At 31.0% G+C, this 125364-nt stretch overlaps 10 protein-coding genes and 1 non-coding gene across 12 annotated transcripts; 4 read left to right on the top strand and 7 right to left on the bottom strand.

Moving 5' to 3' along the window:
- Positions 1–14038: 14038 nt before the first annotated feature.
- LOC124939338 lies at positions 14039–15684 on the bottom strand. The gene is made up of 3 exons (XM_047479820.1): positions 15598–15684; positions 14911–15426; positions 14039–14710 (listed from the first exon to the last, which is right to left on the bottom strand). The coding sequence occupies exons 1-3, from the start codon at positions 15682–15684 to the stop codon at positions 14039–14041; spliced, it is 1275 nt and encodes a 424-aa protein (XP_047335776.1).
- Positions 15685–20375: 4691 nt separating this feature from the next.
- Positions 20376–25743, top strand: LOC124937956 (protein argonaute 10-like). 2 transcript variants are annotated; one of them, XM_047478295.1, is made up of 21 exons: positions 20376–21125; positions 21229–21437; positions 21859–22005; positions 22081–22214; positions 22310–22419; positions 22501–22607; positions 22727–22865; positions 22941–23057; positions 23149–23256; positions 23329–23400; positions 23466–23588; positions 23682–23841; positions 23922–24043; positions 24124–24261; positions 24352–24494; positions 24591–24653; positions 24734–24797; positions 24888–25023; positions 25095–25168; positions 25237–25363; positions 25453–25743. In XM_047478295.1, the coding sequence occupies exons 1-21, from the start codon at positions 20739–20741 to the stop codon at positions 25623–25625; spliced, it is 2853 nt and encodes a 950-aa protein (XP_047334251.1). In that variant the 5' UTR covers positions 20376–20738; the 3' UTR covers positions 25626–25743. The 2 variants fall into 2 exon arrangements, with proteins under 2 accessions (XP_047334251.1, XP_047334250.1); XM_047478294.1 differs by having other exon boundaries at positions 20378–21125; positions 21856–22005.
- A 16491-nt stretch (positions 25744–42234) lies between these two features.
- Positions 42235–52605, bottom strand: LOC124937558. The gene is made up of 11 exons (XM_047477841.1): positions 51873–52605; positions 49781–50045; positions 48694–48853; positions 47876–48593; positions 47356–47788; positions 47083–47264; positions 46264–46423; positions 44122–44352; positions 43686–44036; positions 42819–42920; positions 42235–42725 (listed from the first exon to the last, which is right to left on the bottom strand). Exons 1-11 carry the CDS (start codon positions 52382–52384, stop codon positions 42489–42491), a joined length of 3351 nt encoding a protein of 1116 aa, XP_047333797.1. The 5' UTR covers positions 52385–52605; the 3' UTR covers positions 42235–42488.
- A 6692-nt stretch (positions 52606–59297) lies between these two features.
- Positions 59298–60640, bottom strand: LOC124938251 (stem-specific protein TSJT1-like). Its single transcript, XM_047478662.1, has 4 exons — positions 60345–60640; positions 59945–60185; positions 59742–59862; positions 59298–59677 (listed from the first exon to the last, which is right to left on the bottom strand). Exons 1-4 carry the CDS (start codon positions 60548–60550, stop codon positions 59487–59489), a joined length of 759 nt encoding a protein of 252 aa, XP_047334618.1. The 5' UTR covers positions 60551–60640; the 3' UTR covers positions 59298–59486.
- Positions 60641–67178: 6538 nt separating this feature from the next.
- On the top strand, positions 67179–68281 carry LOC124939337. Its single transcript, XM_047479819.1, has 2 exons — positions 67179–67183; positions 67720–68281. The coding sequence occupies exons 1-2, from the start codon at positions 67179–67181 to the stop codon at positions 68279–68281; spliced, it is 567 nt and encodes a 188-aa protein (XP_047335775.1).
- Positions 68282–78802: 10521 nt separating this feature from the next.
- TRNAM-CAU lies at positions 78803–78886 on the top strand. The gene is given in 2 exon segments: positions 78803–78840; positions 78851–78886. It is a non-coding gene; the product is annotated as a tRNA-Met (tRNA).
- A 1659-nt stretch (positions 78887–80545) lies between these two features.
- LOC124940547 (transmembrane emp24 domain-containing protein p24beta3-like) lies at positions 80546–82008 on the bottom strand. Its single transcript, XM_047481074.1, has 4 exons — positions 81710–82008; positions 81131–81317; positions 80936–81043; positions 80546–80785 (listed from the first exon to the last, which is right to left on the bottom strand). Exons 1-4 carry the CDS (start codon positions 81932–81934, stop codon positions 80652–80654), a joined length of 654 nt encoding a protein of 217 aa, XP_047337030.1. The 5' UTR covers positions 81935–82008; the 3' UTR covers positions 80546–80651.
- Positions 82009–96132: 14124 nt separating this feature from the next.
- On the top strand, positions 96133–97003 carry LOC124938553 (early light-induced protein 1, chloroplastic-like). The gene is made up of 2 exons (XM_047479020.1): positions 96133–96367; positions 96452–97003. The coding sequence occupies exons 1-2, from the start codon at positions 96236–96238 to the stop codon at positions 96899–96901; spliced, it is 582 nt and encodes a 193-aa protein (XP_047334976.1). The 5' UTR covers positions 96133–96235; the 3' UTR covers positions 96902–97003.
- A 2307-nt stretch (positions 97004–99310) lies between these two features.
- On the bottom strand, positions 99311–102524 carry LOC124939336 (pentatricopeptide repeat-containing protein At1g71210, mitochondrial). The gene is given in 8 exon segments (XM_047479818.1): positions 99311–100087; positions 100090–101314; positions 101316–101395; positions 101398–101499; positions 101502–101551; positions 101553–101692; positions 101694–102023; positions 102480–102524. Coding segments are annotated over 8 exon segments (2673 nt in total). The 3' UTR covers positions 99311–99386.
- An 86-nt stretch (positions 102525–102610) lies between these two features.
- Positions 102611–121564, bottom strand: LOC124939335 (telomerase Cajal body protein 1). Its single transcript, XM_047479817.1, is given in 18 exon segments — positions 102611–102840; positions 103529–103645; positions 103729–103795; positions 103900–103984; positions 104383–104435; positions 104823–104870; positions 104949–105091; positions 105548–105596; positions 105598–105655; positions 107317–107399; positions 107577–107650; positions 107746–107832; positions 108020–108075; positions 108722–108784; positions 108875–108899; positions 108902–109020; positions 121248–121368; positions 121522–121564. Coding segments are annotated over 18 exon segments (1419 nt in total). The 3' UTR covers positions 102611–102712.
- On the bottom strand, positions 120897–123741 carry LOC124938761 (VAN3-binding protein-like). The gene is made up of 6 exons (XM_047479263.1): positions 123317–123741; positions 123141–123242; positions 122514–122955; positions 121673–122019; positions 121522–121576; positions 120897–121368 (listed from the first exon to the last, which is right to left on the bottom strand). Exons 1-4 carry the CDS (start codon positions 123578–123580, stop codon positions 121766–121768), a joined length of 1062 nt encoding a protein of 353 aa, XP_047335219.1. The 5' UTR covers positions 123581–123741; the 3' UTR covers positions 120897–121368; positions 121522–121576; positions 121673–121765.
- Between the last annotated feature and the right edge of the window lie 1623 nt (positions 123742–125364).

Below are 125364 nucleotides of genomic sequence, written 5' to 3'. Positions count from 1 at the left end.
CAAACATCTATATTTATGGACTCTTCTTCATCTTCTTCCTCTTCAATCACTCATCTCTTCCTCAATCTGACATCCATTAAACTTGATAATAAAAACTTTCTTCCTTGAAATCTCAAATCTTACCTACCGCAAAAGGTTATGGTCTTTATCCATACGTTACTGGAATTAATTCTGCCCCTGCAACCTTTCTTCAAGCCTATGTTATTGACGGATCTAGTGTCCTCACTCTAAATCTTGTTCTTACCATCTAGGAGGAACAAGATCAGATGATTCTTTCATGGCTTCTCTCCACCCTTTTAGAATCTATCCTAGCTCAAGTGGTTGGTGAATCTTGCACCACATCTAAAGCCCTTTGGTTTGTTTCGTCTTCAGATTCGGACAGTAAAAAATGACTCACTCCCGATGGCCGAATATTTGTAGAAAATAAAATCAATCACTGATAGTCTCGTTGGTGATGGACAGAACATATCTCAACAAAATTTCATCCTTTATGCTTTGGGAGGACTTAGTCATGAATACGAATCTCTCACTATAGAGGTAATCACTCGCACCGACCCCATCGTCATCGAAGACCTCCAAGGAATGTTTCTTACACATGAGATTCACCTTGGATCACTCCATTCTAACTCTCCAACTGCTAATCTTACTTTGGATTGAGAGGGATTTCAAAACCATCTCACTTCCAACGATCGTGACGTTCGTGACGTTCGGTCTCCTCTCTAAGTGATTATAGTGCGGAAAATAAAATTTCCAATTGATTGAGCTCTCATAATTTTAATGGATATCAAATAAATGGGCCTCCAAGTTCATCTAAATTTTCGCACTTCAATCGGGCTTCTACTACTGGATTAGGGGGTCCTTCTACTATTAGGCCTTCTATTTTAGGTCGTGGGCCCAATAAAAATAAAATACAATATCATTTGTGTGATCGTTTTGGTCACACTGCTAATATTTGACAATTGGGTATGTTTTGTCAGATTTACAACTTTACGGGTCATTCGATTGAAACTTGATGACGTCGTCAGAACCAAAATTCAACGACACACTCTACTATGATGGCTACACCTTCTTTTGTTTATGACTCAGCCTGGTATCTCGACTTTGGTGTTATATATCATCTCATGACGAATCCTGACAACCTTAGCATCTCAACTCCCTATAATGGTATAAAAAAATATTAAAATGGGTGATGGTAACCCTCTTACTATTTCTAATATTGGGCAATCATTCATTCCATGTTCCAATAAAAAATTATGTATCTACGTAATATATTACATGTCCCATTAATCACCAAATATCTTCTAAATGTTTCCAAATTTTCTGCCTATGATAATATCTTTTTTGAATTTCATCAAAATTATTGCATTGTCAAGGATCAGGTGGTCACAAAGAGGGAACTCCTTCGCAGCACACTTAAAAATGGGTTATATCGCCTAAACTCAATTTTCAAACCACCGCCCACTCATCAATCTCTTATTGGAACTCGTTCATCTGCCAACTATTGGCATCATCATCTTGGACACCCTTCATCGTCAAAATTACGGATTCGATTTTATCTGAAGTGTTTTAAGTTGAAGTAAGGATTATGAATGTGGAATGTCATGCTAGTTCTCCTTAATTAAACAAATATCAACATTTATTATATCTTATTTTCATTTACTTGATTGTCTCTATTTTTAATTTTTGATAATTTAAAGAAACATTATTTTACATCTTATTTATCTATTTCATCATAAAGCATGCATATAAAGATGAATTCAAGTATAAACATGTGTCTAGTTTTGTATTATTTTATCCTAAAGTATGCATCTACGTCAATGTCAATGTCAATGTCAATGTCAATGTCATAAACCTATAATAATAAGAAAATTGATAGTATATGCAAGCGAGTAGAGAGGTTAAAAAAATGGTACACAGTTTACAGGAAATTCCAAAGTGGTATTCTGATTGATTTCACACCAAACTGAAACCTTAATTACCAAAATGATGAAATCTGCAATCTCTAAGGCAAATTTTTTTTCTCTTTTTTTTTGACTTAAACCTTTTTTCGCTATGAACTTTTTTTCTTTTGCTCCAATTGAGGTTTGGAAAGCTCTTCAAGACTGCTTGGCCGATGAGCTAACAAAAAGTAGCCCCAAATCGCGCACTTTAAAAAAATCCGAGGAAAGTTAGTCGGTCTGAAGTACTTCCGTCTGGTCCTTGGTTTCGTGCAACACTTTAGGGTAAATGACACAGGATCGTTTCTCGACTGAACTTGTCCCAAAAAGTATAAAATTTTGCGAGTAAATTTAATTAAACAGACCTGTCTTAACTATAGTTTTATAAATAAGTTGACAACTAAGCTCGTCTTCTAACTAGTGTGAGTGATAAATAATCTTTAAGCTATCAAAACCATTAAAGTGATTAATGAATAAATTGAATTGAATACAAAACTAATTAGTTGAATCAAACTAACCCACACATTCATTGATGTGCTAAACATGTCTTATCAATGATATTGTCCTCTAGTAGCTCCAATGATGTAAATTGGGTTAATAAAATTATGTCTCTTTCTCTTTACTGGGGAAGCACATTCTAATGAATGTCACAGTCCATTACCTTAATCATGCTAGGTACATTACCCTTATTATTATTATATATATGCACTGATAAATGGAATATATAAGCCCATAATGTAATGTTTATATGATATTTTTTTACCAGTTAACTTCTAATACAACCTCATGTGAGTCATGTTGAAATATATTTTCTTTTGAATCAAACCAAAAACATCAATATATTGATAAAAGTCTAGAAAATTATATATGACACAATCCAAACACAAAACCAAAACATATTATAAGGTTTGATGTCAAAATGAAATTTATTTTTTATATAGAATAATATTTAGATGGAGGTCACTGAATCTGTTCACCACTTTTATGGATTTGGATGTTGTCAATCTTGAAGAGGTCTTCCCTAACCTTATGAGTTATGAAGAGTGGGTCACATACACTCTAAGCATCAGGTAAGTGTATAATACTCTTGAATCAAGTGTAAGTGGATGAGTCAGAAGAATAAAGTAGCGAGACTTAAATTATTCATCGAGATGTTTAAGTAATTATTGTTTGCGAAACCCTAGTCTTGTAATTGACTATCAAAAATAATAATCGTGATTTGGAGGATGACGAGACTTTTGAAACAATTTCGAGAAATATCAAAAAGAAATATACTAGGAAATCACAATTTTAAAGAGAAATGTTCAAGTTAAACAACGGTGTAAATTATGAGGTCGGGTCAAAAATTGGTCGTTCCCATAACATCGATTAAATTTTCTTTTTGATTGGTTGTGTCTTTGTTTATTACCTTGTGGTATGGGATTATGAGTTTATTTTTGTTATAAGCATCATAACTTATATTGATTATTTTGGTGATAATTATTAATTTGGTTTGTTTCTCTTTTAAGTGTTGTAGACGTCAGGATACCACCAGGGGAAAATGAAAATAAATAAATAAATAATATATAATAGACTACATTAAATAGAGAAAAATATGGAACTTCTAAGCACTATTCTTGAAATTCATGTTATATAAGCTTATCTGTTTAGCTTATAAGATATTAACACTTTTAATTTTTTGTCTTTATTGGTATCCTAAATTTGATATTGATGACGATCTATAAAAGTTATTGTTTCTTTTAAGCTCCAACTATATATAATTAAAAGTACTTTGATAATAATTTATAACATGTTCTAAACAACCATCACATGTATATTCTTAAATGAGTTCTCAACAACATGCATAAAATTGGACACCCATACTAAAACCATAAAGCTTAATTTCTTTAAAACTTTTCCTTGTTCTACTTTGATGAATTATAAACCTTTAGGTCATGAGATCAAGAAAGCTCTTCGAAGTTTATTACTTTGTTGCTAAAATCTTCAAATTTGCAGTTTTACTATCGCAATTTTTCTTTTGACATCAATATTTGTTTCGGAGCGAGCACATTGAATGAAATTTGAATTATTTTATTTGACCGACGGTAATTAAACAACTCGAAACTCAAAGCCAAAGAATGAACAAAATAATCAATTTTAGCAGATGATGAATAGTGGGTCATGAAACAGATCTATAAAAGGAGCCATACTTTGGAGTTGGGTGATAATTATATACATGAGTGGTGGTGTGGGGGACATAAAGGCCCTTTAACTGCCTTTTAAGGCAAAGAAAAAAGAGCTGTTTTTTATGGGGATGATTCAAAAGTAATGTTAAAGTAGTACTTCGTGTTCTTTTGGACCTCTGACCACTTTGCTTTTGGGTTAATAATTAAAGGGTTCTTTGTTGAATGCCTTTTTTTTTCATTCACAATCATATAATGCAAATGGTTGGGTTCTTTTGAGAAATGGAAAACCAATACTTTTATCCGACATAAGATCGTAGTTTCCGATACAATGTAACATACTCCTTTTAAAAAGATGGCTTATAGAAATTCGGAACCACTAAGAGATCCTTTATTTGACATGATAATATATATAACATCAATGTAAATCTAAACCTATTTATTGTTTAGATTCAATCGTTAATTTATCCCTAAACCCTAATTTTTAGTAGCATTTGTATTAAAAAGATTTCGCCCGGTAGACCAAACTCCACGATGTTGATTTTAATACTCTTTTGAAACATATTCCACTAATGTAGTACAGTGGTAATAGTCGGTTAAAGACCAAAATGTCACGGATTCAATTCCATCTGAAAATGTTTTGAGTTTAAACGAAAAATCATAGTTGTGAAGTGTCATGCTAGTTCTTCTTTAATTCATAATACTCTCTTGAAACATACATGCATGTTTAGCACTATAAAGTTGAGTGACCTAATAATGGATTTTATAAGGAGGGATGAACTTTATTTATGAACATTTGCAAGAGCCATTGAGCACTTTTTCATGTGCTATTTTTGTGTAAAGTTAGAACTTCCACCTTATTATGTTTATCTGGTGAACTTCAAGTATTTTTTTGACAACTAGTTTGGTATCTTACTTTTATAAGATCGAGAAATGTTCTAAAACATCAAGTTTTTTTTTTATAATGGTGAAAAGAAATAATTTTGTTGTTTAATTGGAGCTTTTTGTCAAACTTGATGGTTAAAAATCATATAGCATGTCAAATGATGTTTATTGAATCATTTCTAGCTAAGATGCTGAGTCATACAATAAGCTTATAGAAAATGATTTGAAATAAGATATTTACTAGATCTCTTCATGTTATGAATTGAGATTGAAAAAACAAACAAGGACTTAAATTTGCTATTTTGTAGAATTATGATTTTATTCAGAGATTAAAATGATGACACTGATTTCATGTTAATGATGACATGACTATGATCCTTCATATGGGCTGGCAAGTGGCAACCGTACCTCTGTGTCGGGTCAATAAACTCATCATTTCCTCTACTACTATTTCAGAAATTATATGATCATTTATTTTTTGACCTAAGTTCACTTACAAATTTAAATCAATCTCTATCGTTCATTTTAGTTACTTTTAAAATATCCAAGCTAGAACTCATTTGATATGTGTGTACTTAAGTTTTGTTTGAAGGTTATAATTTTATAAAAAAGAGTGCATATTGTAGAAAGTTTAAACATAAAAGAATTAAGAGTTTGTTCCTTAGGTTTATTTTAAAAACATTGATCGATGCTTTAGAAAATAAATTTTTTTAATAATTTTTTTAAAATATAAAATATTTTAATATTTTGGTTAATGAATCGAATGATTTTATTGTTTACACAAATAATAAAATAATTTTTTATTATAGTCAATGTCTTAGAAAAACTCAACACAATCAATTCAAAAGAGCTTATTTAGTAAGGATTTATTTAAATACATTTAGGTTTATTTAAAAATAATATTGATGAGTGTTGATTTTGAAAATTTGTTTTTTATAAAATACTTAAAATTTATTAATATATAATGATAAAAAAAATATTTAACAAGTACTTAAAATATTAATATATAAATGTATCAACTTTTTAACTAACTAATCTATATATATATAATGATGCTTAATTTTTAAAGTGTCCGATTGCCGGGTCGAGAGCTGTGGTTAATTTAGATATATGTGAGAGTAAATGGATACTTGGGTCGGATTGTGGGTTGACCCGCCCATAAACTTAAAACGGTTAAAAATAAAATTAAAAATGTTATAGGTATGGTTCGAACTTGCAACCTAACAAAATTAATACAACATTTTAACCAACTAGGCTAATAACACTTTATATTTTAAATTCAACTCAAAATTTGATAAACGTGTGACATTTTAACAGTATAAGTTTAACTTTTTAACTAACTAATCTATATATATATATAATGATGTTTAATTTTTAAAGTGTCCGGATTACCGGGTCGAGAGCTGTGGTTAATTTGGATATATGTGAGAGTAAATGGATATTTGGGTCGGATTGTGGGTTGACCCGCCCATAAAAATTTTACCGTAATATTTTTTCACGGTTTTTTATATTATTACTAGTGCAAATGCACGAGATACATGCTAGTCAAAATAGTGATGTAAAATCATTTAAACCACATATGTATCACTAAATCTAAAGGGTTGGCAGCATAAAAGTTTCATTTTGAAAATAATCCAATTAGGTCACATATAAAAGTGAGATCTAGCATCCAAAGATTAATATAACATTTCATTCAAATGTAATTTTGACTTCATTTTATTCTATATATTATTAAATAATAATAAAATAAAATTTTCCCTCATTTTAAAAGTTAACACAGATAATTAATATATATTTTTTAATATTTTTTTTCAAATTTTAAATTATTTTTATTGAATTATTATAGTCATGTCAATAATATTATAAATTATAAATAAAATTATGATAAAAATTCAATATGTTAAATAATATTTTAAAATAATTATTTAACAAACATTTAAAATAAAATTAATATACTTCCATCAACAATAAATTAAGTTCAATAAAAGAAAAATACAAATAATTTAATATGATAGTCTTGACAAAATGAATGAAAACACTTAATGGATCATGACACCTTCATACAACTAAAATATCTCATTAAACCAATATAGTTTTAAAACTAAAAAAAATATATATTCATATATATATATATATATACATATATATATATATATATATATTTGATAAAAAGTTATTTTTATATAATATATATAGTTTAATAAATTAAAATTTTATACATACTCATGGGTATATCACAATCACTTATGTCAATCCATGTTGAAAAACATAGCCAAACGAGAAGGGGACCAGGGTTTGCAAGACAACATGTGAGGAGATAATCCAAAAAATGTAATGATATAGATTTGAGTTTTACACCATTTAAATATATATATATATATATATATATATATATATATATATATATATATATATATAATTTTTATATTATCGTAAAGAAATAAACATATAATTTTTATAAAATAAATAAATTTATATGTGAAGTTATATATTTTGATTTATTTTTATAAGTGTTCGGGAGTGACACAAATACTTTCAGAAGAAGAAAAAAAACATTCAAAATAAGTGAATTTGAATTAAAATTTGTAAGTGAAGTTATAATTGTCATTCATCTAACACTACCAAATTTGTAATTTATTTGAAACATCAAACTTTTTTTTCTTTGTATTATGTATAGTGAACCCCTACTTAGATCATTGTCAACTTTAATATCATATACTTTTACAACTTATTTGAAAATAGTATAGTAATTCAAATGAGAGTTTGTCAAAGTTAAAAATTGATTTTAACTAAGAATACTCTAAATTAAAATTGGACTATAAATATTGGTTGTAATAATAACTTCTTAAATTAAAAAAAAATAAATCATATAACTAACTTTAACTAGTTAGATAAAGTGTAATTTATTTTATAAAAAAGATGAATTATTTCAATATTATTTAGACCAAATGACAGGAATATTATTTATTTTAATATTTTACAAGATAAAGTTAAACTATTTGAATTCATAATTTAAGGTTATTTTTAAATTTATATACTTTCATCAAACAAAGCTTAGCTAGAGCTATATATTTAAAAAAAAAAAAAAAAAAAATATTTTTGTTAATAAATTAAATGATTTGATTGGTTTAATTATATACTTTATTAAATTGAGTTTTCAAAATAAAATTATTAAATTTATTAATTAAAATATGAATATATATATATATATATATTTTAATAAAATTATTTTATTATTATATATTAATATTATTTATTTATTTATCAAAAAAAATTAAGTTCTTAAAATATAATATAAAATTTATTTAAATAAACTTCCAGATCTTTTCATATTGGTTACTAAAGGTCTTCAGTGGATTTTTATTTAGAAAATGGGTAGATGAAAAAAATTACATAATTTGAATTTTATAATTGATTACTATAATTTTTTATTTAAAATGAAATTTTATAAAAAATAAAATAAATGTATTTTGATTAATAAATCTAATAATTTGACGATTGAAAATATATGTAATGAAAGGGTCGATGTTTGGGTAAAACAGTTTTTTAAAAAAAAATCTCACCAAGTTAGCCCAATAATAATAGTCGGCTTAAAAGATAAAAAATTTACGAGTTCGATTATATCTGAAAACGTTTTAAGTTTAAGCGAGATTATGACTGTGAAAATATCATGTTAATTCTCCTTTATTTAAAAAAAAATATCAAACAAGCTTCAACCGAGCAAGCCTTATTTTTTAAAGTAACCAAACAAGGCCGCCTAAGTAGTGCCTAGTGAGTGTAAATTAATGTAGCCCCTACAAATTATTGTTGGTAGGAAGTCCCCTACAACTTAGAACTTCATAATTGTAACTAGTATTTACACTATAACCCACGTCACAGCCTCCTTATTTGACCCTTCTAATCTATTTTATTTTTAGAACGCTTTGTTGCGATTAATTCCCGCAAATTTAATAAATAAACTGGACTTAAAAGCTGAAATATCCAAGATCAAATCTTTTATGTACATTCAATACACATGGAAAGTTGTCACTCAAAATCATTAAGTAAATAACCTAAGGAAAGGAATTTTTTTAAAAAAAATATGTATTTTTCATTATATATTCGTATGAGGATATTAAACATGATAGAGAGTTCCTATGATAATATAGGTTTACTTTTAGTAGGACACAAGAAAGTGTTCTCGTCTAAACAAGACCTTATGTGTTGTTAAGACATGAATATTTTTTATGCGGGGCATTGTTATAATTTGTTCGCTAAAATATTTGCTAAGATGATTTTATATAATTTTTATTAGGAGAATTTTGTGAGTTAATGATTTCATCTAAAATCTCGTTATTTCGATTGAGTGTTATTTACGATGAAATTCTTAGTCTGGTTCAGAGAGAATGAAATATACTCTCAATAGGGCACGCAAGCACCCAATACCTCGTCAAGTTCAAAGTATGAAAAAATATTGTATTATGGTTAGTCGTTGTCGTATATGTCATGGGGAGGTTGAATCAACAATTCACTTACTTTTGCATTGTACTAGTATCTAGAGTCTTTTGTGAAGTATTACTAAAATCTATTAGGTGATACCCGAATTTTTGAATAGTTGTTGAGAAAATTGAATTGATGTATGTAGCTGATATAACAGATCTATATATTTGAGTTACCATCTCAATCTTTTTTGATAAAATATTTAGTTTGAAAGAAATCGTTGAACTTTTAATGATCGTAATAATCTGATTCGTATCATTCATAATGTTACTATTATTATAATGTTTTATGATATTCGTTCCGGAAAATCGGTAGGTGAGTTAATCGTTTTTTTCAAGGATTTACGAGTTTGTTAACCGTTCGAGTAACGTTTGTTTTCATATCATGTTTCGTCGTTATGTTTAAACAATTTTTTTTATCATTTTTAATATACATGTACTATTTAAAAAAAATTAAAAATATTTTTATATAATAATCAAATTGATTTGATTATGATAACTGTATAATTTTAAATAGATTTCAATAAATACATGTAAAAGGGAACAAACTTCACCTCTTATTTATCAATTTCATCATATTTATTTTCAAACCAAACCAAATTAAACTGTCCGAAAGTCACCGGTTGATATCCAAACACTATGAATTAAAATCTAAGAAATATTTGAAATGATTAAAAATCACTATGGTCAAAATAATTTAAAAAACAAACAAGTTCGTAGGTGTGCAGAAGAGGACTGCAACTTCGAATTATTCTTCTTCAGTCTATCATTTTGCTTTTTAAATTTCTCTCACACACACACACATACACACTTTCTCCCTCACGGTACACACAGATCAACAAATATATATATTTTTATTTTCTTCTTTATTGTACTGTGCAGAGTCGCCAAGACCAACAACCGATAGAGAAGCACTAAAGGGGAAATTTGACGAAACGACCTTGCAAACCGGGTTATTTGACCTGGTGGAATTTTGATAATTTAATTGCGCTCGTGGTGATTTTATTTTTTTTGGACGATTTTGCCCTCGTCGCGAAACGCTAAGTCACTTAGCGTTTCGCGAAGTGACGATATGTGAAATGTCCAGATTGCCCTTACTATTTAATATAAGCGCCGTACTTTTTTTTCATTTCTTTTCTTCTCCTTCTCTCTCTTCCCGCTCTTCTCCTCCTTCTCTCTAAACTCCGGCGGCGGCGACGAACTCGGGGGAGATCTCGGCGGCGAAGTTCATTCGAAATCCACTATGAGCTCGACGACGTGCACGAGCACTGTTCCAATAGGTACGTCTATTTGAAGCATGTTTTATTGATGTTCGGTTTCTGAGATTGGTTAGGGTTTACTTCCCGTTTCGCTAAGTGCCTGGCGATTCGCGAAGGACTTCCCGTTTCGCTAAGTGCCTTACGATTCGCGAAGCCCTTCCCGTTTCGCTAAGTGCCTTACGATTCGCGAAGGACTTCCCGCTTCGCTAAGTGCCTTTCGATTCGCGAAGTATTAATTATACGTCTCTAAATCAAATCATGTTTTTTATATTGCAGCTGAAGTTTTCGTTTTCTATAATGGAGAGTGGAAACTTGATGCTGATGGAATACTGTATTTTGATGCATCTTCAATCAAAACATTTGATCTACCCCAAAGTACTCGTTATGCTGAATTACTTGATATACTCTACGATAGACTTAATCTCCAGTTATCAGCATACGATTTAGTGGTCCAAGTGAAGTATGATATTCCGAATATCAGAAATCCAAAACCTGTTTTTATTGATAATGATGGGGATTTGAACACATATCTATCACGCTTGATTTTGGGTCGAACAGTGTCACCATTGTGTGTATCTGTAGTGGAGAAGTCAGCGTTTACTAAAGAAAAGATACCACTACTTACATACCCAACTCAAGAAAGTATACTACCACCACAACTTACTCAGAAATTTGTTCCACCTGTTGTACCCTTGGAATTCTTTGTTGAAAGTCAAAATGAAGCCGGAGAAACCTCTTTGCCTCACATCCCACTTACTCAGGACTTGCATGTTAATAGTGGTGAGAAAGCATCAATACCTATACAACCAAGTGCAAGAAGATCATCATTGGGTACACCAACTAGTGCAAAAAAGGCATCAAATAATGGTACACCAACAAGTGCAAGAAGATCATCAATGGGTACACCATCTAGTGCAAGACGATCTTCAATGGGTACACCATCGACAGACCCGACAGACACATCACCGCCAGACCCCACATTTGCGATGGCATTAACTAGTGAAACCGTATTGGAAGTCGGTTCGTTGTTTGAAAATAAAAAAGAACTTCAACTTGCTCTATATAAATATGCGATGGCCAATCATTTTGAATTCAAAGTGGAGAAGTCAAGGAAAAATCTTTGGGAACTCAAATGTTTGGATGAGACATGCAAGTGGAGCTTGCGGGCTGTGAAAGGTAAGTTTTCTGAGATGTTTGAGATCCGGACATTTGAGCATCAACACTCATGCTCCACTTTGTCGAGGCCCAAGAAAAAAATGCAAACACCAGCATGGGTTATTGGGCAGTGCGTGAAGAGCAAGTACATGGACCATCATCATAACCACTTGCCTAAGAAAATAATTGAAGACATGCAGACAACTTATGGGATATTTTTGACTTATAATAAGGCATGGAGGGCAAGGGAAAATGCTTTAATAGCGGTGCGAGGAACGGTAGAGGATTCTTATGGAATACTGCCATCATACCTTTACATGTTGGAGAAGTGTAATCCTGGTACCATAACCGACATACAGACAGACGAGCTCGGTCACTTCAAGTATATGTTCATGTCCCTAGGCCTCTCAATTAGGGGTTTCAAATCCTTTTGCCGTCCTGTATTATGTGTTGATGCTAGTTTTCTTAAGCACAAGGTGGGTGGTCAATTATTGGTGGCTATTGCATTGGATGCGAATGAGCAACTATATCCTGTCGCATTCGGCGTTGTTGATTCAGAGAATAATAACTCCTGGACTTATTTCATGCAAAAACTGAGAGACGCAATTGGATTAGTTGATGATCTCGTCTTCGTATCCGACAGACACCCAAGCATCGCTAATGCCTTGTGCGCTGTTTTCCCAGAAGCAGACCACGGCGCGTGCACATATCACATAAAGATGAATATTGTGGCCAAATTTAAAAGTGATAAGTGTCATGCGGAGTTTGATTCGGCTTCAAGGGCATACACTGTCCAAGAATTTAATCGGTGGTTTGAGAAAATCAAGGTTAAAGATCACAGGATTGCTGCCTATTTGGAAGAAATTGGGTTCCCAAGATGGAGTAGAGCATTTTTTCCCGGTAAGCGATACAATCAACTGACAAGCAATTATGCTGAGAGTTTCAATAGTCAGAGCAGGGAAGCCAGAAAGTATCCCATTTCAGAAATGGCTGAGTATTTAAGATTCACAATACAACAATGGTTTAACGATAGAAGAGAAAGAGCGTCTAATCACGAAGAAGTTTTATCTCCAAATTATGAGAAGGTGTTACGTGAGGGATTCGAGAAGGCCAGATTCTATACAGTCCAATCGCTTAACCGATTCGAGTTTTATGTGCATGACAATCAGTCCCATTTCAAAGTCAATTTGAAAGACATGAACTGCACTTGTAGAGTATTCGAAGTTTCGGGTCTTCCTTGTACGCATGCAATGGCTGCTGCCCGTAGTCGGAATTTGGTTTCTTATGACTTCTGTTCAAGGTATTAATATCTAGCTCACGTGTTCATTCTGTTTAACCAATTAATAATTCGTTATATTTTCCCTACACACAGGTATTACACAACTGAGTGTTGGATAAATTCATATGCCGAGACATGTTATCCTCCCGGTGATGAAGAAAATTGGGATGTTCCCGAAAATATCAAGCAACGTTCATGTCTTAAACCAAATGTGAAGGTTAAGAAAGGCAGGCCACAAACAAAGCGTAGGTCATCCCAGGGTGAGGTCCGTAAGATCCCGAGACGATGCAGCTCATGTGATGGGCTTGGACATAATAGGGCAACATGCAAAGCAGTGATGCCTGCACCATCTACTGCACGAGCTTCATCATCTAAGCAGCATGACTCATCATCTAAGCAGCATGACTCATCATCTCAACAATATGAACCTTTAGCTTGATAGATACTATGTTGTAATATATGTTTTTAATTGAACTATGGTACTGGTATGTTGTTAATTAATTGAGGTTTAATGCTTGTTTAAAATATTGTCAATTGGCATTATATAATCCAATCTCAATTGAGAAATGAATTAAGGTTGCTAAAGAAACAGATGGAAAATATAATCAATCTGATGGGGGAGGGCACTTAGCGAATCGGGAGACACGTAGCGAATCGGGAGACACGTAGCGAAACGGGAGGGACTTTGCGAAACGGGAGGGACTTTGCGAAACGAAGAGTACTTTGCGAAACGGGAGGGACTTTGCGAAACGAAGAGTACTTTGCGAATTTACAATACATCAATTTACACAAAATAATTTACAATACATAATCCAACTTCCAACATATTCATCAAGGTTTACAATACATCAAAATAAGTTATCCAATTTACAAATAATAATGTTTAAGGTTCCATAATCTGATGGAATAACCGGACCGCCATCTTCTGCCTAAAAAATCCCATATTTTCTGAGGTCACATTATGCACGGGTTGATTAGCGGTCAAGTGTTCCATGTACATTAGCGTGAAGACCCCACAGTCCCCGCTCTCTGTTGCCCGCGGGACTTCTCCAACCTTAGGAGCAGCGGTTTTCACTTTGGGGTGTGGAAACCGTTTGTATGTCATTGGTTGGAGGGGGCCTTCGAAGTTGAAATTAGGATACCTTACCCTCTCACCGGGAGTGATTGTTTTGGCGAATATACATGGAATCATGTCGCAGAAGGGTTTCAAATAAGGATCCAGATTCTTATAAAGATAGGCGTCACAGTCGTACACGTCAATGCGGTACTTTTGAAGACGTGCTACACATAAAATCCAGTGTTTCTGGTTAATGTTCACTGGCATGTAGACGTCGTCAATTGTAGACCACTCTGGCATATATCTATGTGGTGCGCCCATATAATAGTCTTTGAATTCGTCGACTGGAAATTTGGCAGGATCCTTAATAAAATCCCTGTGCAGTCGCCTGATTCTATCCGACAATACGCAATCCCCAATTGCCGCAAGTGTATTTTTATATGTTTTGGGATAGCAGGAAATCCTTTTCCGCAGAAGATGGCAGAATGCATCGATTTCCTGCACAATGGGAGCATACAACATACATTGAGTACATATCAAACAACATTGACTAAGTAAGTACTTTGCGAAACGAAGAGCACTTTGCGAAACGAAGAGCACTTTGCGAAACGAAGATTACTTTGCGAAACGAAGAGTACTTTGCGAAACGAAGAGTAATTTGCGAAACGAAGATTAATGAATTGATTTGAACGACTTACCTCGTCTTCAATCCATGTAAGCCTTGTTACAACTCTAACCAACACTTCCTTCTTTGCTTGAACCGTATGTAAATCCGTTGTCGAATTATCGGTTTTTGGATCATCCAACCACGCCTTTACTTTATGAAGTAGCTCATCATCAAATTTTTGAAGGTGATTCACTTTCATAGGATCCTTTGTCTTGGGCATTTTTGACAAGGAAGGGTTGGTGTACGAGTCATCTTTTTTCGGCTTCCTCACTCTCCTCCCATAATTTCCTTTAGGAGGAGTATTGTATAACTGGAAATCGTCATTGTCATCATTGTCATCATTTGCCTTCACATCCCCCACAGTCTTCTCATCCTTCACCTTCACTTTCAAATCCTTCAGTTTCAGATCAACCTCCACATCATCCACCCTAGCCACACCGTCCTCCAATTTAGCCTCAACCTCTATCTTTACGTCCTCCACCTTCGCATCCTCCACCTTCTCATCATCATCTACCTTCTCATCGTTGTCTTTTCTTTCATCCTCCACCTTCTCTTCATCATCGACCTTCTCATCGTTCTCCACCTTATCCTCATCCATCTTTTCATCATCATCCACCTTCTCATCGTTGTCTTTTCTTTCATCCTCCACCTTCTCTTCATCATCGACCTTCTCATCGTTCTCCACCTTATCCTCATCCATCTTTTCATCATCATCCACCTTCTCATCGGTCTCCACCTTCTGTGCGTCCTCCACCTTCTCAACGTCCTCTTGTTTTTCATCCTCCACCTTCTCATTGTCCTCCATTACATCGTCTTTCCCATCAGTCCCATCATTCACCTTCTCATCATCCCCCACAGTCTCCTACAAAATAGACAAAATTCACACTTAGCGAATCGACAACAAATAATTTGCGAAACGGAAACTACTTTGCGAAACGAAAAATACTAACTTAGCGAAACGGAAACTACTTTGCGAAACGAAAAATACTAACTTAGCGAAACGGAAACTACTTTGCGAAACGAAAAATACTAACTTAGCGAAACGAAAAATACTAACTTAGCGAAACGGAAACTACTTTGCGAAACGGAAACTACTTTGCGAAACGAAAAGTTCGCAGAATACCTCTTTCTTCTCCTCCTCCTGTTCAACCTTGCTCTTCTCAACTTCGACATCCTTCTTAGAATCCTTAACCTGCAAAATATGTACTGGTTAGATCAGATATGTACTTAGCGAAATAAAATGTAAAGTGCAAAATTCAATATCTCCATACCTCAGTAGTCTTTTCCTCTTCAACCTTCACAGCCTTCTTAGAATCCTTCTTCTTACTCTTCTTCTTCTTTATATTATCCTCCATATCATCTAATCTGGTTAATAATATGGACATCCTTTTGTTGGATTTTTCTAACAACTGTGTGGACATATTAAAAACCATCTTCTTGAACGACTCAACGTGAGTTTGTTGAGTTTGTTGGATTGTGATTTTTAGCTCTTTGATGAGCTCTGTTTTCATCTTTTTCATCTCCTCTTTCAACTCTATTTTCAGCTCCTCCTTCATCTCATTAAAATCACATCCAACAGTAGGTGTTGGAGCCCGAGGAGAAGGTGTGTCAGCCCGAGGACTTGAGGTCGCGGATGGGGGAGTAAGAATGTGGGCCGGAATCGATTCATAAGCAAGCTTCTTCTTCAAGTTGGCTGCTTCTTTAAGAGTAGCATCAGCCTTTCTCTTCCTCGTGGCAGGTTTGGGAATCGGAGTAACTTCTTCATGTTCACTTTCTTCTTCTTCTTCATCAACATCATCTTTTATTACCTTCCCATCAGTAAATCCCTCAAAAAAATCATCAGCTGTCTCGTCGATTTGCTCAAATACATCACCACTGTATAACCTCTTCTCCATGGAGGACTCTTCCATCTCAGTCACATCCGTGGTCTCTAGAGCAGTCTTAACCTCCATCGATGTGTTTTTCCTGTTGGAATGATAGAGTAACAACCTTGGGCGTAGAGGGTCATTAATCTCATTCCTTCTGGCGAATTTAGGGATAAAGTTTTCGAAGATCTCATACGTCCACACTTGAAGTGCCAATGCGAACCCATAGATGTTATATGCAAAAGGAGCATAAGGATCTTCAGCCAACTTTTTCTTCTCAAAAAATGAGGTACAGAGGTGTTTCATGTTCTTGTTTAAACCCTTGAGGGTGGCTCTAAAGGTGACCTTCCCCCATGGATATTGGAAGAAAGTGTCCTTGTCTTCCACCAGGTTGAGTATTTTTGGAAATATAACTCTTTTTGGGTCAAATGTGAATATGTACTGGCAAATCAGGCATACCAGCCCCATCTTGAATGCATCTTCCTTGTCTTTGCATTTGAAAAAAGCCTTCTCGAACTCGCACATTTTCACACTCATGCTCCCTTTAAAGTATTTAACCGAGAGAGGTGGACAACGGCGCAATTTTTCTTGGTCCAACTCAGGATAAACGCCGAAACATAGGCCGGTAACCAACGCATACTCCTTCATACCAAATACAAGCTTTTGCCCATTCACCATGAAAGTTATCTCCTTGGAGTTTGAGCTTAACCGCCTCAACAACATTTGATGAACAATACTTCCTGAGAACTGCAAGAGGGGGGCTGTGAATAATGATCTGAACTGGGTATTGTACACACTCTCCAGAAGATCCATTTCCTCGAACTTATTCACAATCTTCTTCAGGGTGAGGGCACTTTTCCACGAAATCCGACCGGGAAACTCAGTAACAGTTGTTTCTGCCATCTACAAAAGGAAACAACATCATAAAAAATGTTCGAACAAACACATACAAACGTAAGAACTTAGCGAATCGGGAGGCACCTCCCGATTCGCTAAGTGCCTCCCGATTCGCTAAGTACTTAGCGAATCGGGAGGCACTTAGCGAATCGAGAGGTACCGAGCGAAACCGCCGTTAACTGAACATAAGACAGCATTACCGAATCGGAAACAATACGAAACTAATCAGAAACAACAATAAACTTAACATGCAAAAACCCTAAACAAAAAATCTGAAACAAACACTTAAACTTAACATGCAAAGACCAAAATCCATAAGCAAAAAACCAGAAAATGATCGGCCACAACTAGGTATAGCGAATCGCTAGGTACTTACCGAATCGGAAGGTACTTACCGAATCGGAAGGTACCTAGCGAAACCCTAATGAAACCCTAATGACAACAAACAAAAATATACTGAACAGAAACCCTACTGGCGAAAAATATATACTGAACAGAAACACTTAACATTACACTAACATGCAAAAACCACCAATGAACAAAAAAGCAGAAAATGATAATGAACTAACCTTAACCACGAACGAGAAGAAAGCAGAAATGATCGAGCTTGACAAGATTCAGTGAAGAGAAAATGGGTTAGAGAGAGAGAGTCGGGCGGTTGAAATGAAATGTTCTTAATATTTTGAATATATAAGGTCTAGCGCGTGTGAGTACGCGCGTCTCTTCAACTTCCGTAGCGAGTCGGGAGGCACTTAGCGAATCGGGAGGGACTTAGCGAATCGGGACGGACTTAGCGAATCGGGACGGACTTAGCGAATCGGGACGGACTTAGCGAATCGGGAGACACGTAGCGAATCGGGAGGGACGTAGCGAATCGGGAGGGACTTAGCGAATCGGGAGGTCAACGAGCTCCAGCTAAGAGAAGATGGTTTGAATACGTTTTCGCTAATATATTTTAATAACGAAATCGAATTCAAACCATTCTCCTAGCTGGAGCTCGTAGTACTTAGCGAATCGTCAAGTACAAAATTTTTTATTGGTTTCATAGGTAATCTATCTCGTTTGACAAGGTATCAACAACAAAGTCATGGTTTTGAAAAGAACATGTGTTAGCAAAACAAACCCTATAATTTTACATGGAAACATTTAGATTCTTCAGAAAAAGTCTTTGAAGAAGCGATCATTGAACTCCAGATAAGAGAAAATTGTTTGAAATTTATTTCTTATCTGGAGGTCAATGATAGATTCTTCAAAGGCATTTTCTGAAGAATCTAAATGTTTACAATGTAAAATTAGAAGGTTTGTTTTGTTAACACATGTTCTCTTCATAACCATGAAGTGATGTAAATACCTAGTCAAATGAAGTTCATGATTAACTATAAATAACAAAAAATCTTGATACTTAGCGAATCGCGAGGTATACTGCGAAACGGTAAGTCCGTAGCGAAACGGTAAGTCCGTAGCGAAACGGTAAGTCCGTAGCGAAACGGTAAGTCCGTAGCGAAACGGTAAGCAGATCTGAAACGGAAACACATACGCTCTTATCAGACATAGATTTTCAGCAATTATGAACAAATAACAAATAATAACCTAACGAAATGCTCAAACATGAACCAATATGAACCATATCAGCAATAAGAATCAACAAAACGGAGAAAATGATGGACATAAAGGAAATATGAAAAGGTTTATGAAATGAAGAAAGCCTAAACAAGAACATAACTGTTAGAATGAAGATCTACCTCGACGCCGTTCAAATAGTTAGAATCGGAGAAATCACATAAACCCTAGTATAAGAAACCTGCATGCAAAATAGATCTAGGGTTAGAAATCGGCAATAGATAAACATAAATGAATTAGTTAGGTTAGAAGAGCTCGGATCGGGTTTGATTTGTATGGAAACGGAGACGTCGTCGCCGCCGGCCGCCGTCGTCGCCGGCCCCCGTGAGTGAAGGAGAGAATTGGAGAAGAGAGAGAAAAAAATTTAGGGAAATGAAATTATTTGGGTATTTATACAAACGTCTAATCCACTTCGCGAAACGCTAAGTCACTTAGCGTTTCGCGACAAGGGCAAAATCGTATAAAAAAAAATAGAACACCACGAGCGCAAAAAAAATTATAAAATTCCACCAGGTCAAATAACCCGGTTTGCAAGGTCATTTCGTCAAATTTCCCCACTAAAGAGGGAGAAGAAAAGAAAAGAAAGAACCCATTTTTTTGTTTTTCAAAAAAGAAGAAGAAAAGAAAAGTAAAGAGTAGACAGGCCATTGATAAAGCCTTTTTACACGTGAAAAGAATCCACCGAGTGCTATTGCATGTGTCTGTATAAGATTCATTATCATCATCTTCATCTTCAATCCTTTTTTTGCCAGTCTTCTCTTCTTTTGATTCAGTTCACGATTAAAGCCATTTGCTACGGTAAAAATTGATCAAACCCACCTTTTTCTTTTTGAGTTTTAGAGCTCTTATTTGTATCATCTTCAATCCAATCCAAGTGATTTCAGTTCAGGGTCTTCAAAGTTCTATAGATTGTCGTGTATCTCTTTGGAATGTTGATATCACTCTTGTTTGTATGTAAAACTTCTTTAATTAGATTTTTGTTTCGTCCCACGTTTTAGATGCACATGAATCTCTGCATTGTCTGTCTTATTTACCTTGGACGTATTTACTTGGACTAATTTTACTCAAAGAAACTTCTAATTGTAGATGTTCTTTGCATTTGGACTGGATTTGTATTTTTTCTTTCTTTTCTTTTTGTTGGTTGGTTGGGACAAGGGAGGATGGCGGTCTCTGTTGCTTGCAAGAAAATGGAAAATGGACAGTGGTCAGCATTTAAAGGCTGTGTTTTTAAATGCCATTCTATTACTTTCGTTTTGGCGTGTGAAATTTTGATTCACTAACATCATCTTTTTTTTCCATTTTTGGATCATTGCTTTTGATTTTGGTCATCTTGCTGACATCTAATCCTGTTTCTCTTCTGGGTTTTTGCAGATTTCATCATTTCTCGAATGAAAGAAAAATAATAACAAAAACAAAGAACTCCATATGTAAGTGTTGTCCTTGTCTGGTTAATTTGAAATAAACCCACTTCAGCAAAATGCCTGTTAGGCAGATGAATAAGAATCCAGAACAACAACAACAACAACAACAATCCATAGTAATCAAGCCTATCTCCATGAAAACCGAGCAAAATGGTGGTAGTAAAGGTCCTTCAACACCACCTCAGGTGAAGAATCGGGGAAGGAGGAGAGGAATGGGTGGCCGGAAGTCCGATCAGTCAGACTTATCTTTGCGTCCAAGCTCCCGTCCGTGTATTGCTCCGCCAGCCACGGTGGTGGAGAATATCGAAATGGGTTTTCCTTCTTCAAGCAAATCTGTCAGTTTAGCCATTAGGCCTGGTTACGGGCAGCTAGGAACAAAATGTATTGTTAAGGCCAACCATTTCTCTACAGAGTTGCCAGACAAGGACCTACACCAGTATGATGTAAGCCAAATTTTCATTTCTTTCTTGCATTAATGGTAGTATTTAATAGTTTTTTAAAGTTTGGACAATTTTTTTCTCATTCTTTTTTTGATTGGCTGTTCAGGTATCAATTACACCTGAAGTGGCTTCAAGAACTGAGAATAGAGCTATCATTTCTGAGCTTGTGAAGCTGTACAGAGAATCTGAATTGGGGAAAAGATTACCAGCTTATGATGGTAGGAAGAATCTTTATACAGCTGGGGAACTTCCCTTTTCATGGAAGGAGTTCAAGATTAGACTTGTTAATGAAGATGATGGAATCAATGGACCCAAGTAAGGCTTTCTTCCATTTGGATTTTCTCAGTAATTCAATTGTTTGTTCATCATATTTATAATATTGGTTTCATTTGACCCATCCATAGTATAGCTGAAGTAAGGAAAGAATCGTCTGTCCCTAAGAGACCATCTTATGTTCGAATCCCATTAAGAATGCCATGATTGAAGTGGGCTAGCTTAATCTAGAGAAAAAAAAAAACCATAATTTTCAATAATCAATTGTTTCTGGTTTCATTTGGAAATACAATTTCATCATGTTTGGGATCAGAGTGTATATGAACTCTAGATTATCCACAAACCGTATCTGTATATAGAAATTCATTGGTTGTTTCTCAGTGTCAGATTCCAGATGAGGCCAATATGTAGATTTACTATAAAAAATCATAATTGACCAAGTTTCCTTTAAATTACACAGAAGAATGAGAGAATATAAAGTGGTGATCAAGTTTGCAGCAATGGTAAGCATGCACCATCTTGGCGAGTTTCTGTCGGGTAAACGTGCAGATGGTCCACAGGAAGCTCTTCAAATATTAGACACTGTATTGAGAGAACTCTCTACAAAGAGGTAGTATATTACTTATTCGATAGCTTTGTTTGTTTAAAACTAGATTCTTTGTTTGACATGTTCGATTATCAAAAGGTACTGTCCGGTTGGGAGATCTTTCTTCTCCCCTGATATTAGGAGACCACAGAGGCTTGGCGATGGCTTGGAATCTTGGTGTGGGTTTTATCAAAGTCTAAGGCCTACTCAGATGGGATTATCCTTAAATATTGGTAAAAAAGAAACATGACAAATCTTATCTAATCTTCATGTGAATATGAATTTGTTGTCTGAATCCTCTCTATGTTTTCAATTCTTTCTGATTCAGATATGGCTTCAGCTGCATTCATAGAACCTCTTCCTGTTATAGAGTTTGTTAATCAACTTCTGGGAAAGGATGCAGTATCAAGGACTCTTTCTGATTCAGACCGCATAAAGGTATTAACATTTTAGTACTTTTGAAATTGAAGCAGTTATTCAGCTGCCAATACTCTTTTCTTTCTTTCTTTCCTATGTCAGATCAAGAAAGCCCTTAGAGGGGTGAAAGTTGAAGTAACACATAGGGGTAATGTACGAAGGAAATACCGTGTTTCTGGATTGACAACTCAACCTACAAGAGAACTTGTGTAAGTTTCATTTCTAATTAAGTTATGTTTCAAAACATTATCTCATCTAAATCACCATATTGTTGTTCTGGAAAGTGTTTTCAAATGGACCTAAAGAATAGTTTGTGAATTTCATACAGATTTCCGGTTGATGACATCTCAACAATGAAGTCGGTGGTTGAATACTTCCAAGAAATGTATGGTTTCACTATTCAACACATCCATCTTCCTTGCCTTCAAGTAGGAAATCAGAAGAAGGCAAACTATTTACCAATGGAGGTAAAAAAATTGAACATAAGTTTCTTGAAGTTAACACTTTTTCTTCTTTATTCACATGAACTGAAATATTGGCAGGCCTGCAAGATTGTTGAGGGACAACGGTATACAAAAAGGTTGAATGAGAAGCAAATTACTGCTCTTCTAAAGGTGACTTGTCAAAGGCCTAATGATAGGGAAAATGATATCTTAAAGGTATATTTTTAATGATCCAATAGAAGTATGTTAAATGTAAATTGTAAAATAGGATTCTGTAAACATATGTTTCTTCATTGTCTGATTTCAGACAGTTCAGCATAACGCGTACATGCAAGATCCATATGCAAAGGAATTTGGAATCAAAATTAGTGAAAACTTAACTTCGGTGGAGGCACGAGTCCTGCCTGCTCCTTGGGTAATGACAAACCTCTTTTGAAATCTTTTATGATGATAACTGCCTAATATTGGATCCCTTTAATGTTGAAAGCTAAAATATCATGACAATGGGAAGGAAAAGGATTGCTTACCTCAAGTTGGTCAATGGAATATGATGAACAAGGTAAAAAAAATTCTCGGTAAAATGGAACAATCACAGATATTTGACCCTTCTTCGTTTAATTGCAGAAAATGATAAATGGGATGAATGTTAGTCGATGGGCATGTGTAAACTTCTCGAGGAGCGTACAAGAGAATGTGGCAAGGGGTTTTTGTAATGAACTGGCCCAAATGTGTCAAGTTTCTGGCATGGTACGAAAAAAGTGATTTTTTGGACAAAAAGGACTGCATTCTTGTGTTTTTCATGCCATGCAGAATTCTGATCATGTCCGGTTTCCCTTGTAGGAGTTCAATCAAGAACCCGTTATTCCAATCTACTCTGCAAGACCCGAGCAAGTAGACAAAGCATTGAAACATGTTTACCGCGCATGTGTGAATAAACTCAAAGGAAAAGAGTTGGAGCTTTTACTTGCTATTCTTCCAGACAACAATGGCTCCCTTTATGGTACTATTATCCTCTTGTAAACTTTATTTTTTCATGGAGATTAATTGAGTTTTATATCCTTCTTTCTTATCTTCATTCAGGGGATCTGAAGCGAATTTGTGAAACAGAACTGGGTATAATAACTCAATGTTGTTTAACAAAACATGTTTTCAGGATAAGCAAACAATATCTGGCTAATGTTTCCTTAAAGATCAATGTCAAGGTTTAATTTTTTTTTTCCGGGAAAAAAACATAAAACCATAATTTTCCTGCATGCCTCATTTTGATTTTTCATGTATACAGATGGGTGGCAGAAACACAGTTCTTCTAGATGCTTTAAGCTATAGAATACCACTGGTTGGTGATATACCAACCATAATATTTGGTGCAGATGTGACTCATCCAGAGAACGGAGAAGAGACCAGCCCTTCCATAGCTGCTGTATACTTTTCGTATTTGAAAAATCATTGTTTTTAGCCGAGGATTTGGGCACTGATTCTGTCTTTTTCTTATTATTATTGACTTATACAGGTAGTAGCTTCTCAAGATTGGCCTGAAGTTACAAAATATGCTGGATTGGTTTGCGCCCAAGCTCACAGACAAGAACTTATACAAGACTTGTACAAATCTTGGCATGATCCAGTACGAGGAAATGTCAGTGGTGGCATGATTAGGTATATATATAATGAGTTTCTGTTCTTGATTTTCATTGAACTTCATAATATGAAAAGAGGAGCTTGTTTATTTATTTTAAAATTGGAACGATACAGGGATCTTCTTGTCTCATTCAGGAAAGCAACAGGAAGAAAGCCACAAAGGATCATATTTTACAGGTTAGAAAGTTCATTCTATTAAAATGGATTTAGTTATTTTTTTTTAGTATGAAGTCACATTTGAAAACTTAATTGAGCAGGGATGGTGTTAGTGAAGGGCAATTTTATCAGGTCCTGCTTTACGAGTTGGATGCCATTCGAAAGGCTAGTGTGGTTTTCACCTCTTTATTTATACTTTTTGTTGGTTATTTTGTTGAAAACTTGATTACCCATGATTTTAAACTACATTTGCAGGCTTGTGCATCCTTAGAACCAAACTATCAACCGCCTGTAACTTTCATCGTCGTACAAAAAAGGCACCACACGCGTTTGTTTCCCAACAACTACAAAGATCGAAGCAGCACTGATAAAAGTAGAAATATCTTGCCAGGTAGAAACACTTAAAATGTTTGAATTGAGGATATTTTGGTTATTGACTTGAATGATTAATCGATTTCTCAGGAACTGTTGTTGACACGAAAATCTGTCACCCGACAGAATTTGATTTCTACCTCTGCAGCCATGCGGGTATTCAGGTAAAATTAAATTTGGTAAAATAATGAACACAGTTTAATATTATAATCTCTTAATATTATACATAAAGGGGACAAGTCGACCAGCACACTACCATGTTCTCTGGGATGAAAACAATTTCACACCCGATGGAATTCAATCCTTGACAAACAACCTTTGTTATACATACGCCAGATGTACACGATCAGTCTCAGTTGGTAAGATCTTGATTTCTATCTGATTTTCTTGTAATGTTTATTTATTTATAGATGGAATAATGTTTACATAAATAAATAAATTGTTGCAGTTCCCCCAGCCTATTATGCACATTTAGCGGCGTTTCGAGCCAGATTCTATACTGAACCAGAGATTCATGAGAATGGGTCCAAGGGTGGTTCACGGCTGCCAAACGGGGAGTCAGGAATTCGGCCGCTACCGGCCCTCAAGGAGAATGTGAAGAGAGTTATGTTTTACTGTTAGTAAAAAATAAAATAGCTATAGAGGGCTTTGTGTGTATATTATTTATGTATGTAATGTAGTGGACTCTTCTAGCTATTAATTAATAGTTAAAGCAAATATCAGGTTCTTTTTTGTATAACAGCACTGGTTATTAATTATTTATATTTTTGCATCCTTCTTGTTCTTTTGTTTAATAGCACCTTAACATCACTTTTTTTTTTTTTTTTGGGTGGGTTTAAGCTCACCTCAATCTTATCGTAAATCTGAAATAATTCATAAGAGAGGACGGAACAAAGCTCATGTCCTCGTGAGTTAGGATTTTCACACTAACGATACAATCATTGTTCGAGTTTACACATTTACGTTACAACAAGCTTTAAGGAGACATTTGCGAGTTAAATTTGGCCAATTATCCGAATTATGGAAATAAGGTTATAATCCGATTTAAAAAAACATTGTTGGAGCTCAAATTTATAGGTGAAAGTAACAACATCCTTAATTGCAGACTAGACTTACTTTTTATTGGGCCTTGTAGCCAGTGGGTGGGTGGTAGTTGAATGAATCTAGGACCCTGACAAATGGTCATTAGAACCATTTAAAATTGTAAGGTAAGGCCTGTTTACTTTTTTTTTTTTTTTTTTATGATATAAATAGAAGAGAATTTGTTCGAAGTTGCATCGATAATTTGGTATCATGAATGGTGCCGAAAATTATGTGTCAACACGTGATTTGACTTGGAAAATAAAAAATTTCTCAAATTAGATTTAAGTCTAATCACGTGTTGCCACATAATTCCTGACATTATTCGTGACACCAAATTATCACTCTATGTCATTAGATACCCACCAATTCTTGCCTTTTTCAATCATAAATTAGACTTTGTATGGTACATTTAATTTTGTTACTAACTTTGTGCTACATCAATACTTACACTAAAAATTATATAATATGTCTAATTTATGTATCATATAATTTATAAAGTACAGTTGTACCATGATGAATCCCCCAGTGCCACTAATGAAAAGGTCTAAAAGACAAATATCATGAGTGTCTTACCAATAAAGTCAAAATGGAGAGTGGACCATTTATAAACTTATCGTGATTTTGATAAAAAAAAATAAATAAAATCAATCTAAACGAATATTAGTTTATGTTATTATTATTTGTATATATAATTAAATATAAAATTAATTTTAAAAATAAATAACAATAAAAAATACTTATATATCAACTATACAAGTTAAGTTAGGAACTAAGTTTATAGTCTCTCCACTTTGAACTAATATAATGAATTTCAATTATTTGAATAATTAATATTTTTTTTATTAAAATTATATATATAAATTCACTTTATTTATATAAACTTTAAATAATTTATAAACTCCTAAAATTTAACCTAATAAATTCACTTCATTTTTATAACTTTAAATTAAGATATTTAGTTAAAAATATATATTTTTTTAATATATAAAATGTTGTAACATAATTTTTCAAGATAAAAACTAATGTCTTGTTTGGATTGTTTTTTTTTTTAAATTTAGAGGGAGAAAAAAATAATGATTGTTGATGATTATGAGGAATTGATGATTATTTTTGAAATGTATTAATATATATAAATAAAATAAAAAATAAAAAATAAAAATATATAGTATTTTAGTATTTTGATTAATGAAATGAGTGGTATGATTGTTGAGAAGTGATTGATTAAATAATTAATTTTATTTGAGTTATTTTAAAAATTCAAAAAGAACAAGACATAAGATTTTATCAATTTTTTAAACTAGAAATATGACCATAGTTTTGAAACCCGACCCGGCTCATCGGTCGGACCGGCAAACTCGGTGAACCGGTCGTCAAACCGGGTTGGGTTGATGAAAAAATCGAAAAAGCAATCAAGCTAGTATAAATCCGGTCAACCCGCTGGTTGGACCGTAAATCCGGCAGTCCGGGTTGACATAGCGGGTTTATCTAATTTTATAAAAAAAAAAAATCAGTTCTTTTCTTTCTCACTTATCACTCTCTCAGTTCCTCTCCTCATTTTTTGGTTCTTATTGGATTTACCTATTTTTAGTTTATTGTGGGTAGATTACCGATTTTTAAATCTAGACACTGACAAACTCTTTCATTCACTTCAAGCTCCACATCCCACCTGAACCAGCTGATTCCGCTTTTACTAGACTAAAAAACGATTTAAGGTGTCATTATAAGTCATAACTTAAACATTGTTTATTCTCCAGATTAAAACATAGTTATCCAAAAATCAGAGGTTGTAGCTTGATTTAAAGCCTTGTCCCTCGCATTTATAATTCAGTTAAGTATCTTTTGTTTCAACTTCTTTTAAGTTATTGTCATCATTTTTTTGGTCAAAATTTGGTTTATTTTGAGGTTTATACTTTATATAGTTGATGACAGTAGTTGAATATTATTTTGATAAATTTTTGCTATTTTGTATTATTTTATTATTATATATGAAATTTACTAGGCTAGTTGACCCAACGGTTAAACCAGTAACCCAATGACCCATCACAAAGTTGATTACCGGGCCAGATTTCAAAGCTATAAATAGGACAATAAAAAAATTCAACAGTGGGGATGAGTCGTCCCAAACTCGTGGCCGACTCCACTCTAATTTTGAATTCGTCCCTACAACCAAGCTCTATTCATTGAAAAATAATTAAAATATACAGTTTATTTCTTTGAAATAATTTAGTAGATACCCATATAAAAAACTAATTTTGAATAAATTTCTTAATGATATGTAAAAAGAAGAAAAACTGATTTGTTGTAAGAAAGAAAGGAGATATAGGTTAAGAGGTCTATTATATATATATATTATATTATATTATTTATTGTGAGGTCTACATCTAAGACAGGTATCTCATAACACTAGGAAAATTAATGTAAGAATTGTCCTATTTATGATCAATCGAAAAAAGTGCCTTGTCTCATTCAGAAATTCCTCTCCCCCCGGTCGGTACCAAAATCTCTCTGCCTTATCCAGACCGGCATCTCACTACCTAATAATTCGTACGTTATATATATTGCAAACATCATCATGATTCTCAAACATCATCCTCAAATTAGGATATACTTTAGGGTATCCTTTCTATAGGGCAACCCGGCATCACTTTAAATAAATAAATAAATCAATTGTACCTACCTTCTGATGCAGCGTGCGTGGCTAGGATGAATCTTTATCAAGATTCGTTGATTCTTACGAATACCGAAAGTCGATAGATATTGAGGAAACCTCGTTTTCTGATTAATAATCTTCTTCTCCCTTACAATGGAATACCTTCAGGGTATTTATAGGACTTACACGTATTAAATTAGGAATTACGTCTAATTACAATTTAATTACACTAATTTAGGATATTCCTTCCATAACAAGAATATCCCTACCTAATTTAGAATATCCCTTGTAATCTCTTCCTTAATTAGAATATATATTATAATCCTTTCCTTGATTAGAATATATCTTCCAATCCCTTCCTTAATTAGATTATCTTCCAATCTCTTCGACTCGCACCGCATCATTCCCCCCAGGGTAGAAAAGATTCGTCCTCGAATCTGGAACCGCATCATCCTCATCAGAAGAAGACTCACCCACAAAAGGAACAAGATGCTTCACATTGAACACATCAGAGGTACGCACATGGCTGGGAAGGCGTAAACGATAAGCATTGGGGTTGATCTTCTCCACAATCTCAACAGGACCAATCTTCTTAGCAGCAAGCTTGCTATATTCATGAGCTGGAAAACGATCCTTAGTCAGAATAGCCCACACAAAGTCACCAACTTCAAAATCAACAGCACGCCTTCTCGAATCAGCCTTCTCCTTGTACTTGGCAGTAGCAGCAACCAAACGGTCATGAGTGGTCTGATGAACCTGAGCCAACTGACCAACAAAATCCGCAGCAGTGGAATGAGGACGCACCTTGCTGGGCAGCGCTAACAAATCAAGAGGAGCACGCGGAGACAGCCCGTAAATCACATGGAAAGGACTGAAACCAGTGGAGCGATTAACAGCATGATTGTGAGCAAACTCGGCCTGAGGCAGCTTCAGATCCCAAGCCTTAGGATGATCCCCAATTAAACTGCGCAGAAGGTTCCCCAAAGACCTATTAACAACTTCAGTTTGGCCATCAGTTTGCGGGTGATAGGCACTGCTAAAATTCAGCTGAGTATTAACCAAACGCCAAAGACTCCTCCAAAAGTGACTCACAAAGCGAGTGTCCCGATCAGAAACTATGGAGGCAGGAAGTCCATGAAGGCGATACACATCCCTGAAATAAAGCTGTGCAACAGCCACAGCATCAGAGGTTTTCTTGCAGGGAATGAAATGAACCATCTTCGAGAATCGGTCAACCACCACAAAAATCGAATCAGAACCACGCTGGGTACGTGGCAGCCCAAGGACAAAATCCATACTGACATCAGACCATGGTTGAGTGGGAATAGGCAGAGGCAAGTATAACCCGGCATTAGTCGAAGCGCCTTTAGCCAACTGACAAACACGACAACGAGCAACAAAACGCCCCACCTCTTTGCGCATCGAAGGCCGGAAATAAGAAGCTGCAAGAAGCTGGAAGGTACGATCACGCTCAACATGGCCTTCTTTGTGGAGTTCCTGAATCATCCTCAAACGCAGGCTGCAATCTGGAATGCACAGCTGCACACCACGGAAAAGGAACCCATCCTTTTTTGGGGTAAGAAGGGCCGGGACAACACAGGGACTAAGGCTTTCTCGAATGTGTCCCTTAGCCAGCAAGTCCTCCACCTGTCTACGCAACTCTTCATGTTCTTTGGGACTCATGCGGTAATGAGGACGGTTGGGTAGGGCAGCACCTGGAACCAAGTCAATGTGATGCTGGATATCACGCAAAGGAGGCAAGGCACAAGGCAGATTCTCAGGAAAAACATCTGCAAACTCCTGTAACAGCGGCTGCACTGGAATAGGCACCTCAGAACTAGCACCACAGGTAATCAGCGAACAAAATGGAGCAAACACCATGCCCGATTCGACCATGGCGGTCTGAAAAGGACCCCGAGACAACAAGGTGGTAGGGGGGGCGCATGATGAGTGGGGGTAGCACCCTTCTTGGGCTGATTTGGCATCAACACAATCTTGACTCAGCCAAGACAGACGATAAGGCTTGGGGTGAGGTTCAGTGGACAGACCCAGCTTCGAAACTGCAACCTCAGAAATCACATTCTCACAACTCCCAGCATCAATGATGAAGGTGCAAACTTTGCCACCGATGGTACAAGTGGAATGGAACAGATTATTACGTAACCACTCGTTGTCAGGAGCACGAGGGGTTAAACATGATCGACGAATCACCAAAAGGGGGCCAACATCACCAGAAACATACTCCTCCGCTGCCTCATCATCATAAACATCATACACTGGGGCTGAATCTGAAGGAAGAGCAGAGTCAGGATCCTCCACCTCAGTAAAAAGACCACGATTGGTGGACTTTGGGTTGCGACACTCTGCTTGGCGATGGCCAACTTCACCACAATTGAAACAACGCAAGCCACCTGGACGTCCCTGCGGGGGGGATGTAGTGCTGCGAGGGGGGGCTGGGGTGGGATGGGCCGGCTGGGAAGAAGAACCAATGCCACTAGTGGGGACAACCTGTTTTCCAAAGCTACCCGAACCGCGCCTGGCTAGCTGTTTCTCAGCCTGTGAAGCACGCTGATGTGCCTCAGAAACAGTCAAGGGATCAAACATATTCAAAATATCCTGCAACTGGAGGCGAAGGCCACCAATATAGCGAGAAACCAACTGGAGAGGGGACTCAGACAGGTCAACACGAGCCACAAAGGTGTAAAACTCAGTGGAATAGTCATCCACGGAACGAGAACCCTGACGAAGATTCTGGAACCGCTGGTACAGGTTACGTTCGTAATTATATGGTAGAAACGCAGCCCTAATATGCTTCCTGAATTTGTCCCAATTCGTGAGCTTTGCCTTACCATGACGAACACGTGTCTGTTTCAACTGCTGCCACCATGCTTGTGCACGACCATGTAAGCGGATCGTAACAAGGGGTACACGACGATCTGCAGGAACTTCCTTGAAATCCAGAATCTCTTCAACCTGAGAAAGCCAATCAATAAACTCTTCCGGTGATAGACTACCATCGAACTTAGGGATGTCCACCCTGAAAGCCTGCTCCCAGCGATGATTGGGGCGTTCAGGGGATCGATTCCGAAGACCACCGAAAGGGTTTTCATCTGTCATCGTAACATCATCTTCAGGGTGGTGCATGTGCATAGATGCATCCATCCGTTGCGTCAACCATTCAACCTGCCGCCTCAAATCGTCGTTATCACGGCGAAACTCAGCGTTTTCACGTCGCAACTCAGCAAGGTCACCATCATCAGCACCAGGGGTAGGGTTGCGCGGCTGTCTTCGGGGCGGCATACCTCAGGGTCGACTGGAAACTGATACCAACTGATGCAGCGTGCGTGGCTAGGATGAATCTTTATCAAGATTCGTTGATTCTTACGAATACCGAAAGTCGATAGATATTGAGGAAACCTCGTTTTCTGATTAATAATCTTCTTCTCCCTTACAATGGAATACCTTCAGGGTATTTATAGGACTTACACGTATTAAATTAGGAATTACGTCTAATTACAATTTAATTACACTAATTTAGGATATTCCTTCCATAACAAGAATATCCCTACCTAATTTAGAATATCCCTTGTAATCTCTTCCTTAATTAGAATATATATTATAATCCTTTCCTTGATTAGAATATATCTTCCAATCCCTTCCTTAATTAGATTATCTTCCAATCTCTTCGACTCGCACCGCATCACCTTCTTCACCGATATTGCAGTCACGGAGATATTCCACACACATTCACTTCCTTTTCAATTTTTATTTATACTAAGTTATGTTATGACTATAAAACGTCTTAGGTTAAAGTATATTATGACGATGAGAATTATATTAATTTTTCTTAAAATAATAAATTAATTGAAGATTACATGAGCAAAAATTGCTTAGTTCTTGTCATAATTGAAGGCATATACAAGAAGACTAACATTTTAGATAAAATTCTACTTGATTATCTAAAGAAATACAATTTTAGGTTCTGGGTCTTTGTCCTTTATTTATTTAGTATGAAAGTCTCTTTTTTCTCACACTTTATTGAATTATATATAATATAAAGATCTCTTTGGATCATTTTAAAAAACTATTTTGGATAAGAAAAAGTACTCTAATTAATATATAAGATTAACGCTAAAATTCTAGTTAATAAAATGAGGGAGTTTCTTTTAAACCTTATTAGCCCTAATGGCTAGCTAGGTTTATATTGCGTAAAATTCTTCTTTTAGAAGGTATTATGAGAAGGTATGATAGAAAGTGTGTTCATTTAAGATATAGTTTAAAATTTACCTTAAGAAGGCATTCATTATATGCTCATAAATGAGGTTCTCATTGTTTTTGGCTTCTCAGCTGCATTCATTATATGGTCATATGCAATGTGTGACAACTATATGTTAAATTTATCATGAATGTTAATGGCTACCAAAGGGACTTCTTCAAAGGAGAGCTATGAGTTTGGCAAGGTAATCCCATCTCCTCTTATTTTGTCACCTCTTATTTATTCCACTATGAATGTAGGAACGAGAAGATTACTAACGTCTATTTTGCAGATGCTAGGGCCGACGAGAAATTCATTGGACTCCTCGAGAAAGCTCTAACCTTGTTTTCTAGCACGGTTATAAGTTAATTAAGACAAAAGTCTAAGTTTTTTTGTCGGGTTGTCGGTCAACAAAAAAAAGTTTCCTTAAAACAATTTTAAAAGTTAGAGAAGATCATTTGTCAGTGAAGTATCTAAGAGCTCCATTGATTTTTGGGAAGTTGTTCTTTACACATTGCAGATCTCTTGTGGAAAGCGTGAAGAATAGAATATTTGATTGGACCACCAAAACACTCTTTTATGTAAGAAAGACTTGAGCTCACAATGCGTACTCTTTTTGACATTCAAAATTATTGACATAAACACTTTATCTTCTCGAAGAAAGTGTCTCAAGAACTTGATCGGCTTATGAGATAGTTCATCCGAAAAATAATGAAAGATGTGAAAGAAAAGAAGGTAAAATGGGATAAGGCCTACATGCTCGAAAAATAGTAGATAATAGAATTAAGTAGATGACTTGTGTCTTTTTCAGAAAATCATATTCTCTATGGGTCAAGTGAGTCCAATTCTCATTTTATATATACAAGGTAAACATTTTTGGACATGTCATTTTTGGGAGAGCTTGTATAGGTAATTAAGGTTAATTAGATTTATTCCACTAGTCTTTTCAAAATATATAATTGGTCTATTAATAACTTGCACCTAATTTTTTTTTCTATGACTTCATCTTAAATTTGTGCTTTTAAGTTCACTTAATTTGATAATCTCTTTTGTTTTAAAAAAAATGAGTTATATTTAATTCATTTCATTCATAGTAAAGTTGACACTCTTTTAATTCTTACAAAAATATATATCAACAAATACAAAAAAAAAAATGTATAAGCCAACAAAATCTTAAATATAATCTTCTCATTTACTTTTGCAAATAAACTTTTCATTTTATATTGTTTTTCCCTAATTCAAATTGTTAAGTCAAAGTTTTTGTATGAGGTTTATAGTTTCTTTATATATGGGAGATTTAATCCCACCAATCATGTGAATTGATTGAGAGAATCACATGAGCAATGAAAGGAGTTCTATTGATCATGAGAACATTAATTAAGACTTTGGACAAAATTGATGAAGAATTCATTATAACATATGTATGATGTCAAATATGATAAGACAAGTGAATTAAATAAAGTCATTATCATATTATCATATATGAGAGCACGCCAAGAAAATTAAGCTTATTTCATTAATGATTTTTGTTTTGTATGACCAGAGTATATTCCGTGAAGAGCCCACATACCAAATAAAAGTTTATTTGGTTTGAGAATCTTGACTTGTAGCCGAACTTTTGTTGGCTAGTTTTTGTAAATCGCACATTGTTATGTTTTGGTTGTTCTTATGATTATTATGAATGACACAATTATCAATTTCAATTGATTTTGGATTAACAAAAAGAGATTGTTGCTTTAAAAAACCCTTAATCTATTTCAAAGTACAAATTCTAAATGCATGTTACATTGATACTCACTTAGTTAGAAAGCTGTATTGGCATTGGTCACAATCTCTGAACATGTGCATCACTCATATACCAAAGATGTAACCTTTCCATTTTTTGTACTGCATTTGGGAGAATACTACTGAACCAATGAAATTGAAACCACAGCTATATATTGAGTACTGATTTTGATGTTTATCTCGATATGTACTAAAAGATTCACAAATTATATATATAATAGCTGGTATCCATATATGTATATATATATTATGATTTTCTTTTTTGGATGTATCATAATTTCAACTTGGATTATATGAAATCACATTCTTAACTATTCTTTTTAAAATCAATCAAACTTCAAAAGAAACTAATTAATCACCCATTCTTCTTTATAATTCTCTTTTTTAACATCTATCTCATTCAGATCGATCCCATTACAACATGATGAAACCCTAATCTCATTTCCTCAAAAAAAATGATAACATTCTTCTTGTCATTTCACTAATCATTTGATCTGTCATTCAACTTACCTTTCAATCCAAGATCTGAAATGGGGTCGACCTTCAATGAAGAGTGGACATTTTACTTAACCCAATATTAATTTGTGTTAATTGTGCGGTGTTGTTGTCGGAATCTCGTTATAAATCCAACAAAAGGTGTGATAGTGCAAAATAAAAACAATTTAGAAGATGTTATATATGAATCATGAAGAATTTCAAAAAAAAAAAATACCATAGTCAAAACATAATTCCATAAGTTTTTAAGAGATGAGTTCAACACAGTCAAGTTAGTGTAAACGCAAAGACAAATCTTTTTTTCGAGATGAAGATGACTATTTTATTATAAAAGAAAGAACACCAACAACCAAAATCATAGTTAGTTCATATAACAACATCCCTTCTGTCCCAACTAATTAAACTGTTCTTAGTAAGAATCAAATGAAAACAATCTAAAAGAAAGAAGAAAACTGAAAATCAAACGAAACAGAAACTAAAAATACCAAAAAAATAGATTAACCCTTCAACTAATTAAAACAGTATAATTACCTTTTTTTCTAGGGATCCTTTCTAGAGAGAGAAACTCATGATTATTAAGTTTTTGAATAGATCTATCTACTAACGAAACGGATGAAAATTAGGGTTTTGCGTGACACCAACAACAGGTGAAGCTACCACATGATCTGATCTTTCCTCAATCAAAGTAGGAATGTTTAGATCATGCTGGCAGCTTCATCTGATCGTGGGTACACGATTATAACCATCTCCCTCTCTCTCTAGGGTTTGGAGAAATCATACTTCATGCTATACCTATAGAGGGGAGGAACGAGGGGAATAAATAGAGGTCTGATGGAAAAGGAATCTATTTTTCATTTTTTATTTTATTTTAATTATTAATTAACAAATAATATGTGACAGAAAAGCCTGAGAAATTTAATAAATGGCATGCATATTTAAAATTCATTAGTAATTGAAAGGGTAGGGTGGTCCCTAAGTTTGCAAATTGTATATTGTCACGCCAAAGTTTGCAGATCACAGCCAGAAGATTAATTAGTGGTATACATATTTTTTTTCTTCCTTTTTTTTATTCTTTAATCACATTATCACGACGACGACGAAGACTCGTAAAAATAATAATGAACCGAACATAACATAACTCGATCTTTCGAGTTTCTACCATTTGATTAGCTAGTAATCTTATATAAGTGTTTGAAATTAACATCGATTAATTAGTTTAATTCGAAATCTTGGAAGAGGATTTAGTTACTTTACAAAGGTGGGGGGACCTTTTCTTTCTCTTTCTCATACACATACATAGAGACATGAAGCATGAGCCAAAAGAGGGAAACGGTTAACACAAGAAGCAAAATGTGAGGGACCATCTTGCATGGCTACTTTAAAAGGTTGCAAAAGGTTTACATTAAAAGAGAAGAGAAGAGAAGAAATGACTAAAACTCTTCTTTTGAGTTTTGGTCATTTAATTCATTCATTCCATTTAAGCATACTTTCATTTCTTCACTTCTTATTCTACCAAACTTTCTCTTTGCTGGATACATGCACATCGATCTAATTGCTGCCAGCCGAGACCTAGCTAGCTAAGAGAAATTAAAGTCTTCATTTCATATACCATCAATTTTTTTTTCTTTTAAATCTTGAAACATTGTATATAAATTAATGAAACCACTTTCCAGATCATCACAGTAGCTTTTTCTTTTGCTGAAGAATTAACTGCTTCAAGTTAAGATAATGAAATATGGGGACTAGATAGATCATTTTATAGACATCACACCGATTAGTAAACAATTTATTAATTATGTGTGATTGTAGAAGAAATACATTCATAAAACATTCATAAGTTGGGAATGAAATAGAGAAAATAATTGGGATCTTTTAACTCATCGTTTTGTCATCTAGTAAGCTATATATATATATATATATGATAATGTAATGTTTTAAGGATAAAGAGGATTCAATATCCGAGACTTTGTTTCATTTAATAAAGCTCTTCTATCGAAATTGTATAATAAATTTGTATCGAAACCAGATAATCTTTAAGTATCGATGATGAGATATAAGTACAGTCAAAATTAGTCTGGTGGTTCACCAAAATGTCTAATCATTCAACGATTGTAGCATTTGAAAATGATTTTTTTTTGTGTGTGAAAGAGATTTCGCGAATAGTTCAAATTCATTGTGGGTGATAGATCTTCGATCAAGTTTTGGAACGATACTTGATGTAGTGTCAAAATTCTGGCGGCTACTTATTCTGAGCTTGATTTCATTGTTGTATATAGAAATTACACAAACACAAACATGTTTGATTACCAGTATAGTGGTTTTGCTGTTCGAATTAAATATATAATTAAATTAAACGTTAAAGAGAGTTCCTTCCTAACGGAGTTTTGATTCTAGTATGATGCAATTAAGTGTCCATGCCTGAATAAAACATTATGCGTTGGTAAGACATTATAGTTTCTATGTGGTGTATTGTTATAATTTATTTGCTAAGATGTTTTCAAATGATTTTTGTTGGGAGAAGTTTTAGAAGTCAAAATTTTCATCCAAGATTTTGTTATTTGAATCAAACGCTATTCACGGTAGAATTCTTAATAATAATATTTGCTTGAAAAAAGATTGAATTATGGTAAGTCGTTGTTGTATTTGTCACAAGAAATTGGAATTTAAGACTCACTTATTTTTGTATTGTCAATGAATAACTAGTATATGCAATCTTTATGGAGTATATATAATTATGATTCAAGTTATAAGTAATTATTTGGGTTAGTAATTGTTGAACCTTTTCATAATTATATTATTATGGCATTTTTTAAAATTCGTTCAGGAAAATCGGTGGAATCGATCAGAGAGTTATTCATTCTTCTTGAAGATTTACGAGTTTGATATGTTGAGTAATGTGTTTGAATTCTTTTCTTATTTATGATTTTTTTTATTTTCTAATATAATACTTTTTTTTTGTTATGTTTAAACGATTTTATTTTTATTTTTAATATACATTAACCATTTAAAATATATATATATATAACTTCGTAGTAACATGAATTATGAATCTCGTGAGTAAGAATGACAATTATAATTCGTTCCGCGATTTCAGATTCTAATTGCTTTAATTGGGGTAGTTTTTTTCCAATTTGACCGATAGTTAACTTAGAATGGGACAAGGATCCTAATAAACACAACATCCCGATGATAAGTTAACTTAGAATGGGACAAGGATCCTAATAAACACAACATCCCGATGATATTTGTGTCTCCGTCTTAACTCCGCTTCAATTTCGCCCTAAACACTAATAAACATAATTAAATATATAACATTATTAATATATTTATAATACGAATTTTTACTATATATTATATAAAAATATTTTTATATAATTTTCTCATAATTGTTTTTTAAAATATTATATAAACGGTGTCTTGCGGGATGAGATTTCCCAAAATCGAACAAAACGTGAATGGCAGGAAAATAATCTAAAACGTAGAACGGAACGAGAATAATAAATGAACTTTCATCTCCTAATCCGCCTCATTGTCATTCATATTCGTAAAAAAGTAAAAATTGATTTAAGTACTAGGAAAGCTAACACCATAATCGATTTTATTAACATGTTGTGATTCATTTTTTTCATTTGTTGTGAACTAGATTTTTTTTATCTTTATATTTTTAAATTTGTGACAAATTATTTCACAACTTGGTTTGTATTTGTAAATTTTGTCTTGATTCTTGAATATGAAGATAAATGAAAAAAATATCTTATAATTTAAATAAAAACCATAAAATTACAATAAACCAACATTAATATTTTAAAGAAACTCTTTGTATAGTGATTTTGAGATCTCTAGCCAACCCAGAATAAACCAGGGTCACAATATTTTTTTTTATTTTTTTTTTATGATTCTCTTGATATGAAGGTTGAGAATTAAAAATAATATATGATGATTTGGGAACCAAATATGATGTTATCTATTTGATCACGATCCCTTTTCCAGGCATTATAATGATGATATATCCTTGATAATATTCGTTACTTTTGGCCCAGTAGATCATGCTCCAATTACAATCAAATATATATATATCATGTATATATGATATCGAACACTAATTATTCACGAATCCTTGCATCATATAATTAATATTCACTACTTATTTTATTATTTCATATTTCGGATTCATTAAACTGTTATACTATCATCCTAATCATAGCCACCAGTACCACTATCATCATTTTATAATATAATAATAAGATTATGCAACATAGAAGAAGAGAGTTAAGTTAAAGACAATAAGAAAAGTGAAAAGAAAAATATATATAATCAAAAGTGGAAATATAACTTCTTCTTTTTTTAACTCATCAAATATTTTAACTTTTATTCAAACGTTTAAAATTTAAGAGGAAAAAATTAAAAATATATCACTTTCGAAAATAAACTTGAATGAGAAATCAATTTGATTGAGATGAATTCAGTTGGGAGAATAACAATTTTTCTTATAACAAAATAAACATTCACATTTATTTAATTTGTTTTCTTTTTGTTTCGATTAGGCATTTAGAGATACATCAATTTGTGACCAATTACTATTGATTTTGAGATTTGAATTCTTTGTATTGGTACGCATCTCATTATTTTTTATATTTTGTTTGAATATATCCGTTTAAATGTAATTGTTAATGATTGTTATGTACTTAATATAATTTTTTTATTAAAAAAAATTAGATATGATCAACATTTTATTTCATGAGATAAAATCTATATATATCCAATTATATCCAAATTGTGGTATTAATGTTCTCCCAAACATTAAAAAGAGTTTTGCCTCCTAGACAAAGGAGATGCTAGAGGTTTCAAACGATTGTGACAACTATCTCACAATCGATAAAATTAAATAAATATATAATGTCATCAATATATTTATTTATCTTTTATTTTTTATAAAAAATTTAGACATAATATAAAATTTTAATATATTATTATAAACTATATAAAAACGATAATTTTATCATAATTAATATAAATGGCCCCCTCTGAAATTCTCTAAAATATGGTGGAATAAAAAAATTTCCAATAGTAAAACAGGAAGGAATGATAGTAAAAATAATTTAAGAAATAGAACAAGCAAACTAGGCATCAACAATTCCCTTCACCATCTCTTGAGTAAATATTCAGTACTTGAAAGTGACTTATCTACTCATAAATCACGGTAGAAACAACTTCGAATTGTGTTTGTGAGATCTTTTTATTCTCGCACCACTTTCAAATGATAATATGACTCGTCTTCTTTCTTTGTTGAGACCTTCTCAACTAACGTGGGTTTTGAGTTTGTGATGACCTCCTTACGACTTCGAATCATCCTTAGTGCCTTGAAAACCTGATCGATGGCGGTGATTGTTACAATAAATTGTTGAAAACATCATCAAATACATTATAACATATTAAATTGTGACTATGGTTACAAGAGTCAAACTTACTAAAAAGATTTAAAAAAAAAAAGCATTGGCTTGAAACAACATTTTCATCATCTAAAGTGTTTTGCCTTCCTAGAATTGCAATTTGTCTAGTCTATGGTTGCAGCATTCTTTTCATAAAGAAACTCTTATTAGATAGTTTTTTTTTTTTAAAGTGCCTGCAATATGATATAGATTGAGAGTAGTTTAAAAATAACGACAAAAAACAATTAAAAAACACGAATTTAAAGTGTCACCAAACACACCCGAAACACATAATCCAACAATGTTCTAGCTAACAAACTCTAAAGTTTACAAGAAAATTAATAATTTCACAATTTTTATCAAAGAGATCTTGATTAGATAGTTGGTAATATGTAACATCTCAATTTCCATTTTCAACTCTTATATATTTCATAACAACTCTAATGTACCCAATTCTAATAAATCTTTGTTATGATTTGGAAAAGTATCTCTTGATATCTCCACCTAATTTGGACATATCTGATATGTATGTTGTATGGTGAAAGTCTTGGGGTCCCATTTGTGTTTAGTCTAGTTTATTGTCTCAAACTAAATATCACTAAACCATGGCTTGAGTTCTCTTTCTTAAACTATAGTTTGTTAAAAGCTTAACAAAGAAGTTTGTGTTTACATTTGAAAAAGAAGTAGAAATAAAACAAAAGCTAAAAGAGAAAGAGATATAAATCATTAAATATATGTAGTATCCCATGAGATGAGATAAGAGCCTATAATGGTTACATGATTAAGAAGGTGGGCCTTGTGGGTTCAGGAATCAGGACCCCTCAAAAGAAGCCTTAAAACACAGAATGTAGCTAGACTACCACTGTCATATATATAGGGTGGTCCTTACTGCAAACAAACCCTTTACTATTAATTTTTTAGAAAAAAAACAACTATTTTATAATTAGTCCCTAATAAATAATTCATACAAGAACAACTCAAAAAGGAACATCCAAACAAAATGAGATGAAGAAAACTTGATTTCTTGCTTATTGTCTAGAATTTACATTTATTCATTTAACACATATATAAATTGATTATTCAAATAACCATAAAGTGTCCCAATTAATTAATCTTTAGACCTAAAAGGGAGATGGAGAAAATTAGGGTTTAGGATATCTCAGTTGGGATCCTCTGTTACGAAACTGTCCTTGAACGTTCTTATTATAAAAATTACACTTTTACCCTTTCGTGTGAGAGGGCACATGGGTAAATCTGATTTGGGGGTTTCTTATTTGTGTTAAGAAGGAATCTCTTGTCTCTCTTTTCTGGTTATAGTATCAAAAAGATAGCAATGATCTGTTTCTTTCGGCAGAAGGGATATAATTGCATATAATTAACTACTTCATCAACCATAACACATTTTAATTATAATATTTAGTGTTTCTCTTTTTGCTTTACATACTATTTTCCCTTTTTCATGGCCGGTGGGAATATTTACAATATTTAATTACCATTTGTATTAATTGTGCAAGATAAATATATAGAGACAATTAAAAGTAATGTCTGAATTTGAATATTTCATAGAACTTTAGATCATTAAATTGAGTAAAACTACAAATAGTTTCATCTTGGATGAATTCAAATAAAAACTTGGAATAAAAAAAATATCTATATCCCCTCCTCCCTTACAACAAACAACTCTTCGAATCGATATTACAACAAAGTCTAATTTAATATAATTTAACCTGGAAGAATTTAGTCACCCGTAAACCAAATACATCCTCTAGGGTTGTTAGTATGAAAAGCTAAGCTTCCTGTTCAGCAGTTACTGAATCAGCCAAAGCAATTTCATGAGCATTCAACATATCATAAAGATTTTCCGCAGTTGGACGGTTGCCTGGATTGCTCTCCGTGCACTTTCTGTAAATATCGGTGAGAAATTTCAGTGTGGTGGTTGTTTCTGCTTCTGGGGTTGACATTTCTGTCTCCTCCGCCAAATTCAACTCATCCTGCTTGTCTGTCAATGGAGGCCGCTCTCCTGCCTGTTGCCAGAAATCGAAGGTATAATTCATCGAAACAGCGCACATTTAGTGAAATTAATAAGAGGGAAAACAACAGTGATGGATGGTTCTTACCTCTAGAAGTTCTTTAATTTTGGATTCAGATAAACCGGCATAAGGGACTTGCAGGGTCAAAAGTTCCACTAGCAGGCACCCGAATGACCATATGTCCACTTCCTAAAGCCAGAAATACCCTTGGGAGTAAGATTTTATTTTTATTTTTTTAGACATAAACCTAACTGAAACAATACTTGCATTAGATGAAGAACGTCAAATGGAGCAATGAATTGAGTTTGAGATGAGAAGGGCCTTAACAAGCTAAGAGCAATTAAAGAATGAAGATGAACCGATAGACCTAGATAGATAAAAGATGTAGAAATTCAACTAAAACCTTTTGCTATCATGCATAGGAGCGACTTAATAACAGAATTAACCGCTAGTTACCATTGTTTGATCTAGAAAATTGACATTTGTTATGTTAGTCAAAAATATAATCTAGATTATGAATCAAGATTGCACAAATCTCTATCTTCATTGCTTATTTGTTCCATTTGTTTCCTTAAATGTAACCCAAAACAACAAAACCTCTGCAAATGCAATCCTTTTCACTTCAAAGGAACCAAAGGTTTTGCATTTGGGGGGGATGATCTCAAACAAATAGAGGAAATAGTTGGGCCTTGTTTGATGTAAAAGTGAATTATTTGGAGGAGAAACTGAACAAATTATCCCTAGTATTTAATATATTATAAAAAATAATGTAAGGATATTTTGGTATTTTTAATTGATGATATGAATGATGTGATTGAAGAAGTGAATGGTTGATTGGATTAGTGGATTATTTAGAAATACTCTCACTCAAATAACTCAACATTGTGTATGTAGTAAATAAAAATGATTCAACAAGGGGTAAATAGAAAAAAAAATTAAAAGGAAGAGACTCACCAGTCCATAAGTTTTATCGTCATGCAATGCTCCAAGAACTTCAGGTGCCATCCAACGTGGTGTGCCAACACAAACATTGGGTGGAGGTATCCCAAAGTGAGCAATGCAACACGTATGCAACAAGGATCGAAGAGGAACTGATCTATCAAAATCGCACAGTTTTACAACCGCCGTTCCATTTGGGCGTCTACTTTCAAGATCAATCAAAATGTTCTCACTCTTTATATCACGATGGATGATGTGATTAGAATGCATTTCCACCAAAGCAGATGCAACATCTTTAGCAATAACTAAGGCCAACTCCACTGGCACGTGCTTCTCCCCCTCCACTAATAATTTCTCTAAATAGTTCTATACAACAATGCACATCAAATTGTCACAAAATAAGGGGGGGAAAGTAGTATCAGATCATAATAAAACCTAGGAGAAAAGTTACCTTCAATGAACCGCCTTTTATGTGCTCCAATAATACAGCAGACTGCAATATTCTTTGCTCTGGATTCCCATCTAAGGCTGGGATCCATTTCATAGACAACTGATGTCCATAACTTCTAACAATACAATCATGTTTCTTTAAGGCATTTAAAATCCTCACTTCCCCCAAACATTGTTTCTCAAAGTTCCTAATATCCTCTGAAGTAGTCCCATTTACTTCCAGTGTTCGTACCTGCAAACATCAGATGAACCAGAAGCATCCGATCACTTCTTTTTACATAATTCAATTAGAAAAATAGTTAAAGGGCTGCTAGAAGAATTGCTAGAGGGCAGCATCACTCCGTAGAACCCTAAGTTTAGAGTGCGTTTGAAAAACTGAAAATTAATTGTTGAATATTGAATTTTTAAGTGCCAAACGAGTTAAGTCAATGAAAAATAAATGTTGAATAACAAAACAAAAATATCAAAAAATAAATAAAGTATTTGGTATGTAAGTTGATTCGATAAAATGGGAACTAATATCGGAAAAGTAGTTAAAGACTATTTTATCGTTACAATGGCATAATTTGATTCATTTTCAGGGGTTAAAGTTGTCTTGTGGACACTCTAACTAGATTACCAAGCTAAGTCCATAGCTTACAGAATTAAGAAAGTCAGACTTCTTATCTTAATTTAAGTTGAATCTAAATAATTAAATAAGAGTTAATAAATTAACTTAATTCAAAGAACACAAATTTATTTAGATAAAGTCATAAGTTGTATTATCAAACACCGCCTATATCATGGATCTATTATGCAGTCAATAACCAGTCATAGCAGTAAGTAAGAGCATACTGGATTTGTTCCAAGTTCGGCAGAATATAAATTTCGGCATAATATTTGCATTTGAACTTTCTACAAAGAAACCATTTTCTTTATCTATCTCATCACATTATAACTTATACTAAAATCTATAAATCACCCTCTATATTTTGTAATATGTCCCTCTCATAACCACATTAAAAAACTCTTTTAATTTCACTAGGATAAAAATATAGGTCAAGAAAAAATATCATATCCCTTTCTTAAAACTTAAACCCAACAAATCTGAAGTCATTTAATAGGTAAAGAGGATGGATTAAAAGAAAAAGTAATAGGAACTGCATAACAACCATAGAAATTAGAAGACAATAATAATAAAAACTGCTACCTAGATAATATAAATGTTCTTTTGTTGGGAAGACAATCCACTCCCAACAATTTTCTTGGAAAGGCAAAGGATTCATTGGAATGGGTCAAGTTTGATAATTCCACGGCTAGCATTAAATAGGGTGCCTACCACTGGGAGGAGGCAACAAAAGAGAGGTAACCATACCCTAGAACATAAGCTATGAGATCATACCTAGACTATGTAAAACAAAAGGAGATTATTAATAGAGGTTTTGGAAACAATTACAAGTAAATGCCTGTATTTGAGGGCTACATAGAGATAAGTAACACAAAATTCAAGTACTTAACAACAAACCTAAGCAATTTCTAGTCAAATACCACAATAGTAAGGTCTTTCTTGTATCTAGAATTCTAACAAAATGTAAACATGTTATGTATCAGCCTAGAGATCTAGGATCTGTTGAAGAAAATAGAAAATGGTCTAAGCCATAGAAATGTTACAAACTTTACCATATATAAACTACTTAATACTAACCCACTAAACTACTCTACTAATTACCATACTATCCCTAAATTAATATTAATTACCATACTACCCCTATACATATCTACTAATTACCCCTATACATATCCTACCACTACCGTCACATTAGTATTTATAGGCTAATAACTTACTCAACTAGTTACCAAACAACCCCTACACCATACTTGCATATCCTGTGACAAAACCTGAAACAAGCATGAAGTCTCAAAAATTCAGCGGAAAGATACCACCTCAAAGTGGTAGAGCGCAAGGCTCATTGCCACAAGGTCGTGGATTATAGCCTTCATGACCATATATAGAAGAGAAGGAAAAAAAGGGATTCCAAATCAAAGTTGTAAGGATATATATATACATTTAATGCATCATATTTTGTTGATAAGGCAAAATATTTGGTGTCTTTCATTTCAAGAAGTACAATGAATAAAGACTACAAGATAATAAGAAACATACCTTTGCTACTGCCTTAATTGATCCCAGTTCACACCTGATGATAGTGCTTGAACCTTGATTTTCAATTTTGTTGCTCATAGACAAAGAAGGAAATGGTGGAGAGGACAAAGAGGCACTCTTAGCATCTATTGGAACAGTAATCCGACTTAATGGAATGTACCTAAAATGAGCATGTCCCAATTGTGAAGATGTATAGAAATACAGATTAAAAAAGTACTCATAGTTTGTAAGCCAGACTGGCAACACAATACCTAACCCTTACCCTGGAATGCATGTACAAAAAGTAAACAGAATAAAACTTCACCAACTCGTCACCCTTCCCCATCCCTTTAATGATTTTTTTTCTAAATGACCAAAGAAAACTTTGTAGTGGATGCTTAGGAGCAATTTACCAGTTGATACAAGAGAGTGCAACACATCACTTAACTATCTTTAGAAAAGAAAATCATTGACTCTGAGAAGTTTCATCTGGGCTTTGTTTGATTGGGATTCTACAATTGACAGAATTACTTCTCCGAAAAAAGCACTTTATTATGAAATGATATTACTTTTAATTTATTAAGAAATTAATAGTCCATTTGTACTAGTTATCTATATTTAATTTTCAATTTTATATTTTGTAAATAAATAAATACAAAATCAATCTTAAAATCCATTTACTAGAATCGCTTCTATCAAAAATCTCAAACCAAACAACCTCTTATATATCAATACTAGATAATATATATCAAAAAATAACTAGTAAGAGGAACTGCACTTATATTTCTGGTGTCAGAACAAGATCAGGAGCAAGTGAAAGGATAATGTAGAAGAATTAACCTGCAAAGATACTCTGGATCTGTTTCCTCCCTTATGTCGTGAGGATGGCATGCATCAACTAACATGCGAATCCAGTGGCCACCCTTCTTCACCGCAATAGCATTCCATGCATGAGGTGAAAAGTCCAAGTAGCCCCTGACAAGTTCACATGGCACTGGCGGCTGGATCCGGTCACATAAGTACTACAATAGTAAAGATTTTGTCAGATAAATATCACAGAAGTAGCCTAACAAACTAATATTTGGAAATGAGGACACATGCAAAACCCATTACCTTTAAAAGCAACGCTCTATGTCTGCACACACCAAACTGGAGTTCACCAATAGGAACAACAACAGAATTCCTTCTGGCTTTAATGGACTGAAGAGACCTCTCACATAGATCAAACAAAAGAATGTTTTCTGTCGAGCCGCCTATGATTTGTTCTCTGTGTCTTCCTATATTGCAGTTGTTTCCAGTTGGACAAGTGCAAACAAATGGTTTTCTATAATTTGAACCAGATGCAGATTTCCGTGCTTTCTCAACGATTGCAGTCTTGTCACTTCCTCCGAAGTGGTCAGAAACAAAAAGAGAAAGTAATGATGCGATCTGCAAGTTGTCAAAATAAGACTCTCCATCTTCTCTGTTGGATTCATTGAACTGCTTGAAATGAAAAACTAGTGCTTGAGCACATAGAACAATTGCATCCAAATCCTCATCTGTTCTCCTAGATTTCAAAATAATAACATTCACAAAGACGGCAGTAAAAATTATCAGTATATGACAAAATACTAAAAGCTAACAGATAGAATACCTGTCCATAAGGATCACTTCACGTGAATCTAGACAGGAAATTTGTTCATAGCTATGCAGTGGTAAGAAAGGCCGATCTCGCCCTGCATCATAAAAGCCATCAGGCAGATGGTCATCAATGCCACAAAATGAAGTGCTACTATATTTGCATGAGATATCTGAGTTATCATCTACTGGTCTCCTTTTGCTAGGTTTCGGATTATCAAGATCTCCATCACCATGCCTTTTTGTAGTAAAAGAGCTGTTACAAAAGTGGGATGATAAATCTTTTCCATGAAAATCAGAAGCATTGCCAATAGAATCCAAAGATTCATCATCATCTTCTTTACAGTTATTTTCAGTTTCTTCACATATTTCACCAGAGTCGACAATATTTGTACCCCCATCCTCTACCCTAATAAGTAATTCATCACACACTGCTTTAGGGCATATTTCTTTGGTATTGTTGTCAGATAGCATGACCAAAGAAGTCTCTTTAAGAGATTCAGATTCAAGAACATTTTCTTTGCATGGCTCATTGCTCTCAGATGGTCTAGCTGTCGATGGCTTATTAATATCGTCGGCATTTCTCCACTTCCTACTGCAGTTTAAACGTTCCTGGCGAGCTTTTTGCTGCAAATAATAACGCCTTTTCCATCCCTTTCGAGAACTTCTCGCCACATGAGAACGATTAGTTATTAAAGATCCAGATGAATGACTTGATGAGGCAATGGAAGTGCCTGAATACAGATGGAAAACCAGTTATTTCTAAGCAATGAGGAAGAAGATAAATGAAGGGAATATAATATATAAACATTTCCACAAGCTTTCATGTAGCACCTTTCTCAGAAATACTGGAATCATTATTCTCATAAACATCATCAAACACGTCCATATCTACAGAACTGTCAGACTCATTATTGAAAGGACGTTGAGCATTAGCCTCAAATTTGCAGCTTATCCATGAAGGAATTTGGAAGTGACTGGGAAGCTTATTGCACTGACATGATAAAGATACCAAAAAGAAAATTGAAGTTAAGAAAGTTAACTGAAGGCTTATTGAAAGTTTAAATAATGGTAAAGAAATAGTTTCAGGGAAATCTGAAATAAGAAGGTTATCTCAAGTACAGATTGCATAAACAAGAATGGGCAGCATAGTCAAGCCAAAATTAAATCGATCAAAAGTCAACCTCAGAGGAGAATACAAATCTTTGAATGCCAATAACATTGAATAGAACTGTAAATAGATCCAAAAAGTTAAGAAATAAGAAAACATGCATCAAGACATCTTTAAGGCATTGTCCCAATTCAAGGACATTGATTTTACCATTTAATTCAATTAGAGGATGTTGCATAGGAGAATGTCTTTATCTTAAAGCATTTTAGAGAAGCAAGCCATAATTTCTGTATAATGCTTAGATGGTGGAAGAAATAAATGAGCAAATATGAATGCTTTCCTATTTTACTGTATTTATATGTCAAAGTGAATGCTAAAGAAAACCAACTTCCATTATGCTTAATAAGAAATTTGTAAAGGTACAACCACCACACTCCCAAATGATTTTCAGCTTGGTAGTTAAACAAGCTAACATTCAACTATATAGGAGGTCAATGTTACAAACATAACCATTAATTAGAAAAGAGATGGATAACTAATTTATTACATCCATCATCTTATTATAGGTTGATGAATGCTTGTTCTAAGAAACGAGAGTGTATACACAGTTACTCAATTTGCAAAGATGTAAGCACAATCTCATACAACAGCTGTGAGCCCAATTAAATACTAAAGTTGGTTCAAATATTTCAAACTTATAATTCATCCAGCAAACTTAAGACTCAACCAAATTCAGCCCATTTGCAACTCTAGTTATATGGCCATCCCACCTTTTAAGGAATATTAATTACTTTACCAGTAAAGAATTACCTGGACATTTAATTGGCGAAGATTGTGCATTAAATCAAGTTTGAGAGATTCCAAAGACGTCAATCTATTATTTGACAGGTCCAAGATTTCCAGTCTTTGCAACGAAGACAAACTCGAAGGTAGTTCTAGAAGCCGATTATTGTTAACTTTTAGAGATACCAAAGAATTTAAATATGATATTTGGGCAGGCAAACTCTTCATCTTGTTGAACGAAAGATCTAGATATTCCAAATTTTTCAGACATCCAATCTCTGGAGGAAGGTATCTGCAAAAGATAAACTAACTAATTAGTTATGTGCAACAAATTTTAATTTAAAAAAATCAATATTGAAGAGAATATCAGCAAATTAGTCAAATACATAATTCTTATAATGTTTGCAAGTTAACTAAAATTAATAAGGACCGTAAGTCACTTTTTATTACAGCTCGCTGTAAAAGTACATAACTAATTAGTTAGTTTATCTTTTGCAGATACCTTATCTCCACACCAGTTTATACCCAAAGGAAAACTCTCAACATAAAAGGCTGTTATGTTAAACCTTTTCCCCAAAAGAAGCCTACGTGAATAACACTTAAAGAAACATTCTAGAATTGATTAATTGTGCATTGGCTTAAGCCACTATTTAATTTACTAATCCTTCTATTAAGAATAATGAACCACTATCTCTCTCACGGATGTTTCAAGATAATAGCCTTTTTCTTACGAGTGAATGAAAGTATATAGAAATAAACAACAATACACACTATGTGCTTTTTTTTTACAGTTCCACTATTATGAGCAATTCTCATTATTAGGGTTATTGTTCAAAGCCTGGATTGGGAAGAAACAGGAATATGATGTAAAAAAAGTAGTCCTGACAAGCAGTTACAATAATAATCTTATAATCCTAATGCATGAAACATTCAACATGCTATATTTGTGGGATACAGAATGCATGTTTCTAAGCTGATAGTTTATATATATATATGGACATCTGCCCAAAGAATGACTAGGGAAGAGCTGACTATGCAAAAAACAGAAAACAGGAAGAAAAAAATATGTTGTGTCAATGATAAAAACAACCAACCAAAAAGTATTAACCTGATCCTCAACATTAAAAAGGATAAACAAAAAAGGCAACCTTAGCTTGGTCTTATGAAACATTGTAACATCAAAATATGCAGAAAACTGCATCTGTATAGACCAACTATTCATTAGATGAAATTAACAAAATGTGAAGACACCAAGAGCATACTATTCAAAAAGTGTGAAGAAAAGCACACCAACCCAAGACATTAAATTGTGCAGAGATGTTTACATATTTTAAAATCTACTAGCATATCAACACTGCAAAAACAATCAAATTTGGTTACTCATGTTCTGCTTCTTAGTTTGCAGCCGTGTATATGAACACATCTTAGAAACAGGTGTTCTTAGAAACGAACAAGATATTTGCAGGAAGACAAAGAAAACAAAGGAAACCTCTCATTTTATTATACATTATCATGTCACTGCCCAAGTATTGAGTTAGGGAACATCTATTTTCCTTATAACAAATAAACAACACAGCCATATGTAACCACTGATGTGCATTCTACTACCTCAAACCTAAAATAGTCTGAATATGTCTTATGTACCTTGTAAGGATAAAACTGTCGAAGGGGGATTTGAACACATACATCTCACTTCTTTCAGATTTTCATTTTACCTATGGTCATTCTTGAAACTATTGAAATACTAATTCTTCAAAATGCACTTGACAGTTACTTAGTTCCATAATCTCATACTTTACCCCAACAAAGACATAAAGATGGGAAACATCTATTAGCAACTAACAAAGAACCGCCTATTGAATACAAGATGACAAAAAAATAAAAATAAAAACATTTAGACTAGTGAAAACCCAATTGAATAAATTATCGTTAGACTAATTAAAGATCAACAAAAACTCATAACTGGAGCTTCGACTACAATTCGTGATGTGCAAGTAATGAAACTCCACAAAAAGCAATGACCAAATATCTTCAAATAATGCAAAACCTTCAGTGGTAAGATGTCGATCTTTAGCTCTATGATAGTAATTAGTAAGTAAGCAGAAGGGAAAAAAAATACCTAATAGAGAAATGACAAACAGATAGCTTCCTCAAGAACGTGAGTCCAGCAATGTCATTTAATGAAGGAAAAGCAGAAGCTTTTGGAGGCACCCTGCGTAACTCAAGCTCCTTCAAAGCCTTTATCTTATGCAAATCCAAACCGTTAAGTCCAGGAGAAGAAATCCTCAATTGCAAGCATTCAAGTTCATCAAAGTCCTTAAATTCATCTGGGAACAAATTGATCTCATTCGCAAAGAATTTCAGAGTCTTTAAACTCTCGTGACGACCTAACCAAGGTGGGATCAAACTGAAAACGTTCTTGTACATATACAACCCACTAATAGACTCATCAGGCTCAGTAGACAGCGAAAAATCCAAACTTCTTCCAGAAATATCTAGAACGGAGTCGTAATCAGCAGCATTATCGTCTACGGATAAAGTGGTTGAAGAAGCATCCTCGGATTTGTCGGATTTGTCGTGTTCTTTGGAGTCTGCAATTGCAGTTTCACAAGAATTGTCGTCGTCCCGCATTTGTTTAAGAGGAAGAAGATAAGAAATGGAGATGAAGAAAGAGTGATTGTCGATGTCGTGGAAGTTGCGAAAGATGAGATGTGAGTAATTGAAGCATGTATATGAGGCGAAATGGGTTAGAGAGAAGTATCGAGGAGGAGCGGGAGGAGAATCGAGAAGAACACAGTCTCCCCTCGCCCAAGTTTAAAGAGAGACAAAGACAAAACCCTAAAATCTAGAGATGGTGATGAATTATAATTAGGTAAAGAAGATAGATATACTACATGTAAAAGGAACTCACCTTCTGCAATATTTATTATTTTATTTTATTTTATTTTATTTTATTTTTTAATAAAATAATATTAATTATAATTAAATCAATTCGAGTTTTTATATAAAATTAGCAAACAAACAACTAAAAAAATAATAATTATATATATATAATTAATAAAATATTTGTTTACCCACTAAAAAATGATTATATATATATAAATATGGAAATTTGATATATAACCTAAATTTACAAATAATATTATTATTTATAATATTATTTGTAAATTTAAATAATTCAAAAAAAATAAAGGTTAGAGTTAATTATTAGGATAATTAAACTTAATTAAAAAATTTAAAAAAAATTGAAAATAAAATATTATATTTATTTTACCCAAATTAAACCTTAAAAGTGGTTGAAATTATTTAATTATGATTTTAAACATAAATTATGTTTAATTTATGTTTTACAACAATTAAATAAATATCCCAAAATACTCAAAAAAAAATAATAATAATGAACATAATTTTTATTATGGTTTCAAAAATATTTTTTGTAAAATTTTTGGTGAATAAAAACGCAAGAAATGGGTTAAAATTCGATTTCAAATAACATTTTTATAAAGAATAAAACTGATAATCGAGTGTACCCGAAAATGGGAAATTAAATTGCAGTAGGATCTTGTATCATCGGATCAGCGCTGGATTTTCATTTAGTGCCCAGGAATCAGCCACGTCTATCTGCTGTAACTAAGCGAACGCACGCCCAGTCCACATAGGATCGACTAACGGGTCGCTAACCCCATTAGCCCGATCGCCCAGACGCGGATGGAGCTCTAACAGAACGCCTAACGACGCGTTCGTTAAATCAAAACAACGTTGTTTTAGGCGTCTTCTTCGCCAATGCAAGGGGGTCGCCGAAAACGCAATTGATCTTTAACGATTCTTCCAGAAGCTCCAGCTCATCCATCAGCCATCTTTATCCTCCCATTTTTTTCCTATGTGATCGTCTTATCTTCGCCATCATTAGCCATATACCTAGAATCTCCACCTTATCCTAGAATTAGGTTGTCCGAAGATAAGATCAAGTTAGAGATAAGAACTCTGGTGATCAAATTAAACTTGAATTCATTCTCCTCGACCGACCTAGATTAATATAAATAGTCTATATGTCATTCTCTTCCAAATCATCAAACAATCAACACATATTACATCCTAAATTAAAGATTCAAAGATTCCGACCAAACTGGTTTTTGTGAAGATCATTTACGGAGATCAAAACTTTGATCCAGGCTTCTAGAAAGCTTCTAACACATCTTGGAATGTTTTCCAACTGTTTGTAAGCATCCAGATCCTTTGTAATTCAATTTTTGATTGAAAATTAGATTTTTCTAAGTTTGATCAGTTTAATTTGTTCTTGGGTTAAATTGTATGATTTCTTTATTTAGAACTATTCCCTAGATGTTATATGAACTTTCTGTTGAATTTTTTTTGATCAAATCAACTTTAAACAAAAAATTGGATTGAAATTCATGTTCTTGTGTTTTGAGGCTTAAATTTTAATTTAAATAGCTGCTAAACATGTTTGTAAACATGCTAGGATGATTTCCAAATCATTAAAACAACATTCCAATCATGTTTGATCAAACTGAAATTTTGAAAAAAATGAATTTGAATTTCGTTTTCAAAAGTTGTTACAGAGCTCGAATGATATTCTTGTTTTGGTTGTGTTCGACTATGTTCATCATTTAAAAGCTAATGGAACAAGAATTAGACCTTGAAATGGCTTAATTCAAAATATCCTAATTTTGACCTAAAAATAGTTTTAAAAAATTGATCTGTGTAGAGATCGATTGATCGTGATTAGAGTTAGGGCTTTTATTCTCTACAATCATATGAGTTGATTGCAACTTACATATTATGATTTCATGATTTGTATCAAAAGATACAAGACCTGCAATTCTTGACCAATTCAAGAGCACTCATCCCAACAACCGAGTCTTGTAGGACTGGGACCGAAAAATAAGACCGAGAATCTTCGGTCCAAACTAAGACTAAGGACCGATATTCTTGAGTTAGGACCGAGATTGGGAATCGTTGTTCTTGAGTTGAGACCGAAACTCAAGACCAGTGTTCTTGAGCAAGGATCGAGGAATCCAACCAATATTTTTAACCTCGGACCGAGAGGTCTGACATGGGACCGAGCCTCCTTAGGTCCACGACCAAAAAAACCTAGACCTAAGTAAAAGCCTCTCAAACCTAGGACCGAACCTCCTAAACCCCAAGACTGAACCCTCCAGTTCCTCAATGAGCCCTAATCCAGACCTTCCTGATGTAGACTGAACCCGTCTGAGCCCAAAACGGAAAAAACGGACCCAGACCCTAGGACTTCGGTCCTAAGGCCTGTTTGGTTATACTTTTCAAAATCCAAACTTATTTTTGTAATTTTGGAACCCAAACCATTTTCAAATAATCCTGAAAGGTTATAAAGTAATATTTCAATATTTTAGGATATTTCATAAACAAATATTTTGACTAAGGCCCCGTTTGGAATTTATTTTTAAATTCTAATATTTTCAGGGTTTTTACTTAGTTATATCAACGCAATCGCATGTACAACCTTTTAAATAATTTTGTACAATTATTTACGTAATTTAAACATATTTTGTTTAAGACACATGGACTACTAATTAAAGAAAATAAATGTTATAAATAAACCTCATGGCCATACTCGAGATGAGAGGTCGATTGTGAATTGATGGATAAATATGGAATGAGATAGTTAATTAGTCAAAGAAGGCAACGAGATGAGAGGTCAATTAGGGTAGATAAATGTAGAATGAGATGTATGGTTTGCCGAAGTGAAGATAAGAATGATAAGTTGTATATTATAAAATATGTGAGAAGATGAATTGTTTGATAAAGTGAAAGTAAGGTCTTTGAGAGAATAAAGGTCGATTGTGATTTATGGATAAATATGGAATGAGATAATTTTTGATTAGTCAAAGTGAAGTAAGGTAAAAAGATAGATGTCAATTGGGAAAGAATTTGATATTGGTGGTTAACATATGAGAGAAGATTAGTTATTTGACCAAATTGAAAGTTAAAGTCACGAAATGAGAAATCTAATTTGAATTGGTAGATAAATGTGAAATGAGATGTTTGGTCAGTCTGAGTGTTTTAAAATCACGAGATGAGAGGTCAAATGAGCATTTTATGGACTAAAGTGAGGATAAAAAAGAGATTGGTAATGTTTGAGATTTTTGATTTGATCAAAGTGAAAATGTAAGGTTACGAGACGAAAGGTTCATTGGAAAAAAATATGTGAAAATATGAGTTGTTTACCAAAGTGAATAAAATGTGAAATGAGAGTGTTCTATTTTTTATTTTAATATATTATTCGTGATTTATTAAAAAGTTAAAAAATTATTAAATATTATTATAACTTTTTTTATTAAATTTATTTTGTTTATATTTTTTTTATCCATGTGTATCTCACCAAAAATTTTATAGTTTTTAATATAACACTTGTATGGAGATATTATTTAATTTTAACCTTTATATCTTTATTAATTTAGGACTAAAGAATATAACATTCATCCCCATAATTATTATTTTTATTTTGACCTTATTTTAATTATTTTGAATCTATAAAGAAAATATTATATAAAATAATTATTTAAAATTATATAAGCATGTTCAATTCGAGTTATTTTAATAATCCAATATATTATGGAAAAGAGTCATACTGTACTAATTAAATTATATAAATAATAATTTTTTATTTTCAATTTACTCTTCTCCTTCTTTTACCCATTCTCTAATAAAATAATTAATTCATTCCACTACTTTCTTCTACATTCATCCATAGCTCTCTCTCTCTTTTCATTTATTTTTTATTCAATTCCTTCAATATCTTCCTCATTTATGAATTAAAACCTTCCCACCATAGAATTAATTTTATTTTCTTCATATTTTGCTTCAATTTTGAAATTTTATGGATCTATCTATTTGTTTCTAACATTTCGCATTCTTTTTTATAAAGTATTCATTTAAAATTTTATTAAAAAAAATAGGTATTTAAATAAAATATTAATGACCTTTAATGTATACAAATGTACTTTTAAAACTTTTTTATATTTTAAATTTATTAAATAAAATATAATAGATAAATGAAAAAATAATATTTTATTAAAATTTAATATTAAAATATTTAGTATGTAAAAATAAATTTTAAATTAGAAAGATATTTTAATATTTTGAAAATTATTTTAAGTAATATGATTGATAATAAGTAATTAATTAAATTTTTAATTTTTTAAAATTAAATAAAATATCCCTATAAAACATAAGGTTGGGGAAATTTGACCAAATGACCCTAAAAAGGGGTAATGCGACGGTGACTACGGCAACATTGCACTGATGGTCATTTACCCTGGTTGAAGACTATTTTACCCTTTTCGAGACGCAACCGCATGTGTGTCTCGCAACTCATCCCTTATAAAAACCATATTTTTCATTTGTTTCTTTTCATTCTCTCTCTTCTCCGCCCTAAACCCTAAGACGGAGATGATGAGACGCATTTCTCTTCTCTTCATATGCGAACGCCGAACACAAACACAACGGCGAAGATATCTGCGAACGTCGAACTGCGAATTGAACTGCGAGAAAGAGGAGTCGTCTTTCTCTTCTCTTTAACACTTCTGTCATTTATAGATGAATGTTTTTGTCTTTAATTAATTCGCCTGGATTGAATGCAGGTGTTGATGGGGTCCCTATTGATGATGTTGGATTCGGTGGTGCAGTCTCATGTTGATTCGCCTTGTGGAGCGGTCGCGATTGTTGATCGCTTGATAGTTATTGATTGCATCTCGCGGTTGGTTGCATCTCGCGGATGCGTCTCGCGAATGTCTATAAGAGTTTTTCTATATTATTAGCATTTTAGATTTAATTTGTGATGTAGTGGGTGATTTCTATAAGAATTTCTAGTAAATAATGTCTATGTATTTCCCTATTTTTTAGTTTCACCACAGTCATCTAGTTGTATTTCAACTTAATGAAAATTTACAATGTTTTCTTTTCCATCTTTTTTCTACTTTAAGAAAAAACATTTTTAATTTAAAATAACCAACATACTCATAAAATAACAATATATCTACAGTCAGGCATCCATTTCTATAATATATATGAATAAACAAACTACAGAATGTTGACGACTTAGTATAAGAGAAGTGTTCACAGTTTTAACAAGAGAATTAAAACAAGTTATCCCAACAGTTACAATTCTTTCACCAACATTATCACTCATTTTGATCGCCTAAACAATAAAATCAAAACAAATCATACTCCAAACTTATAGAAAAACTCTTATAGACATTCGCGAGACGCAATCGTGAGACGTAATCGCGAGACGCAATCGATAACTATCAAGCGATCAACAATCGCGCCTGCTCCGCAAGGCGAATCAACATGAGACCGCACCACCGCATCCAACTTCATCAACAGGGACCCCATCGCCATCTGAATTCAATCAAGGCGAATCAATTAAAAAAATCATAAACCTATTATGCGTTCAAACAAGAAATAAACAACAATGAGAGAAGGATAATGAAGCATACCATGACCGGACATCATCCTTGTGCTCATGGTTGCCTTCGCTGAGAGTCCGTCGTCGGGGTTCGGTCGTCTGGCTATTCGCCGTTTAGGGTTTTAGAGAGAAGGAGAAGAAGACAGAGAAAAGAGGGAAGAAAAAAAATGTAAAAAATGAGAGAAAATATATTAAATATTAAGGGCATTGAGGACTTTTCACATGTCATTCGGTTGCGGCGACAAGAGCAATTTCGTCAAAAAAAAATATAAAGTGGTTACCAGTGCAATAAATTTTATACGTAAGTCACCAACACATTTGAGTTATTTTTAGGATCATTTCGTTAAATGTGGGAATGGTTGAATTTTAAAGTGCACAAAGTGCAAACAAAAATCTCCATATTCTAATGAGTATCTCAAGTTATATTTTGAATTTTACAATAAATATTGAATGTTATGACAAATATTTAAGATTAAACTTTTACAAAAGTATTAGACTTCTCTTTTATGAAAAAATGGTTTAAACCAAACTTGATAAACAAATACAAGAAAGTAGAGCAAAAGTACAAACATTAGGAATCATTATAAAAACATCAAGGCCATGGCTTCAATGATAACCTCACAATGATGTTTCTTTTATTATTATCCTTTCATTAAAAATGTTCCAAATAAGAAAATTCTTTTTGTTCCGGAAAAGATTGCCTTAACATATTCAAACAAAATTAAACAATTACATCATAACCAAATTTGTAAGAACAATACATGACTATCAAACCCTGTAAACGAAATTAAACAATTACATGAGAAGGTTAAGAACAATACATGACACTATATCCAGCCCCAAAGTGCTTCCAATGTTATTTGGTGCATATAAATAAAAGGATATGATTAAAATCATGATCCCTTTGTTCAATGAACACATTCAAATCCATTCTAAACCCAACCCATTGATTGTAAGCATTCCTAGCTATTCCATTCCAATCAACACAAAACTACAACCACATAAGGGTCAAGGTTTGAAAAGTTCAAATACACACACATATTATCACATATGAAGATGATGAATATGCAACATGTTAACAATGAACAAAACACAAATACCATCATATGAAGACCAACATCAAATATAAGAAATGGCACAAGTAACAGTACATAGTTTTCAAGGTTTTGTAATCAAATTACAGTTACTAAAGAGAGCTCAAAGCTCAAACATACAGAATAGTAGTAGGTAGCAAGATCATGATGGAGAAAGAAAGGTTAAAAAAAGTCAGTAATTCTGAGACCAATTTGCTGCACTCCCGACTCTAGGCATGCCAAAAGATTCCTTGCGGGATTCTGAATCCACTTTGAATAGAGATCCACACACTTCCCCTGAACTGTCCACTCTTGGCACTGGCTTCACCTCATTCAATGGGTGCTCAAAACTTCTCAACCCTCCCGAGGTTGTGAAAAAGCATCCTGCCAATTTAAATTTCATCAAATTTTGATGTTTCTATCTAAACTAAACTCATTGTTTTCTCACCTTTAGGAAATGGTGCAAATGATTTTCCACAGGCTTTCTTAACCATTTCAGAATCATCCCCCAAAACAAGATGGCTTTGGGCATCAGTTCCCCAGAAGAATGGGACACTCCCATCAGCATCCTGCATCATCATAATTGATATATAGTCATATCATTTGAAAAGTTTTAGAAAAGGGGATGGATTATGGATACAGATGACTTACAACAGCTATGAAAGTGGATTTGGATGAACTGTCAAAGAGAATAAAAGCAAATTTGCCATTAAAATCTCTCACAACCTGATCAGGTGGGTAAGGTCCTCTATCTCTCAATGTCCTGTAAGCTTCAATCACAATAATCACTTCATTTGCAGACTTACTTAACCCATATTGCTGTTTCAAATGAGCCACGTTCTCAATATGGCCTTGAAACAGACAGAATATGTCATCAACAACAGCAAACAATCTGCCCAAAAAAAAGATTGAATTAGAAAACCCTTTTCTTAAGATAAGATTTTAGATCTACTTATACAAGATCTGATCTAATCTAATCTGATCCGATAAGAACAGAACAGATCAGATCAGATCGGATCATCCAGAGAAATCTAAATTAGCAAGATGATACCTTGGGAGAAGTGGGTTTTGCTTTTCATTGTTAAATGCCAAGAACCCAGAAGAAGCAAGGTTGATTGTAACGGAACCAGAGTGTTTTGAAGAGAAATGCTGAGCAAGGAAACCGTCTTTCAAAGCGCAAGCAGAGGATTCAGAGGAGTGAGGACTGGCTAAGGCTTCGGGGCTTTTGGCCACCGATTCTTCGAACACTGCAAGCATTTTTCTTTTTGCTCGATCGATTGGAGATTGAAGATGGGAAATGGCAAGAAGAAGAAGAAGATGGAGTCTTGATTTAAGAGAACGAAAGAGAGGATAAATAAAGATTTTATTTTTTTTTAGTAAACGGGCGAATCTTGTAACTTTATTATTATTTGGATAAAATGGATGATGATGGAAGATATACGTGGCACACTAGCACACTGATTTTTATAAAAAACGTTGACTATATTAAATACTGGTTTCATAACGTGTATTAAATTCAATTATCTTATCTTATTACAAATCATTTAAAATCTTGTCCCCCTTATTCTTTTTTTTTTTTTTAATTGTTATTATAATTTTATTTTATTTTTGTTAAACATAAATTACTAGTTAAAAGGGTAAAAAGAGTATTGTATAGTAGATAAAAATAAAAATCTCTTAGGCCTCGTTTTGATCTTTGGGTTTTTGGGATAAAACCCAGGTTTTATCCCAAAACTCAACAATCCCATCTTCAATCACATCAACACTTTTATTAATTAAAATACCTAAATTATCCTTACTTAAATATTTTATTTTATATTTATAAATATATATATATATATATCTTATATTATTTTATTACATTATAAAATTTATTTTCATATAAATTAAATTAATAAATTATTTTATTTTAAAAAATTATATTAAATATAAATAAATTTAAAATATAAATAAAATTATAACATTCTATATTATCTAATATACCATTTAAATTTTAAAAGTGTAAATAAATAATTATGTTAGAAAATAAAGTGACATATTTAAATAAAAATATTTATAACATTAATTTTATGTAAAAAAATTATATTAATTATATTAAATAAAAATAAATACATAATAAAAATAAAATTATAATTTATTATATTATTTTATGTAATATTTGAATTATAATAGTAATTATTTATAAGTATTTATAAAAAAAATTATTTATATATTAATAAAAGTTAATATTAATATATATATATATAGTTTTTTAATATTTATTTTATTATATTTAAAATTTTATTTAATATAATATTATTTTATTATATAGAGAGGGAGAGAGGGAGAGAGGAAGAGAGGGAGGAGGAGAGGATGTAATAAAATATATAAAAGGAAGGGCATAATAGGAATAAAATTAAAAAATCTGGTTTTTTATCATTTTCATCACACAAGGGTTATTTAGAAAAAACCCAGGATTTATCCAAATAACCCATACATCAAACAAGGCCTTATATTAAAGTAAATTATATATTTTTGTAAAATTGGAAATAATATTTACTATTTAAAAATTAAATAATTTAATATTTTTTTAATAAAATTTTATTTCTAATTTAATTAAAATAAAATAAAAATTACATATACAAAAATAAGTAAAATAACTTAAGTGATAATAGTGATTTTTAAAAAATCAAATATTATCGTACAATTCCCACTAAAATAACAAATAACCATCTTTTTATATATATATGGTAAATAATATATATATATATATATATATATATATATATATATATATATATATATATATATATAAATAAAAGAGCCTAGAAAATTTAAAAAAATAAAAATTTAGTTCAAATTTAAATGATAATTAAAAAAAATTAACTCACATTATATATAAAAAAAGTAATGGAAGAGACAAATATATATATTTATTTATATATATATATATATATATTTATTTATTTATTTAGAATAAAGACACCTAAATAGTTATGTTTTAGAATTAAACAATTTTCTTGTTTAAAAAAAAAAATCACTTAAAATTATATACTAATAAAATATTATTTAAAAATATTTAATATAAAAAAATAGATTATGTCTTTGTTATTAAACATAATTATTTTTTATTTTTTTATTTTTTATTTATATATTTATTAATTAAATATTAATATATGTTCTCTTTATCATTAATTAATCAACTTTTTATTTTTATCTTTTTCATAAATTTTGTATTATTTTTATATGAGTATTTATTATTAATTATTTTAATTTTATCTTTTATATATATACAAATATTTATCATTAATTATTTTAATTTTATATTTTTTTTCTTATATTAACATTAATTATTAATTATTTTAAAATTATTTGGTCTCAATAGTTAAATATAACAATAACTTATTCTTTTAACAATAAAAATCTTTAACACAAAAATAAATTAATTAATAATCAAGAATTAGATAATAATAACAACTCATTCATCAAACAACAAAAGAGTAATAATCAAATAATAAACAAAATAATATTCATTACTACTACTATAAGTCATTAATAAAAAATAAAATTAAAAAATTATTAATTTCATTTTTTTTTCCTATTAAATTAAATAAAAAAAAACCTTCATACAAATATTAAAGTAAGTTACTAAAATCTCTTAAAAAATGAGAATTTAAGGACTAAAAAAAATAAAAACAGATAAAAAAAAGAAAGATGAAACGAAAGAAAGAGAAATTAAAAATAATAAAAATAAAAATAAAAAATTTAAGAATGAGATAAATTTAAATGGTTTAATTATTGAAAAAGAAGGAGAAAGAAAATATATTAATATTTAATTAAAAATATATAAATTAAAAAATAAAAATTAACTCTGAGGTTAAATGAATATATATATATATATATATAGTATTGATCTTTTATTAGTATTTACGTTTTAACTGAGCTATTTGTACAAGTGTATAAGTCTAAGTGAGTTTTTTCTTTAAAAAATAAAAAAATAATAATTTATGTGTTTAAATTCGGCCAAATTTTTGGTGACCAACACTTATGTGTTAATATGATGTGACAACTTTAAGTCAAGCGTGAATAAAAAATTGAAAATATTTTTCAATTATAAAATAAATAATCCTTTGATAGTTTTTATTATTATTTCTTCGTTCTTTTTTTCCATTATATCTTCTCTAACCTCTCTATCCCAAAATTTTTAGAAACCTCGACAACCTACTTCTTCCAAAACAAGAACGAGCAATATCAATCATATTTTTCAAACCGCAATCTGACCATCAATTTGTTCCGATAACAAAAATTTTAATCATGGTTGTCTTAAAGTTATCACATCGTGCCAATTAACGAAAATTTGACCGAAAGTAAACACAAATAAGTAATTTTTAAACACGAGGTAAAATGTATATTTCATAAAACATAGTACTAAAATGTCTTTATCCCCTATATATTTATGCTTCTAACAAAAAATTATTTCTCACATAGTCGTTATTCGATTGGGATTATTGAAATAATCTTAAACAAATTAAACATCATTTCATTCACCTCTAATCAATTACATTACTTAATTCATTACCTAAAATACTAAAATACCATTTATTTTAAATTATTATTATTTATTTTATTTCTATATACTAATACATTTTAAATTTTTTTTACCACAAAAATCATTACTTTTTTAAAATCTATCTCATTTTTTAATTATTTTTTCTATACTTAAAAAAAAAAAAAAAAACCACCAAAAAGCCCAAAGACAAGTTACAAATGACTTAATTAATTAAGTTACAATTTATTATTATTATTTAAATAATACACAATAGCTTAAATAACAAGGGTCTTACTTAAAAAAGTATTAGTCAAAACTTTGATCTTTGAATAGTTGTTTATCTATTTATTTATGAAAATGAAAATCTAAAATATTTAACTCACTTATTGAATAGTTGTTTATAGAGTATTAGTCTAGTTATCAACATAAATTAATCTAAACTCCTTAATATTTGAATAAATTTCTAACTTTTACCTTTCAATATTATTTTAATTATTTAATTAAAATAAAATGAGAAATATGATATATATAATTTATTTTCTTATAGTTTTATATTTTTAATTAAATTAAATAATATAACAATTTTATACCATAATTTTGTAACAAAAAATTATCTAATTCAATATACCAAGCTAACTCAAGTGACAAAAATGATTTCTATTAAAATAAATGTAATGATTTAATTTTCACTTATAATGTTTTTTTAACTTAAAATTAAAATCATGATTATAGATGTGATATAGTTTTAAACTAAAAAAAAATAGATAATACAATATAAAAATATATATAATTGTTAGATATTGTTTGATTTCAACATTATTTATTAATATTAGTTTTTATAAATATGCATTTATCAACTAAATCATATATTAGGTCGTCATAAAATTATTAAATTAATAAAATTTTGAAATTATTTGAAAATTCAAATAAAAATCATAGAATTAAATAATTATAGAAAAGGATAAACTAAATTAGAAAAAAATAAAGTAAAAATTGGTTCAATAAAAAAAAGTTAAGTTTATCCGAGATAAGAAGATAGAGGATCTGGAAATAGAAAGATTCCCACTTGAATAACATTTCCCCAAATAAAAGTAATTGCTTATTTTTCTAAAAAATATAAAAAAATAAGATATAAATATAAAGATTTTAGAAATTTCAAATAACCCCTCAAACTTAAAAAAAGTACAATATACACCATATATCTTAAATATTGCGCAATTATTTGTATTCCATATTTCCATTAGATCGTTTCAATCACTAATAAAAATGCACACATGACAGTGGGTTTTGTCAATTTTATAAAGTCAAAGTTATTTATATATTTTTGAAAATTTAGGGACTGAAATATTTGAAATTTAATTTATATTTTCTTTGGAATTCGTGGTAGTGGAGATATTGGTAGGTAGAATTGTAGAAATATGACATTGGATTCAATAAAATATTTTAAACTTAATTTAGTCTTATTTAAAAAATATACTTTTACTGATTTAATAAAAATATCAGTTCATTTATTAAATAATGTTATCCTAAGCCTGGGATGAAAAGCAATAAAACTTCAAAATAATAATAAGAAGAAAATTAATCTTCTATTTTTCTTTTTTTTATATAAAATAATTTTCAACTATTTAGATAATGTAAAAGTCAAATTTCATGTCAATCTTTTAGATTTAGTATTTTATTTTCTTGATTTAATTCATTTGTAATAAATACTTTATAATCTATTTATATTAACATAATTTATTTAATAATTTATATTTTTATATTAAAAGTTATTTATAAACTTTTATTTAACCACCTAACATTTATATCTAAAATATTGTAAATTATCTTAACCCACGAGCTTTATTATATATATAGAGAGAGTTATATGAGTAATGATATATACATCACCCTTATATTTATACAACACCTTCACACAGTACCTATCTCATTTGGAAAGAAAGAGAAAATATATCTTAAAAAAAATACAAGAGATAAATTTTTTTTTTTCTCTTTCTTTCCAAATGAGGTAGATGCAGTGCCGGTCCTGAGATATTTTAGGCCTTAGGCGAAAGCACGAAATTAGAGTCCTACGCATAAACTTCACTTGTGTTTCACCGTTGATCTTTAATAACCTTCCAATATCTACAAAGATGCAACATAAATTGTCAACGAAAGTGACTTCTTCTTGCATTTTTAGATGCAAAATCATTGATAATTGTATCGTAATCAATATATTCCAAAAAATCTTTTTCAATACATAAAATAGCAAGTCCATTCAATCTATCTTGAGACATCGAAGATCTTAGATAAATTTTCAATAATTTTAACTTAGAAAAACTTCTTTCAACAGAAGCTACCATAACAGGCAATGTTAATAAAATTCGATATACAATAGAGACATTAGGATAACAATCTATTGACATTACAAAATCAAGAATTTCAGCAGCGGGCATATCCAAACTAGGTAAAGCAACTTGTAGTATTTTTAGTTCAGAAAACAAATCACTCAAATTAACATCACACGTACCTTCATGAGAAAATACATTACAAAATGTGCTACACTTTTCTTTCAATTTGCTTTCATTCAATGCCTTCAACTTTCCAGAATTCATAAGGAACCCAAATAAGTCATTAAACTCATTCAATTATTCAAACATATGTTTTAGGGATTCAAGAGACATATCAACCAATACTAAAAAATAGTTGATCCTAAAAGATTCTCCTGACGATTGTTGTTCAACATTAGAAATATTATCATCAAAATATATAACAATCAAACATTGATGTTGAATTTTCACTTTTAATGGTTAAACCTTACCTCAAGGCTCAACCCAGCGAAATAGAGCCACCGTCGAAATTATTTTGTTGTCGGTTTCGTTGTCGGTTTCGTTGTGAGTTTCATTGTCGGTTTCGTTGTCAATGTAGGATACAGAGACTGAGAGAGACAGACAGTAGGGTTTTCAATTTTTTGTTCTGATAGTGTTAGTTTGTTTCTCTATTTGGGCTATAGAGCCATGGGCCAAAAAATCTAACATAATAAAAAAAATTAAAAAATAAGAAACTAAAAATTCTTACTAATACCTAGCATATATAAAAAAATGGGCCCCTTTTTGGTCCTAGGCCCTAGGCCGTGGCCTAGGCTGCCTGGCCTGGGTAGATGTTATGTGAATGTGGGTGTTGTATATATCATTACTCACATATATATATATATATATTAATTTAAGAGTAATTATTTCTACAGCACCCTTATACAAAGCCTTCGCATAACACCTACCTCATTTGGATCGCATAACACTTACCTCATTTAGAAAGAAAGAGAAAATATTTTTCTCTCTCTTATATTTTTTTTAAAATATATTTTCTATTTCTTTCCAAATGAGGTAGGTGCTATGCGAATGTGCTGTATAAGAGTGTATATATCATTACTCTTAATTTAATTTTAGTTAAGCATCTTCACGCGATCCAATCCTTAATTTTTTTATGAGTAATGATATATCTAGCATCCTTATACAACACCTTCATACAACACCTACCTCATTTGGCTATAGAAAAAATATTTTTCTTTTTCTGTTAAACAACAAAACTCTTCATCGGTATCAACAACAGAAATTAACCACAAGAGTTAATTTATCAAAGGTCACATTGATTAATATATGTATATTTATTGATCATTATATTATGTATTTAATCATGTATTGTAACCTCACGTACTCATCAAGGAAAACAGCCAAAAGTTATTTACGACTAAAATAATTCTATCTATCTTTTATTTTTTCTTGGTATTAGAGCATCTCTTGGACTACTCCTTTCTTTTTTTCGATCCTATGACTGATTCAAACAAAAATCAGTTATTTCCTAACTTTCTTCAATTGATCTCTGTTAAACTTGATCAGCACAACTTTGTAATCTGAAAAAGTCAAGTTATACCAGTTCTTAAAGGCAACCGTCTTTTCCGATTTGTTACTGAATCCCACCCAGCACCCTGTGCAACGATTACTTCTGTACAGGACGATGAAGCTGTTGTTGACGATGACGAAGAGAAACCCACCGTCGTCGCAAATCATGAGTTTGAAGCATGGGAGGAGAAAGATCAACGAATCATAAGTTGGCTCCTCTCTACTTTATCAGATTCCATTCTTGCTCAAGTTGTTGGCGACGCATGTGAGACCTCTTCGTGTCTTTGGGCTACACTTGAAAGAATGTTCGCAACACAATCTAGAGCTCGTTTGGTTCAGTTGCGACTACAACTCCAGACTCAGAAGAAAGGTAATAAATCAATGAATGAATACCTTCAATCTATAAAATCTATAGCAGATTCGCTTGCAGTAATTGGTGAGGGAGTTTCTGAACTCGATTTGTTCACTCATACCTTGAGTGGCCTTGGACCAGAATACGAGGCCTTAGTGGTTGCTGTAACCACCCGTTTCGAACCGGTGAGTGTCGAGGAACTCACTGGACTTCTACTCAACCACGAATAACGGCTAGAACTGGCACATTTTGTTTCCAATAATGCCTCATCCAATATTGCTTTCGTACGACATAGAGGAGGTGAAAGAAACTCTCGCGGGAATCCATCGCCGCGAGGAAGGGGATCAAATTCAGGACCCTCTGAATATTATATGGCTAAAAATTCTTATGCCAATGGACCTGAGTCCGAGTCCGGTGGATGCTGGAGCGGGAAGCCTTTATATAGGTCCAACAATAACATAAATAATAATTCGAGTCGAGCTGGATCGAATTATGGGCCCAATAATCTTCAATTTGGAAACAATTTATTTTCTCATGACGGGAACCACTGTAGAAATAATAATGGTGGTAATCAACGTTCGAAATGTACCAATTGTGATCTAATTGGACATTCATCGGATAATTGTCGCTCTCACCAACAATGTCAACTTTGTAATGGTATTGGACATCTTGTCAATACTTATCGGCGTAGGTTTGATCATAACTTTCAACCTTCGGCTCCGCCTGCAGCTATGATGGCCAACCCATCAGTGATCTCAGATCTTGCTTAGTATCCAGACTCGGGTGCTACTGATCATATTACGGCTGACTTAGAAAATCTTCACACTCACTCGACATATCAAGGTACTGAACGAATTTCAGTTGGTAACGGTAACCCTCTATCCATATCTCACATTGGCAATTCTATTATTAATAGTGGAAATCAAACTCTACATCTACGAAATATTTTGCATGTTCCACAAATTGTCAAGAATTTGATGAGTGTTGCTCGATTTACCGCTGATAATAATGTATTCTTTGAATTTCATCCTTCTTACTGTTTGGTAAAGGATCGCTTTACGAAGATGGAAGTTCTTCGAGGCAGACTTAAAGACGGGTTATACTATATTTCTCCATCAACAATCCCTAAACATGCTCTTATAACCTCTCGAGCTTCAGCGTCTACTTGACATCATCATTTTGGACACCCTTGTGCTGCCACCATATCTTATGTTATTTCTTATTTTCAGTTACCTATGTTAGGAAACAAGAACTTTAATGTTTGTGAAGCATGCCAGATTGGAAAAGCTCACAAATTACCTTTTCCAATTTCTATATCAAAAACTTTTGCTCCATTTGATTTAATTCATTCTGATGTTTGGGGACCGACTCCTATTTTCTCTACAAATGGTTTTCGTTATATGGTTATTTTTGTTGATGATTATAGTCAGTATACGTGGTTATACCCACTTCAAAAGAAATCGGATGTGTTATCTATATTTGTGAAATTTAAGGCACTTGTTGAAAACCAATTCAACCGGAGTATAAAAATGCTCCAGACTGATTGGGGTGGATAATATCGTAATCTTGGCTCATTGACAGAACTTCATGGTATACAGCACTGACTCTCGTGCCCATATACGAGCGAACAAAATGGAGTTGCTGAACGAAAATTACGGCATATCACTAAGATTAGCCTCACCTTAAGGGCACATGCATTGGTACCTCCTCAATATTGGGATGATGCGTCTCTCACTACAATATATCTTATCAACCGACAACCATCACCTTCTCTAGATCATTGCTCTCCATATGAAATATTATTTCGGTGTGTGCCTGACTATATTTCTTTGAAGACTTTTGGGTGTGCCTGTTACCCTCTCATAAGACCATACAACCAACACAAGATGGATTTTCGGTCCATGCGATGTACTTTTCTTAGGTATAGCTCGGTTCACAACGGCTATAAATGTCTCCACCTACCAACCAGTCGTATATACATCTCTCGACATGTTACCCACCTTCAATGAACAAATGTTTCACTTTTCTACAATATCACCTTCGGCACCTACTCACACAACCCAACAACCATCGCTATCTATCCTCACATATTCTGTTCTATCTACAACCTCAACCGTTATTACTGCACAACCAACCACACCTACCACACCTACCACATTTATCCCTCCTAATAATCCAATTAATCCAATCACTACTCCGCCTCAATCTTTTTCTAACTCATCTACTCCCACATTGGTTGAATCCACACCTATTCCTAGAAATCCTCTTCCTCGTACTTCACATGTTCGTGCCCTTACATGCTCCATTCATCCCATGGTCACTCGAGCCAAAAACCGGATTCATTCCTTAAATATCAACTTTGCCTCTAGTGTTGAACCTATATGTGTTTTATCGGCTAATAAAGACCCTGCTTGGAGGGCTGCCATGACATCTGAGTATAATTCTCTACTACAGAACAACACATGGACTCTTGTTCCGCGAACTCAGGCTCGCAATGTGGTTGGATGCAAATGGGTTTTTAAACTTAAACGGAAAATTGATGGGTCAATTGAATGACACAAAGCACGACTTGTTGCAAAAGGTTTCATCAACAATCTGGAATTGATTATGAGGAAACCTTTAGTCCGGTTGTCAAACCAACTACTATCCGAACCATTCTCTCACTCGCTGTTACACGACAGTGGCCTATCCACCAACTTGATGTGAGTAATGCTTTTCTTCATGGCACATTACTTGAAGAAGTTTATATGACTCAACCGCCTGGATTTATACATCCTGATTTTCCACATCATGTATGTCGTCTACAAAAGGCCATTTATGGACTAAAGCAATCCTTGCATACTTGGCACTCCATGTTATGTAGGGCTTTATTATCCATTGGCTTTATTGAATCCAAATCCGATACAACGCTTTTTATTTATCACAAAGGCGATATTTTGGCTTATCTACTAGTTTATGTGGATGATATTATATTTACGGGAAACTCTTCACCCCATCTTATGTCTACGATATCTAAATTGTGTAAACTATTTCCTATTAAAGACATGGGTGATATTCATTATTTTCTTGGAGTTGAAGCTACTCGAACTCCTACCGGTTTGTTTCTTAGTCAAGTTAATTATATTTCCACAATCCTTAAGAGAGCTAATATGGTGGATGCAAAGCCACTTCACACTCCTGTTGCCACTGGGTCTTCTCTTTCCAAACATGATGGTGAACCCTTGAGTGACCCACTTCTCTATCGAAGCATTGTTGGCGCTCTTCAATATCTTACTCTCACACGTCCTGAGCTCGCCTTTGCAGTTAATCGAGCGTGTCAGTTTATGCACTCTCCCACCACTACTCATTGGGCAACTGCAAAACGAATATTACGTTATCTTCGGCATACACCGTATCATGGATTACAAATTCGGTCATCGTCACAACTTTCTCTTACAACATATTCTGATGCTGATTGGGCCGGATGTCCTAATGATCGTCGATCCACTACTGGCTATTGTGTATTTCTTGGAGACAATCTCATTTCCTGGAATTCCAAAAAGCAACAGGTTGTTGCTCGTTCTAGTACAGAGTCTGAATATCGTGCCTTGGCTCATGCTACTACTGAACTTTGTTGGCTCCAATCTCTTCTAGGAGAACTTCACGTCACTCTGAATCGTCCTCCTATTCTATGGTGTGACAACATTGGTGCTGCATTTCTCTCTGCAAACCCTGTCTTTCATTCTCGTACCAAACACATTGAGATTGATTTTTATTTTGTTCGTGAACGTGTTGCTCGTAAGACACTTATCATTCAATACATATCAACTCGTGATCAGATTGCAAATATCCTTACTAAAGGTCTTTCATCTAAATGCTTTTCACTTTTTCGTGACAAGCTCAAAGTCTGTGCCACTCCGTTTCGCTTGCGGGAGGATGTTAAACAACAAAACTCTTCATCGGTATCAACAACAGAAATTAACCACAAGAGTTCATTTATCTGTAATTACTTTACTTGAGTATATCAAAGGTCGCATTGATTAATGTATGTATATTTATTGATCATTATATTATGTATTTAATCATGTATTGTAACATCACGTACTCATCAAGGAAAACAGCCAAAAGTTATTTACGACTAAAATAATTCTATATATTTTTTATTTTTTATTTTTCTTATATTTTTTTTAAGATATATTTTCTCTTTTTTGCTTATCTAATGAGGTAGGTGTTGTATAAATGTGCTATATATATATTACTCTTTTTTTATTTAATTTATTTGTAATATTATTTCATAAATAAGTTTTTATAACTTAATTTTTTTTTATCAACAATATTTTGCTTGCAAACAAACTAATTGGATAAACAGGATACTAATAAAGTTTCTGGATTAAACGTAATGAAAACAATTAAATATTATGTTAAAGTTCTAAATTATATAAAAAAAGAAAAAGAAAAAAAAGACTTGAGACCAAATTAAATATAAATCAATTAATTCTTCTGATTTATGGCCGTTGATTTCTCGCATATCTAGAAGCACACAATATATTACATAAATCTTGTACATGTCCTTTTTATTCCACCTTATCCCATCACATGTGTTCTTTATTATCTCTTTATTTGACAAAGTATTCTACATTATCTAATCTTGAAAAGAGAAAACTTGCTTTGTTTTAGGGTTGGTTAATTTGGCTTGAAAGGTTATTTTATTTAGTGTCCCATTTGTTTATGAAAAAAACAAAATCCATACATTATGTTTTTTAACATCATTTTATTTAATGTCTTTATTTATAAATGTGTGAAAATGTATTTATTTAACAAAATAAACAAATTCATCTCAAAATAAATTCACGGCTAGACTAAGATTGAAAATGTCTTTATATAAACATACCAGTTTGAAAGTTAGCGTACATTTACAGTTTTAAATGCATTATAGTCAGAGTTTTGGGATGCTCTAATTAAAAAAAAAAAAAAAAAAAAAAAAAAAAGAAGTAAATTTTAATCGCTAAAAAATATAATAAAAATATAAGTTTTAGTGAAGTTAGAACTCACTAATATTATATTTTTAACTTAAACAATTAGTTACATCTATTTATGTTTAAATAATAGACTTGTTTATTTTATTAAATGGGTTATTAGGGGAGTGGCATGCTCTAGTTCGGGGTTTGCTAGGCCCAAAGGCCAAATAGTCACACTTATTATTTTAATTTATCGCTTCACTCGAGATTTGAGAGAGATAAGTTACATGCAATAACTATAAAGTCATAAATTCATTTTTAAAAAAGGTCGATTTTTTTATGTTATAACTATTTTTTTTGAATAAAAAAATATTAATTACTTTTTTTTGAATAATTTAATTAAATGAAAAATTACATCTATTTTAACATAATCTATCAAAATTTAAATTAATCTATTTTGGTCATGATCGTTTTCTAAATTAAAAACAAAATATTAATTTTATTTTTATCAAAATATTATATATATATATATATATATATATATATATATATATATATATATATATATATATATATATATATATATATATATATATATATATATATATATAATGAGAAAGAAAATTTAAACTTTGCCATAAAAATTTGCAAAAACAATTAAAATAAGTACACTAGAGTTTGATATATTTCATTATTATTTTAAACAATTACAGAATTATTTTACCTAAAATATTATTTATATTAATTCAAGTAATTATTTATGTAATTTAAAAACATTTAGGATTAGTATATTATTAGGATAAGTTAATTAATTAGTTATACAAAAAAAAAAAAATTAACATTTTTGACGTATATTTCCTGAGGACTTCTGATGAATATATAATTAGCGACATATTTTCCATTTGTATAATAAACGGTTGTATTTCGGTCGAGTATTTACGACGATGTTTATAACGTATAATTTCATTGGAAATTTTCCATTATAATTACTACAGAATTTACGACAATATTTTTGATGAATTATTTTATTGGAAATTTTCCGTAAGAATGTATGTCGGAAAATTTGTAATGTTTTCGTAAAAATATCTGTCGAAAGGTTTTTGATGTTTTTTACCACAGAATTTAATTGAGACTATTCCGTAAGAATATCTGTCAGAATGTTTCTCATGTTTTCATAGAAATATCCGTCGGAAAATTCTTGTTTTCCATAAAAATATTCGTCAAAAATTAATACTTATTTTAAATTTATTTCTCCTAATTATTTCTTATAATACATTACATATTTGAAAATTTTAATAATAATATTTAAAACAAATAAAAAAATTAAGTCAAAAATAATATTCACTTATAAACAAAATACAAAATATATCACTTAATATATAGTTACTAACATAAAAAAAACATTAACAAAATGTATCACTTAATAGTTTTTAATAATTTTTGAAGGATTGAAAGTTAGTCTATACTCTCATTTTAGCTCACAATTTTCTATTCCAACTGCTTTTCTGTAACTGTTTTGTTCCAACTACTTTACTCCCAACTGTTTTATCGAGGGTCTCATCCATATCCTTGCATACATAAATGCATTAGAGGTGTTTGTAGACGTTGTACTAATAATGAATAACAAAATTTTACACGCCTAACATACAAAAAAAAAAAATGAATAAATAGTACATATGTATATGAAATCTTATATAGGTCATTTTGATAAGTTTTTATCAAAGGATCAAAATACACTAAAATCTGTTTGTTATAAACCTGTAATAAAAACTCCAAATCACAATCCATAAATTTGCCAAATATAAATATCTTAGAATTCTAACAAATATTTCTCAAAAAATGATTAAAGATAAAATAAGATTAATGAACTTACCAATCGTTTATTATGCTCTTGAATAGTTATGGAGCCTCCACAATATGTGGAGCTCATAGATGCTGCATAATTCACTTTCCGACTTATTTTTGTTTTCTCACTTTTTTTCTTGTACTTGAGACCGACAAAAGTTCTTTGCATTATCTCCCAACTATCGGAGTTAATTAACCATGGTTTTGTGTTGTTTTTTCTCACATCATATACCACGATCCTTATCTTTTCGCCCACTTTTCTTTTGAATATTTTGCGAATCTCTGCCATTTGAGTTTAATTGTACTTGAATTTCACCTGTAATACAAATAATTAAAGAAAAATTTAAGAAATAAACATTCAACTATTTGAATTGTTAAAATTGATTGAAGTTGGTTATAGAATAACTTACCAACATGGTTAAAATTATTTGAAAAATTAAAATGTAATTTTTTTCCTATTAAGGTATTCATCACAAATGTTGGCAACCTAAATTCAATTAACTTACGTTGAATTCACTCCACCATAAGTTTATTACTTTTTTGGCACTGTTTTTCAATTAATGTACGGATCTCCCTACCAACAAGATGTTATCATCCTATTCAACTTTCTCGTAATATCATGTTCAAAGATGTCAAAAGTATAAAATAATTTACAAGTTATTGAATTAGTTAAAAATATTGTACTTATGAGAAATGGAATATAACTTACTTAAAATCCGTTAGGTTTAAATCCGTTAGGTTTGATATCCAAAATATTATGTGAAATTTCATTATCTTTAGATTAAGATGACATTACCTTTAAGTAAGCCAAAATATGAATGATTAGCCAAAACATTTCCATTAAAGTTTGTTTCTAAATAAAATACTTATGTGTACTTCATAATTAATCAGTAGTATAATCATGAACAAACAAAACTTGAATAATAGCAACAAAGTTCGGTATAATCTTGGATCATACAAATATTTGATGGGAGAGACTACTAGAATTGATGACTTACATGAAAGCATTATTGTAAATAGTCCAACAGTTTGAAGACTACTAGGATTGATGAGAAACACTACTCTCTTGCATATTATTAAAATTGGTCAATTAACTTGAAATCTAAATTAAAGTAAAATAATATAATACAATATAATTCAGTTGCAACATGTAAATATATACCGATAATTTGAAAATATACTTAGTTTCTTAATGTAGTATAATACCTCCGATCCACTTAAATAAATTTTGAAATCTGAGAAGCAAAAGTATGATACAATTCATTTCCAAATTTGATCTCCACTAACAAAATACATAGATGATTAGAAAATAATTATAATAAAAATAAGGAAGATGGAATGATATAAATATGGCAACAATTTAGATTGCATTCAATTGCACATATTTTGGTCAATTACAATATGTTTTCACTATTGCTACATCTTTGTACAAAATATAATTTACTCCTAACTAGCTTAGTATTATGCAAAAGTGTAACAAATGGTGGTCTATTCTAACACCACCAAACTTACACTTCTCCTTAAATAATGAATCAACTAAATTTTATATGGTATCTTGATATACAAGGTGTTTGACCCAAAATAAATACAGGAAACATATTGGATTCATTAGACTTTATATTCCTATACATATACATATGATCATATTAATATTAATATTACATCACTGGATTCACTACCATTTTCCTAATGAACCACTTAATAACTTGAAGTTCCAAGCTAGTTAGTCGTGCTCAATGGAGCATATAGATTGTGTTATCATCAGAATTAAGAAGAAGCACATAATAAGATTAGGGCTGAAGGTTTAGGTGGTACATCGATATAACGAGAAGTAAGTAGTATCCACACCTGAGTTTTTTCAATTCTAGCAGGGTCGACCAACTATGTCACTCTGTCTGTACGCCAAATGGAAGTCCACCAGATAAAACAACGTCCAAGCCTTTTAGACGAGTTGAAAGATGACCAGAAAAACATTCATTTTGGACATGTATAAAAATAAATAATAGTTACAGAAGTGGAAGAGTCAAACATGAAGTGATGAGATTCAAGAAACATAGAAATTATAAACAAAACCTAAAGATCTAACACATAATTGGTTGTTCATATCATCTAACATCAGATTCACTCACATTTCTTTCAGATCATATAAACGAATCTAAAACATTAAGCATCAACTTCGAATCTAAACAAAGAAATCCGCAGAAACAAAAAGAAAATATAAACCTAAATCAATCTTCTCACCAAAAATCATCGACACCAAGCAGTCGCCTAAAGGAAGGGGGAATGAATGATCATATTGAAAGTAGAAAGTCGAAGAGAATAAGAGAAGAGACATGGAAAGAAACGTACCGATGACAGAAAGAGGACCATTGATTTCGAGCATCTGCCTAAGCAGTCGATGCAGACGAGAGATGTAAGAAAAATTATGAGAATAATTTATTAATTTATTAGTAATTAGTTATAAGATAATTGAGCCAAAATTCAGGCATAATACTCAAAATTTGAAAATAGACATGCATATATATATATATATATATATATATATATATATATCCTTTACTTGATTATCATCTTCATCTCCTTAATTTTTCCTCTTCTTATTTCTCAATCTACATTTTCCGATGGCTGATGGTGGTGGTGATTTGGCAGCATATGTACCCAATCATTTCTCTAACTGTTCTTCGATGATCTTTATATTATGATGATGACAAACCACTTTAAAAACATTCGTCTTCATGCATCTTATAGGTAAGATGTGACATTTTTTTTTGTTATTTGTGTTAAAATATAAAATTATCCTTTTAAAATAAAAAATAAATGATTCATTATGTTTTTTTTTGTGTTGTTGTTATATAGGAACTTTATCTTACAATATATATGTTATACAATTTGAAGACACATTATTTTTAAATGTCTATGCATTCGTCTACAAGGATATTATGTTATGTTAGCAATGACAAAGTACGGTAGCCATTTGGTAGAACAATGCATCAAATTCAATCCTCAAGAGGTATGCTTTCTCGTGGAATATCTTTTGCAAGATCCTACCCATGATAGTTGCGCAACATGAATTTGAAAACTTTGTAGTCCAAAGTTCCCGTTTAATTTATAATTTGTATTTTTTTTACTTTGATTGTTATAATTTTAATCGTCCATCAAACAATTGTAATTTTAGAATAGTTTAAAAAATCTTCACATACTTCTTAACGTGGCTTTGAAATATGAGTTTTCACAAGTCACATATCTCACCATGTGCAGGACATATGTATTTGAGTATAGGAAAAAGTTGAAGATAATCAATTTTACCTACTAAAAATGACAATAAAGCTCATTTTAGGTTTTATTTTGTATTTGTAGTTGATTTATTTTTGTAGGTTGCAGTAATGCGAGCAGTCACATTTATTATATATATTTTTAGCTTATACTCATTTATTATTTATACTATTAGCTTATACTCCAATGGAAAAGCATATGGTTTTATTGGAAATGTTATATAATACATTTTCTCTAAAATAATTTGGTTGTGTATATCTTGGTTGTGGCTCATAGTTTTTAGAGCCCACCATGTAACAAATGCTTTCACATAGGTAACACTTCTCTCATAGGGTCATGTAAAAATAATTTAAATATTGTTTTTATCAATATTTGAATTTTTCACTTATATCACTATTTTTTTTTCTCAAAACTAACCAATAACTAAATTAAATTGTTTTTATTAATATTAAAATGTTATTTAAAAAAAAAGTTGTACAGAGTTATTGAAATGGTTAAATAAGCCTTTCAGGTTGGAACAGATAAAGCAAAAATGGTCCTTAGAAAGGGCAATTAAAGGGCCAATTCCATTTCTTTGGGTACTATTTCAATTAATCTATTATAAACAAATTGTTATTTTACATATTTTTATTTCGAAAAATCAGATATGAAAGATCCAATAAGAATGATTCAACATAATAAATGCTAAGAATCAAAGGGGTGGTGGCGCAGTTGGCTAGCGCGTAGGTCTCATAGCTGAGAGTAATCCTGAGGTCGAGAGTTCGAGCCTCTCTCACCCCAAATTTTTTTTTCTTCGGCCAAATTTGAACTAAAAATCTTAGACACTATTTTTATTAAATTTATAACTATTTAACTTGTAATATTTACACAATAATTATATTTACTTCTATCTTGTACACTTAGATTTTTTATTGTGAGAAAGGATTAATATCAGTTTTTCAAATATGGGTTGGTTATTGCAAAGAGGGACATAATCATTTTGCTACCTAGAAGAAGTATAATAATTTTGAATTTGAAATGAATTTGTTCAACATTATACCTAAATGGAATAGAAAGATCAATACTAATTGGCCATACCATGTTGTCTTTTGACAGATCTTAACTTCAATATTATATGATTATTTGATTTTTTTATTTGAAATTGATCCCAAATCCATCAAAGAACTTTCTATCGAAACAAATAAGAAAAACTCGAATTTAATTTTAAATTTTCTAAAAATCAAATTTCTATTCTTGAACTCGATACTATCTCAAAAGCTTCTTAACACATTTTAAATAATGTTAAAAGCATTTTCAAGTTAATCTCGAAGCAAATAAGGCATGTTTAGCCAATTTTAAAATTCTCAAATGAAACTTTAAATTTTGAATTTAAAAATGGTCAAATCGTGTCCCCATTTATGGATTTATGAATGAGTTTGATTATAATATACCTAATGAAGCTTTTGAAACAATCAAACTCCAATTTAAAACCCCCAAATCCAAATCCCAATTTTCAGCCACTTTTTGTTGGAGTTTTGTTGACCCTCTTGATGGTTGAATGATAACTCCATGTCTCCAACATGTTCTAAGAAGCTCCCCATGTGTTCGTCAACGAAATCTCCTAACCAAAGACCAAACCTGTAGTGGACTCGGCCAAAACTTGGCCTCTAACGCACAAGTTAGTCCGCGCCTTGTCGTCAACCCATGGGCACTCGGCCCACGCTAACCAATTCACGCCCAAATTGAACCAAGCTGCTCCCGAATTTCATAATTTTAAGGCTCTAAACCATTTTTTAAAAATTCGAAATATTTTAGAATATTATCATAAGAAAAAATTATTAAAGACCCGTTTTAGTTTAAATGTATCGACGTTTATTTAATATTTTAAATTTTAAAATATTAAATTTAAATAAAATTTTAAATTATAAAAAATATTTAGATACACATAAAGTAAAAACTCTTTCATGAATATACAATCATCAAACCCAACAAAAAAAAAATCTCTTATAAAATTACTTTAATATATGTCAAGATATTCTTGATATTTTTTTATCAAATGTTAACTCTTTAAATCAAAAGTGTCATAAATTTAATTTAATTTCAACTACTCATCTATTTTGAAATTTAAGAAAAGGTAAGTTATAAATTTTTTATGACCAACCTAAATTAATTATTTTAAAACAAAAGTTAAACCCTAAGCAAATCCACAACCCCATGGTCCACATTTCCGGCGCTTGCAATATTGGTTCACAATTTGATTAATAAGTTAATATGTAAAATGTATTGGATTATTTGAAAATTATTTGAGTTTTTTTCACTTTGATTAAGACGAGATGATATTTAAAAATTAAACTTAATCATTCAGAAAGTTAACAAATAACTCATGTAAATAAGGGGTTGTGATGACTATTATTGCAATAGTTTTAGATGACAAATCAAAATTAGTAACAAAAACAAAGATGTAAATATTATGATATGTTTACATCTTGTTTATTAAGGGAACAACAATAATCAAAATCTTCTTATAACCTATGAAACAAAACAGTGTAAAACGAATGATAACAAGTCAAACTCTGTTATATGCGACGGACTTACTGAATAAATGATGTATGTAAATTACTTGGAGCGCACTTGCAGCCGCTAATAAAATGTATTCTCCAATCGTATACACTAAAACGCGTTTTCGCGTGCTTTCATTAGCTACAACAGACATAACAAAACATACTAGATCAGTTCAAACTCTATTCTATTGAGTTTAAATAAACATCAAAAGATGAATCATGATGAATTTTCACTCAAACCAAAATAGCATTGATTCTGTCTATATTGTTTAAGCAAAAAACTACTTACTGTGTCGATGACGAGCATCGCGAGCTCTTAGAAACTTCTGCTCTGCTGTAACAGATTCTAATGCCTCTCTTAGTTCAGCAATTTTGACATTAATAGGGTCAAGATGTTCTGTAACAAAAGGTATTTTGTATATACATGTTAAAACAACAGAGATGAAGACATAAATGTCATTGAAAAAGTTAAAAAAACACAAACCATCCTTAGCCAGATCATGTTGATTTGGAATGTGACCAACATGTATGTAGAATGAAACAGTCTCTGGAGTAGAATAAGGGTTTTTAAAACAAAATTTGTACATTCCATTTCTTGGAGCTTTGATTTCAAATTTGTCTCCAGATGTTCCCTTAATTGTGTAAATAACATTACCAGCTGAAGATGTAACCTGTTAGTAATAATAACATACAAAGTGTTGGAACAGATTGCGAAAGATAGCGAAAACAATAAAGAAATACACGGATTCATCGTGATTCACTGAAAAAATAAACTTGGCTAAGTCCACGCTGAAGAAAGATCGAGTTTATATAACAATTGGTCTCCCGTAACAAAAACCCTAATATTAAAGTATACTCAATACAAAGTTAACAACAAAATTGTGTTTATGAAGGTTTGAGAAGCAAAGTATTTGATTCAACATAACTTAATTCTCTAATATAAGATATCATGAAGCTATTTATATGTGTATAATTAATCTATTTCAATTGATTTGGAATTGTGATCTAGTTCATTGAATGCAAACCTAATCGAGATAAAATGTGAGGTTGAATCAAGACTTACAGAGAAATCAATGCCGGGATGATCGGCGGCCCAGAAGATATCGTGATCGACGACTACAAAGTTGCCGGAGATGGAATCTCCTTCGTAGAGAACATATTCGTAGACGCATTCAACGTCGTTCACGGTGACGGAAAGTGCAAGGGTTTGATCGACGGAGCTCAGAAGGAGAAGTCCGGCGAAGAGAATGATCCGCGATGGATTGATGTTTCTCGTTCTTTTCTCCATTTTTGTTGGATTTCAGTGGTTACAAGTGAAGTTCTCGTCGGAAAATTTTCAAGGAAATTGATTTTTCCGATTCCGATGACTGAAAAGTCGGTGGTAAAGAGGAGGCAGGGAATTGCTTTCTGTTTAATCTGTTACATATTTTTTGCTAAACCATTCTACTAATCATTTTTAATTATTTTTTAATCAAGTATCAATTTCATTTTTCAAAGCAATCAATGTATTATAGAAAAGGATAACAATTCAAGTACATCGAAATTAAATTTTAATTTTGTAAAAAACTAAAATACAATGAAGACAAAAAAAAACAAATACAATTGAGCATGAACACCACCGAAATTAATTTTGTAAGAATATATATATATATTAATATTTAATTTTCAAAATGTTTGAATAGTCAGATCGAAAGTTGTGGTTAATTTGGATATGTGATCCCATTTGAATATATGTGAGAGTTTGTTGGGTCGAGAGTTGTGGTTAATTTGGATATATATGTGAGAGTAATTAGATACTTGGTCGGATTGTGGGTTGACCCGCCCATAAACATATAACAATTAAAAATAAAATAAAAAATGTTATATGTATGTTTCGAACTTGCAACCTAACAAAATAAGTAGAACATTTTAACCAATTACACTATAAAACTTTATATTTTAAATTTAACACCAAATCTCTCTCTATATATATATTAATGCTTAATTTTCAAAATGTCAGGATTACCGGGTCGAGAGTTGTAGTTAATTTGGATATATATGTGAGAGTAATTGGATACTTAGTCGAATTATGGGTTGACCCGCTCATAAACTTATAACTGTTAAAAATAAAATTAAAAATGATATATATATGTTTCGAATTTGTAACCTAACAAAACAAGTACAACCATTAACCAACTAGGTTAATAAAACTTTATATTTTAAATTTAACACCATATTTCATGAACACATGATATTTTAACAATATAAGTTTAACTTTTTAACTAACTAATTTATATATATATATATATATATATATATATATATATATATATATATATATATATATATATATATATATATATATATATAATGATCTTTAATTTTCAAAATGTCCAGATTACCGTGTTGAGAGTTGTGGTTAATTTGAATATATATGTGAGAGTAAATAAATACTTAGGTCGGACTGTGGATTGACACGCCCATAAACATAAAACAGTTAAAAATAAAATTAAAAATGTTATCAGATTTTTACCTTAATTTCTTTTTCTCGGTTTTTATATCACTACTCTTACAAATGCACAGACAACATGCTAGTGTATTTAAAAAGACCAAAATAATTAATATTGGTCTCACATTCACATTTAATTTAAAGTTTTTTTTCGATCTTGAAGGTGGCGCATTTGAGGGCATTGCTTATGAAACATAATCCGCTCCCATTTAATAAGGGGACGAGCTCCCTAACTCTATGAATTTTTCAAAACCAGAACAAGATAATGTCATAATATTGTTATTATGAATTTTAAGCATAGTCGTGTACAGGGTCGATCCCGAGAGTTGGGAGACCCAATGCAAATTCAAATTTTGTGACCCCAAAAATTAAAATAAATATAATAGTTATACATTTTATCAAAAATATATTAAATATACAAATTAAATATATAACTAGATTATTGATTTCAAAAAAAAGAAAATATATTTGTGGTCGTATTGATATGTTTTTGGTGATTTTGAAGCCTCCTTTGATAATATTTGTGATATATTGTGTATGATGTTTCTATAATGAAAAAAATATGATAAATATTTTAAAATAAAAAGAGATTAGAAAGATGATAAACAAATAAAAAAAATTAATTTAAGAGAATTAAAAATGTAACCTAAAAAAGACAATTAGATTAGGGTTGAATTTAGGATAAAAATTTTAAAATATTAAAATGGAAAGACAGTTACACTATAATTAGAATTAGTGATATAAACTCTCATCTTAGCATCAGACCAAAAATATTAGAAGAGAGAGAAAAGCTTTGGAGATTTGATTCGCAATCGGCACAGGCGACACGATCGGCACGGGCGACACGATCGACACAGACGACACGATTGGTACAACGGCATGATAAGCACAAGCAGAAAGGCACGAACGACACGATATTGTCCTGCACCGTAAGTCATCAAATCGACATCGGAATTATCATTAATTAAAGGAAGCGCCATCGACACAGACGACACAATAGGCCCATGCGGCACGGGATGATCGACACGGGCATCCCGGTATTGTGTTGCGCCGTTCATTATGTCTTGCTAGTCTAGGGTTTCTTGTACATTTGTAAGCGCCATTAGATTTTACCCTCGATTGCGGTTTACTTTTGATCATCTCTTAGGGTTTCTGCAATTAATTTGTTCTATTATTCTGTCTCTGCCATTATGGGGAAGGGGAAGGGGAAGAACAAAAGTAATAAATCAAAAGAAGTTATGGATTTTGTGTTGGAAAGAATTAAGGAAGCAACAATCAAAGAATTTGAAAGAATTTCTAAAGAAGTTATCAAAGAACAGCAGGATACCAACACAATTAATCAATCTGCTCCAACTACTGCTGGGAAAATTCCTATTTAAAATAATGCAGGAAAACAATGGAATAATGAAGGAGCTTGGAAGATACGCTATAATGAAAGAGTTAATCTGTTTGGGATCAAGAATAAGATTACAAAGCTCCTTATGCATGCCAAAAGGGGATAAATTATCATCAATAAGGAGAAAGCACAACAGATTACAATTCAACTCAACACCCACTATCTTCAAGACTGGAATCTGTTGAAAAAAGAAGAATATGAAGAAATTATTCAATGGTCAGTTGCTACAATGAAGGAACTAATGAATGATCCCAAATCTAAGTCATATACTATTAGGAGCAACTCGACATGGAAAACTAATAAAGTCTGGAAGAACAACAATGCAAAAAAGTCAGAAGATCATTCTTATAAAGGGAAAATCTACTTGGGCAATACACAGACAAAAGTGGAGGTATTGAATTATCCATTTGAATTTAAATTGCCTACTAAAGTAGAGAAAAACTGTATAAAGGAATGGGAAAATGTAGTTGTGGGAAACTACATAGGGAAAAACAGAGTATCCTTCTCAATTACTAAAGATGCATTGTTGAAGCAATGGGAAGAAAAAGGGCTGGAGAAGATTTCAGCAAATGTCCATGATTTATATTTCCTTAAATTCAAGAAGGGATCTAATTTAGAGGAATTCTAGAAAATGGGCATACATATATAGGATCCAATTGTATGAAGTTAGAAAAATGGTCCAAGGACTTGAACCTATTGAGTAAGCCAAAAGAAACTGCACAGATATGGTTCAAACTCTAGAATATACCTACACATATGTACAATTTTGAAGCCCTTAGTCATTTTGCATGTTTATTGGGTAGACCATTATACATGGATCTAATTACTGAAGGAGGAGAACACCTAACATTTGCTGGAATTAGCATTGAGGTGCATCCTAGAAGCACACTACCGAAAAGTATGACAGTAGTAGACAGAAAAGGAAAACCTACTGTCATGAAAATTACTTATGAGTGGAGGCTAGACAGATGCTCTTTCTGCAATACTTTTCAACATGCAAGCCGAAAATGTGATTTGGCTAAGGAAGAAGATTATAAAATTCATAATGGTTAGAAAGTAAAGATGCAGGAAAACGATACAAATGTGTCTATTTTTAAAGAGCAAAATGTGGTTAAAACACATAAAACAGAAGATAACGAAAATTATGTACAAGAAGAAAGCAATACGAAGAAGGAGGTGGATCATCAACCTAATCATGTTGAAGAGATAGTTGATGATTCTCAATTAAATCAAGTTGAAGTGGTTGCTGATGAAAACAGAGAGGAAGATACTCAGGTTAATCAAGAGGAAGAAGAGAATGTCAATGTTGATACAGAGGAATCTAAAGTTGTTGAGGATTCCAAAGATGAAGATGAAGGAATTAAAGATAATGATCTCGAAATTCAAGTTGAGGACAACAAGGTGAAGAGCTCAAAAATTCTGAAAAATAATTATTTCTATCAAATAACAAGTTCATATAAAAAATAAATCAAGATGAGAATATGCAATATTCATCAACCTCTTCAGTTCATCCCCCGTTCATTGCAAGAGGAAGGGGAAGGGGAAGAGGAAGACAATATGTTGAAACATCAGGTTGGTATAGAAATAAAAATCCTTATTGGGATAATTATGATTTGATACAGTTTGTAATCTTTGTTTGTAATCTCTATTTCTTGTATATTTGATTGCTACTAATCAGGTTCTTTAGGGTCGTTTTATTGTCATCTTATAATCCTAGATAAGACTTGTCTATCTTTGATTCTTGACCCTTCCAATTTTAGGATTTTAATAAAATGGTTTTAACCGTTTTCTAAAAAAAGAATTACTTATATAAAAGAGTTATGGAAAGTGAAAAAAATTAATATATTATTATATTAGATATAATATGGAGAGAGAAAATTAATATATTATTATATTATATATAATATAGAGAGAAATAAGTAATATATATTATTATATAGTATTGGAGAAAAAAAATTATTATATAGAAAGAGAAAAAGTTAAAGTATTATAAGTAAATAAATATAAAAGAGATATAATATTATACAGTAAAATAAATATTTTATAGTATATAATATATAATTATTAATATTATATATTAAAAATTTAAAATTTTAGAACCCCATGTAATTGCATTGGTTGCATTACCTTCTGGCCGTACAGTTATTAAAAATACGTACAAATGATCCATTAAAAGATAATAAGTATAATAAACGACTTAGACCAGCCCCGGATGCTATAAATTTTATAAAAATTAAAATCAATGAAAGCAAGAATTTAAAAAAACAAAAAATTCTCAACATTGAGAGTATTCATCCTTTGAGACACGAGGAAAAGGTAGAGGAATGGGTCGAGGAAGAAGCTCAGGTAAAGACAAATCCCGTATCAACTTTTACAAATGTCATAAATTGGGTCACTGCATATCAGAAAAAGTGTTTTTGATGACAAATCTTAAGTAGATTGGAAAATTAATAGGGATGATATCAGTGTCGGACCTGAGATTTCGAAGCCTGAGGCGAGCATAAAACTTGGTGCCCTCAAAGCTTAATATTCATACATATATTTTTTGTCGATTTAAATATAATAGTATTTGTAACATGAATTCTAGAAATAAAATATCATCAAAACAATATGTCATAAGTAAATACTAAAAAAACAAAGAAGATCCAAACAAAATATAAAATTCATGTTACGAACTAGTACATAGTCACTTGAATATTACTCGTCTCGCATTTTTTGAAACGAGAGTATTGATCAAGTTTGCATAATCAATTTTCTCAATAATTTTTTTCTCGATAGATAACATAACTAACTCATTTAGTTTTTTTTGCGACATAGTTGATCGAAGATAAGTTTTAATCAACTTCAAATTGGAAAAACTCATTTCCGCAGATGCAACAGTAACTGGTATAGTCAACAAAACTCGATATGCCATATAGGAATTTGGATAACAACCATCCATTGTTTTCAAATAATTCAGCACATCAATCGCTCTTTTTGCTTCTCCGGGTAATTATGAATGTCTTAACAACTTTAGTTCTAGAAATAAATTTGATCCATCAACATCGGAGTGCCCATCATGTGTTAAAGAATTTGGAAGATTGACACATGAGCTCAAGAGACCATCATCATCAATAGACTTCAACTTCTCCGAAAATTTCTCAAAGCGAGTTTGAAGTGAAGAAAGAGCTTGATCAATTATAATTAAGAAGTAATTAACTCGAAAAGATTCTTTAGGAGATTGAGTTACCTCTTCACTATTGATATCATCAAATTGTCTCTTTCTCCGAATGATGCGTTTTTCTCGGAAAATAGGTTCAATTCATATTTCACTTGAAATATGTTTGACTTCAACCAAGGCTTGATCAAATCCAAATTCTCTAAACTCTTGGAGAAAAGAAATAATTCTCTTTAACTGTCCAATAGCAACATCAATATCCATTTTTTCTGATTGAAGAAACTTACTGACAATGTTAATCTCATATAATAACTTGTACCAAATTATCATTTCGGTTAGGAATTCAAAATTCTCAAGTTCAAATGATGTCAAGCCCTCAGCTTCACTCTTTATTTTTGAGTCATAAGAAGTGTTTGCCAAATCAATTAAAGCATCTCGTATTTTTGAAGTCTGGTCTTTTATGGGCTTCATACTTTCAACATGACTTTCCCATCGTGTTTATGATAATGGCTTGACCGTAAGACCTTGTACATGATTTTTGAAGATTTTCCACCGCTTGGTAGAAGAAGAGAATAATGAATATATGCGTTGTATAACACCAAAAAAGGACATCGTTTTAGGACAACAATTTACCATATCACATAGTGTGAGATTAAGACTGTGGCATCCACATGGAGTGTAGAAAGCTCTAGGATTAATTTCAAGTAATCTATTTTATACACCCTTGTTCTTGTCTTTCATATTAGATCCATTGTCATATCATTGACCTCTTATATCGTCAATCGCAAGTTCGAGATTGCTCAAAATATTTTTAAGCTCTATAAAAAGCCCAAGCCCAGAAGTTTCATTAACTTTCAAAAATCCAAAATTCTTCAACCACTATTGCATTTTCTGAATCATCCACACATCTAAGTACAAGGGGCATTTGTTTCTCGTGACTTGCATATGGAGTGCAATCAAGTATCATAGTGAAATACTTTGCATGCTTAATTTTTGCAACAATTAAACTTCTTACTTCAGTTGCCAACATTTGTATCAATTCATTTTGGATATTTGGCCCAAGATAAGTGTAATGAATCTGTCGTTCTTGAACACGCCGAAGATGTTCCTCCATTATTGGATCAAATTTGGCAATCATTTCAATTAACTGCAAAAAGATTCCATTATTCTCAACGTAAAGCTTTTCACAATCTCCTCGAAGTGCCAAGTTATTTTTCGCAATTCTTTGCACAACTGCAATTATTCTCTTCAATACTTGTTTCCAATGTTCTCTCTCTTTGTTAATTGCTACTTGCACACTTTCATCAATTGTCTTTATCTTTTGAAGTCTTCTTTCTAATTCAATCCAACTTGTCATACAATCAATATGATCTTTACTAGTTTCATGAAGATTGAGGCATCGACTGATATTCTTCCAATCTTTGTATCCTTCGTTAGCCAGATAACCAAGTTTCGCCATGGTTCTTTGAGTTTTGAATAACTTGCAACAAAAACAGAAGATCTTGTCCATAGAAATAGAGTACACTAACCATCTTCTGTCACTTTTCTCACCATTTGTTAATTGTCTCTTATAATGTGATGGATTGAAATGTCTTCCAGTGTTATCAAGAGGAAACAAAATATCATCATATCTTTTAGGACTTCTTTCAACCAAAAAGTCCCAATCTCTTATAATATTTTGCATTTTGTCCCAATTTCCTAGATCATCAACATTTAAAGGAAACAAAATCTTTTGATTTATATCTCCATCAGTGTCACTTTTAGGCATACTTACATCGTTCTCATTTTCAGACTGTTTTGGGTTTTCATTGCGAAGTTCATTCAATTCACCATGTTCCCGATCATTCAGCTTATCATCGATGACATTATGGTTCACTTGCTCTAGTATTTGATCGCTTGTGAAATACTTATTAAGGCTTCCTACTTGGCTTTGAATTAAAGCATCTTCCTTTTGTTTTTTCTTTCTTTTTTCTGCCCCAGACAATTGTTTTCTTATAGGAGGCATGCTTGATAAAACTCTAAATGCTAATCTGCATTAAAAATTTATAGATTAACCAGTATTATATGAATCTATGATTAACCACAATATTGCACTTCCGCTATGCAATAATGCAAGATACAGATTGTGAATTCATCATTCCACCAGACAAGTCCTCAACAACCAAAAATAATCAAGTAAATCGAACCAAAATCTCACTGAAATCGGAGGAAGAACTCTAGTGGGCAGTGGCATAGTGCCGAGAAACAAGGTTGGAACAAGCGAAAAAGGCCCAAGAGCTCGGGGAAGGAGACGACCGAGTTTTCTGCTCCGATTCCGGCAAGCTGGAGGATCGACGACGGGCTTGGAGTTTGGGGAAAGTGTTTCCTTTTCTTTTTCCAGAATGTTTGTTCTTATTTTTTTTTTCTTTTTCCTTGATTTTGTTGATAAATGGGAATCGTGCGATTATTTTCTCCAAGTAAGATAGTGTTTTTTATTTTTATTTTTTTGGATACAAATTAAGTTAGGGCTTATCATTGATAGGTTATCAATTATTATTTATGGAACCCATCAACATATCATTATAATTTTATTTTATTTTTGAAGATTTTGGTGTTAAAAATATTTGGACCTAAGGCAATTGCCTCACTTATTACACAGCCGGGCCGGGATGATATATGATTTTTAGATTAAGGTTGCTAAAATAATATGTGTGGGAGTCAAGCTTGATTCACTGATCTGAATTCAGGGGGTTGGATGATATATGATTTTTAGATTAAGGTTGTTCAAATCATATGTGTGGGAGTCAAGCTTGATTCACTAATCTGAATTCAGAATTTAATCATTTAGACAAACTAGGCAATGGTTCAAGAATGGTCACTAAAGACAAGGGAACTGTGAATCTAATGATAAATGGAAAAAAATTATTGATTGAAGATGTGTATTATGCTCCAGATTTAAAAAGAAATCTTCTTAGCATAGGTCAATTTCAAAAGAAAGGACTGATTTTGCTGGACATGGGATGCTAATGAGATTTATCATCATGAAAAAAGGTTGGTGATAACCACTAAAATGAGCTCCAATAGATTGTTCAAATTCAATGTTACTCAACCACCTGCTGAAATAAATAATGAATCAATATAAACATGTCTAAACAGTTCCATAGAAGAATGATCTCAATTGTGGCATTGCGGGCTAGGACATCTTAACTATAACATTCTTCAGATGATGTATTCAAAAAGAATAGTAGAAGGCTTCCAACTATATATCTGCAGAAGAGAAATGTCCACAGTGCCTAATAGGAAAGCAAAAATAATGAAAATTTCAAAAGAAAGCAAGTAGAGGGCATCCAAAAGACTTCAGCTCATCCATTAAGACCTTTGTGGTTCAACAAATCCTGCTTTTAATGGTGGAAAAATGGAGTCTAAGGCATATAAACTAGATGATCCTATCACAAAAAGGGTGGTCATAAGGTGAGATGTTATCTTTAAAAAAAACAAGTATTGGGATTGGGAGAATGAAGTACTAGGAGACAAAAGGAAACCAATCTAGAACAGTGGGATTATTGAAGAAGAAAATGACATTGAGTCAAATGCAAGTGAAAGAGAACCAGTGAGTTCAAATCCACTTGTTCAAACAGTTGATGAATCAAATGCTCCTATTGAAGATGACATGCCATCCAACAACACTTCACTTCCATTAATAAGATCTAAAAGATCAACAACTTGGAATGAAGACTATGTATTTGGAGATGAACTCACTAATGAAGAGACATAAGAACTAATTGATGTTGCATTATATGTGACTTCAAATCTAATATCTTTATTAAGAAGCTGCTCTTGGTAAAACCTGGACTGAAGCCATTAAACAAGAGATCCAGGCTATAGAGAAGAATGAAACTTGGAGGTTAGTTGAACTTCCAAAAAGAGCAAAGAAGATTGGAGTTAAGTGGGTTTTTAAAACCAAACTTAATGAAAATGACAAAGTTGATAAGTACAAGGCAAGGTTAGTACTCAAGGGTTATGCACAAGAATTTTGAATTGACTATAATGAAGTCTTTGCTCCAATCCAAATGGTAATATATCAGTTGCATCTCAAAAAAGATGAAAATTTAATTAAATAGATGTGAAAAGTGTTTTCTTACCTGGAAAACTTCTTGAAGAGGTGTTTGTGGAACAACCATAAGGGTTTAAAAGAAATGAGGAAGAACGCAAGGTATACAAGTTAGATAAAGTCTTATATGGTTTGAAACACGCACCAAGAGCTTGGTATAGTATTAGTATGATTAATTCTTACTTTGCACAACAAAGGTTTCTTAGATGTCCTTAAGAGTCAACATTATTAGTAAACTCAGGTCAAAAGTGAGATTTTAATTGTAAATCTTTATGTGAATGACTTAATTTTGATAGAGAATAATGGGGTATCTCATTCAAACAAACTATGATGCATGAGTTTGAAATGAAAGATATGAAATTATTTGTTGGTGTGGATGTCAAATAGGGTAATACAAAGAATTTTCATCGATGAAAGAGAGTAGACTAATGAGATTGTAGAGAAGTTTGACATAACTGATTCTAACTTAATTAGAAATCTCATCATTCTAGGAGCTAAATTCACTAAGGATGAGAATGCAATCAAGACAGATGACACGGTCTATAATATCAGTTATAAGGAAAGATTTAATGTTCGTAGTTGGAATAGCAAATATTTTATGGAGTCTCCTACTGAATTACATCTAACATCTAAGTATAATCAAAAGATACTTAAATTTCATCTGAAAATGTTTTAAATTTAACTTATGAAGTGTCATGCTAGTTCTTCTTCAATTCCAAAAAAAAAGATCCTTAAATATATATGGAAGGAATATTGGAACTTGGAATTTTTTATGAGCAAAGAAGTCAAGTGAGTTAATTGGTTTTATAGATAGTGATTATGCATGAGACATTATGATCGAAAAAATCCTATTGATTGTTATTTTTCAACTAAGGTAGAAATATTAGTAGCAACAACTGTAGGAGTATGTCAAACTGTTTGAATGAAAGGATTTTTGAAGCTTTACATTATTCTCAAGAAAAATGCACTACATTATTATGTGATAATACTTCAACTATCAAATTGTTTAAAATGCAGCATTGCATGGAAAAGTAAACTTATCTATATCCGATATCACTTCATCATAGAGCTGTCCAATGATAAATTAACTAAAGTTGTGTATGGTAGGATGAATGAAAGTTTGAGAAGTGCAAGTGGTGTAACTGATAAACTAAATGGTGTAGTTTAGTTTATGATTTGTTATTATTTAATTGATTTTATTTAATAAATGTTGTTTGACTTGACTTGGTAAAGGCTAGTTTCATGGTAGTTATTTTTTTTTTTTATTTTTTTTTTTTTGTTAGGAGTAAGTTATTTATTTTGGATTATTTAATTTCTTTTATGTTTTTTTGAATAAAATTATCGGTTTGAGCTTTTTATTTTACACTATTTTCTTGAGAGTGTTACTAAAAAAATTGAGAATTAGTGTTGTAAGCCCTAGAATAAGTTGGCTAGTCCAATAGTTATTTTACAAGTAAATTGTTTTAACAACCAACATTTTATATTTAAGTAATTCAGTAGTTAAATAAAATGTGGAAAAAAAAAATTTGGGTTGAACAGTTGTAAATGATTTTAACTTCAAACTTGGAAAGAAAAAAATAGGTTATGTCGATACAATGTTTAAGTTTGACTGTGTTTGATTTGGGTTATATAATATATTAATTCAGTTACAATCCTAAAATTAATTTTAAATCATTTAAGAGTTAAAAATATTTATAAATTGATTAAAAAATGTTATCTAAAGATATTATTTGAGATCACAACTCCAACATTATAAAATTGATATTTTTAATAACTAAATTTTTAAAATATATCTTTCATTAATTAATTGTGTTACAGATTAGTTGAAATAAATACACAAAATTATAATTTGATTGATAGATTGATTCGACTTATTTTAACTTTACAAAGATCATTAACTATGAACATTTGAAAATTGTTCAATAAAATAAGATAGAAGAAAAAAATTAATTATAATAATTTATATTGAAAGAAAGCTTATTGAATATATTGATTTAGATTCTATAATATATTTATTTTATTTTAAAAAGAATAGAAGTTACAACTAAAATTTTATTAAATTTTATAAAATAAAATTGTCTTATTTTTATATTTTTAATAATAGAAATACAATTTTAAATATATAAATTTTGTATTTAAATCGAGTATTCCAACCCATTTTAAATTTCGTATATTTATTTTATTTTAATAGTGTATTTGTAAATAAGTTTAATTAATATATTCATTTATTATTCCAAAAAAAAATATGAATTTGCCCATGATTTAGTAGATATTATTGTTTATTATTGAGAAATGGAGGAATCGTAGTTCTGAAGTTAGAGTATTCATTGTGGATGTTTGTAAGGTGAGGTGATTAAATAGTTTACGTGGCCTGGGAGACCCCTCTCTCTCCTCTGCGTTTGGATTTGTTAGGGCTAGTTTGAATTAACCCTAAGGCTCTTTTGGCCTTAGGTTAGGTTTAAGTTATTTTCACTAGTTTTAACTCTAATTAGGAGGTCATCAATATTTTAGAAAAATTATATAATATGACTTTGTGTGAATTTTTTTTTCTATTTTTCTGTGTAGGTGTTGAAATATTTAGGAATAGTTTGATCAAATTTGTTCGTTTTAGCTTATTTACGGTGACTATTGCGTTATGTTAGTTCAAAAATAAAAACATTTATATTCTTATGGAATAAAACCTCGCAAATTAATGTGATGTACTATATAGGTACACGATACTTTCAATAATTAGATTTAATTAAATGTCAAATTACATAATATAGAAGAATGTCTTAAGAATAGAATGGACAATTTTGTTATAAATAAGATAGGGCGTAGTTAGAAATTATAGAAACATGAGGATAGGACGGATGCCTTTGTTAATAAAAGATAATAAAATATTTGTAAAATATGTATTTTAATTAATTATCAAATATGTGTAGTAGAGACCACCCTCTAGTGGGTACATGGAATATTATTGTGATGGAGTACTGTGCTGATAACATTTTTTTTATGTGTAAAATACGAGATCCTTTAATATAATTTTTTTGAAATTATTTCATAATTTTTTAATAAATAATTAGGTGACGTTCTCTTAAGTGAGTCGGTTACGTCATACTTTTGTTAGAAAATTCAAGTTCATCGTCTCACTTTAGGATTAGACAACTCCTGATATAGCGGTATTTTCATCAATTTTTACAATATTCGAAAGGAACGTAAACCAATGAATTATCTAACAAAGCTAAATCGACAAACTTGTTTTCTAAAAATTAGTATGGGACGCGAGCAGAAGGTAAGACATTGAGACTCCGACCAATTTTAAGTACGAATTATCTTTAAAGACATGCGTCAATTTTATAAGTGTACAGTAGCCAAAAAAAATTTTAACCAAATATTCCATTAAAAGATAAGGGGTATAATAATTCAACAATTCAAACCATTCATATTTGTTGCAAAATATAAAATTTGTAAAAATTAAAACCATGAAACTAAGAAATTGCCGAAAATCATAAATATATTTCATAAATCAAAGATAATAGAGATTATAACTTATCAATTTAGATCCATCTAATAAATATTATATTATGTTTCAATTAAGGTCAATCTATGTTAAGGTTTAGGGCACTTCAAGGGACCAAAAAATGTTATTTATTTATTATAACGGTATAAATGTGACTAATTATAATATTCTCATTATTTTATTAAGTTTATATATTAGTTTTAACTTATCTAAACTTTAATTTCTAAATTTTTATCATTACAATCCATAATTTCAAATTATGGTAGAAAAACTCTACATATGGAGATTATCAATACTATTCTATATTTATTTATTTTTAAATTAATTATTTTAATTAAATATTAATATCATTTATCATTCAATTTTTTACAACTCCAAATCATATATAATTTATGACTACCATCAAGGTGTCCTAGTGGAAATTATACTTAAAAAATTAAAATATCACTTTGAATAGAAATGAATGTTTATAATTAATTATAGGGTCTCATTTTAAATCTTCTTACTTAATAAAAAATAATAATAATAATAATTAATTACTGTTTGTTTGGTTTAAAATATTAATGAATTAATTAAAAAAAATATATTAGATTTCATTTTAAATATCAACTGTACTTTAGTGAATGACAAGTAAATATCAAACAGTATCAATATCAAAAAAAAGAAAAAAGGAAAAAGATGGGCCTAATAGAAAAGAGATACCTAGAACCTTCGAGAACCACAAAGATATTTCCGGTGAATAAATCGGCCACGTCGCCGCCAACTATCATGTGTCGACAAATAGCTTCACGTGGCTTCATTAACTTTATGTACCTTTTCTCTCTCCCTCTCTATAAATTCATTCCTACTCTCCTTCATCTTCTCCACAACCACCACCGACCAAATACTAAATACTCATCGCCGCCTCCGACACCACCACCGCCGCCAATTACCTTCTCTCTCCTCTCTCTAAGAAAATGGCACTCACAACCGTAATCCAGTCCTACCTGGCAAGACCAATGACACCCAATCAAATTTCTCCGGCCAACAATCTGTCACGTAATCTCCGTCAAACACCGACAACCCTACGTGTCCGATCAATGGCATCTGTAAGTTATCAATCGAAAAAAAACATAAAATCTTAAAACTAAAAAAGATTGTATTTTTAATAATGTTAAAAACCATGCATGCAGGATGATCTAAAAGACGAGGTGACAAAACCAGTTTCTGGCGTTCCGCCGCCGTTAACCGCCGATCAATCGCCTCTTTCACCGCCGCGGCCAAAGGCGGTGGTCGCAAGTACTAAGTTTTCGGATTTGTTAGCGTTTAGTGGACCGGCGCCTGAGAGGATAAATGGGCGGTTGGCGATGACAGGATTTGCGGCGGCGTTGGCGGTGGAGATAGCTAACGGACAAGATGTGTTTTCACAGATATCTAACGGAGGAGTGACGTGGCTGGTGGGGACTAGCGTTTTAGTATCGCTGGCGTCGCTTGTACCTTTGTTTAAAGGAGTGAGAGTTGAGTCAATTGGGTCGGGTCGGATTATGAACCCGAATGCTGAATTGTGGAATGGGAGAGTTGCTATGTTAGGGTTAATTGCTTTGGCTTTTACTGAGTATGTCAAAGGTGGGGCCCTTGTTTAAGTAGAATTGTAATTTGTATTTTTAATTATTCATATTTGTTAGTATATTTTATATGTAATTGTAATTGCAATATAATAATATAATATAAGGTCACTTGAACTAGCATTTTTATAACTAGATGATATGTGCAATGTATAGAGGCCTTTTTAAAAAAAAAGTTGTTTAAATAAGAAATGAAATACCCTAATAACCAAAAAAAAAGTGCAAACATTATGTCTGAATTCTGAAAGCACCCATTCTAATAATGTAGCTAGGTGGTACTTTTGTGACTTGTTTGAAATACAATATTATTCAAGGTTTATAGAGGTATAATTATGTATTGTAAAATTAATTAATTAAAATTAAATATAAAAACACCAACATAATAATAATTTTTAAAAACAAATTCTTGTTAACTATAAAAAGTAAAACTAAGTTCCAATACAAAAATACATTAGATTAATTTTTATTATTTATAATTTTTTATATTAGATAAATATATTTATTTTCAATTTTAATGGTTACCTCTATTTCCAAACTTTGAAAGGATAATGTTAATATTTTGTTTTGGTGAGAAATTAAATATGAAAACTTATCTTTTTTTTTTCTTTTTCTCATTCCTTAAAATAAAATGTTTTTTTCAATTGATTAGAATGCCATTTAATTTTCTCTCCGTTCATACAAAAAAATAAATAAATGAGTATTGAAAGTTTTATTTAGAGTGAGTCACCTGTAATTTTTTATTCATCAAAGTTTGATATAGAAAAATACTTGCATTTTATCACATTAATATTTGTATACATTAATTTTAGTACTAATTTTGGTACGATATTATACTATTAATACTAAAAAAACATATTTATTTAAGAGAAAAACAATTTAATATGATTATTTATTATTAAAAAAATATTAGAAACATTTATAACATTTATCATAATTATTTTTTAAATCCATCATTTATAGAGAATAATAAATATTAAAAATTTAATTTAATTAAAAAATTGGAGTTAACTGAATTAAACATAAGTATAACTTTTTGAATAGTGACTTATATTTCAGATTTAATTTAATTGTGTTTTATTCTTTTGAAATTGACAACCTATTAAATTTTATTTAATTTTATTCTTAAAATAAATACTTTATAGTTTAATAAAATTATTCTTATATTTTATAAAATAAAATATTTAAAAATTGTATATATCAAATAATATTACAGTATAAATATATTTTATTTTGATTTTAAAAAATATGTATCTGTAATTGAATTAACAATGAATTTATTTTTATTTGAAAAGTAAAAAGATTTTTTAAATTTAAAAAGATGAAGTTGATACTTTTAAAGTTGAAGTCCCATATATGTTTAAAGAAATATATATATATATATATATATATATATATATATATATATAATATATATATATATATATATATTAAAATTAGTTGATTCATTGATGATTGTTTAATATTAAATTATAATGATTGTGTAAACATAATTTTTAAAATAAAAATTAAAACATAATTATTTACAATTAATTAATTATTATATATTTCTATTCTATATATATATATATATATTTATATATTATTTGATATTAAAATTCTCATATTTTTATTATATCAATAATTTCAATATTAGGTATACCTTTTAGAATATATCAAAAAAATCAAAATATTTTGCGGAGATATTCAATAATTTTTCATCACTACTTTTACCTTTAGAAAAAACTAACCAAAATAATTTTGAGTTCATTTTTTTAAAATTAAAAATATCAACATTCATAATATTAAAAATATCACCGTACATAACAAATAAATCTATAAACCATAAATTTTATTTTATTATTAGATCATTTACATTAACCCAAAAATTCCAACCAATCTTATTTATTAATTTTCTGCCTCATAATTAAGTTTATATTTTAGTCATTCCACATATACAAAACTGATTGCATTTTAATTCCATTGGAGACAATAATGATATCTTTAAATGGTTAAGAGATTTTCATGCATTCTGTTACAAAATCATTACAAATTTAGATAGTTCATTGAACTTACACCATTACAATTAATAAGATCATTCAATGAACCTACACTAAGGAACTATATAACTATTGCATGACTCTCCACCAAAATATAAACAATATGTTTTACGACAGTTTTCGATAGAAAGCTAACACAATAATTCACTGGTGTATCCCTCTTCTAGCATAGCGAAAAAAGAGGATGATAAAGGCGATTAAGGAAGCCCTAAATCCAAAACACTTGCCACTTAAATACCCAAGATGGGTAACTTTAGTGAGATCATTACCACATTTACCAACTAGAAAACAATAACAATTTGGGTCTATAAGATGATTATGATGAAAAAAAGATGGATATTTTTTTTATTGATTTGTTAATCCTTAAGAAATCAGTGTACATGAAAAACATGAAATGGTATGAATTATCATCTCAATAAATATCCAAAACTAAGGGATGTATAAAAATAACAGCTATCACATACCTGCTAATAACCAAAAACATAACTCTGTTGTTGAGTGAAGAGTTTGGTATACTGAATCGGATCATATCCATGGTTAACCATCTCTTTCGCCATTTTCTTAGCCTCGTCCATTTGGTTATGTTTCGCGAACCCTTGAATTAAAATATCATAACTCCACTCGTTCGGTACGCAACCCTTCTCTCGTAATAGGTTAAACACTTTATAAGCTTCGTCCATTTGATTAACACTTAATCTTCTCAATATCATATTGTAAGTGTAAGTATCTAATGGAAAACATTCTTTTATCTCTGCTTCCAACTCTTCGCCATTCTCTATTCTTCCATGGTTAGAAAACACGTCAATTAGCATCCCCACTCGTTCGCCAACAGGACTTTCTTCTAATCCATCTCTCGAGCGAATCCACGCCATATAAAGATCCCGACTTTGCAAACTATGCAATAGAACCAAGTTTCCAAGGAAGGACGACATATGCTTTCCGACTCTCATGAAGTCGTCTAAGATATTCACGACTTCGTAGTATCTCCCAATCGAGCAAAATAGCTTCACGAGCTCCTCGTAACACTCTAGGCTAGGGATAACGATTTTCTTCGCCTTGAGATCCCAAAACATCTCCAACGCAATGTCGGGTTTCTTGGCCTTGCATAGTCCGACGATCATCGTGTTCGATAACTTCCTCCCGATTCGTTTCCTCGTTGATAGCTCGTGAAGAAATTGAGAGCATCGGAAATCTTGATGTTCTTTAGATAGCTTTGCAGGAGTAAAATGTCTGAGGTTATATCCGGTAAAATGTCAAATCTCGTCATAATCTCGTAAACTTCTCTCGCCATGTATGGACAACCGACGTGCCCCGCTCCATCGATGTAATAGTTGAACACTTCACGGTTAGCTTCGAAATGAGACAATTGAAAATTGAGTAAATCCTTGAATCGTTTCTCGGGATTCCCCATTCCACATAGATGTATGATAACCGCTCTGAAGAACTTTCGCGGAGGAATGATTCCCTTCTCTTGCATCTCGATTAGTAGTTGTGCAGCCACATCTCCTTTCCTCGACTGGTTGAAACCGGTGATCATATTGAGATACGTTTTCGGGCGGGTAATCTTTGTTTTCGCGAACGATTCGTGGATAGCATAGCCTTCTTCAACTCTACCTGATCGACATAGGGCTGATATGAACTTGTCGAAAATGGCATTGCTTGGCATGAAATTACGATCTAGGGCAACCGTGACTAATTCCTTCATCTTCCCAAATTTCTTTTCCCGGCATAAAGAGTCAGTTAGAATGTTGAAGGTCCTCTTCCATGGAAAGCAACCTTGGCTAACTAAATCTCTTAGAACGTGATAAGCTTCTTCGGTGCTTCCATCTCCACAAAGAGTGTTGATTAGATAATTATAAGCTAAGCTGTTAGGGGAGAGACCGAATTCTTCTCTAGATTTGTATAATTCAAGAGCAATGTCTGTCAAACCGCCTTTGCAAAAGAAACAGATAACAGCATTCATAGTGACTTCATCCGGCGAGAGATTGTTCTCCTTCATATCCTCCAAAAGATCAGAAACTTCATCGAATCGATTCTCTCCCAATAGCTTGCATATCAGCATGTTGTATCTGAAAACTTCAGGTATGTATCCTTCCTGTAACTTCTTCTGTTTCAGAAAGTTCAAAGCTCCATCAATTTTCCCAGCTTGAACAAGGTCACGAATCCAAACACTGTAAACCGGCTCCAATCTATCTGAAATTACACCAGCTTGACGAAACTCCTCAACCAACATACCAGCTTTCTCAAATTGTTGAGATTTACAGAGATAATTCACAACAACTTTCAATGAGTGACCACTCAATGGCTTTCCAGATTCCACTAACTTGCGTAAATAAGCCTCGGCTTCATCCAACTTCCCTTGCTTGCAAAGATTCTTGACGAGAATCGTATGGGTGGACATGGGAATCTAATCCCATGAGAAAAATCTGCTTAGAAATGAAGTCTACAGTATCATACAATTCCTCTTCTACTAAGAATTAAGTAGGACGTGATAAGAGAACTTGTCTAGATCAATTCCCTGAAAACGCATTCTACCGAACAGCCTGAGTGCAACATCAGGCTTGCCTGCGATCGCATAACAATTACTAAAGTACTGTAAAATCGAGTTTTATGATGATACCTTGATTCTTTAACTTATCGAGAACTCAAGCATTAGAGGCATAAGCTTGGCTCTTGCGAGAATCTTGAAAATGGAAAAGTAAGTGCTACGGGTGTGGTTAAAACCAGGTTGTCGTCCAGCCCAATCGAAAAATTTAAGGCAGAGAGAACCTTTTCTTCTCCATTCCATAATTCAAAACTTCTAACACAAACTGTTCGGAGAGAGGCAGATTCAGCTGAATAAGAGCCGAATCGGCGGAAAGACGAGTGTCAACAGAAGGGTCATCGGCTTCCACGATTTCGAAGATCTGATCCAATATGGGATTGTTTCGACTCTTGAACCAATTCCTGAAGGATGAAAGAATAACGTCCTTAGTCTGTACCTGATCATGACGATGCAGTTCTAGTCCTGCAGAGCTGTCGAGAAAAGTGGCGGTAGAGGAAGACGGGAGTATTTGATGAAGACCTAGGATGAAACGAAGGTAAAGTAAAGATTGAGTTGTTATCTATGGGTATTGATTCTCGACGAAGACAGCGAAGAACCCTAGTTTTGCTGGTTAAACCCTTGACTGTATGCATCGTTTCAGAAGATATTAGCTTCAAAGGAAGCAAGACGATCATCTACATGCTTTATCTTTCTAACTCAAAGTCCGGCGATGGGAAATTAAAGGTCGCAGCTTTATCAGCCGCCATCGCTGCTCTGCTGCCGCTGCTTCAGTTGAAAACTTACTTCTTGTTTATAAATTCGCCATTTTTATTATGGAAGAGAGAATTTTTGTTGCAGAAACAAAATCTGGGACCAATTTCAAATTAGGGATTTCAAATATAAAGATACCTAATTTGCTTTTTTTTCTCTTTATTATTTAAATAAAGTATATATACAAAATAACCTAAATATTTTATTTAATATTATTGAGTGAGTTTGAATTAAAAAAAATATATTATTAAGTTTATTATGGAACTTGAGATCTTGTAGAATTTGTTGCATCTAAAGAAGAATACTTCATTGTGATATATTATACAATCAAAATTGGATCAAAATATTTTTTGAATACGATAAAATTACATCTTTTGAAACATATGTTAGACATCACACTTTAAAATCGTCAATCATTTTTAAGTTAATATAATTTGATCGTGTTCTAATATCTCGATAATGACATTGTAACATAATTTAACAAGGGATAGGAGGAGGCTATGGATCTTCTTGGTAAGTATCGTCGTCGTTTTGATTGGATTGCAATTCTTTATCACTAGTCTCTTTGACGGCTGAGGTCTCCACATTGTAAGAGAATGCCCAAACAGAAGCACAGTTTTCATCGCCTATAAAATGAAAGAACATAATATTAGATTGTTATAAACAAAGAAACAAAAAATAGAAAGGAAGTGACAATTGACTTAATTCGGTAAGAAGTCTAGGTTACCAAATATACACGTGATGCTTAACTTGCAAGACTACCCTACTACTCATTGGATGTTTTTTTATTTATAATTTAAAAAGATTAGTTTTATTAAAAAGAGCGCAAGATGTGTTCAAACGTTACAATAAGGAATTCGTCTTTCAACTTGTATTTTATATTTTTATTAAGTCTCATGAGTAGCTCTAATAGTATACGTACAAGACTTGTGAGGTAGTGGGAAGCGGAAAATAAGACCACAAACCTAAGGATCTCAACCCTACGAAACTTTCTATTTAATCTTGTCTATCTTATCCTACCCTTGATCCCAGTCGTTGGTTCTTAACCCTATTTTACCAGACATATTTTAACCCTATTCTTAAGGAGTAGACTTAAATATGGAAATTTTGAACTAAAAATATCAATATATATGATTTGTAAATGATGACAATAATGGAATTTTGTTTAGTTGAGATAATCTTCATGAAGTATTATTATTTTTTATCATATTCAAATCTCATATTTCATTGCTTTTATTATGACAAGTACTTGATAGTATTTTGTTTCAACTAATGAATTGTATATTAAACTTGGTCAAACTTGTAAATGATTACCTCTTAATCGCACTTCATCAGACGAGTCGGACTCCTCAATAACACCATATCTTCGTTGCCCTGATGAAGTAACTCCCATTGGAAGAAATGGATGAAAGCTGAATCCATTAACAGTGTCTGCGCAAATCCATGCACAAGTATTATACATTGTAATTTATCATGTCCTTCTGATATATACTTCGTAAAATCAATAGAATTACCACTTGCAGCTTGGAAGCTTGAAACCCATTGTCCAGTTTGAAGATTATAAACATGAACAAGTCCGTCCTAGAAGAGAATTGAAAAATCAATTGATACCATTTTCGTACAAAGCCATTAACAGTATCTACATAAATGAAGCTTTCTGCATAAACCATGTCAATAATACATACCTGACCACCTGTAGCAAGATGTTGACCTAAGGGATCTATATCGAACTGTATTCTCTGATTTGTATCATCTGTTGATCGATATAACCTACATCCGACAACAACAAAATGAAGAATTAAATAAATCATACAATTGCAGTTATTATGAAAGGTTGAGGGCAAAGGTAATCGATGCTAGTGAATTTGACCATGCAAATGAATGAAGAACATATTAAAGTAGCACTAGATATTTTCATATAAGTCGTAAATACCAGAGGCTGAAGTTAAAGAGGAAAAAGTTCCATTTTTATAATTTTTTGTTCCAACATGGTGAAAACTATATGTTATTTATGTTCAATCTGAATAATATATAATTTATATCAACTCAATGAATGAGCCTCTTATCTATTTATCAATATACCAAAAGAAGCTCTTTAACACAATAACGAGCAATGAACACCTAAAATAATGAGAATCTTATTAAAGAAAGCGTAAAACGAGACTTACTTGTATACAACATCAACAGTCTTCCGCAAGTCCCAGCATAATATATATGGGTCCTACAATCAGATAGGAATTGAAAATTTCTTACGCTTCAATGTATGAGTGTATCTGCTAATGGAAACATAAACTGCGTGTATCCATCCAGCTCACTTTGTTGCTTCTCACTTTTAGGGTTATTTGTTTGGATTACTACTAGAATTAATCAATATAAATAATAACGGGTTTAGAACATAAATTAATTTAGAAATTAAAATAAGATTAATTTGTAAATATATAGGATGTTAATCAGTCATTCTTAAATGGAACAAACGATTTTCTATTAGAAAGACAAATAAATATGTGCAAAATCAAGGAGCATCCCAATAGCTCCAAATCAACACAGAAAATAGTCTTCAAAGAATGGAGAATGATTTGGATTAGGAAAAGTAACATCAACACTTTACCTTCCTCCCACCAGTATATAGATAGTTTCCATCTTTTGAGAATTGAACCTGGAAAGAAGTATTAGAAAATGTGGTTACCTAACAATCACATATAAGAAGCCCTAATAACAATAGATAACCACTTACATGTGTAACCCCACCCTCCTGGCCATGTAAAATATACAGAAGTTCCATATTGTTTTCACTATAGATCGCAGTAGTTTGGTTGTAGCATCCAGTAGCAAACATTCCATTATCACTAGGAGAGAAAGCAATTGCTGATATAACACCTAATTCATGGGCCAACACTTCAAGTTTATAAAATTGCCGTTAACATTTATTTTGTTTTTTGAAATGTTACAAGTTTGTATTAACAAATCTGACTTCTAATAAATACAAACAATGTTTATTCCAAGTCTTGCGCACATGCCTTAAGCGTGTTTATTTCCCAACTCATCCATAATGCCACATTGATGCATCAGGCCACATCATCATTTAATTAGTTACTAGACTATATATAAGGAACATTACGGGACTAATTAATCCTAACCAATTAGGTCTCTAATTAATATAATCACTCTAACAAGTACCGCATGTTGAAGATACCTAAGAGTAATAATGTCTTGGCAGTTTTATGATTCTTTCCTAACTTGTGTATAAAATACCAAACACGGAAAGGTACTATATGAGTAAAGATGAAATAGCATGACTAAATCACCATGAAGACAGAAGTATATGTCAACTACCTGATTGTCCTTCTTTTTTCCCTTGAGTGGTCGAATGCTGTCCAAATTCCTCTTCCAGGACGATGAATATCAAATACTCTGAGAAATTTGTTGTACCCAGCATATATCCCTGCAACATTATTTGAAATATCATAAAAATATTAACAAGTACTTTGTCAGTATTGATTATTTAGAAACATCAAAACCATAAAGAAACATCAGATAGACCAATAACTCTACAGTAGTAGACAAAATAATTATCCTATAACATAAGATACTAAGAGAATGGATGCATGTAAGGACTTCATCTGCTTAGGATTTACACAGAAATTAGAAAACAGAAAAGAGTATACCGAATATATTTTCTTTGATAAAGTATTGTCACTGATACACTTTTTAAGTTTGGATTATATACACAGTTAAGCAGTTAAAGTCTTTTCAAGCCTTTGCATCTCATTTCATTGCTTGATGGTGTTGCTTTAGATTGAGATCGTTTAAATTGACATAATAATTAAGATGGCCTAAAATTTCCATCTCAACTTAAAAAATTAATGTGATTGAAATCAACTAGAACAATATCACTAAAGTGAAGTGACTGGAGAGACGCAAAGACAGTGAATTGGAGAACATTTTTGAGATTGAATAGAGGCGACAGATGAAACCTTAAGAACAGAAGACAAAGTCCACGAGATGAATATGAGTCAAGTTTTATTCATGTTATTACTAATTTGGGTTTTATATCACTCTGAGATGTAGAAGAGATGAAACTTAAGAAACTAGGTGACATAAATTGATGTAGAAGAAAAGTTAGAGGTCACACTATTCAAGTCATTAAAATACTGAATGAGGGACTCTCCAGCTATATAGCATTGGCATAATGGGTACTTGCTCTGCTACTTCTGGCTACTGGACTTTCAGTCTTTCAGTAGTTTAATTATTTAGTTTATGGTTTATATCTTCTACACCCTAGCCAATATGTCTTCTAGTAAATCCTTCTGACTTACTTGACATATTATTATAATGTGATTGGGGTAATGTTCCTTGTGGTTAGTGACTATGTAATATATTCTTCCACATCTTTAACTCATTGGATTCACATATCTTTTGTTTGTATATACTTTTGTAGAGATTTTAAGAATAAATTTAATGATGGCCAAGTTAAATATTGTGAAAGACTAATAGTAGGTGTGGAAATAACATATACCAAAAAGCATCTGCATGGGACTCTACTAGAAGTGGTTAGGATGGACACATTGATGTTGAAGATTAAGGTCTTAAGGAACACCTTTTTTAGTTGGGAATTGTATAAATGTAATTGAAATGGATTAATGTAACAGAATAATAATAATATAATTGTACCATAAAGTGTAAGTTACAAAAGGGGAAAAGGAGATGACCCGGAGAATGCCACATGACTGATAATCAAGCTAAACAACCAATGCTGGACAAAAGGCTTTTATTGAGTTGTATTACATAATAACCCGTAACAGTAATACATGGATGGATCATGGTGGTATAATGTAAATACCAACTTTATTATCGCTTTATTTTCTTGTTAAAAACAATAATAAAGTTGGTATAATGAGCATGATCCACATTGCAGATAATCAAGAGAATCTTTGTAGTGCATAACTAAACAGGGAAGCATTCAACTTCACTAACCGAACCAACACATGATAGAGAAACTCAAGAAAGTCAGTCTAGACTCAGAAATCAAAGGTGAGGGCAAGAAAAACATGCAATAAATAAGGAAGGAGTATGGTGCCATGTGGATCACCTGGAAACCTTACTTGGTCCCAGCAGGATTAAATCCAATCGAAAAGGCTGCAGTTATTTCATCCATTGCATCATAAGCCCGATAGGTGCAACGCAACTGTAATTCAAAATAAAATCAGAGTTATTCTAGATAAACTGTCCAACTGAAAGGCATAGTTGTCATGAAAGGTCGATATAGACATGGAAAGTTGAAAGTCCAAGTTTTTAACTAAAACATATTTGAGTTTTGCTATGAAAATTCACTGTCTTCTCACAAAATAACTACTCTATTAACCTGGCCTGTAGTAGCATCCCAAAGATGGATAGGATGGTCTCTAGAAGTCGATGCAAATACACAGGTAACTGGATCTGAAATGCAGAAAAAATAGTCTACGGTAAGATTATATCCAACTAAGAATGGATTCTGATGATTTGTATCTTATAAGAATGGATAAAAAATTAACCTGAAGCAGACATGAATGGGTACCAGCAGAAGTCATATGCTGATTCTCCCTCATTAATACTTAGGTTTGCCAAATAAGAATCTGAAGCTGCATGAATAAGAACAAAATCAACCAAGATCAAAGAGAGAAAGAGAAATCATTATCAAGCCATTCTTACCAATATTAAGATCCAACAATATGTAAAAACAGCTAATAACATACTGGAAGTCAAGCTTACCAATAACAAAAGAAAAAGCACAATGTCTAACAAATCTTGTATCCTGATAAAAATTACCTGTGTCCACAGCTAAAGACCAAATATCTTCCGGATAGTAACTTCCATTATCTGGTCTAAGAAAGAAGACAAGAGGTATTCAATTAAGAAGCTCCATCAAAACATAATATTAGAAATTCGTGAATAGCCTTTATATATAAACACTAGAACTTTACTTCACACATTTGCCTGCAATTGCCACTTTTGTTTGCGATAGATCATTGAGATAAACACGTTTTTAAGAGCTTGCATGAAGAATTTAGCAAGTCATGTTCAAAAGAAATTTGGATGATAGTATATGATTCCGAGAATTATAGTTGAGTAGATTAATACTTTGTATATAATTTCCTTGTGGTATCCTACAAGTATGTCAAGAATTCCCCATCATATTTAGTTGCAAACCTCTGTTTTTATTTCACTCCTGCTATTGGTGGACTTATTGCTATTACTTTGAACTTGTTTTACTCTTATCAATGCTTGTTTTTTAACTTTACATGTATTGATATGGGAATGTTATGTTTATCTTATCAAATATAATATCCTCAAATCTTCAAAAGAATAATGTTGGGATGTTAGAGCATAACTATATTTATTCATAATGAGCTTTTCAAATAATCTATAAACCGAAACAAAGCAAGACGCCTGGATTTCATACAAATCCAACTAAAGTCCTAATTTCATTTCATGAATGCAGTAGGTAGGTTATGCAAACAACACACTTACGAGGAGAACAACCGAAAGATGTTATCTTCAGAACTTGTGAGGAAACACGAGCCATCCGTAGACCTTCAAGCAAACGATATTTTAAGAGGGTATTCGACAGATAAGAAAAAGAAGCCGCCATTAAGCAGAAGAAGAAGGAGAAGGAGAAGATACCATTTGACGCCCTTGAGGAAATTATTGGATTTGGAGAGTCCCTGAACTGATGGGTGAAATGGTGGGTTCTAACTGGAGGAAGGTCGAAGAGAATAGACGGCCAGGAGTAGGCCTTACTATCATCTGGTTGTGGGGGTCTTCGAATTCTTCAGGCTTTTCTGCAATTTCTGTATCAGTATGCGATTCTTCGAATGCTTGTTCCCCCATTAGAAAGCTGATTATCAATTCTCAAACGATGTCACTTCCTTATTGCAAGCACACGGAAAGTTCAGTTGAGAAAGACGGCGACCCTCGATGGATGCTCGTGTTAGCGCCAAGACTTAAGAAACCTTAAGTTCCGGTTTGTATTATACCAATTAAATTTGTAATAATTAATTCTTGTTTATTAAGACTCGAACTTCACTCGTTTGTTAAATAGACTCAAACTTGTGTCGTTTTCATTAAATAAGATTCGAACTTTGAATTGTGTTATATAGGGTTCGAATTATTAAAATTTTAGTCATTTGAGGTTTAGGAAATTGACAAAAATGTGTTATCTTATTTTAACGTATATTTTGTTTTCAAATTAATTTAACACATTTTTAAATGAGTTAATATTTAAAGTTTTGGACGTATTTTTTAATATTGAGTATTGTTTTTGACCATTTGTTAAAAGTGATATTGATAAAATTTAAAAATGTGTAATCTAATAGAGATTTGAGAAATTTTGAATATAGTTAAATTTTGTATTTATTTTTGAAATAACTTGGTAACGATCTAACATTATGTACAATTTATCAATTTGAACGTATTTGTGTTTTTAAATTAGTATTTTTTTTTTTAAATATGCATGTTTAAAATAGAGAAGAAAGAAAATTATTATTTTATTTTACAAATGTGATAAATTAATTAAAATATAAAATTATTTTATTAAAGTAAGAACACAGACATTACTCATTAGTGAAAAAAACTTTAAATTACTAAAATTATAATAACTAGCATGTATCCCGTGCATTTGTACGATTAATAATATAAAAAAACCTTAAAAAAATTTATGGTTAATTTGGATATATATGTGAGGGTAATGAATATTTGGGTCGGATTGGGAGTTCACCTGCTCATAAACTTGGAACGGTTAAAATAAAAATTAAATATCATATATGTATGTTTCGAACTTGGAACCTAACAAAAACAAGTACACATTTTAACCAAATAAGCTAATAAAACTTTATATTTAAATTCTACACAATATTTGATGAACGCGTAACATTCATAACAATATAATATATATAATAATGCTTAATTTGAATTTGTCGGGTCAAGAGATGTGGTTAATTTGGATATATATGTGAGAGTAAATGAATATTTGGTCAGATCGTGGGTTTCATTCCGTCCATAAACTTGAAACGGTTAAAAATAAAATAAAATGCTATGTATATGTTTCGAACTTGCAACCTAACGTACAACTTTTTAACCAATAAACTAATAAGACTTTATATTTAAATTCTACACAAAATTGGATGAACGCGCGACATTCATAACAATATAATCTAGATATATAATAATGATGAGAAAACCTAAGGGTTCGTCCACGGAGGGTGATTTAGAGCATAAGTCCATGTCGAAAAGTGTAATCGAATGTTGAGAATGTCGGCTTGAGTAAAACAAACATTTGCGAAAAACCTAAGGATTCGTCAACGGGGGTGATTAAGGGTCTAGATCATGTCAAAAGTTGTAATCGAATGTTTAAGAATGCACCCTAAAAGACCGCAAAAATCTTCCATTGAGGGTGGTGTACACGAAAAACATAAAAAAAACAAATAAATTCAACAACAAAAAAATTACAATAATTTTAAAATATGTTCTCGTTGTGTCTTATACTTAATAAATATATTTAGGTTAAGAAATTTAGTTAATTTTATTATATATAATGTTATATATATTATTATTAACGAAAATATTTTTATTTAATATTAGGATAAGAGATATAATTATTTTTAATATATTTTTTTTTTGTACGAGTATGAAAAAAATTATATAATATATATAGTTATTCAAATGTAACTTACAAAATATATATAAATACACAAAATTATAAAATTATTTCAACAATCATAAGTGATTTAACAGTTAAAATGTTAATATTTCATACTTAAGTTTTGAGTTCGAATCCCTCTAAAATTAATTATTATATGTGGGTGCGTGAACATTGGTAGATGAAACGGAAACGATAATGTCGGCTTAAGTAACGCAAACATTGGTGAAAAAAACCTTAGCGTTCATCCACGGAGGGTGATAGTTCATGCCGAAAAGTGTATCGAATGTCGGCTTGAGTAAAACAAACATTGGTGAGAAAATTTATGGGTTCGTCAATGGGGGTGATTCAGGGTTTAGATCATGTTGAAAAGTGTAATCGAATGTTTAAGAATGCACCCTTAAAGACCGCAAACATCTTTCATGAAGGGTATGCAAAAGTCAAAAGCATAGTCGAATGCTTAAATATGTCGGGAATTGAGAATGGTTAAGATTAATAATACATCGTGAAATATAATTTATATGATATATATGGGGTGCAAGATATTTTAATAATGCATTTTTTTAGTATTAAATTATTATTTATATATATATATATAAATCCATAAAATATAATAATATTGTATATTTTAAAAATATATAAATTACAAAATTAATTTAAAAATATATTTAACTAAATAAGTTATGTTTTTAAAATGATCTAATTTTTTATTATTTATTACTATAAAAAAAAACAAAATAAGATATTATATACTTAAAATAATATTTTAAATTAACAAAAACAAAATAAAACAAAATATATTATATATATTTAATATATTATTAACTAAAATAATAAAATAAAAGAAATAAAAATAAATACATGTAAAAATAAAAATAATTTTTTAATATAAATTAATAAAAAAATAAATTAAAAATATAATTAACCAAATATTTTAAGTTTTAAATTTAGTTAAAATGTATTTAAAACTTATTTATTATTATAAAAATAAATTAAGATATTTGAAATAATCATTTTTAATATCATATATATTTTTTTATTTCATTATTATATATATATATATATATTAATTTTAATATTTTTAATAATTTATTATTATAAAAAAACAAATTAGGATATGAATTTTTTTTATTAGTACATATTTTTATTTATTTATTATACTAATTTAATTATTTTTAATATTTATCAAATTATTTATTATAATAATTTATTATTATAAAAAATAAATTAATTTATTGTATATAACAATTTTATTATCACATATTTTTTATTATTATTATTATTATATATATATTAATTTTAAATATTTGTATATTCGTCAAATTATCTATAATATTAATTCATTTATATTTAAATATTTATTATATTCAATTAATTTATTTTTTAGTTTTGATAAATGTCAATTTGATTGAATTTGATTATTAAATAATTAAAATTATTATAAATATAAAAATATAAAAAACTTAAATAATTAATTAAATAATTTTTAATATATTATTTTTCAAATAAGTATATAATAATAAAGAATATTAGACTAAGGTAAAACTTTAATTTAACTAGTCATTTAATTCAAAATGAGATGTTTGATAAAAAAAATTTAAACTATTTTTTTTTCACCTATTAGTGTAGAAAACTCCACTCCTGCACTCAATAGTATTGATGGTGTTTAAATGTTTTTCAAACTTTATATTGCATTAATTTAAAAATATAAATAAATATTCAATTTAGATTAAATTTAATTTTACAAATTAAAATCATTTCAATTTTTTAATAATATTATTTTTATTTAAAATATTTATATATAAATTATATTTTATTTATATTTTTATCTTAATTTAATTATGAAATCATAATTTTTGAAAATTAAATTAAACCATATAATTATATTATAATATATTATTCTATTTTACAATATATAAACTAATTTTATTTTAGTTTTATATTTTTTTTTTAAAAAATAAGGTCTTTCTTGTTTTAAAACGGAGTCACCTTTTCACTTTGTTTTTAGGTTTTTTTCTAAAAATTAAAAACAAAGTGGCGACTTTCATTTTTTTCGAAGTGACTTTTATAGACCTAATAAAATCTAATATGTTGTTAAGTTCATTTCAAATACAAAATACGACAGTAGGAGAGTAAAAACAACTTTAAAACCAAAACATCTTATAAGTCCTAAAAGAGTAAGAGTGTATTTTGGAACAATGTAAAAAGAAGACAAGAGAGTTTGTTGATGAAAGAATATAGTCAATTAGGGGGTATGTAAGTACTGACAAGTTGAGATTTCAGTTATTTTTGAAAGCATCAGTGGGTTGAAAACACTTATTAAAAATGTAGAAGTTAAGTCCACTCTATGAAACAAATAGATGTGATAAAAGTCAAACTATATTAACGAACGAGACGATAGGGCAAAAAGTGATTCGGTTTCACATATTTTAATTAGAAAAAGTGTGAAATAAAATTGACCGAAGTGTGATCATCGATGAAATGTCATTTAAAGTTGTCGAATGAAAGGGGTTTGTGAACTTATTACATGAAGCACAACCAAGGTTCAAGATTCTTGGTCAAAAAAAAATTGCAAGTATGGTTTTGATTTATTCTTAGTTGGAAAAGCTAAAATTCAAAGTGTGATTAATGACCAAAGGGTAAGTATCACAACTGATACTTGGACGTCCATTCAAAACATAAATTACATGGACGTATTTGTGTTTTAAATTGCGTGTTTTTTTAGATATACATTTCAAAATTTTCGAATGCAGTTTGAATGTCTTAAAAAATATGTAGTGTATGAAAATATATTGAAAATTTGAATATATATAAATATAATTATTATTTTGTTGATAAAACTAAAATTATGATAATTAAAGTCTCATATGACACAATTTAAAGTTCTGAGTCTCAAATAGAAGTGAATATTTTTTTTTATTTTAAAAAAACTTTAAAAATATTAAGACCTTGTTGGGTTGGGGTTATTTTAAATAATTTAAAAGAAAAAAATTATGATTAGTGATGATTTTGAAGAGTTGAAAATGTTGTTATGATAAAAAAAATACTTAAAAGATATTCATATATATATAAATAAAATAATAATATTAATTTAAAATAAAAAATATTTTAGTATTTTGATTAATAAATTAATTAATTTGTTAAAGGAGAGAAAGAATGAAATAATGTTTATTTTTTTTAAGTTATAGAATAACCCAAATCTATACATAAATTCGTCCATATTATGAATTCATTTATTTTTTTAATTGAGAAAGTTAATTTAATCCACAAACAGCTGATCTCACCGTCTCAAGACTATTCTGATTAAAAACAAATAAAATAAGCTTTGTTATTTTATTTTATTTTAATTCTAGAAACATTTTTAAAAATATTATTTTATATTTAAAAAACTCAACCCAATTTAGGACTATCTTTATTTGTTTAGTTTGTTTTATTTTTAAATTTAACCATAATCAAATATCATTTTATCTTTAATCAATTACACTATTAAATATATTAACTAAAATATTTTTATTTAAAAAATTATAATTTATTTTATTATTATATATTAATACATTTTAAGTATTTTTAACCCAAAAAAATCTAATATTCTTAAAATCACTCCCTCAATATTTTTTAAATAAACTAGGTTTATTTTAATACACTCAGACCGAACAAACTCTTAATTTGTTTAATTCAATCATAATAAAACATTATTTCATACAATGTCTCATCATTTATATCATTCAATACATTAACAAAAATATTAAAATATTCTTTATTTTAAATAAATAAATAATTTATCAATATATATTAATACCTTTAAATTTAAAAAAAAAAAAAACAACGTGAAGTTTCAACATTACACAATGAGCATTACCAACAACACTAACTAAGAGAGATGGCGACAATTTACTTGTGTAGTTGGGGATCCGATATCTGAATGCTTATGTAAAGAATTATAGAACAAGAGATGTGCACTATAGAGGAATTCAGAGTCATCTTAGGCCAACCAAATAGTCTGCCATCTGTTAACTACACATTCAATTATCATACCTATACCAGCCACAAATATAGACTACCGGCAACATGTATCATGGATTTACTCACATCCTCACAACCACTAAATATTTTTAAATAAGTAGATATATTTTTTTAATTCCAACATAAAAGGTTTTTTTTTAAATCAAAACAATCATACTTTTTTAAATAATCCAATGATTATTAATTAAAAAAACTATACCGAGAAAATGAGTGTGATGCTTGTTGGAATTATTTCCAATATTTGGGTACATATATTATTTAATAATTGTATATTAGTTGTTATCATAATAAAGATTAAAGCCCAAATAAAGTGATTTATTAAAGTATAAAGGTTATGGCTTATTTAGACATCTATAATAAGTATGGGGACATATTTGTGTAGAAGCAGAAATACCATTCATTATTTCGTTAATGGGCCGAATAATAAATGGGTATATTAGGGCTAGGTCCCCAACTCATATAGATAGCCTACCGATTTGTTTCTCTCATCGAACAATAAGGTTTATGTTCATCTCTCAAGAACACTAAAGAAGAAGGCTATCGATATAGGGTTGGAAGACTTAAACCCCACCCACATCTGACATTCTGATCCAGGTCCAGATCCAGAACAAGAAGATCCACATTCAGATTCAGGTCCAGATTCAAGATCAAGAGAAGATCAAGAAGAAGAGAATAACGAAGAACGGCTTAATGAACCGTTCTGCATTCAAGATCCAGGTACGTTTCCGCAATTACAGTTTATCTCAATTTATCGACATAGAGTATATAGATTATAGACTTAAGGATTAAAGATTTAGACTAAAGAATCTAACAAGTGGTATCAGAGCCATCTCTATGTCTATTGAAATTTAAGTTTATAAGAATTTTAAAACATATTCATATATGTTCTTCATCTATTTCGATTAAGGATTAGTATAGATCATTGAATTTGTAAGGGTTTAATGATATTAGTAAGGATGATCAGAGATTAGCATAGATCATTGTATCTATAAGGGTTTAATGATAAGAATGATAATGATAGGGAAGTTGAATAGGTTTTTTTTGGTTTTCTTTACTAAAAGAATAATTCTAAATAATATATATAAAATAAAAAATGAGATAATTAAGGAGAAATTATTTCTATTATATATATTATTATTTAAATAATTAATTAAAGAAATATATATTATATATAATATATACATATATGGAATTTAGTAATTATAATTAATTAAAGAATAGAATAATAATTAATTATGATTAATTATTATTAATTAAGGAATTAATTAATTATATAATTATGCTATTTTTTTTTTAGGATTTGTCAAATTAATAATTAAAGAATTAATTAAGGAATTTAATATTTTAAGAATAATAATTAATTATTAATATTATTAATTAAGGAATTAGTTATATATATATTGAGGAATTAATTAAGGAATTTAATGTTTTAAGAATAATAATTAATTATTATTATTATTAATTAAGGAATGTAATTATATATATTGAGTAATTATGGAATAAAGAACTCTTGAAATTCTAATTAAGTTTTTTTTATAACTTAATTAAGATATTAATTATTTATAATAATTAATGTATATATCATAAAATAAATTAAGGATAACATTAAAGATTAAAGGTATAGAAACTAAAATAAAATCAAGAATTATATATATAATTTTTAGTAAGAATATTTGAAGAGTTATATATATATATATAATTAAGAAAGTGAGATATGATTAGATAATTAAGAAGATATTAATTAATATATTATATATATTTTGGTTATATTTGATATATAATAATAATTATAAAAGAATCTTAATTTATTAATTAAGGAATTTTGAATTTTAGAATAATAATTTATTATCATTCTAATTATATAATTATGTAAAGAATTAAGGAATTCAGTTTTAGAATAATAATTAATTATTATACTTATTATAATTAATTTAAGAATTAAAATAATGATAATATTATTTTAATTAATTAAAGATTGAAGAAATATTTATTTCTGAAATAATTGTTAATGTATTAATACATTTATATACTAAAGTAAAATATATTATGGAATTCTAGAATTTTAAAACTTTAATATATATCTATATCTATGATATAGGTTATGATTTGAGAATTAAGTAAAAAAAAAATAGTTACTTATCATGTTTATAATCTTTTATAAATATTGAATTAGTATAAAAACGGATGTATCATCCATTTAATTTATGACTTAATTAATGTATAGAATATATATTCAGAAATTAAGAAAAATTCAATTTATATAAATATATTCAGAAATTAAGAAAAGACAAGAAAAAGAGATTATTATTTTATTAATAATAATAATTTATAATTAAAGAATAAATAAATATCAATAAGTTATTTATCAAGAATTAAGGAAATCAATTAACCTAATAATTAATTTCAGGTAATCTGTGTAATTGATTATTTAATTATTTAATTATTTATTATTATTATTATTATTATATTTAGATGAATAATCAATTATGTTATATTACACATTCAAATATATATACATATTTCGGTCTTTATGTATATATTGTGTTGATTGATATTAAGAAATAATTGAGTGATTAGTAAAATCACAATTATTTGTTTTATGTAACACATATGGAATTTATGCAATTTTGATCCATAAAACAACATTCGGATTTTCGGTATTAATAACACATTCAAAAAAAAAAATTGGTACAATTTTAGGCCCACTTAAATTTGTAATTATGCGGTTGTTAATCGGCCCAAAGGAAGGTTAATAATTGGTCGGATTGCAAATTTAAATAATGTACAAATTATTAATTTATAGAACATAATTGTTTTATAAGATTAAGACGGTTGTGTTTGTAACTATGCGATTATTAATCGGACAAAAGGAAGTTTAATAATTGGTCGAGTTATACACTTAAAGTATGTACATAAGTTATTAATTTATTAAATCAATTAATTGAAGCAACATCCTACCAAAGTAGGCTCTCTTGTGAAGGTTAATATGTTTTTATAAATTAAGAAGGTAGTGTGTATGTATTTCATGCGGTTATTTAATCGGCTCAAAGGAAGATAAATAATTGGTCATAATAACATTATGCACATGTGGTAATAAATATGTAACAATTATTCGGTGGGCCATGTGAATAATTGGAATATCCAAAGATAACCAATTGTTTGACAGGACTTATTGTTAATATTTGATTACTACAAAAGAGTACCGTTTGCAAGTTAATATTTAATGTCCAAAGACTAAATATTAATGTTGCGTTTGGTATCTTATGATGAGACGTACCATTATTTTGAATTTATGTGATTATTAAATTTTGTGAGTATGATTGTTCATTTGTTTTGTTATCTAATCAAGTTAACACTTCTGCTTATACGGATTATTTTCTTGTCAACATCTTAAGTTCATTTTATATGATATAATTTTTAAGACATATTTAGAATTTGTTATATTTTTAAGAATTGTATCTAAAAGGGTTAAAATTATAAGGGTATTATTAGAATAAATATTTCATAAATAATATATGTTTTATTTTGTTTCAAAAGTAATGCATTAAAGTCAGAGTTACAATAATGTATTCTCATGCATCTAATTTGGATTTTCTTATTTACATTTAAGTTAATTGATGTGAATTGTAGTTGTTTAAAGGGAGACATAGTCTCTATATGAACTCACATCAATTGTGTGTAAGAAAAATAAAAGATTGAAACAAAAATAACATAAATAGTGTTCACTTAGCAAATACCTTAATACATAATAAAGAAATGAAGTTGTAAGAATTGCAGATATTGCACCTAAAAGAAAATTACTAAAGAAAGTGGTGCATAAAAGAATACATATTATAGTTTGTTTTGTTTGTTCTAAGAGTAATTTAACTTCAGTACCCATACACATTTAATGGTAACTTCAGTATTACTAAAGTAAATGTGTTGATGTACGGTTGAGTTAATTGTCAAAAGTCAATTGATGGTGAAAGAAACATCGGCGTGGGCATTGACAATTCATATTAAAGATGAAGAAATAAAGAATTACTTTAGATACTTTTTTATTTGGAAACAAACATTTATGGAATATCTTCATGTAATTGATTCATTTGGAAGGAAGAGTTAAGAATTGCAACTTATATATGGAATAAAGATTCAACTAAAACAACTAGTAAATTCTTTTGGGGTTGTCCAGTTAAGGTCAGGCCTTATAGGTCTAAAGAAAATAAACTAGACTAAAGAATTTCTAGATGTTAATTATTGGATATTTTGAAAGATCTAGAGATAAATTTAGTCTCATAAATACTTCAAGATTAGCCTTGAAAATAAATATATATACATAATACTCCTTAAACAAGAGTTTAATGTATGCTTTAGATTATATGAATCAAGAAATTAAGAATATTTATGATGTGGGACAAATACTTGAAGGATCCTGGTTTGGATCATTAAGAAAGCAACCAAACAACTAATGTGATATTTTAAGAACAAAACATTGCATACTCATATAGTGAAATCGAATCGGATAGAGATCATTTGGTATATTGATTCGAATTTTGTTGGATACTAAAACAGTCGAAAATTCGTGCCACATCATTTTAGTTTAAAGAATTAATTTTTGGAAGAGTGTTAAGTAGACACTCGAATTATTTCAAGTTGATGGCAGAATTTATTAGGTGTTTTGTGGTATCCAATTAAAGAATCTGACTGCAAAATTTTGTCACGAGGTTGCAAATTATGGATGATATAGAAAGACCACTAAAGTTATTACGTGACAATAATTTGCAGTTCTTTTACTTTAATAGTAATATGAGTTTGACTAAGTCGAACTATTTGGAAAATAAAGAATTCAGAATGTTTATTTATCTATTGAGCATATTTGGACAAACTCTAAAATTACGGATCCGTTCTCTAAATATTTGTTATCCGAGGTCTTTCATGAACATATTGTTCATATGGATATTACATATTTAGATGATATACAGTTTTAGTGAGAGTTTGTATTGTGATGCTTGTATAGATACAATTTGTAATTTATGTGCACATTAAAGAATTAGTTTCTAAAGAAATTAAAGATTTAGTTTTTAAAGAAAATCAAGATTTTAAAATTATTTAGATTGATCTCTATAAGGAATAAAGGAGGACCAGTTGGTATTAGACATGTTAAAGATCACACTATATGTTAATCCACACTACACACCCATGTTTAATCTATGTCATTTGATTGTATTGACATATGTGACTATTGAGGGTTAAGTTACGAATTAATGTAACAAAAACCGTTTTAATCCTATGTTGTTATAATTGATGGACGAGATTGATATAGATGTATTTGTAATGGTAACAATATTTTGAGCTCTTAAGGTTATAATATACAATTGAAGAAAATATTATATGACCCAAGTGGGAGATTGTTGGAATTATTTCCAATATTTGGGTACATATATTATTTAATAATTGTATATTAGTTGTTATCATAATAAAAATTAAAGCTCAAATAAAGTGATCTATTAAAGTATAAAGGTTATGGGCTTATTTAGACATCTATAATAAGTATGGGGACATATTTGTGTAGAAGCAGAAATACCATTCATTATTTCGTTGATGGGTCGAATAATAAATGGGTATATTAGGGCTAGGTCCCCAACCCATATAGATAGCCTACCGATTTGTTTCTCTCATCGAACAATAAGGTTTATGTTCATCTCTCAAGAACACTAAAGAAGAAGGCTATCGATATAGGGTTGGAAGACTTAAACCCCACCCACATCTGACATTCCGATCCAGGTCCAGATCCAGAACAAGAAGATCCACATTCAGATTCAGGTCCAGATTCAAGAGAAGATCAAGAAGAAGAGAATAACGAAGAACGGCTTAATGAACCGTTCTGCATTCAAGATCTAGGTACGTTTTCACAACATATGTTTATCTTGATTTATCAACATAGAGTATTAAGAATATAGATTTAAGGATTAAAGATCTAGACTAAAGATTCTAACAATGCTAAGCAATTAAAATCAAGACAATTGACAAAATCTATAAAAACACAAGAGGCATGATAGGCTTTAAACATTGTCTAAAATATGAAACACATCCATCCCTATTCACAGTTACATTCTATAACAAAATATAATAGCACAAAGAAATACATAGCCCAGTTTCTTTTCATTTTCCAGAAATAAAACTAAAGAAAAGCAACAATATCACATGTTAGTCCAAACTCCAAAGATAAAGCAAATGTCCCAAATATATATTATATATAGTAAACTTTCTTCTTTTCTTCTTCAAATTGTAGCAGCAGATAGAAGAAGTCTCGAAACACCTTGAGTCCATACTTGGTATTCTCTATCATTTTGGCACTCGAATTCTATAACCCCCCTTGCAATCGTTTTCAAGGCAAAATATCGACGATTCTCCCCACCCTCCAGCAATTGTCTTCCAGCCCAAGCTGGAACATCTTTTAAAACACCAAGCACCACATCTGGCCCAACAAATTTAAAGATCATAAGATATCTTTTTGTTACTTTAAATTTGTAACACTTTAATTGTTCGATCATCTTTACTTTCACAAATCCCTATAAGAAGAGAATCAATAGAAGAAACTCAATATTCTTTATGCTTTAAGAATGCTTACTCTTTTTCTTTTTAGTGATGGTCCCAGCAAGCCTACTCTTCATCTTTAACATAACCTATTAATAATATATGTTTAACACCATTATCTACTTACATTTTAAAGTCTCCAATATGTAATCTCATTTGGAATGATTTGAAAAAGATTAACAAACCTGACCAGTACTGTTAATGTAAACCGAGACTATTTTCCAATGAAGATCACCTAAAATATAAAGACACAACAAAAGTTAGCATAAGAGACGATGTTATTGAATCTTATAAACCGAGAAATGGATGGTGGTAACACCATTGCGAGTTCGCTTGAGAAGTTCGCAGCCGCGAGCCAGCATTTCTCGGCTGCACATGCCTAGGAAATTCTCTTGCGATGGATTATTAAGTCCGTCGCTCAAATTACCACCAACTCCTCCTCTTCTCTTGTCGGAGGCGGCAGGGATCACAGCGGCTACATTCCATACTTCCCTTAAAGCCCTAGCCTTCAATGTGGCTGCCCCACGCAATGCTGCAATAGATCATGGTCTTAGTTATTTTCAAATAATCTTCCTTGAAGCATATTATAAAAATTTAATTATTATTATTTTGAATAAAATAAGAGCCAACTTGTTTGATATTTCGTTTTTACAAATCAAACAAAGATTTCATTCAAAACCCATATTAAACCCAAGATCAAACAAATTCAGTTTTTTTTTGGGTTATTTGTAATTAATCTAAAATAATTTAATAATATCATTTAAATTGGATCATTTAATTCAAAAAAAAGTTTAAACAAAAGAAAACAAAATTAGTTAACCATTGTCATAAACTATAACATGAATCAAACTAAGTATGTCAAGTATAATCCACACTAGGTTTCTATCCTAGTTATCTTTTTTGGGCGGTTTTTTCTCGATTTCATCGGTAGTTAACCGAGGATGGGGACAGAAATGGTACTTGTGTTCCCGAACCCCGACACAACCTCGATCTCAACCCGAACACTATAAACACAAAAAAACATACCTGTTGCTGCAGTTGCTGTTAAACCCATGATATCACCGGCAGAATGAACATTAACAGCAGAGCTAATTACAGAAGCAAGATGTTCTCTCTCCACACCCAACCCTTCCGCCGCCTCAACACATTGAGCCGCCACCAAAGTAGCCGCAGAACAGACAGCCATGTCCGTCTTCGCCATCTGCTCATCTTTCCTAGAAGCAGATGACGCCGCCTTGGCGGCAGCAATCGCCGCAATAGCTGCAGCTACTCCGGCAACCGAAATAGCAGCATGAAGCTGTGCATTATGTGCCCTCATCTCTTCCTTCTTCTTTTCTCTCCTATCCTTAAACCATCGTCCCACCGTCTTTCCTCCGCCGGCGCCGGTGGGTGCCCCAAATCTCTGCTGCTGCTGCTGATAATGATGATGGTTATTAATCATCACTTGGTTGCTGTTAAGACGACAATACTGTAAAAATAGATAAATAAAGTTATAAACAATAACACGGGTGACAGAGTACCATCTTGAAAAAGGTAAAAAAATAATGATAACAAAACAAAGGCGTAGTAATGAAGACAAATTGTTGATCCCCATAAAACCATCATCATAACAAACCCACCGGAAAAAACCCACAATTTCAGATTCCGGCTAACCTTGAGATCGTCGATGATATCGGAAGGTGAAACAGGGGGGCTATCGGTAAGAGATCCGTTGCTGTAAGATAATCTTCCAGAAGTTAACGGCGATACTTCTTGCTGCAATCGATTAATTTATCATCAGATTGAATTCATGAATCATGAATCAAGTAAAGTTAATTAAACCAACTTACGGATTGTGACATTATGCGTTCCATTACAAGCTGACAAGTCTCCGATGAGGCGAAGGAGAAAGGGTTGCTGGAGATAGTTGTACCCTCTCCGGCGATGTCCTCAGGGATTGATTCGCCGGCGCCGGTTATGGGTTTTGGCTGAGGAAGGGAGAGGGTGTTGGAAAGTTGTAGAGATGATGAGCTCCAAGATCGGGTTAAGAATTCCATTGGCTCTGTAGGTGTCTCCGGCTGCCGGAAGAAATGTTGCCGGAGAAGAGGATCCATTGTTTGATTGTATTTGAAATGGCCGGAGAATTTGGATTGGATATATGTAGGTAGGGAGTAGGGAGGGAGAGACAAAAGTGAAGAATTTGGCAGAGAAGGGGAGATTTGTTTTATAAAAGAGGATCAGTGCAGTGTAGTGTGCAGTGGTGAGAAAATGTCAAAAAGAGAACCTCATAATATTGCTTTTCCTACAAATTTAGACATTTATGCACATTCTTCTTCTTTTCTTTTCTTATAAACTATTCTATTTTTATATTTATATTTCTTTCTAATGCTTTTAGTTTAAATACTAATTTAATTCTTTGTAAAATTATTATGTCCCAAATTCATCAAGTTACTTCAACTTATCTTTAAATTTGAGATATTTCATATCTCAGTGAAAATTCTATATAATTGAATTGGAAGAATAATAAATTTATCCTGAGATTGATTTAGATTGTATTCAGTTTATTCACTCCAACTTATTACGTTTATTCTCAAATTTAGTTTATACTCAAATTATGTGACCAGATTTTGATTAAAAAATTTTATTTAGTTTATCATGTAAAATTATTATAACAAATTATTACGCAAACGTTAAACGCTCAAAATAAATGCTGAATCAAACGCACCCTTATTATGCGGGATGATTTTAAAAATAAAAAAAATTATATAGAGGAACTTACTAAAATAGCTCATTAATAAGAGTCGATTTAAGAGATCAATATGTTACATGTTCTATTACATGTAGAAACGTTTTGAGTTGAATCGAGAGTCATTCAGTTCAAACGGGGTCATGGTTGTGGGATATCATTTTAGTTCTCTTTAATTAAAAGAAATATATTTTAAAGAGTATAATTAGTGAGGCCTTAAGGTTTAGGTCATAGTCAAAAATAAAATTATTTTTTATTTAACTTGTAAATTATATTAAAAATATATAATAATACATAATAATTTTGTAATTAAATAATAATAATAAAAAAGTCTAGTATAATTAATTAAATTTTTAATATTGAGTTTAATTTATTTTGTTATTATTTTTATTTTTTATAAAACAAACTTTTAATAGAGAGGGTGAAGGTGGGGAACCTAGCCATCTCGTCCGTCCCAGTCTACCTGCAGCTCTAACCTATAGTCAGCCTAAACATAACAGTATTTTGAGTTTTTAAAATAATTCAAATAAATTTAATTTTTTAATCAATTATATTAAAACGATCACACGAATTAATTTAATTAACCAAAATATTAAAATAATATTTATTTTAAATTATTATTTTTTATTTTATTTATATATATATTAATATTTTTTAAATTTTTTTATCAAAAATAATCATTACCTATTCAAAATCATCAACATCACTATTTTTTTCTCCTTCTAAGTTTTTTAAAAAACATCTATCGAACACAACCTTAGTTTATATCATTGCGCTATTTTAAAAAACATAAAATTTGTGTTTTGACGCTGAATCATAACCTGTAAAATCGGGTGATTTTCGACTAGATTGATTCAGTTTATAATTTCAACTAAACTGATATTATGTAACAATTTATAGCAGTAAATTAGTTTTTGTAAATAAGTTAGTAAATAAATAAAATTATACATCAGCAAATAATAATAAAAAAGATTGATAAATTTGAATGGTTAAGCATATATTACACTCAATTTTAACTATTCAAATAAATTGTATTCTATAATAAATTGTATTTTAGCGTCCAATATTTATTTATTTATTATAACATCATGATAAGAGTGTAGGTACAACATTATTAATGTTACGTCTCTATAAGTAATATTTTTTAAAATT

This window comes from Impatiens glandulifera, chromosome 5 (genome assembly GCF_907164915.1).
Source record: "Impatiens glandulifera chromosome 5, dImpGla2.1, whole genome shotgun sequence".
NCBI classification, from domain to species: Eukaryota; Viridiplantae; Streptophyta; class Magnoliopsida; order Ericales; family Balsaminaceae; genus Impatiens; species Impatiens glandulifera.
This window is presented reverse-complemented; position numbering and strand designations above follow the sequence as displayed.

Bases quoted from the DNA above. Each gene is read 5' to 3' on its own strand.
- LOC124938251 (XM_047478662.1), bottom strand. From the start codon at position 60,550: ATGCTTGCAGTGTTCGAAGAATCGGTGGCCAAAAGCCCCGAAGCCTTA. The intron at 60,186-60,344 runs GTATCATCTTGC...TTTTTTGGGCAG, and splicing joins CAAAACCCACTTCTCCCAAG to ATTGTTTGCTGTTGTTGATG. The intron at 59,863-59,944 runs GTAAGTCATCTG...ATGATGATGCAG, and splicing joins AATCCACTTTCATAGCTGTT to GATGCTGATGGGAGTGTCCC.
- LOC124937558 (XM_047477841.1), bottom strand. From the start codon at position 52,384: ATGCGGGACGACGACAATTCTTGTGAAACTGCAATTGCAGACTCCAAA. The intron at 48,594-48,693 runs GTGCTACATGAA...ATCTGTATTCAG, and splicing joins TTCCAGTATTTCTGAGAAAG to GCACTTCCATTGCCTCATCA. The intron at 47,789-47,875 runs GTATTCTATCTG...TTTGAAATCTAG, and splicing joins GAAGTGATCCTTATGGACAG to GAGAACAGATGAGGATTTGG.
- LOC124937956 (XM_047478294.1), top strand. From the start codon at position 20,739: ATGCCTGTTAGGCAGATGAATAAGAATCCAGAACAACAACAACAACAA. The intron at 22,215-22,309 runs GTAAAAAAGAAA...TTTCTGATTCAG, and splicing joins GGGATTATCCTTAAATATTG to ATATGGCTTCAGCTGCATTC. The intron at 23,401-23,465 runs GTAAAAAAAATT...GTTTAATTGCAG, and splicing joins AATGGAATATGATGAACAAG to AAAATGATAAATGGGATGAA.
- LOC124939338 (XM_047479820.1), bottom strand. From the start codon at position 15,684: ATGGAGGACAATGAGAAGGTGGAGGATGAAAAACAAGAGGACGTTGAG. The intron at 15,427-15,597 runs GTGGATGATGAT...GATGAAGAGAAG, and splicing joins AGGTGGAGACCGATGAGAAG to GTGGAGGATGAAAGAAAAGA. The intron at 14,711-14,910 runs GTAAGTCGTTCA...CCCATTGTGCAG, and splicing joins TTACATGGATTGAAGACGAG to GAAATCGATGCATTCTGCCA.
- LOC124938761 (XM_047479263.1), bottom strand. From the start codon at position 123,580: ATGGATCCTCTTCTCCGGCAACATTTCTTCCGGCAGCCGGAGACACCT. The intron at 123,243-123,316 runs GTAAGTTGGTTT...AATCGATTGCAG, and splicing joins AACGCATAATGTCACAATCC to CAAGAAGTATCGCCGTTAAC. The intron at 122,020-122,513 runs GTATGTTTTTTT...GATCTATTGCAG, and splicing joins AACAGCAACTGCAGCAACAG to CATTGCGTGGGGCAGCCACA.
- LOC124938553 (XM_047479020.1), top strand. From the start codon at position 96,236: ATGGCACTCACAACCGTAATCCAGTCCTACCTGGCAAGACCAATGACA. The intron at 96,368-96,451 runs GTAAGTTATCAA...CCATGCATGCAG, and splicing joins GTGTCCGATCAATGGCATCT to GATGATCTAAAAGACGAGGT.
- LOC124940547 (XM_047481074.1), bottom strand. From the start codon at position 81,934: ATGGAGAAAAGAACGAGAAACATCAATCCATCGCGGATCATTCTCTTC. The intron at 81,318-81,709 runs GTAAGTCTTGAT...TATTACTAACAG, and splicing joins ATCCCGGCATTGATTTCTCT to GTTACATCTTCAGCTGGTAA. The intron at 81,044-81,130 runs GTTTGTGTTTTT...CTTTTGTTACAG, and splicing joins ACATGATCTGGCTAAGGATG to AACATCTTGACCCTATTAAT.